Raw genomic sequence first — 144,179 nt, 5'->3', positions numbered from 1 at the left:
GTATTGTCTTTGGCATGTGTTGTCAAAGAGGGAGAATAAAACTGTAATATCTATTCTGAAATTTGGAAGCATTTGTAGAGGGAGAATAAAACTGTCATATCTTTCTGTTATATAATTCCTTCACAGAGGGAGATTACTAAAAGAGGGAGAAGTTTCTATCTAAGAGGGAGAAGTAGTATGTTGACATATTGTGTTGCACTATAAGAGAAAGACTTGTTTTCAAATTTCATTCTGCTATGACATGTTGTGTTGCCATCAATTCCAAAGGGGGAGATTCTTGGATACAATTGGTTAAATTGAGTGTTGTCTTTGATGTTACACAAATGTCATATCAGTCATCAGACAGAGTCTACCAAGCTCAGAAGGTAAGCATAGTAGTTTATAGAGTCTACCGAGCGTTGTTGTATATTACACTGTAAAGATAGCTTCTATCGAGCTAACTTTGTTAACGAAGGAAGTTCAGTACTTACCAAGATCACTCAGTGATTGAAGGAAACTGTGATAGAGTATTTAACAAGCTAGGAAGGTAAGCAAAGAAAATATAGTGTTTATCGAGCTCGGAAGGTAAGCGAAGAAAAGTTAGTGTTTACCAGGCTGGAAAGGTAAACGAAGGATTTAGTATTTACCGAGTCTGGAAGGTAAATGAAGGATTTAGTGTTTACAGAGTCAAGAAGGTAAATGAAGGTTTCAGTGATTACCAAGACAATTTTCACTGAGATCACTCGATCATCTATGGAAACTCAGTACTTACCGAGTTCTCTCAGCGATTGAAGGATTGTCACAGAGTTCTTCTCTACTTTTGAGGCTTTTCCTATTCCTCATATTCTCATGGGGAATAATACTACCCTATCAGTCTATGGGAAAGGTTTAGTTCACATCCAGGATGGTATATTCAATGATGTATTGTATGTTCCATCTTTGTTTGCCAACCTTCTCTCGATTTCTCAGATTACATGTAGTGGATCAGGGAAGACAGTTGAGTTCATTGCTGATTTAGTCTTCATTTAAGTCATGTAAGAGGAATTCTTATTACTACAAGTGTAGTTGTTCCTTCCACTTGTCTCTACAGCTTCTCACACTTTGGTCCACCATCTCCATTGTTGGAGCACACTACTTCTCTTTCGTAGGAGCATCATGTGGTGTAGTTAGGATACTTGAACCTTTGTATTGTTCCTAAGATCCCTATTTTGACTATCACACCACACCTAGTTGAGGACTTTTATCTTCAGTAGGATTCTTCTTCTTCTGCTCTACTTGATACTCTAGCTCCATTCATTGAGCCCCCAAGTGCACCTATTGTGGATTCTACAATGGACATTCATGATAGTATCATCACACCTACCTTGGGGATTCCTTTTCAAGATCCTCATATTTTCTCCTTTGAGGATCAGATAGGCCTTCCAATTTTCCCTCTCATTTAGGGGTTCCCTTGTTTTATTCCATTGTTTACTCCCCATTGGAATTTCATTGGTTTGATTCTTTCTTTGGGGCCTCTATTATTCTGGGGGGGCTTTGGTAGCTTTTCTATCTCTCATGGGTGGGTTGGTTGTACTTATGGTTTTGAGAGAGTCTCTTGAAACATTTTTAGTGGAAGTTGTCCTTGGGGGGTCTTGTTGAGGCCTTCCTTCCTTCCTTCTTTCATTTTTTTAGCATGTTTTTTACCTCTTTTTGGGGGAGGTTTTTCCCCATGAGGTTCTCCCTCTTTCCCTATTTTCAAAGGTTGCATTTCTTTGCATTGTACATGGGTACCTAACATGGCCTTGTTGCTAGGACCCATTTTTCATTTCATCTTAGTTTTTGTGAGCTTAAGGCATTCCCCTAAGTTGCACTTAAGGTGGGGGGGTGGGTGTTAGAGTAAATAGTTAATTATTAATTCTTTATTCTATCTATTTAAGCTTACTTAGGTTAATGCATGTAGTTAATAGTTTTAGTGATGAGTTGTTCACAATACAAGAGTTTGTTCCCTTCTAGCATGTTCCATGAAGTGTGCTTAGTTGTCAACCTTATCTTCTACCACTTTCCAGCTTGTTCTACAAGCTTCCATGAGGCCTTTATATTTGGTGTCTCTCTCCTTTAAAATTCATTCATTCACGTAGCAATTCATTTTCCTATTGTGAAATATTTTCTCTTACATTGTTTGCTTCAAGCTCTTGCTCCTTTAGTTTCTCTTCAGCAAGCTATATGCATGTAGGTGATCTTGGCGAGCTGTGGAGTTGGATTTCATCAACTCCTATAGATATATACCTTCAATTTTGTCAATTAGGTTTTCAATAAATGTATTGTACTCTAGTAGGTGCACACCAATTATCTTAGCCTTTCACACCTCTTTTCAAATACTCAATCACTATCACCTTGCTCGGTTAATATGAATTTTCTTGGCCACTACATCAGCTTGGACTTGTTCTATATTTCAATGCTCACTCAATACATAATGAATTACTCATGCTTGACACTTGATAGTAAGACATATTTCATTGCCCAAAACTTCTCTCAAATTTTTCCTAATGCATCTTAATTCATGCTAATATGGAACTTTAACCATTTACTTGTTACGAATTTATGTATGATATTTCATTAAGTTAATAGTCCCGTACATACCTTCTTTACCTCAACTTTCCATTTCCTAGCATTATTTTGATTATTTTGTGCTGGTTCTTGGGTCCTATAGTTTTTATTAAGATGTGCAACCTTAAGAAAATTGAAACAAACTAGGTTTCCATTCAACCATTTCTTATAGTTACATTTAAAATGTGTCTTTATGCAATTCTCTAGAATGTCCCCATACTCTCTAAATGACAATCATATCATATGTTGTAATCCCCAGTGTAAGAGTTATCTTGCTTAGGTGCATGTGTTTTTTTTTGATATATCTAGTTAGATTTTGCCTTGGATCTTCATTCATGAGCTCTATTTCCATATTTTTGATAGTTATAACAATGTCCTTCAAATCTAGGTATAGTGGGTGAATAACTTTTCTTTGATATGCATTCATGTGCTTGGTGCCCTTGCTTCTTGTAATTAAAAAAATGACCAATAAACTTAGGTTTAGGTTTTTGCATACCATTATTTCTCCTACATATGTTAGCAGTGCGTCCATGTTTTCCACAATGATGACAAGTAGGCTTGCCTTTGGATTTTTCATTTCTTTGCTCTCCATTCTTTGATGACTCTTCTTCCTTAGTAGATAAAGAGTGCTTGTCATGTCCTAGACCAGAAGTATCACTGGATGACCTTGGTGATCTCATTAGTTCTTCAAAGTATCTGATAGCTCCACTTGGTTTGTTCATTCTTTCTATTAGTTATTTCTCATATCTTAACTCATTTTATAGTTGGTCACTTTTTAATCTCATATTTTTGATGTCCATGTCCTTTTTGTTCAACTCTTGATTTGTAATTAATAACTTTTTCATCATGTCCAATTGATGTAGGAGCATCTTTGGTGCAAGGGCAATCTTGCATCACCCAAAAATATTTTATTTTCAGTCTTTTCTATTTTAGTAATGACTAGTAGATAGGGTGGTTACTATTTATGGGAACTTAATATTTTTAGTAAGTTTTTCATACGAGCTTGGAATGTTCTCATTTTCTACAAGAAGGTTCATTTTAGAGTTGTAAGTCTACCATAAAAATCTCATTTCTCAAGAATTAATATCAAAGAAGTTATTATGGATTTTCAGTGGACAAATTTGTAAAAAAATCCTTAGGCTCACTATTCAAGGCCTTACAGTTCCCAAATGAGGTCTGAAAACATGATAGAAGGGTGCTAGCGCAATATTGAGCCTATAGATTAGGAGCTGGTATTTTTAAAAAGTGGTTATAATAGCCAATCAGAGCAATGGTTTGTGAGTTATGGCCTTTAGAAATTGGGCTACAAAAATTTCTAAAATAATTTGTCAAAGATGTATTTGGCAAACTCTATGTGTATTGTTAGGGTCTGTCGGCCCTAGGTATTAAGTTTGAGCATCTAGAACCTTCTCGGGTGGCATAAAGCTGCCTATTTAAGAAAGGCTTGAACATTATCTAGGACAGCTTTGTGTAATAGTTCAAAGCTTATCTTGCAAATTATTGTATTGAAGATGCCCATGTGGATTAGCATATTGTACTTATGAATTCTATAATTCCACATTTGCAGTACAAATAAAAATTCCATATTTTGTTCTCACAATTTGTACTGTTTCTATGTTTCTGAGTTAATGATATTAAGGGGAGCTCCTTGCATCAAGTGGTATAAGAGCTAGAGTTCTTCAGTGTGTGGATAGATTGCCAACTATGATGTAGTATGTACTAGTACCATGATTTGGGTTGAGCATGTAGATAGATCACTAATTGTAAGGTAGTTTGCACTAGAGTTTCAGTGGAAGTGCAAAAATCCCTCCATGAAGAGAGCATGGCAAAAGAGCTGTAGGTGTTACACTTGAGGGTTTCCAAGCCCTCCAAAGACCAATGCAAGCATTGGAAGAACAAATGCATAGAGGAATGAATCTTCCCATAAGAGATGAAAGTGAGGATGAGAATGAAGTAGAAGAAAATGTCAAAGTAGAGGCAGTTCCAAATCTAGAGGAAGAGAGGCTTTTTAAGGCCATCTCCAAGATTGGAAAAAGACCTAAGTTTGAGGTTCTCACATTTTTGGGAAATCTAAACCCAGAGGAGTTGATTGATTAGATAAATGAACTAGAGGAGTATTTGAATATGAAGATATTGATGATCTTGATAGGGTCAAGTTTGTGAAGGAAAAACTAAAGGGACATGCAAAGATTTGGTGGTAGGAGGTTTAGTTGCAGTGAAATAGAAAGGGAAATGACAAAATCACCAGATGGGATTAGATGAAAGATAAAATAAAGTGACAATTCATTCCTATGGATTATGAGTGTGATCTTTTCAAGAAGATGCAAGGGTTGAAGCAAGCAAGAAAATCTATTCAAGAGTATACTAAAGAGTTCTATCAAGTTCTCATTAGAACCAGGCATGTAGAAGTTGATAAGGAGAAAGTTTTCTATTATCTTAATGGGTTAAGGTTCAACATTCAAGATGAGCTAAGTCTGGTCCAAATGAGTAGTATTGAGGAGGCATACCAGTTTTCCCTAAGAGTTGAGGAGAAATTGAACAAAAAGTTTGACAATAAGAACAGTGGAAGAGGTCACGGTGGAAGATCTAGAGGATGATCTTATGGTTGTCATAATGATGATCAAAAGAAAAAAGATGAGGCTAGAAGTAGCAGTTAGATCCAGAGGGGAACCAATTTCAATCATTTCCATGATCAAAATAATAGAGATTAGAGAGGAAGAGGTAGAGGACAAGGATCTGGAAGAGGAGGCTTCTGTGGAAAATGTTTCCACTATGTTGAAGAAGGGCATAGAGAATTTGAATGTATCCAGTGCCAAGGAAGGATAGATCAAAGAATAGAAGGTTAGGTGAGAGTTGCACATGTTGATGAAGATGCCAGATCCTCACATTTTGAAGATGCTGAAAGACGAGAAGTCCTAGTTAACCAAAGAGTCATGTTGAGTGGTGAGAATGAACTTGAGCAAAGAAGGAGGTTGTTTCACACAAGGTGTAGATGTGAAAATAAGTGTTATGATGTGATCATTGATGGTGGAAGTACTAAAAATTTGGTGTCAAAAATGATGGTCACCAAGTTGAAGCTGAAGTTCAAGATTGGAAGCTACTAGGATGAGGTATTATGCAATATCATACCTATGGACATATGTCATATGTTGTTGGGTAGGCCGTGGTAGTTTGACAGGCATGATGTACATGATGGACGAACAAATACCTACACTCTAACTAAGGATGGAGTGTATCATAAGTTGAAGCCTTTGAAGGATAAAGAAGAAAAGGTATATAGTGCTACTAGAATATGTTTTGTTGATGGAAAAGAGCTTCCTAAAGGTATAAAACATGAGCATATGTGATTTGCTATAATTCCTAAAGATAATAAAGACAAAGTAGAGGAGGTACCTGCAAAAGTTGCAAATATGTTGGAAGAGTTTTTTGATATTATATTAGATAATGTACCTAATAGATTACCCCCAATGAGGATGATCAATCACCAGATGGATTTGGTTCTAGGAGCCAATTTTTCAAACAAGGCAGTGTACAGAATGACACTAGCAGAAAGTGAAGATTTGAATAGGCAAGTTCGTGAGTTGCTACAGAATGGGGTTGATTTAAGAGAGTCTGAGTCCATGTGTTGTACCAGCAATATTAGCACCAAAGAAGAATGGAGAATGGAGGATGTGTACTGATTATCGCACTATCAATAAGATCACAGTAAAGTATAGATTTTCATTGCCAAGGATGGATGATATTATGGATTGGTTAAGTGGAGCTAAGTATTTCATAAAGATAGATCTAAAGAGTGGGTACCATTAGATTCATATTGGAGAAGTTGATGAGTGGAAGACTACTTTCAAGATAAGGGAAGGACTATATGAGTGGTTAGTCATGCCTTTTGGGCTAACCAATGCACCAAGTACTTTCATGAGGCTCATGAATGAGGTATTTAAGTAGGGTAATTTTTTCATTGTTTACCTAGATGGTATATTGATCTTTAGTAAGATATTAGAGGAGTGTTTGATTTATATTCACAAGGTGTTTGATAAGTTGAGAGAAGAAAAGTTGTTGATAAACCTGAAGAAGTGCAGTTTTGTAAAGAAAGAGTTGGTGTACCTTGGATTTGTAGTCTCAGGAGAAGGTCTAAAAATGGACCTAGAGAAAGTGAAGGCTATCCTTGAATGCCTACTCCAAGGTGTGCGACAGAGGTAATATATATTTATGGACTAGTTATATTTTATAGAAAGTTCATAAGAAGTTTTAGTAGTATTTTTGGACCCTTGACTAAAACAATGAGAGGGGATAGGAATGAGTTTAAGTGGACTGTAGGAGTAGATAAGATTTTTAATCTGTTGAAATAGAAATTTATTGAGCAACCTATTTTAGTACTTCCTAATTTGAACAAACTATTTCAAGTTGACTGTGATGCTAGTGGTACTATAATAGGAGTTGTGTTGAGCCAGGAAGGTAGACCTATTCCTTATTTTAGTAAGAAGTTAAATGATGCAAACAGAAAATATTTTGTTTATGATCAAGAATTTTATGATATAGTTCAAGCATTGAATAAGTGGAGACACTATCTTCTTCCTAAGAAGTTTTTTTTGTATACTGGTCATAAAGCTTCGCAATATTTGAATAGTCAAGGAAAATTGAACCAAACACATTTAAAGTGGGTTGTATTTTTGTAGAGTTATACATTTGTTTTGAAACAAAGGAGTGGGAAGTCTAACAAAGTTGCAGATGCTCTTAGTAAAAGACAAATTTTGATGATAGAAATGTAGATAGAGGTTGTTGGGTTTAAGGAACTTAGTACATTGAATCCAGATGATCGTAATTTTGGTAAAGCATGGAAGGATTATACAGAAATTGTTACACTCTACAGAAAAAAGTGGTTGGATTTCATCATCTAAGATAATATGTTGTTCAAAGGAAGCCAATTGTGCATTCCAAGAAGTTCAATGAGAGAGAATCTCATCAAGGAGAAGCATACTGGAGGATTGGATGGACATTTTGGCAGAGATAAAACCATAGTTTTGGTCACTAAAAGTTACTACTAGCCACAATTATAGTGAGATGTGATGAAGTTTGTATAGAGTATGTCAGATGGTGAAAGGAGTGAAGCAGAATATAGGGTTGTATCATCCATTGCCTATACTAGAGAAGCCACGGGAGGATATCAACATGGATTTTGTTCTTGGATTACCGAGGACACAATGCGAGCATGATTCTACTTTTGTGGTGGTTGACAGGTTTTTAAAGATGACACATTTATTCCTTTTAAGAAGACTAGTGATGTTGTTCATTTAGCAAAGTTTTTTTCAGAGAAGTGGTGAGATTACATGGTTTGCCGCAGTATAGTTTTAGATCGAGATACCAAATTTGTTGGACATTTCTGGCATACATTATGGAAGAAGTTGAAGATAGATTTGAAGTTCAGTTCATCACATCATCCACAAACTAATGGACAGATAGAAGCTGTGAATCATAGTTTGAGAAATTTTCTGAGATTCTTGGTTGGAGATAAACCAAAAGGATGGGATATGATTTTACCATAGGTGGAATTTGCATATAATAATTCTATCAATAGGGGTACTAGTAAATCACCATTCCAGATTTTATATGGGAGCAGTCTTAGAAATGCTTCAGAATTGAGGTAGTTGGATAAAGGAGAGATAAGTAGTGCTGAAGTAGAAGATTTTTTTGAACATTTGAAGAACATCCATGCGGAGGTGAGGAAGCACATCATAAAGATGAATACATAGTATAAGGCTAAGGTAGATGTGAAAAGAAGATATAAGGAATTTCATATTGGAGATGCAGTCATGGTTCATTTGAGAAAGGAGCATTTTCAAGTGGGTACATATAATAAGTTGAAGTTATAGAAGTTTGGATTGTGCAAGATAGTGAAGACGAATGATTTTGGCAATGCGTATGAAGTGGAGTTTCCTACTAAATTGAGTATTTCACTAGTATTTAATATTTTGGATTTGGTAGAGTATTATGAAGGAGGTAATGTAGATGAAGTTGCAGAAGTGCAGTGGAGCATTCTAGCAGCTAGTTCGATTACAGAGCAGATTAAGGAGATACTAGATAGTCATGTTGGAAAAAGTACTAGAAAAAGAACTTATGAGGAAAATCTGGTCAAATAGAAAGAGAGACCAATTGAGGATTTATCATGGCTAGCAAAGGAGGAGGTTAACTATCTTGGTTTTCCTCTGAACACCTGAGATCTGATGGGGTCACTTATCAATTTACCCCAGGTGTCTGATGTAGGAGCATCCTAGGTGCAAGGGCAATCTTGCATCACCCAAAAATATTTTATTTTCTGTCTTTTCTATTTTAATAAGGACTAGTAGATAGGCTGGTTACTATTTATGAGAATTTACTATTTTTAGTAAGTTTTTCATACGAGCGCAGAATGTTCTTATTTTCTATAGGAAGGTTCATTTTAGAGTTGTAAACCTACCATAAAAATCTCATTCCTCATGCATTGGTATCAGAGAAGTTATTATAGATTTTCAGTGGAAATTTTGTAGAAAAATCTTCAGGCTCACCCTTGGAGGCCTTAGATTGCCTGGATGAGGTTTGTAAACTCAATGAAAGGGTTCTAGTTTGGTTTTGAGCTTGTAGATTAGGAGCTAGCATTTATGAAAAGTGTTTATAATAGCGATTTAGAGCAACGGTTTATGAGTTATGGCCTTGGAAAGTTGGGCTACCAAAATTTCTAAAATAATTTGTCAAAGATTTATTTGGAAAAATCTATGTGTATTGTTGGGGTATGTTAGGCCTACATATTAAGTTTGAGCATCTAGAACCTTCCTAGGCGGCATAAAACTACCTATCTAAGAAAGGCCAAAAGTTTAAACATTGTCTAGGATAGTTCTAGGTGATAGTTTGCAATTTGTCTTGCAAATTATTGTAGTAAAGACACCCATGTGGGTTCACATATTGTACTTATGAATTTTTTAATTCTGCATTTGTAGAATAAGAAGTCTGTCTTTTGTTCTCACAATTTCTATTGTTTCCATGTTTCTGTTATAAGTTTATGGTATTAAGGGGAGCTCCCTGCATCACCAACTAATTGTTTGTGAACCTGTGCATGTCAAATGGTGTTTTTTCAAGTTTGTTAGCCATTTTTCTTTTGTCTTCTTTAGCCATGAATTTGTCTTCTTCTAATTTCTTGTTTTGTTCATTCACTTCACATAATCTTACTAATTGAATTTCTTATTCTCACTTGAGTTGTTTGACTTCTTTGTTCATAATGTTGTTGTTCTCTAGTAGATCTACTATTGATGTGTCATTTTCATCAGTATTCCCACTATTAAGAAATCCTTATGTATAAACTTCCTTTTATAGTGTATCATTTTTTTTGAATGACCATTTCTTTTCTCTTCTTTAAGTATTTCCTTAACTCTTCTTTTACTCTGTCAAGTTGTTGCAATATTACCTGGCTTTCAATCATCTAGTTCTCAATGAGGTTTCCTGTCTTGTATTCCTCCATCTCCAAGATTTGGTCCTCTCAAGTTGTTATAATTTTCACGAGAACTAAGCTCTCATACCAATTGTTGGAAATCTTAATGGGAAACAAGATACTAAGAGTGGGGGAGGGGGTGAATCAAGATATATAATACTTTTCACTGATAAAACAATTCACACCTAATCCATCTCATATCTTTGATTTTATAACATATAAAAATAAACATGTAATGCTGAAATGAAATCTATCTAAGCATGAAAACCATGAAAATCATCAATGCATAAAAGAATAATTTTGGTTATCCAAAAAACACTCCAAATTGAAGGTTAAATTGGGGTGGGGATGAAATTCACAAATCTTCACTATTACAACAAAAAAGTTAAAATTTTAGGGTTATAATTTTGATCATATTAGATAATCTACCATGGGAGGGGTCCTTTTTATTAAAAGGTTTAAGATAGGTAGGTCTTACCCTATTAAAGGATTTTACACTTATAATAAAGTAATGACTCTTTTAAGATATTTGAAATAGGTCTATTAGAAGCACTCTATTCAAGATTTTCCTTGACTCAATGTATTAAAACTGATTTAATACCTAACCCTTTGGTTTTCTCTAAAAGATTATTATAGATCTCCTCTCTTCAAAATATCAATCCAATCTCCTTATCTAATATCTCTATTCTCTCCTTCACTGCTCTGATTGCATTGTCTAAAATCCTTTTAGACTGAGCCTTTCTTTGCTCTATACTTAGCTTGTCCACTCCTTCACTTGGCTTCTATTGACATATAGACTCATTGTTATGATCCTAGGGTAGGAACCCCTTTTAAATAGATAATCCTAGAAATATTTAGATTAGGATCAATGATCCATGTTTCATCCTTTTTTCATTTTCCATTTTGATTTTCTGATTGGTTAATTTGCTTGTTGAGGGATTAATGCCATCTGAAAGAACATGTAATATCTTTCTTAATTATCTTTAAAATATTTAGATGTTGTGTAAAGGTCAGCTAAAATGATTTACATAAGTTTTTTTGCAATTCCAAACTCATATGTCAATACTGGTTTACTCGACACTTGAATGGTCTGATGCTCAGTCATAACTAACGTTCACGTTGTCATTGGGCTTCTACTCACTTAACATATTCTATTCACTTGAAAATAACTATCTTACTACTTGCTTGGTCTCAACTATGTTACTCAACTTATATTCTTGCCCAGTCTCAACTGGGTACTCGGCAACCTTTGACTTGGTTAATATGCATTGACAAATAAACATGTTTGTTGTAGTTTGGCCCTGTCTGGATGGCTCGGTCATGATGATGACCATCCAACGATGCCTTGGAAATGAATAAGTGTTAGAGATAATAAGAAACTTAGGCTTAGATATAAATTATGGTATCCAAAGTGACATAATAGATAATTTCTCGAAGGCCAAACTACCAAAGTTTCTTGATACATTGAGGTTAAAAATAGGTCTTACCTTCCTCTTTCACAAGGGCCTCGCTCTGTCCATGATGCATAGGGAAACCATCAATGGTAACATTCAAGATCTTGTAATCTCTATATAAATTCCTCCTCTCCATTGGAATGTTAGTCATCATAGAGATGAACTCATCATTCATCATGAATTTTTTGCCATCTAGGTTTAGCAAGCCATCACTCCACTTCTTCTAAATCTCAGGGTTTCCACCATGAATCTCACCCTGAAGGTGGTTAGGTTTTATTTTTCAAAAATTTCCCACAGCCTTGAGCATCTATTTCATTTGTCATAGTTTAATGGTTCACACCTTCTCCTCTGGCCTCCCATCTTAGTTCTGTCATTTTTGACTTAATGAGAGATAATCATTGAGGCAAACACAACAAGGGAAAAAGTAGTGGTTCTAAAAAATTCCTAGAAATTAGGTGGCATGATAGGTTCAATAAAACACTTTTCATTCACTTGATCATCCTTACATTCATTTTGAAATCAGTGAAACATCCATTCTAAGTGTTTCCCTCTTTTTTCATAATTGCACCTTCCTTGCCATTGATTAAATTATAATCAATGCATGATGTGACGTTGCTAGGGAGACTTTCATAATCCTTCCAAGTAATAACCCCTTGATACCTAATGACCTCACTAGCTATCATGTCATCCACTCTGTTAGATTTATGATACACATGGGAAATGTAGTGGTTATCCAAGGAATTGAGGATATCCTTGGTTTCCAATATGATTTTTTCAATATTCCATGAGTCTTTAGTAAATAATTTTAGGCAATTAATTATATTCATAGAGTCTACTTCTAACAAAATAGTGGAAATACCTTGTTTTTTAGCCAATTTAGTTATTTGGAGAGTGGTCATTGCCTCAAAAATGTGGTTAGTCTATAATCCTAGGGGTAGAGTCATTACTGCAAGATTGATGAGAAAAGATAAAAATCGATAATACTTTTTTTTGATAATTGAGATTTAAAAATGTTAAGTAATAAATGTTGTTTATTTAAATAATAAAGGTATAATGTGTCAACCACTATTATTTACAAAATTTTCTAAGACATCTAAGTAAAGGAGACTAATCATTTCAAAAGCAAGTGGTAAGATGTTGTCTGGTGGTAAGAAAATGATTAGTATGTCACTTTTAGTTTTTCCCACATCTAATTGGGTCCTCCCGATGACCAGCTTAGGTTTTAAAATTATTCTTAGGTTCACTAGAGGAATGTAGGGTTCCATTATTGTTGTGGCTCATATGTTTGTATTTGATGTGTTGTTGAAGTCTTCAGTGTTAAAACATTTTTATCTTCTTTTGTTAAGTATAAAAAATCTTGAGCATGTTTTGGATACCCTAGATGGGAGGGTTAGAGTTTAGTGTTACCCTTAAAATGTGGTTTATTATTATTATTTTTTAATATTCTTTGTAGAAAGATGTGGAGTAGGATTAGGTGTCCTAGGTGAGTGGATCACCATAGGTGTTAGGAGCTAGAAGTCCTATGCAGTAGAGATCAAAACCCCAAGTAGGTTGGCTCTACATGTGAGATTAATTACAAGTGGAAATATTAATTAAGTGAATGGGTCATAAGGGTTTGGGTTAATATATTAATCAAGATAAGATATTTTTGAGCCACAATTTTCTTGTTAGAGTATTGGGACTATATGTAATCTTGTAGAAGGCATTAGAGTGGTAGGATGTCATTAGTTATGTAGTGTGATCTCAATATTAAAGATAGTGCAATGAAACTCACCTAATAGCATTCTAAGCCCTCTCTTGTTTGGTTGTCTTTGGATTTCTATGTAGATGTTTTACCTTGTGTTTTTAATATTTTCCTAAGGGTAAATCCTAGCCTTAGGACCTATGTGGCTGATGGTCTTATCTCCTAGCTTAGGGGAGTGGACCATTAATGGTTCATGTAGCTAGGTGGTGAATCATTTTGAGGTATTGCTTTTCTTTAAAGCCAATCTTGGATTAGGGTGAGGATCTATTTCTATTATTTCAATTTGATGTAAAAACAATGTAAATTTGAAAGCCAAAAAGGGTTATGTAAATTAGTTTCATGTAATTTTAAATGTTCCAATGAAAAAAATTATTCTTTTATGCTAAAAATATATCTTAATGTAAGAAATATGAAGTTAGGATCACTTCTTATGATTTGGAAAGTTAATCTTTATGAATTCACGTTTCTTTTGATTTGAATTAAGTAAACTCAATATGAAAAATGAAAGACACTTTTACTCAAAGTATAATGAAATGGTTCTCTACACAATTCTTATTTGAAAAAGAAAAACTAGAAGGACAATGCAAATAATTAAGATGATTAAAGTTATATTCATTTTCAATTACTTGAATAGTTCACAAAAATTAAGTAGTTGGATAAATTAATCATGTTGTTGTAGTTTAACTGGAAACTTTAGAGAAGCTATTAGGACTTTTGAAATCAAAGTCATGAAAACTTTGTAAACTAAAAAAAATCCATAGAACTTAGTAATTTTTACTTTTGTCCTTTTGTATTCATTGGAAGGGCATGGCAAAGGGGGAGAAATAACAAACAAGAAAGCTGAATTTTGTGTTTTTGAGATCAATGCCAATGGGGGAGTTTCTTGATCTTTGGCATGTTTATCATTGATCTCAAAAAAATGTCAATAGAACCAATTTTTAATATGGTGTAAATGAGAAATATCAATGTTGATTTGCAATATGGTATGAATGATAAGTGTCAATGTCATAACCAAAAGTTACAAGGATCATCTATTGTCATTTAAGCAACAAGAACTTTTATTGATAAATAAAACATCTATAAACAACAAATAAAGGAGTACGAGTTTCTAACATACATATTCCTATTTACAAAAAAATATTATTTAAACTGTAGATATTGATATATATATGAATGTCAATTCATTCAATATTGATTATTACTCTTTAAATCAAATTTTAGATATTATCTTTTACAATTCCAAATTGAAAAGAAGAATTAAGACTTATGAAATTATATATAGAACATATTTTCCAAGAGAATAAATTTATTACAAAAAAAGTTATGATGCAAGAAACCAATAATTAGGTTGAACATGTTGATCTCAAATTGGTTTTGACAAGTGAGTGTCAACACACTTAAGCCATTTACTCAGTTGATGCTGAACTAGTAATACATGCCAAGCACAACGTGTAAATATTAGATCATGTTGAGTTACAATGAGTGTTGAGTCACTTAGGTGCTAAGTAGATAGACCATGCTAAGTGATTCAAGAGCCGAGTATGTACAGGTTGTGAAAACCAACTTCATAGATTGCTAAGAACACCTGCATGCAAATAACCTCCACTAAAAAGAAACCAGAAAAAGAAAAAGTAGAGCTTGGAAAATATTAATGGTGTGAGAGAGAAATTGTATTCCAAGTTATGAAAAAAAAAAGAACACAAGTTCAACTTTAGAGGTGAACAAAACCCTAAAGGGAAAGAAAACTAGGTTTGTGCATTATAATTAATATAAAATATTAATTATATGCACCTAAGAGTAAGCTTAAGTAGACTAGAGTAAAAGATGACTTAATTAATTAAATAAACATGATTTAATTAATAAGTGTTAATAAATAGTTACTCTAACACCCCCTTTAAGAAAAACTCAAGAGGTAAGATAACCTAGAAAGGTTATGAAAGTAGGAAAAATGGGTCCTAGCAACAAGGCCTAATCAGGTACCCAAAACAAGGAAATCTCTATAAAATTTTCGAAAAGAGATAGAAAAAAAATGAACAAAGGAAGGCCTCAACAAGACCCTACAAGGACAACTTTTGTAACCCCAAGCATAGGCCACAGCTGAAGATAGTGAGGCGAGGCAAATGACTTAATGAAGATGTCGGCAACCTAGGTATCAGTGGAAATATACTCCAAAGAGAGAACATCATCTTGGATCAGCTAATAGATGAAATGCATATGAAGCTCAATGTGTTTAGTGCATTGATGCTCCGCCGAGTTGTAGGAAATGTGAATAGCACTCTGATTATTGCATCATAAAATAGTGTGATGATTAGGAGGAAAACCTAACTTAGTCATCAATTGTTGAAGCCATAAAATCTCCTAACTAGCAAGCACTACTACTCTATACTTAGCCTCTATAGATTAAAATATGTGAGCATGCTACTTCTTGCATGAACATGTGATAGGACTAGAGCCAAGACAAAAATCAAAGCTAGAAGTAGGCTTTCGATCATCTACATCATCCGCCCAATCTGAGTTAGTGTAGCCAAAAATGTGAGGAGTCCCTGATGTGTAATGAATTCCATACATAAGGGTTTTTTAAATATATGTCAAAATATGCTTGGCATCTTGCCAATGACTCTCATGAGCCTCATGTGAAAACTAAGAGACAAGACCAACTACAAAGGAGAGATCAAGGTGAGTGTGAGCCAGGTACAACAAGCTACCAACTAACTTCCCATACAATGTGGGATCCACTAAAGGCAAAGTGCAAGAGGTAGACAAAGTGACACCTGACTAAAAAGGTGTGGGAGGAGGGTTGCAGTCAAACATGTCAAAGAGTCAAAGCATGTCAAGAGCATACTTCTACTGGTAAACAAAGATTCCAATAGAGGACTAAATAATTTGTAGACCAAGATCATTCATCTTGAACTGGTCCATCAATTCTCACTAAACATCCTAAATCATAGAAGATGAGGTACCTATGAGAAGAACGTCATCAAAATATAGCACAAGAATCAAAACTTAGCCTCAATATGTTGGATGTAGATTGTTGGATCAAAATGGCAGTGTGTAAAGCCAATAGAAAGAAGAAAGGAGTCCATCTTCTCATACCAAGCCCAAGTGGCCTATTTGAGACCATACAATGAGCATCAAAGGCCACAAACCAATGAGGAATCATTCAAAAATCCCTAAGTCTGATCTATGTAAATCTCTGCGGTGAGATCACCATGTAAGAATAAACTCTTCACATCCATATGAAAAATGGGCTATCCCTGTGAAGCTACAAGGGATAAGACAAGGTGAATAGAATTCATCTTGGTGACAAGGGAAAATATCTTAGTGTAATCAATAATCTCAACCTATGAAAGACCCTTCACAACAAGACATGCCTTGTGCTTATCAATAGAACCATCCGTAGCAAACCTAGTACGATACAACCATTTTCATTGCACTAACTTTCTTCCCTTAGGAAGAGAGCAAAGATCCCAAGTATGATTCTTCATCAAAGAAAAATATTCCTTCATTACATTTTCCGACTTAGAATTTCCTATTACTGTTACAAATGTGTGAGGAATATCACAAATAGCATGATTGAGAAGACTAGAACCCACAATATAAGATAGGGTGTGATGGGAAGTGGAAGGGTCATCGGCTAGAGATCCTATAGCCTCAACTATAGCTCAAGCCCATTTAGGCATCTGGGGAGGACCCTATGGAAAAGGTAAATGGGGATCAACAATATCATCATCCTCATCATCTATAAAAGAGACTAGAAAGGATGAGGGAGTAGTGGTAAGTGAAGTAGACTCTGGAGATAGGGTATCTACTATAGGAAGGTGCTCATCAAATTGGACATCCTGTCAAAATAGGACTTCTCTAGAATTAGGATCAAATAACTTGTAGGCCTTAATATCCTCATAGTAGCCAAAAAAAATGAGGTGTTAGCTCTTCCACTCCATTTCTCTCCTCTGAACATCAGGTACAAATGCCCATGCTTCACTACCAAAAACTTGGAATGAAGATACATTAGACTTGACATGAGACCAAGCCTCCTCAAGAGTCATATGTAGAACAACCTTGTGAGGCATCCTATTCTAAATATAGTTAGCACAATTGATTACCTTTGCCCAAAAAGATGAATCCATGGACTTGGACCAAATCATACAATTAGCCACCTCCCAATGTGTTTGTTCTTTCTCTGTGCCACACCATACTGCTGAGGGGCGTAGGGCACTAAAAACTAATGTTGAAGACCATGTTCAAAGAAAAAATTCCTAAAAGTTTGGTTCACATAATTCCCCCTATTATCTATGCATATTTGTGGAATAGAAAGACCAGACTACTTTTCTATAAATTTCTTAAAGACTTGAAATGAATCAAAGACATTAGACTTGTACTTCAAAAAGTACACCCATGTATGTCTGGAGAAGTCGTCAATGAAAGTAAGAACATATCTGGCATCAAAAAAAGGAGTGGGAAATGTTATGAGGTCACTATGAATCAACTTCAATGGTGCTAAAGCACGAGTAGCTCATCCATGTGGAAAAGGATCCCTATGTTATTTGCCAAGAGCACAATCCTAACAAACACCATCTATGCAGGAAATTTGAGGAAGCCTAAGAAATAGTGCATATGTGTTCATCTACTAAAGATATTTGTAATTAAAATGGACCAAAAACTCATGCCAAAGTCTACTTACTGAATCTGCATGTGCTACAAGATAGGAATGTGTGTCATTGGAAGATTGAAATCCATAAAATCTATAGAGGTGAGAGGCAAAGTCAACACTCCCAGTAGCCACAATACACTTAGAATCAAGTAAGTCCCAAATAACCACATCATGTGGTGAGAATTCAACTATCTTACCAAATCTAGAGTGGCAAATCTAATAAATAGACAATAGGTTTGTCAAGATGTTAGGGACAAAAAGAACACCCTAAAGAGAACCCCCAGCTAATGCAATAGAACTAGAACCCATGAATGAAAGATGTGATGAGTTTCTAACAAAAATTTGTGAAGTAGCACAAGGAGCAAGTTAGGTGACCAAATGCTAAGTGTTTTTCATATTGTGAGAGGCACCAGAATCAAGAATCTAGGTAGGCCCAGAAGTCATAGCTCATGCAGTAAGAGCATGACCTTTCCCTATAGGAGGGATGAAGACTTAGGAGCTGAAATGTGATGCTCCTACATGGCTTCCTCTAAATCCTCCAAACATTTCCAACACCTAGAAATGGTATCTCTATCCTTTCCACAAAAACTACAAGTCTCAGCTAATTTCTTCTTAGTCTTGGAGGTAGAATTAGTAGACTTCGAAGTAGATTTACCCTTCGAAGGGTTAGGAGGAGGTTTGGAAATAGTTTTTGCTGTATCTTTCTTTAGTTTTGCTTTTTGTTTTGGTTGCCCCTAAGAAGTTTGAGCAACCAATGCTTGGCTGGAAGAGCGAGAGGCATCCACCTATTGGATCTTTTCCTATTCCAGTGTTAACCAATCAAAAAATGTCTCAAAAGAAGGCATTTGATGTCTATTACCCAAGGCATCCATAGTGGAGTAGAAAGTGGAAGAAAGGATCTGATACTATTTTTGCAACTTTGAGAGTATCAAAAAAATACACTCATCATCTATTTTGTTTTTCCCACATCCTTGCAAAACTGTACATAGAGATTTGAATTTCATTAAGAAGTCCTTAATGGTGGGGAAACTAGTAGGTCTCAAAGAAGTCAACTCTACATCAAGTTGTAGTGCCCACAACTTATTCACTATGCCAAAAAAGTTTTGAAACTTGGTCTGACTAGCTTGAGGAGTGGTCAAACCATCCAGGTTAAATAGAAGACTATCAGAGATGTTCAGTGCAATCAATCCCATGACTTCATCCATTTTGTTCCTATGTTGAAGAACATCAAAAGGGTGCTACATGATAGGTCGATTCTCATCCAAACATGACCATAAGCCACATGACATAAGAAGTTGATTCATGTGTGCTTTCCAATTGTGATAGTTGTGTTGCATTAGCTAGGCCACACAGGGGTCCAACATTGAGAGAAGAAGATGGAAGTAGAAAGGTCAACTCTGATGTAAATTATAGAAAAGAAAATGCTCCCCTCCACAATGTATAAATATATCCCTCAAAAACCAAAGCAAAAAAAATTAAGAAAAGAACCTAGAACTTGGATGCAGAGAGGGAGGAGACTAAAGCTTCTACTTCAATGCATAAAAAGGGAGCTCAAATGGGCTCAAAATGAAATGAAACTAGCATCATTGTCTCTCTCTTGGAACCAAATTTCTGATGCTTGTTTCAAATTGAAAAAATACCTCTGTATGCTCAAGTTATGGCCAAAAAATGAACTACTACTCCAAAAACAAGCTCACTAGGAAATTATAGTCATAGGAAAAAAATTGGTAGCTGTACGACTACCAACTGCCTATTGTCAAAAAAAAATTAGCAACCAACAAGGGACATCATTAGGCCAAGAAATGATGTCAATCAACTATGAAATGATGTTAGCAGGGGTGGCCAGGTAGATGACGTACACACACCTTAGAATGACATCAACTGCTAGTTTAGTGACATTAGCTGCCAATTTTGTGATGTCAGCTATAGTGGAACAGTTGGCGATTGAGGGTGGGTGTTGCTTCATGGATGTGGTAGTGGTCAAACTGGGTAGAGGTGGTTGGAGGGTGGTTTGCCAGTAGCGGCAGGGTGCGGGCTGCACCATGGCTACATGGCTAGTGGTGGCTAAGCTCTAGCCGAGCATGGGTGATGCTCTGACAATGGTGGGGTGGTATCGAGGTGGCTGGTGGCCAGTACAGCTTGTACTAGCCATAAATTGAATTTTTCATTTTTTTTAAATTTCCTTTGTCTATACGGCCCTCCAGAGGCCAATTTTTTTTTTAGAAGCTATAGTGGCCAAAAATTGAAAAGTCTAAATGATTGATTACTATACTAGGCCATTTATGTGTGATGGTGGCATCTATTTTTTCCCAAAGTGCCCCTAAAAAATGTGCCTCCTCCTGATTGAAGAAAAAACCTCAAAAAAGTTGGAGTTTCTATCTCTAAACCATGGCTTCAATATCTCCAAACTAGAAAGTAGCAGGGACACTCTCATACCATGTAGAAGTTGTGAAAACTAACTTCATAAATCACCAAGAACAACTACATGCAAATAACCTATACTGAAGAGAAACCAAAAAAGGAAAAAGCAGAGCTTGGAAAATCTCAATAGTGTGAGAGCAAAATTGTATTCCAAGTTATGAAAACAAAAAGAACAAAAGTTCAACCTTAAATGCGAACAAAACCCTAAAGGGAAAGAAAACTAGATTTGCATATTATAATTAATATAAAATATTAATTATATGCACCTAAGAGTAAGCTTAAGTAGACTAGAGTAAAAGATGACTTAATTAGTTAAATCAACATGATTTAACTAATAAACGTAAATAAATAGTTACTCTAACAGAGTAAATAGTGGATGTCAAGTAATGTAGGTGACGAGTCACAGTATATAGAATAATGCATGCTGAGCATTAGAGACTTCATATGCCGAGTGACACAATTTTGACATATTTATTTGTAATGGCACAAAAAATAATGTAAACCATTTTTGAGCTGACTTAAGATTATATTTTGATATTATGGAGATAAGGATGAATCTATATTTAGATTCCCTATGCAATTACATGCAACCAATCAAAAGAAGGGAAGGTTGAAGTGGCAAAATGGATGAATCTCAACCATAGATTCATACCTAAGCCTAAGCCACCTAATTATTCTTAAGGAGAACAAAGCCCTAAACTCTTTATGGGTAAGTAATCAAATTGGAGGAGCTAACAAGATAGTTTGTAGAGCATTTAAGGTTACTTAGATGAAAGAGTGGATTGTAGATTCAGTTTGAGAAGAATAGAGGATAGAGAAAGATACAACATTGAGACATCTAATCATGAAGGATCAATAAGATATTGTGTAGAGGTGATATATTATCAAGAAAGCAAGTGCCAATCACAGGATCTATGCTAAGACATTTTAATAGGTGATTTAAGTTAAATCTCGTAATAGAGTAGTCCTAACAAGCTATATGAAATCATTTAATAGGGTTCTTACTTAGTTGTAAGTTGAAGTCCTCTAACCAAGAACACTTCTAATAGGGTGGTTAAATCCTCTGACAAGTTGAGACCTAATAGTCTTTGTAAGCATTTAACAGGGCATACCTTTCATAGGGTAGATCATGTTTCATGATCAAATCATTATAACCTTCATTAGATACACTTTATTACTGTAGTAGTGAAGATTTATGGGTGTCATCCCCACCCTAGTTTTAACTTGTTACTCAGAGGGTTTCTAGGTAATCATATCTAGTTTTATGTGTGTGAATGTTTACATGGTTATGTGATTTAGATGCATATGTTTTATATGCTATTTCAACTTATTTATGCATGTGATGAATGAGTGGTGAAATTTTATGGGTCCAAGTTTAAACTAATAATTCACCCCCCCAACAACCCCCTGAAGTTTACTATTTCCCCTTGTAATTCCAACAATTGGTATTAGAGCCTTGTTCTCTAAAAGAGAAGCTTTGCAGATTTGAGGAAAGATCTTAAAATGGAAGTCTACAAGTTGGAAAAGACTATTGAAAACTAGGAGATTGAAATACATCTCATACTACACCAACTGAATGAGGCAAGAGAGGAACTAAAGAAATCCTTGAAGAGAAGGAAAGAGATTTCTATTGCGGAGAATGACACACTATACATTGATGCAAATAGATAGACACTACCAAGTTATTTGCAAATGGTGACTCCAATGAATTTGATAGAGTAGTTGTAGATCTAATTGAAAAGAACACAATTCAAGCTGAGGAAATCAAAAATCTCAAGCTAGAGCAAGAATCACAAGCTATACTACTATGAGAGGTGACTAAACAAAAGAAGAAGGCTATGGAAGACAAAACCATGATTGAAGAAAACAAAATAATTTTGGCCAACAGATTGGAAGAGAAGTCAACTGAGTTAACCAAAATTTCCAACATGCAATTGGAGACTCAAAGTCAAATGATGAATGCCAACTATGAACTGAATGTCAAGAGCATCGAGATAATTGCATTGAAGTTGCATAATAAATAATTTTAGAGTGACCTAAAGAGAGAAAAGGATTTTTCTGAAAGTTTAAACAAGCCAAATGAAGCCATCAAATACTTTGAACAATTACTGAGATCCCCTAGTTTCAACAATGATACATCATGACTGGGCTACACAACCACTAAAGAAGGAGAATCATCAAAAGTTTTTGAAGAAAGGAACATCAAAGGTAAGAATTCCAAACCTATTTATCATAAATGTGGTGAGAAAGGACATACTAATAATGTGTACAGGAGAAAGAATAAAAATTAGAATATCAAGCCTAAGAACATGACTCATTATCATAAGTGCAACAAGAAAGGTCATCAGGCACATGAACACAAAACCAAGACCATGCATACACAAAGACTTGAAGGATATTGCTACAACTATTAGAGGTATGAACATAGAGCTTTTGAATACAAATCCAAATCAATGTGGTCATCAAACAAGCCGATAAAGGTAAGAAACAATGGGAACTCTTACAATTGGGATTATAACACAAGATATAGCTATCATTATTGTCAAGAATATGGACATGTTCCTAAGAATTGTATTAGGACACACTTAAGTGGAAATTACAAAATATGGTTGAGTCAAACTTCATGTTTTAGATGTTTGAAGACAAGTCACATCAGTAAATATTGTCTAACTAGGTCAAAAGCACCAAGTTGTGAATTTGATAAAGGTAAAGGGAAAGCAAATGTTGAACATAATAAAGATGAGATGAACAAAACATGGAAAAAGAAAGATATTTGTAGCACATAAAATGGAGAGGGGATCACTTTACCTAATGGGTTAGGTGATCACACCTCATGAAACTAGGAAAACAAGAGGAATGTGGTACTGATATTTATAGGTTAGATCATACCTCAATTCCAAAAGGATATAGTACTAAAAAAACTAAATTAGCATGAATAGAGATGCAAGATGTTGTTAGAAATCCAAGACAAATCTTAAAGTTTGTCATGTTTTTTCTGAGTATGAAACATTTCCTATGTATGCTGAGTGGAATGTTAGTTGATGCCAAGTTGCCAGACTATTTAGTGCATGCTAATCTCGTAGTAGCTGCTGAGTGGTAGAAATATCAATGGATGCCAAGTGAACCCAAAATTGGTTATTGTCATGCTTACAACTGTGTAAGCACTTGGCATTAAATGTAAGGTTTTCAAAGGGTATATGATCAATTTGGGCTCATTTTTCATCATTTTGAAATTGAGAAAGAGAAAGAAGAGCTAGAAGTGACCTAAAAAAATTTACAAGCAATTACAGAAGATTTTTGCTAAGATTCATCATTAGTTCAACATATTTGCAAAGGTATTTATCAGAAGCTGAGCTACACAGTCTCAATTTTCATAAACCCTAGTTTGACAAGATGGCATCTAGTTCAAAAAATGTTGAAGGTAAGGAAGTTTTAAATGTTCAACTAGTCAGTAATGAAGTTAAACAGCCTATTTTTAAAGCCATTCCTGACATCACCTATAAACAAGACCCCTCTAGCACATTGTTAATGATCCCACCAAATGTGATAATGGTGCAATATGTGAGGAAATGATACAATTGCAAGATGGGAAGCATTGGTGACATGGAGATAAAAGAGGTGTATAATAGATTTTGTGAAAATGGTGTCTTGAAAGAGGAATACAAAATTGTTGAGAAAAAGGGTTTGACATGAGCCCTAGATTTTTTGAATGTATTTAAGATTGAGTGGATAAGAATTATGCTAAGCTGAATTCATGATGGTTCCTTATGGTTAGAAGGAGGAACAATCAAGATTACCAGGAGAATTATCCATAGGGTTACTGGCTACCCAACCCTAGATCGGCCAAAGACACTCAGAAGTAATTCAAAGGAATTAATTGAGAACATTGGAGTAGTTTGGAATAAGAGAGGTATGACTATAGATACCATCACTGATCCATTACTAAACTTTTCTGTAAGGGTAATCTCACATAAACTCTATCAATCCAGTAGATTGAATAGTGTACCCTCCATAGCTATGGATGTTAGTTATAAAATTGTCAAGAAAGATCATACATATGATCTAGAAAAACTTCTACTACAACTTATGGAGAACCTTGGAGCTATAAGGAAAACCTTGTATATTCTTTTATGTACTATGTACATTTCCCTATTTTGGTATTGCAGAATGGAAGACAAATAGATAAATTGTAGTGTAGAATAATGAGTATATTGAGAAATTAGGAGAAAACTTTGAAACTATAATGACTAGTTACTTTGAAGATTTTAAGAAGTTAATAAAGTAGAATCAGGATTCTAGTTTCCTTAGTAGAGAAACATTATAATAATGTATTTTTTCTTATTGGTGCTACCTACACATTTTTGCAAGCTGCCACACCAAGGGTAAGATGGTTGAGACCCTTAGGTTATGAGGTAAATGTAGATGAAGCCTCATCAACCATAATAGCCCTACTTGTAGAGGAAATAGATAAGACTGCTAAAGTTTTTGGAAAATATGAGATGGTGAAATTAAAAATTGCCATGGAATTGAAGACTGCCTCCACAATCAAAAAGAAGGAAAAGCTGGTTAAGAAGCTAAAATGAAATTTTGGAGAAGGTGTAGAAGAGGATGAAGAGGAAGAATAGACACAAACTCAAGGGTCTCTAGCTTTTACTCAAGGCATAGGAGAAGATAAAGAAGAAGAGGAGACTATAGGTGCCAAGGGAGAAGAAGTCGAGGAAGCACCTATTACTACTGAGTCAAAGAAAAGGAAGGAAAAGGCATATCTAGGAGCAAAGGAAAAGAAGATTGTCAAACCTAGCCAAGCCAAGCCTACTATACCTTCCACTAGAGCTAGCACACGTGAAACTACCCAAAAGGCCAAAGAAAAGACCAAGCAAACTGAGCAAGGAGGCCAAGAGCAAAAAAGACAAAGAAGGAAGCAAGTGGCATAGCCAAATTCTAATTAAGAGATGACAAAATTAGATGATAATAGTCAATTCAAGGTGGTAAGTCACAATCCTCTATCTGATCTCGAGAACTTATGTGAAAATGTCAAGAGCAATATTGATTTATCTAGTTTTAGACATATTGACTTTGATAAATTGGGAGAAGAAGAGAAAAACCAAGTGGAAGATGCACTGTATGCCATGATGTCAAAATTTAAGAACACTCTACTAGAATTTGCCAACTCAATACCAAAAGGCTTATATGATATTGTTGAGAAAAAATGGCATTATTGTTTGAATTTGGAAAGATAGATCAGGGAAACAAAATTAGCACTAGTAATGCCATAGTTGACAAAGGGACGAATTGCTAAGGCTATCAAGAGATATACAATTAGGTTTACACCTAAATATAGAGCCTTTAGCATTCTCCAAAATAACATTGAGAATGTTGTGAAAAAGTCAACACAAATCAAGAAACTCATTTATGGGTTGACCACTATCAAGCAAGGAGAAGCTGACCCTTTAGAGGATAAAGATGATGAAAAAGATGATGATAAGGATGATGAAAAAGATGATGATATGGAAGATGATGATAAATATAATACAGTTGGGGGAGAGGTAAAAAAACAAAATAATGACATGGCAACAGCTAAGCAACAAAAAGATGAACAAAGTGTGCAGAACACACAAGTGTCAAGTGTCAGTCCTCCCCATGACATAACCAAAACCATTGAAACTATAACTATTAAGGATGTTTGTGATGCATCAGCTCAAAACATCAATCCACTTACTATAGAATATCTAAAGAATATATTAGATTAGTCCACACTTCAAGCCAAATTATTTGGCAATCCAGTTTTGGTTAGTGTAGAAGAATTGCAAAAGGCAGTGATTGAAGTCACAAGAGAGAAGGTGAATCCAAAAGAACCACCTTCAATCATCCCTTTAGTTACCAATGTACAACCTTTAATTCAAACAAAAGTAGACACATCCAACAAGGTTGATACAAGTATTGCAATTGATACAATTAAGAAGGTAGAAGAGGAAGACACTACTACGGGTCAATAGTAGGAAACATGACCAAAAGATTTATTTGTACCTATAGCATAGGAACAAGGTGCTAGCCAAGTCATAGTAATAGACTATGGAAAGCTTGAAGAGAGTGAGAAAACACCAAAGGTGAATGAGCAAGTGGCTATCCAAACACTGGTAGCTTTACCAACATAAGGCACTCCTTCTACTTAAACTCTTCAAAGGCCAAGCAAAGAAGCCATTATATTGCAAATCTTAGTACCAAAGCCTAGCTCGTCAAAGGTAGAAAAGGTAATACAATATGGATAGATAAGCCTTGATGGAGAAATTTTTATTCCAAATTCTTAGAAGTATAAGCCTTATAAAGGAAAAAGCATCAAGAAATACTTAGGAGAGAACACATGCAAAAGCAAGCACTTCAAAATATCAAGGACATCTTTCTAGATGCATTTAGCCTACCAACTCCTGAAGAGACCAAGCCACTTACAGAACAAATGATTGATATAGTGGAAAAGGTCACTAATGAAGACCTTGATAAAAATGCAAACTCTTAGAATGGTCTAAAAAGAAGTTTCAAGGCAAGGTAAATGAGAAAATATCCTGTAAGATAGCACTACAACAAGTTGCATAGGAAACAAAGGTTGAGGATGTGAAGAAGGTACTTGAGAATATATTCTCACTATAAACAAAACTATGCAATCCTACACTCTTCACCCAAGAGACTAGAAGTCACATTCTAAGTCTAGAGAGTAAAATATCTACATTAGGTGTAAGTCTACCATCAAAACCAACTCAAAGTGAGAAGCATTTTAGAACGTTACTTTAGACACAAAGTTAGTTAGCTACCTTAATAGTAGATAAGGCTAATATTAGAGCCAAACTAATAAGTATTCAGGCTACCCTCATGCCACACATGGAGATAATGCATAAGGAGGTAGGCTATTTTGATATTTTACTGAAGAAATACCCCAATCTTTTTACTTTAGATGGTCTAGTGCACCTTGCTGCCAAGCTTGCAATCCAAATTAAATCATTGGATGTTGCATGTGATAACTGGGATGAAGCTTTAAGGATAATAATGGATGTCCATTAAAAATATTTGAATAAACAAACCATAGGTGTATAACCTATTCCACATAAGTGTCAAAAAGGGGGAGATGAAAGAGTATAGGGAGAGATAAAGATAGATAAAGAAAAAGGGGAAGATAGAAAATATAAGGTAGATAAAGAAAATAAGAGATATATGAAAGGGGGAGCATAGTAGCAGAGATATATCATTGGGGTGATATATACATTTTGAACATAACACAACAAACAGATACAGATATCAGCTAAGAGAGAGCATAACAGATGAAAGAATATTAGTAATACAATGTATTGAAGTCAAAGTGTATTAGCAGAGACACATTTACTCAAAGGGAGCATAGATTTTGGATATAGGATAGATCTATTAATTTAGGGGGAGTTATAAAAAATTTAGGTAAACAAGTTAGTGCAAAATTTTGAAATTTTGTGTATATGTCAAGTCATGGATATGCTAAGCTCGAGGGATTAAGGTTGATCATGAATATTCAAGTGTTTTTGACACTCATGTGAAAGGGGTAGATTGTTGATCTTAGATTGGATTTGACAAGTGAATGTCAACACACTTAAGCTATTTACTTAGTTCATGCCAAACTAGTAATACATGCCGACCACAACATGTAAATATTAGACCATGCTGATTTACAATGAGTGCCAAGTAACTCAAGTGCCAAGTAGATAGACCATGCCAAGTGATTTAGGAGATCATTAAATAGTGGATGCCATGTAATGTAGGTGCCAAGTCACAGTATACAGAACAATGCATTTCGAGCATCATGGACTTCATATGTTGAGTGACACAGTTTTGACCCATTTGTTTGTAATGGCACAAACAACTATGTAAACCATTTTTGAGCCAACTTAAGGTTATATTTTGATATTATGGAGATAAGGATGAATTATATTTGTATTCCCTATGCAATTGCATGCAACCAATCAAAAAAAGGGAAGGTTTAAGTAGCAAAATGGATGAATCTCAGCCATAGATTGATACCTAACCCTAAGTCTTCTTAAGGAGGATGAAGCCCTAAACTCTGTATGGGTAAGTGATCGAAATGGAGGAGCAAACAAGATAATTTACAGAAGCATTCAAGGTGACTTAGATGAAAGAGTGAATTGTAGAATTAGTTTGAGAAGAATAGAGGATAGAGAAATATACAACATTGAGACATCTGATCATGAAGGATCAATATGATATTGTGTAGAGGTGATTTGTTATCAGGCAAGCAAGTGCCAGTCGTAGGATCTATGCTGAAACATTTTAATAGGTGATTTTAGTTAAATCTCTTAACAAAGTAGTCCTAAAAAGTTGTATGAAATCCTTTAATAGGGTGCTTACTTAGTTGTAAGTTGAATTCCTCTAACCAAGCACACTTCTATCAGGGTATTGAAATCCTCTTACAAGGTGAGACCTAACAGTCTTTGTAAACCTTTAATAGGGTAGACCTTTCATAGGGTAGATTATGTTTCATGGTTAAATCATTGTAGCCTTCATTGGATGCACTTTATTACTATAGTAGTGAAGATTTGTGGGTGTCATCCCCACCCCAGTTTTACCTTCTCACTCATAGCATTTTTGGGTAATCATACATGGTATTATGTATGTGAATGCTTACATGGTTATGTGATTTAGATGCATATTCTTTACATGTTATTTTAGCTTACTTATGCATGTGATGAATGAATGGTGAAAGTTTTATGGATCCAAGTTTAAACTACTGATTCACCCCCCCCCCCCCCGCTCCCCTCAAAAGTTTACTCTTTCCCCTTGTAATTCCAATGAAACAATAGACTTGAAACTATTTCAATAGCAGAAGTTGATGAGAAAAGTACTATGGATTAAAATAATCGATTATAAGCATGTAATTTTTTTTATTAAATTGAATAATTAATATTTATTCAATAGTTATCAAATCTCTGAATGAAATTGACCAAAAAAATTACCTATATTATTGATGGAGGAAACAAAATCCATCATGTTACTAGAGTACTTAGTGACCACTCCCAATTTATTTGAGGGGATGAGGGGTGTGTTAAAGTTACCCACAATAATTGAAGGAGATTTTTTACAAAATTTAACCATATTTGCAATTTTGCTCCACAAAATACCCCTAGTGGTTTGGGTGTTAGATTCATAACTATTCATCAAGTTCTATTAACAATAATCAATATCAAAGGAAAAAATTAGGTATTTTAGATTATAGTAGACCCTATTACTAGTAATATTTGTAGGGTTCCATGTGGTTACAATACCTCCCAATGCATAAAGAACATCACTAACAAAAACCAAAGATCCTAACCAATTATAATTGGCTATTCCATTGAAGATTTGTTCAACTATCTTTACTTTTTGAAGAAGTAGGATATTGTACCATGTTAAATTGGAAGCACTCCAATTTAATGAAGATTTAGTACCTATTTAATGTGAGATCATAAATCTCCTTCTCTCTTTCATCTCTTCTTCTCTTTTATGTCCTTCCTCCTAGGTGGAATTGGGGTAAAACCTAATAGATCATCTTTAAAGCTTCTATTTTTGTGATGTTAAGATCAAGGTAGGATATATTTAACCTAGGTCCTCCCTTATCTTAATTTAATCCACTTGGAATCTACTCCTCATAATGGAATGATATTTCCTCAGTATTTGGACTTAATTTAATTTAGTGCAAGGAAGTTAAATCCCTAAAGGAGATGTCCCAACCCCTGGTAAATAAACATACAAAAAAAATAAAATTATTCAAGATCTAATACCAATTACAATACTTTATTCATAATATAATTGTTTACATGCAATGTGTCTAGCTATAATGCCTTCTAGGTTGCAACCAAATACATCAATAATTACAATAACAATTCTGCAAGATCCCTCAAGATCCAACCCAAACCCTAGCTACTCTAGATCCACAGTCTAGTAGAAATCTCCAAAGAAGATCCAAACTTTTTCTTGCAAGCCCACCAGGAAATCTCTTTGTTTCCCAAGCCTCGGCTACTATTCCTTCTAAAACTTTACCCAAGATCCAGGTGTAAATTGCCTCACATTCAATATTCTATCCACACACTTAGAAAACTTTGCCCACTCAAATACTCCATCTTCTCCATGTTGGATCCCACACTAAATAATGACTCAATACTCCACAATAACCCCTACTTATAGCCAACTAAGCCACAAGTCATCCTAGCAAGATTACAAATTAAATAAACCCTTACATTAAATATATTTTAAGGCCACAAGTTGGTTTACAAAAAAAATTAAATACATACAACCAAATTAAATACCAAGTTCATCTCACACTAGAAATCAAATATAGACAACTCAGGAAAAGCTAAAAACTGAGACATGACCAAGCATGAGAAAACTATTTTCGAGTATCAATAACTACCAACATTACCAAATGTACAAAATGTGTTCTATACATAAAAGAAGATACATACCAAAATAGATCTGAATTTACACTGAGCACTCTTTGATTTCCTTATTGCTCCTAGATTTTTGATTAATTGTTGTAGTTGCAGCTCGGCAAGATCATATGTATGATGCTTCTTCACAATCGTGCAACCCATATCCACTGCAATGTAGGGTACACCATTCAATCTACTTGATTGATAAAACATATGTTCAATTACCCTCACTGCAAAAACTATCATGGGATTTGTGATTGTGTCTATGGTCATTCCCTCTTGTTCCACACAACCCCTATATTCTCTTCAATAACTTCTTTGGACTCACTTCTCATAGTCTTTGGCCGATCTAGGGTCAGATACCCTATTACCCTATGAATTATCCTCTTTGTGATTTTGATTGGTCCATTATCTAACCACACTAAGCTTTCATGAATGGTGCTCAAAATAATCCCGATCCACTTAGTTTTGAAAATGTTAGGGAAATCTAGGGCAAGAGTTAACCCTTTCTTTCCTATGATCTTGGATTATTCCCTCAACACACCATTTTCACATAATCTTCCATAATGATCTTTGATTTCCATGTCACCAATACTCCCAATCTTACAATTATAACACTTTCTGACATCTTCAATCATTAAAGCTTGCAGTGGTATCATAAATAATGCACCAAAGGGATCTTGTTTGTATGCTATGTCTAGAATAGCCTTGAAAATAGGTGGTCTTATCTCATTACTAACTAACTAAACATTTAAAACCTCTTTTCCCTTTACACCTTTCATTTTGGAAGAACTAGATCCCATTATATAAATCTAGGGTTTACAAAATTTGAAACAACGTAGCTCAACATACGATAAATACCTTGTAAATCTTGATGAAATGATATCGATTAGCTACTCAAATCCCCTACAAATTCTTTGGATGAAATTTCTAGATCACCTTTAGCTCTTCTTTCTCTTTCTAAAATTAGAATGATGTTAAATGAGTAGAAAACAATCAAATAGCCCTTTAAAACAATATAATTAATGCTAAGTGCTTACACAGTACTAAGCTTAGCATCAACTGATTTCTAGCTCACTCAGCATCCACTTGTCTTTTCATTCACTCAACAACCATTATGAGTTTAGAATCAACTAGAAAATTTGTTAGGTTGACATCCACTAGTATTTCACCCAGCAACCATAGGTAATTTTTCATGCTTGGCAATAATATGAAAAATTGACAAAACTTAAAGATTTTTCTTTGATTCCTAATAACACTTGGCATATTTATTCATGCTTATGTAATCTTTTCAAATATAGATCCTTGGAATTGATGTATGATGCATCATTTTAAAATATTAGTCCCATATACCTCTTGATTGCTTAGTTTGATGAGTTGTGATCACCTGATCCATTAGGTTGAGTGATCCCTTCTCCATTTGATGTGTTGTAATATTGCTTTCTCTTCCATTTCTTGTTCATCTCATCTCTAACATTTTCAATATCTACCTTGCCTTTGCCTTTATTGAACTCACAACTTGGTGCATTTTTCCTTCTTGGACAATATCAGCTGATGTAACTAGTCTTCAAATAGCTAAAACATGTAGTTTAACCCAACCACCTTTTGTAGTCACTTCTAAAGTGTGTTATAATACAATTCTCAGGAACATGTCCATATTCTTGATAGTAGTGAAAACTATACCTTGTATTCTAATCCCAATTATAAAAGTTGTCATTGTTATTTACCTTTGTTTTTTTGATGACCACATGGATTCAGATTTGCACTCAAAAGCTCTATGTCCATACTTCTGATAGTTATAACAATATGCTTCAAATCTTTGAGTGTGCATGGTCTTAGTTCTACATTCATGTGCTTGATGACCTTGTTTTTTTGTACTTATGGTAGTGACCCATACTTATCTACTTAACATTCTGATTTACAGTCTTGCTCCTACACATATTAGCAGTATGTCCTTTCCTACCACAATTAAGACAAGTATATTTTGAGTTCTTACCCTTGTTACTTCTTTCTTCATTACTTTTGGATGATCCTCCTTCTTCAGTACTTGTGTATCCTAGTCTAGATGTATCATTGTTAGATATAGGAGATCTCATCAATTGTTCAAAGTATTTGATAGCTTCATTTAGTTTATTGAAATTTTCAACAAATTCCTTTTCCCTTTTTACATCATTTCTCAACTGTTCATTCTGCAACTTTAGTGTTGTTATCTCAATGTCTTTGGCATTCAATTCACGGTTGGCATTCATCATTTGACCCAAAGTTTCTAATTGCATGTTAGCAATCCTCGTTAAGTCTAATGATTTCTATTCTAGTCTATTAGTCAAAACTCTTTTGTCATCTTCAATCATGACTTTGTCTTCCACAACTTTCTTTTTTTGTTCAATCACCTCACATAGTAGTATGGCTTGTGATTCTTGTTCTATCTTAAGATTTCTAATTTCTTCAGCTAGGATTCTATTCTTTTCCATTAGATTTTCAACTATTGCATTAAATTCATTGGAGTTTCCATTTGCAAACACCTTAGTAGTTTTTCTCTATTGGTATTGTGTGTCATTTTCCTCAATATCAATTTTGCTCCTTCTCTTTACATTTATCATTAGATCTTCTCTTGCTTCATTCAACTGATGTAGAATGAGATATATTTCAAACTCCTAGTTCTCAATAATCTTTCTTAACTTATAAACTTTCATTTCCTAGATCTTTCCTCAAAGCTACAAAGCTTCACTTTCAGAGAACTACGCTCTGATACCAATTGTTGGAATTACAATACAAAAGGTAAACTTATATGGGGGGGTGAATCAGTGCTTTAAAATTTGACACATAAAATAGTCACTAGACATTCATCTCACATATTCAATAAGTAAAATAAAATACCATGTAAAGCATATACATCCAAAGCATGTAAACAAGTAATTATTTGCACATTTATTACACTTTATATGATTACTTGAAACCCTCCAATGAGAAGGTAAAATTGGGGTGGGGATGACACCCACAAATCTTCACTACTACAGTAATGAACTATATCTAATGAAGGTTATAATTTTTTACCATGAAACATGATCTACCCTGTGAAAGGTATACCCTATTAAAGGCTTACAAAGAATACTAGGTCTTACCCTGTTAAATGATTTCAACACCCTGTTAGAAGTGTTCCTTGTTAAATGACTTCAACCCATAATTAAGTAAGCACCTTGTTAGAGGATTTCAATACAATCTATTAGGACTATTCTGTTAAGAGATTTAACTAATTCACCTATTGGAATGTTTCAACATTGATCCTACAATTAGAACTTTGTTGCTTGATGTTATATCACCTCTAAATTGATGTGTACTTGATCCTTCTTGATCAGATGTCCCTCTATTATTCACTATTTCCTTCCTCTATTCTCCTTTAATTGATTTTACAATGTAATTCAGATCATAATACCTTGTTCACCATGAATTTCATGGTTTGCACATGAAAAACTCTCCTTGATCATTCATTAATTCCCTTTCATGCTCATAAGAAGTTTAGGGTTTGTCTTCCTTAAGAAGACCTAGGTGACATAGGGTTAGGTATGAATCAATGGTTGTGGTTCACCCATATTGCTGCTTAAACCTTCCCTTTACCTAATTGGTTACATGTAATGCATAGGGATTCCAACTTAAGATTTTTCCTTATCACTAAAATATCATAATTCAATCTTTAAGTCAGCTCAAGAATGGTTTACATAGTAGTTTTTGCCAATAAAAAAAACTATGACAAAAAAATGTTACTCGGCATCTAAAGTCCCTAGTGCTCAGCACATACTAACTTCAATGTTGTCATTTGGCATCTAAATGACGCAGCATGCACTACTTACTCATCTCCTGTATCACTTGGCAAAAATTTCTACTTGGTACTTGAGTGACTTGGCATATGAGTGATTCGGTGGTCACTACTTACTTAGCATGCCCTATCTTGCATGTTGTGCTCAACATATGTTACTTGTTTAGCATGAACTAAGTAAATGACTTAAGTGTATAGACACTCACTAGTCAAAACCATTCTGAGATCAATAGATAGTAATAATGCAAATAGTAGAATATTTAGGAACACTAACCCTGCGTGTAATGAAAGAGGAAGACCACAAAGCCGATCTAATGATGGAGAAAGGTAAGCATGTGTGAGAATGTCAGAATATAGATTGTGGACCACAAAGCTGATCTTCAAATTTGAGTCTTTGTTGACACATCTATTCTTCTATGCAACAAAGCAATTCCCTGGAATGAAAAATTGGGATAGTGATGAATGTACTATGAAGATGGTAATACAATGTTACAAAGAGAGATTGGAAAATGTCAGAGATAATGACATTGATAGAATAATGAAGAAATTTTAGTTCGAGATGAAACAAAAATTTAAAATCTCGCCCTTAATGGTAGAAAAGTACAAAGATGAGATATGCTTCATGGTGGAGACCAATAATACTTTTATGGAAGTAGTAGAACTAAGGGTAAAATTCATTGAACCTATGGGATATGAGATGAGTGAAGAACTCATAGAAGGGTATGCACAGATCATACTACAATTGGAGGACACTAAATGCCCTAGATGTGGTACCTATGAGGAGAAGGTAAGGGAAGTTCATTATGAACTTCACAGTAAGGATATTAATAAGAAAGTGGAGAAGAAGATAGATTCCATCCTCAAGAAGCCAAGAATGACTGAAGAGGAGATTAATAAAATCAAAGGTATTGTGTTGGGAATGAAGACCAGTAGACAGACTAAGGTAATAGAAGCAACACCCATTTCTATTGCAACACCATATGAAGGGGTAATAATTATAAAACCTAGTACATAGACACCTACACCCTATGTAGTAGTTTCACAAGTGCAACAATAAGAGTTCTATGTGATCAACCAAGAAGGTAATCAGAGGATAACATGCCTATTGCATAAGAGGGAATCTGAGAGATTGGTGAAGACAAAGAAAAAACCTACACCATCCTCAAAGAAAGGGTCAAGAAAACCACAAGTGGACCCATGAAAAGGAGAAAGACACTATAAATTAGTGATTATAAGGAATTTAATGATGAAACTAAGGAGAGACCAATGGAACAAGCAACAGAAGAAGGAAGAACTCTAGCAGATAAGAAGGCATGGAAACCAAAGGTAGAAAATTTGAAGATGTAGATTATTAATGATGATAATTTTGTACAATTAAATAAGTATTATAGCTTGTATAATAATAAGGATAGAAGGAAATTAGATAATGCCATATTAAGGAATATGATCTTGAGGAACAAAATATTTGATAATATACAAGGAAAGATTTCTAAAGATCTCTGTAATAGATTACTAAATAGAAAAAGGAGAGTAGCAAAAGAAGAAACCAAGATAAGAGAGAGCATGGTTAACAAATTATGTGAAGTAAATGTTGGCATTCTTTAGAATAACTAGCAGGGGGGTGAATCAGTTATCCAAGGTCCAAATGTATAAATAAAACTTTTCGTAGCTTAGTGAACCCATAAAACATTTATCATCATGCATGCATCTATAAGATTATTCAATCACTTAAAACTTGCAGGTTACTGTCAAATCAGTTTGCAAAAATTTAAACATGAAACATAACAAATTCATTAACACACTTGACATAATGATTTATGTGGAAACCCAATTTGGAAAAAAACCACCAGTAACATGCTAGTCTCTTTCACTTTTCTAAAATGATGCCCTATGAAAGGCCAACCCTGTTAAAGGTTACAATACACAGTGATAAATGTGACCTTGTTAATGGATTTCAATCACCCTATTAGGAGTGAGCCTTGTCAGAGGACTTTAGACCATTCACTTGGAATGTCACCCAATTAAAGGATTTACAAATGACTGTTAGGTCAACCTTAATCCAAAGGATTTACCCTAGACTGATACAATTATTAGAGGGTAATAGTAAGGCTTGATCTGATAACAACTTACAACTCCATTTGTAGATTAAAAATCTCTATTTTAGTCCTCCATTCTACTTGGCTTTAACACATTTCATCTTTGATAGGTTGTTCACCATTCAAGCACGCATACCCTTAAGCCTTCTTGCTTAATATGCCAATGTAGACTCTCAACTAGGTCACTAAATGAAGCAATACCCTTGACTTCTTGTCTTCCTTAGGCTCTTGCACATGATAACCCTTGCTTCTAACTAGCCATCCCTATAAATAGAGAATTAAGATCTTTTGTTGTTCATTCTCCATCATCCAATTTAGAATTAGGATAGATTAGGTAGGATTCATTGAATCTACCCCTCATTCCATATCACTTCTAAAAAATTATCCTTCAATCCTCTTTGAACTCACCTCAAAATAGTTTACCGTGAATTCTATGCCACCAACTCATCAATCTTATCTTCCACCTAGTTCACACAATCCAAGAAAATAAACTTGTCAACTCAAATCCATCAAATTCATGATCTTTCTAATAATGTTGGCACTCAAAATTAACTTGCTTCTAATTCTCAACACATACTGCATTGCTCAGAATGCTTTGTAAAATCACTTAGCATGAACTAAAGTTTACTGGTGCTTGGCATCAACTAAACTTTACCTTGCATCCATTGTTTTGCTCAACATACACTAAAATAGAATTTTACTTGGATCCAACTAATTTTTTGCTCAGCTTGCACTGACTTTTCTTGACACCTACTATCCATTTGGTTAAGCTTGAAAAAGAAAGTTTGTTTAACTTTTTCTTTTGAACTTGCTTAGTGTAACCAATCTTTGCAATGTTAAGTAGATTATCAATGCACTATAATATCACTATCTTAGTTGATTCTTGTACTCTCTTTTTATATCATAACTCAACCTTTCCTCTAGGTGCTATTGTTACATCTTTTGATCAAATCCTTTTCATCAATAAAATAGGTAATAGTGCTTCAATCATATAAGTAGTTGTCTTACTAGAAAAAAGAAGATTTGACATCAATGATAGAGAAATGATTGAAACACACTTATCAGACTTGTATCAATCTATTTTCAACAATCTCCTTCTCAGTAGTAAATAACAAGGAATACCTGGACCCCTACTAAGGAATAAAAGAAGATCTTTTGTTCTTATGGGAGAAAACTATGAGGAAGTGAGGAAAGAAATAGAGGAAGCCACTATGAAACACATGACTTCAGTACCTCAAGTCATGAAGGAGAGTGTGCAACCACAACTAGACAGTCTAGTCTATGTGGAAGCTAGTACTCCCACTAATGGAAAAGAAGATGCTAAAGAGACACAACACACACCATCACATCCTTGCATAGTTATGGGTACTAAGTCCATGAAAGTGGATAGTATGCATATAACAATGGGTGCAAAAGAAAATCCTTTATCAGGCTATGGAACATCAATTCTTGGTAATATTACTACCTATACTAGCTCTGATGAAGAAGAAGAAAGAAAGAAGAATACAGAGAGAAAGAAATTACAAGAACAAGAAAGAAAGAAGATTGCAGAGAAGAAAAGATTGGAAGAAGAATAAGAAATGAACAAATAGGTAAAAGAAGAGAAGAGGAAAGAAGAGGAAAAGATAAAAGAAGAGAAGAGGAAAGAAGAAGAAAAGAGAAAAGATAAAGAAAGTAGAAGAGGAGAAACAAAAGGAAACTGAGAAAGAAATAATAGAAGAGAGGAAGAAGCTCGAGGAAGAGAAGAAGAGTATAGAACTAAAAGTAGTTATACTCATTCCCGCAATAACTCTAGTAGCAACAGCATCAACAATATTATTTGATGATGATGATGATAAAAAAGGACTGATGAGTTCTTCGAGAAAATTGCTCCAAAAGAATAAATTAGTTAAGTCTTTGGAGAAGACATTATCAGAATTCTTGGAGAGAATGTAGAAGATAATTCACTCAACTACCACAAATCTAGATTTGTAGACTAAGACTAAAGAATTGGTGAAGTATTTTGATCAAGAATTCACAACCTTGTCTGAAATTTCTTTAGCACAAGCATAGGTCAAGCATGATGCATCACTATTTGATATAGTATACACAAATGTGAGAAATGACATTAAGTCATTAGATTTATGCATCAGGGGATTGAGAAAGAACATTTATGAAGGTAAGAACTTGTATGAATAGTGTGTACTTTCATATAATTACTGCTGAAAATAATTGATTAATTGTGTATTGTCTTTGATATTACACAAAATGTCATATCATTGCCAATGAGTGTATGTTGAGCTCACATAGGCAATGAAGATAGTTTTCTGTGTCTACCAAGAATTCTAGAGTTCACCAAGTTTAGAAGATAGTGTCTACTAAGTTTACTTGGTCATCAAAGGAAAGTTTGTAAAAGTTGAGTGTTAACTAAGCTCACTCAGTTAATGAAGAAAATGCTGGATGGAACCAATATTAACTTAGCTCACTTGGTTATCAAAGGAACTTTATTAATATGCAGTATTAACCGAGTTCACTCAGTTAACATAGGAAAACCATTTCTAAGTTAGTGTCTACCGAGAAATGTGTCTACCGAGCACAGTCGGCTAATGAAGGATTTTCTTGTTTTGGCATATTGAGTTCAATTGATTTGTTATTGGTTCTATCTGATAGAGAAGATGAATATTAACTATTCTAAGTTATATTCAAGCTAACTTGACAATGTGTAAGATATAAATATAAGGTCCAGATGAGGATTGGAAGTGTGGAACAGAATAGAAGATTTGATGATCCTTAGAGGAACCAAAGATACATTCAATCAGAAATGCTTAAGTATAAAAGTCAGAATAGAGATTTATAATCAACAATTCAGTTGCATCAAAAATTAGGTAATCTCATTGTTATGCTCTAACCATTGTAGCAATGATCTAAATCTCTTAATAGAGTGGATTAACAACTATTTTTAAATCCTCTAATAAGGTGGCATTTCCATATTGAAGTTTATAAAGACCTCTAATAAGGACACTCCTAATTAGGTGATTAAATCCTCTAATAGGGTCACACATAAAAATGTGTTTTGCAACCTTTAACAAGGTTGGCTCCTAACAGGGCTCACTTTAGAAGAGTGAAAATAGTAACTAGTTGTAATTAATGGTTTTCCCCAAATTAGGTTTCCATGATAAATCTTGGTGTCACTTGTGTTCGTCCTATTTATTTTATGTGTATGCAACTAAGTTAAATAATGCTAATCATAGAAACTATCTTAAGATTTGAATGTTTTGAGTTACTGTTGCTATTTTAGTGTTTGTCGAGTCACAACATTTGCTAGTATAAACTGAGTGCATGTGTGTTTGTTGAGTAACAACAAAATACAGTTTAGTCAGAGTTTATATTTTGATTTGTATTGATATGTAAGGAATTTTGGAGTTATTTTAGTGGTAATTGATTCACCCCTCCCCTCTTAGTTACTCCTCTTATATTTCCAACAATTGGTATCAAAGCTTCTTGGTTCTTGTAGAAAAGGTTTCAAGGGCCTAAGCTAAAGATCACAATGTCTTACAAAAGGGAGACCCCAAAGTTGAATAGAGGTAACTTCAAGGTATGGTAGGAACTCATGAGGCTACACTTAGAAAATATTGAGGATTAGAGGCTAAAGTATCTAGACACAAAATACACAACACCTGTTGGAACTATGATTGTGGAAGAAATTGCAGAGAAGAAAATTCATAACATCATGATGATTGATATTGCTTCATCTCTCAATTATTGTAAATTTGATGAGGTCAAAGACTGTGAAACTACTTATGAAATGTGTATCAAGCTAAAAGCCATCTATGGAGGAGATGATAATGTAAGAAGAGCTAAAGCTAAAAGTCTAAGAGGATGATTTGATCATATAAATATGAGAGAAGATGAAAACATTGCCAAATATAGTGAAAGAACCAAAGCCAATGTTTGTGCTATCAAAGCTTTAGGAGGAAAGATTGAAGATAAAACAGTGGTAAGTAAATTTCTCAAAACACTTCTTCCTATATATGCGATTAGAGTATCATCAATTCAAGAAATGAGATGCAATCTAAAGAATGACATAACATTGGATGCAGTAGTTGGAAGATTAATAGCATTTGAGCTAGATAAATATGATAATTATGTTGCTAGTTCTAGAAATCTTGAGTTTGCATTTAAAGCCAAGTTTTCACTCAAGAAGAAAGCCAAAATTTCAAAAGCCAAACAATATAAAAGTGAATAGTAAGATAGTTCTGACAGTGATCTTGAAACTATTGAGGCATTTCTTGCAAGAAGATATCCCAAAGGAAAAGGAAAGTTCAAAGGAAAGATTCCTTTAATCTATTTCTCTTATGAAGAAGTTGAACACATTGTTGCAAGATTTCCAAATAGAGAAGAAAAATATGAAAATAAACACAAGTACAAAGACAAGAAGGATTTCAATAACTACAAAGACTACAAAGAGAAAGATAAGAAATCTTGTTTTATGGCTAAAGATTCAAATAGAAATGAAGATGATGAAATGGTATATATTGTTGTAAAAGATGAATTTGATAATGAAGGAGATAAAATGACACTTATCTCTCGTGTTAGAAAAAATGATACATGGATTTTTGATAGTGGCTACTCACACATATGATTGGTGACAAAAAAAAGTTTGAACATATGTGGCATAGCCTACTGAGTGTGACACAGTTGAATAACATTGGATTCAAGGTAGAATTCATGAATGGGAAGGCCAAACTGGTGGATGATAAAGGAAATATGGTTGGGTTTGGAAAACAAAGAAAAGGTAACCTATTCTACCTAGATCTCAATGAAAGTTCATGTTTTATTGCTCAAGTAGAAGAAAGCTAGCTATGGCACAAAAGATTATGTCATGTGAACTTTGATAATCTAATCAAGATAAGAAAGAAGAAAAGAGTAAGAAGTATTCCTAGCTTGAGGAAACCTGATATGGGCCTATGCAAAAATATCCAAATTGGTAAGATGGGAAAGATAAGTTCCAAAAGAAAGGGCTATCATCCTGAAGAAGTCTTGGAGTTAGTTCATACAGACTTATGTGGACCTATTAGAATTGAGAGTTATAGTGGAATAAATGACTTTATTCTTTTTGTTGATGATTATTCTAGAATGATGACTATAATGTATCTGAAAGAAAAGTTTGAAGCATTTAAGAAATTTAAGTGGTATCTGGAAAGAGTAAAGAAAGAAACTAGAAAGAAGCTAAAGTGTTTGAGATTAGACAAAGGTGGTGAATTCATTTCAAATGAGTTCAATAAATTATATATTGAAAAAGGAATTAAGAGACATGTATCAACCCCTGGTACACCACAACAAAATGGTATAGCTAAAAGAAGGAATAGATCCATCATGGATTGTGCAAGAACTTTAATGATAGAAAAGAGTCTTGCAATCAAATACTGGAAGGAAGCAATCAGTACTGTAGTGCATACCTTAAATAGAGTATAGTTGAAGAAAGACTCATATTAAAATCCTTAGGAACTATGGTATGGCTACAAACCTAATATACCTAAGATACTCTTGTAGAAGTAAAGCATAAAAATGTTTGAATTTGTCAACTCATAAGATCATAGAAAGTGTACATGTGAGAATTGATGAATTTGCAGAAAAGAGTGAAGAAGAAAGCAGCAAAGAACCTAAGGATTATAGAAGGTTTTTCTACTAAACTTGATACATTGCCTAATCAAATTAGAAGTTAGAAAACTTCACCTCCTGAGTCCCAAAAATCTCCAAAAGACACCAAGTTGCAACCAGTGCAACCCGAGTCACAATTATAAGCTACCAAGTTGTTGCCAGAGAAAACTGGGTTTGATGGACCCAACTCATATACAATGAGACCTGAGCTTGATATAGAAGATCATGGCAGGGTTAGTAGAACAAATTCTAAATCCAAAGTACCTATGCTAGAAAAATATATCAAAAGGAACCATGCACTCGATCAAATCATTGGAGACAAGTCGGATGGAACAATGACAAGAAACAAATTAATAAGAACATGTTTTCTTGCTAAATTTGAACCTAGATTAATGAAAGATGCTTTGGATAATGAAAATTGGATTGAAGCTATGAATGAAGAAATAGAAAAAATGGAGAGGAATAAGACTTCAACTCTTGTTCCTAGACCCAAGGATAAAACTGTAATTGGCAAAAAATGGGTTCTTAGAAATAAGTTTAATGAAAATGGAGAAGTTTTCATAAACAAAGCAAGGGTAATTTGCAAAGGTTATTCTGAAGAAGAAGGTATTCACTATGGTGAAACTTTTCCTCATATTTCTAGATTAGAAGGTTTTAGAACCTTACTTGGTTATGCTACACATAAAGGATTTAAAGTATACCAAATTGATGTATAATATGCACTCTTGAATATACTTCTTCAAGAAGAAGTTTACATTAAACAACTTGAAGGTTTTGTGGATCCTAGCAAAATGGATATGATCTTTAAATTACACAAAAAAATTTATGGTCTCAAGAAAAACTCCTAGATCTTGGTATGAATGACTTCATAACTATTTGATAAAGATTAGTTTTCAAAAAACAAATGATAATAGCAGTCTGTACATCAAAGAAGGACCAGACAAGAAAATTGTGTTGGCTAAAATCTTTTTGGATGACATTTTACTTACAAGAAATGATGATCTATGGAAAGCATTTTTAGAAGAGATGAGTAAATAATTTGATATGTCCATGTTTGGAGAGATAAAACTCTTTGTTCGATTGCAGATCTAGTAGAAGAAATATGGTATCTACATTACTCAATCCAAATATATCAAGGAGATACTAAAGAAGTTTTCAATGAAAGATTCAAGACCAGTTGGAACACCTATATCTACTGTACATAATTTTTCCAAAAATGATGATTCTGAAGAGGTAGATCAGACCACATGCAGATCAATGATTAGAAAATTGTAGTATGTAGTGCACACAAGTCCTAATATTGCATTAGTAGTTGGTATGGTGGCAAGATTCTCAACAGATCCTAAAGAAAACCACATGATGGAAATAAAGAGAATCATGAGGTATTTAAAGTGTGCTAAAGACTATGGTACATAAAAGGAGGCAATTTGGATTTGAAAGCATTCATAGATGTTGATTGGGTAGGAAGTGTTGATGATAGAAAGAGCACCAGTGGTGGAGCATTCTTTCTTGGTAAAAGACTAATGTCTTGGACAAGAAAGAAGCAAAATTGTATTTCTTTGTCCACACCAGAGGTTTACTATGTAGCAAAAGCAGTTAATTGTTCCAATGTTGTTTGGTTCAAGCAACTATTGGTAGGTATGAAATTAGAGATCAAGGATCTAGTAGTTATATTTTGTGATAACACAAGTGCAATTAATATATCAAAGAATTCTATGATACATACCAAAACCAAGCACATTTCTATAAAATATCATTTTTTAAGAGAAAATGTACAAGATAAAGAGGTAAGATTGGAATATGTGAATACTAAAGAACAAATTGTAGACATATTCACTAAGCCATTACCTAAGGATTCATTTTTTTATCTAAGAGGTAAGTTAGGGGTCATTCTCCTATTTGAAGCTCACTAAATGAAGTGTAGTGATGCATCAACTAGAGCATGTTGAAGATCAGACAGTTGATGTAGTATTGAAAAGGGCACATTTCATATGAATTAGTACATAAGTTACATAGTTATTATCTGAATATTGTCTTTGGCATAGGATGTCAAAGAGGGAGAAGTTTGTTGTCATATCTCATAGAAATTTTATAAAAAGGGAGAGTATATATTCGAAGAAGTTTTATTTCTTCCAAAGATGTCAAAGAAGGAGAACGTGGTCTGATATCAAAGATGGAAAGTTTTTTATTAGAAGAAGATGTTGAAGGTAGAGTTTTGCATGTAGAGGGAGAAACTAAAGGAAGAGGGAGTTCACACTGATAAAGGTAGTTCTCATGGATGAGATTTAGAATGAAACTAAGGATATGTTCCCTACTTTATTCTTGCTCTAAAATCTCACTATATTATGACATGTTGTGTTTCCATCACTACCAAAGAGGGAGATTTTTGAAAATAATTGATTAATTGTGTATTATCTTTGATGTTACACAAAATTTCATATCATTGCTAGTTAGTGTGCGCCGAGATCACTCAAGCAATGAAGACAATTTCCTATGTCTGCCAAGCATTCCAGAGTTTTCCAAGCTAAGAAGATAGTATCTACCAAGTTCACTTGGTCATCAAAGAAAAGTTTACAAAAGTTAAGTGTTAATCGAGCTCACTTCATTAATGAAGGAAATGTTGGATGGAACCAATGTTAACTGAGCTTACTTGGTTACCAAAGGAAATTTGTGAAGATGCAATGTTAACCAAGTTCACTTGGTTAACATAGGAAAATCATTTCTTAGTTGGTTTCTACCGAGCAAGGTCGACTAACAAAGGATTTTCTTGTTTTGGAATATTGAGTTCAATTGATTTATTCATTAGTTCTAATCCATTGAGGAGATGAATATTAAGTATTCTAAGTTGTATTCAACCTGACTTGACAATGTGTAAGATATAAATCTAAGGTCAAGTTCAGGATTGAAAGTGGAAAACATAATAGAAGGTTAGAAGATTCTTAGAAGAAGTGAATTAGAAGGATACACATTATATCCTTGTTGAGCTACAAAGATACATTCAATCTGGAAGGATCAAGTATACAAGCTAGAATTGAGATCTATAATTAGAAATTTAGTTACAACAAAAATCATGACATCTCATTATTACTCTCTAACCATTGTAACAGTGATCTAAATCTCTTAACAGAGTTGGCTTAATAGTTATTTTTAAATGCTCTAACAAGGTGGCATTTCTAGATTGAAGTGTCTAAAGACCTCTAACAAGGACTACTGCTAACATGGTGATTAAGATCCTCTAATAGGGTCACACCTAACACTTTTTTTTGTAACCTTTAATAGGGTTGGCTCCGAATAGGGCCCACTTTAGAAGAGTGAAAATAGTAACTAGTTGCAATTGGTGGGTTTTCCCATATTGGGTTTCCACATTAAATCTTGGTGTCACTTGTGTTCATGCTATTTCTTTTATGTGTATGCAACTAAGTTAAGTAAGGCTAATCATAGAAACTATCTTAAGATTTTCATTTTATGAGTTAATGATGCTATTTTAGTGTTTGTTTTGTTACAACATTTTCTAGTATAAATCGAGTGCATGCGTGTTCCCGAGTAACAACAAAATACAATTTAGTCAAAGTTTATGTTTTGATTTGTATTGAAATCAAAGAGATCTAAAATTTATTTTAGTGTTAACTAATTCACCCCTCCCCTCTCAGTTACTCCTCTTATATTTCCAATAATGAGAACATCAATCTCCTTCTCTCATTCATCTCTTCTTCCCTTTTCTGTCCTTCCTCCTAGGTGTGATTCGTGTAAAACCTAACAGAGCCTCTTTAAATATCATATTTTTGTGGTGTTAAGATGAAGGTAGGATCTATTTACCCTATTTCCTCCCTTTCCTTTATTTAATCCACCTGGAATCTACTCCTAGCATGAAACTAGGATTTCCTTAAAATCTAGACCTCGTTGATGAACTTAAGACCTATTTTGGAGCCCCAAGACAACCCTAGGGACTTTTGAACATGATCATCAAGGGCTCAGTGCACCCTTGACCAAATAAGGGTATATTTTTTCCCTAACAAGCCAATCAAGGGTATAGTGCATCCTTGATGAAGCCCTATTTTGGCTCCTCTCTTCAAGTTCTATGTTCTAGGATGTTTGGTGTTAGCTTTTAGATCAGTCAACCTATAGGAGTTAGTTAACAATGTCTATAAAAACCCTTTAATTTTCTCCACTTTTCATATCAAAAAATCTCATTCTCAATTTTTGAAGAATTCATAACTTCTGGCTCTCAAGCGATTAAGTTTCAAGCCTTCAAGTATTCAAGCATTCCTCCATTAAAGATCAAGGATTCAAGAATTCAAGCAATTGAAGGAACTTATCTTCAATATTTTTTCAATCCATCTATGATCCTTTGTTGCATCTTCATTTAAGTTTAAATCCTTCAATTATTCAAACATTCCTCCATTAAAGATCAAGAATTCAAGAATTTAAGCAATTGAAGGAGCTTATGTTCAAGATTTTCTTCAATCCATCTAAGATTCGTTGTTGTATCTTCTACATCCTTTCATCTTTATCTTCTTGGTCCAAATCCATTGGTGAAGAACATTGCATTCAATTCAAGAGATCTAAATTTTGTAAGGTGATTTCATACATTTACTTTATATTCTATGTCAATTATTTCAATTCAAGGTTAATTCCTAAACTAGGGTTTCACTAAGAAAAATCCCCCATCAACAACCAAAAATTATTTTTTATTGTAGGTTGTGGATATTGAATTCACAAACATGTTATAGATTGGAGTACCCTTTCCAGTTTTCTTTGAAATTAAAAATTACAATCAACATTTCTCACCATTATTAGGGGTACACTACACCCTTGAAGATTCCATTTCACCCTTGACAATTTACCAAAATATTTTTGGGTTTCATCTGTTACATAGTTCAATCCTGGATTTGACAATCTCTACTCATTTTGATCATTTTGATCAAAAACAACAAGTAGAGACATATTTCAAAGGTATTTTCCTTTTCCTCCATCTTTTCGACATATCTACATATATCTAGTTTCTATTACACACATTTTGATAGTATCCCTCCAAGGTGTGCTTGAACAATTGTTGACTAGGCTATTATAGACCTAGTCTCCTCTAGACCCTAAGCTCTCTTCTAGAGCCTTATAAGTCTTCACAAACCTAGCCTGAGAATTCCTTAACTCAACTCTATGAGTGAGTTCCTTTGTGCTTCACCTTGAGGGATGACTATCATTAGGATGCTTTAAACCTTCACTCTTCCTTAGTTGACTCCAAGGGAAACTACATCAAATGACCTTCACCAATGTTGGAAGGGTTGTATCCATCACTATACCATCCACTTGACTCCCAAATATTCATTTGAATAGGGCATCTAAGGTTTTCCTATCAAGTTTAGGATTTTCTTTGGTTTTGGCCTAATAGGCCTAATTGGTCAATTAGCCATAATTAGTGGATTTTTTCCAATTATTTCTCAAAACCTCCAAATAACCACCACAAAAAACTAGATATTGAGATACCCTTTTTAGAGATCTTGAGTTCTTTGGTGGTCTTAGGTCCCTAAGTTATCTATACAGTGGGTTCCTAAAATGTAGGGCTAATAGAGCGAAAAGGGCTAAAATTGTGTTGATTTCTAATTTCTACTTGGAAATCTAAGTCAATGGATTGGCTAAGTCCCAATCTTGCTCCTAGGTGTTAGTAGGACCTCTAGGCTTCCAAAACCATACTTGGTTCAATGTCCTCACTCTTTCCCTTGCACATACACATTGATTTTACATTGTCACGCACCTAGTCGAGCTTGCTGATCTCGCCTAGGGAATGAGATTAAAAATAGTTAACCTACCTTCAAATGGTCCTCCTTTCACATAGAAAACCTCCAATAACTTCCCTAACATATTCCTTTAATCCATAATGATTTGTGTTGTAGAGAACTATGAGGGAGCCATAAAACCAAAAATTATCAACTTCTACCCCAACAACCTATCTATTTAAAAAACTATTTCTAAGCCTACTCTAATGAACTAAACTCAACTTAGTTACTTTAAAAAAAATTCTTAAAACTTTCTACTCTAGAACTTATCCAACACTGAATCACACAAATCAATCCATAAAAACATGTTTAATCTCAATTCAAGATGATTGTCACTTCAAAGTAGAATTCTTAACTCTATTCCACTACATCACTCTCCACCTCGGGAAATGGGATTCTAGAAGATTAAAAATTCCCTACAATTGATTCTAGGACATTATGTAAACTAACCATAATGATTCCTTGAAGAGAATCCAATCTTGCAATTTTTTGTCATGAAATTTTCAAAAATTGTTAAATATTGTCAAGCAAACTTTGACAACTTTTACATCTTTTTCCTAAATTCATTCTAAAGGTTTTTAATTGATATAAAATGATGTAGAAACATCCTACAAAATAATTTAGGCATATTTCTCCCCTTTCCCAAGCCTTAAAGGCTTTAAGGCCTAATTTTTCCAATTTATGGCCTAATCTAACACTAACAACATTTAAAGCAACAATCAACTAGGTTGAATTATCTAAGTATAATCCACCTAGGAACACACATAAAAAGACCTTATAAGGTCAAAAAAATCACTAACTTGGCTAAGGTCAGTACAAGAAAAAATTGAACAAGTTTGGGGAATAAGCCTAGGTGCTCCTACACCATCCTCCCCAAATGACAAGATTTCAATCCATCCTTGGATTGAGTAAGGTGCAATCTACTCCCAACTTGAATCTAGTCTCCTTGTCCATGCCATTTTCCTAGATTCTCATAGTAAGTTCTCTGCCTAGTATTCTTGTAGGCCTTGGTGTCAAATATCTTCTATACCTTTCTAGGCGGTGTAAGATTTAGATTCAGGTCTACCACCTCCTTTATGAACTTTGTAAGACTCTAATCTAGATTTGGTGTAGTACCCTTGTAAAGGATCAGATTTGCAACATTGAAGATTGGAGACAAACCCATATCTTCAGGGAGCTCAACCTTGTATGCATTGTTTCCATATTTGGCTAGAATGGTACATGGACCTATTCTTCTCATCTACAACTTATGTGGGAATCCCTTCTATAGTATATCCTTATTCAAATGAACCATGACTAAATCTCCTACTTGGAACTGTAAATCTTTCTTCCTTTCATCCACCTTCTACTTGATCTTTCTTATATTCTCTTGGAGAGTTCTTCTCACTATTTCATTCACCTCTTTCATGCAGTGTGCAAAATTATCAACATAACCACTACCCTTGGCTCCATGATTTAGTTCTCTAAGCTCAAATATGCCTCTAAGGTATATACATTCCATAAACTATTTCAAAGGGATTTTTTCTAGTAATCACGTTCATAGTATCATCATAGGCATATTCTTCTTGTCCTAGGAGTTGGTCTCAAGTTTGTCCATACTCCTTTGTAAGACACATCAATAGTTTCCCAAGGCTTCTATTTACCACCTCTATTTTGCCATATTTTTGTGGTGATATGTAGACCCAAAAGATAGATTAGTTCCCAATTTGTGCCATAATGCTTTTTCCAAAAGTGACTCACGAATTTAGTGCCTATGTCTGAGACTATACTCAGAGGTAACCCAAGCATCCTCATTACTTCCTTGAAGAATAAATGTGTTATGTGGAAAGCATCATGAACTATCTTACAAGGAACAAAATGGGCCATTTTGTTGAATCTGTCAATTATGAAATATATACTATCAAATCCTTGCTTTTTTCTTAGCAAACCCACAAAAAAGTCCATGCTCAAACATTCCCATGGTCTACTTGGAATGGGAAGAGGTTAGTAAAGGCCTCCATTGGAAGATGTACCCTTTGCCTTTTGACACACTACACAACTCTCTACATACTTCCTAATGTTCGAATTTATCCTAAGCCAAAAGTAAGACCTCTACACTAATTCTTGGGTCTTACTAACTCCAAACTTCCCTCTAAGTACACCATTGTGCTTCTCTTGAATCATATTTTTCTTAATTGACCCTCTAAGGACTCACAACTAACTTCCTTTAAATAGAAATTCACTTTACAAGCTATAGTCAGAAAACTTGCCATGAAAATTATTATTGTGTTGTTTATACACCTTGTGTATCTCTGCATAGTCTTCATCCTATGTATATAGGTAATTATAACTATCAATACCCATGCTCTATAATTGTACTTCTTGTACTATCAATAGTCTTCTGCTTAAGGAATCTTCTACCTTATTTTAAATTCCCTTCTTATGTTTGATATTGAAAGTGTATACCTACAGATACTCAACCCATTTCATATGTTTATGACTAAGCTTGTCTTGTAAGTTTAAGAAACTTGGTGCCTGATTGTTTGAAAAGACCACAAATTCCTTTAGAAGAAAGTGGTGCCTCCATTTCCTTAGTGTCTGGACTAGAGCATACATCTCTAGGTCATAAGAAGAGTACTTCTTCTTGAAATCACTTAAATTTTCTCTATCAAAAGCCTCTCGTCTTCCCTCTTGGCTTAAAATAGAAGCAATTGCCACATTGTTAGCATCACACTCAAATGTGAATAGCTTTTGAAATCATGGTAAAACCAATATTAGTTGATTGGCAATCTTCTTCTTCAACAACTCAAATCCATTGTTAGCTTGCTCATTCCAAACAAACTTAGTCTTCATTCCTTGTTTTATAGTATCAAGCATAAGAGCACAAATAGCACTAAACTACTTAATGAACTTCCTATAATATTGGGCTAAATCATGCAAGCTTCTTACCTCTATTACAATCCTTGGGGTAGGCTAGTTAAGAATTTCTTCCACTTTTCTTGAATCCATCTTTAGATTTCCTTGGGATAACACAAACCCAAGATATACTAGCTTTCCCTTCATGAACTCAAACTTCTCCAATTTTATCATCAGTTTCTCATCATGTAACTTCTTGAAAATAATCTATAGATGACTAAGATTTTCTTCTTTAGCTTTGTTAAAAATGAGTATATCATCTAGATATACTACCAAAAAAATTCCTATGTAGTATTTTAGGACTTCATATCATAACTCTCATGAATTTATATGGGGCATTGGATTGTCCAAATGGAATTAAGAGCCATTCATACATACCTTATATGGTTTTGAAGGTTGTCTTCCATTCATCTCCCTCATCAATCCTAATTTTGTGGTATCCACTCTTTAGGTAAATCTTATTAAACAATTTGGCTCCTCCTAGATAGTCCATTAGGTCTTCTATCCTAGGGATAGGGAAGCTATACCTAATGGTTATCCTATTTATATCTCTTTTGTTAGTACATAGCCTCCAAGTTTCTCCCTTTTTGGGTGCTAAGATAGTGGGAATATCACAAGGGCTAATGCTTTTCCTAATGAGTCCTTGGCTTAGGATTTTTTGCATTTGTTTGGCAATTTCCTCATTTTGTTCAGGGGTCATCTTATAGACTACCTTGTTAGCAAGGATAGCTCATGGGATAAAATTAATTTGAGGACTAATATCTCTCTTAGGGGGTAGGGTTGATGATTGACCATCAATTACTATGCATCCATGCCTTTGCAACAACTCATGCACTTCCTTGGTAATTCTACCATTTTGTCTGCCTTGTCTACATTTTCTTCTTCTGGTTTTATTACAAGTGAAAATCCTACTCCCTCACCTTTTTCCAAAGTTTCCACAAACTCCTTTCACTAACCATAAGAACATTTGGACTTGATGATTTCATCTCTCCATCCTTTAGCAATGAATGTATCTTGAAAGTCACATTGTCCTTTTTGAAAGAACAAGAATTCTTTACTCCATCATGCATGGCATGCCTATCAAATTGCCATGGTTTTCCAAGTAGTAGGTGACATGCATCCATAAGTAGGACATCACACAATAATTTTTCTTTGTACTTCCCAATGGAAAACTTTGCCCATGCTTGTTCATTTACTAACACATGTTGTCCTTTGTTTAGCCAAGTGACCTTGTATGGGTTACTATAGGGTATCCTTTTCAACTTCAACTTGTTGACTACCTCATTTAACACTATATTTTAAGTATACCCTAAGTATATGATGACTCTACAAACCTTTCCCATCATTTTTTATTTCACTCTGAATAGTGACCTCCTTTGATTAGGTTCCTCTTTCATTGGCTTCATGATTAATGTCTTCCTCATCATCAAGTTCTATCCTTCTTCTGACTCTAGGGGTACCTTAGGATGTTACTTCCACCAATAGCATCTTCCTTAACATAGTTTACCCTCTTATCACCTCCATGTGAAGTATATCCTTTCTCTAGACACATGTATGCAAGGTATCCCATTTGGTAGCAGTGGTAACACTGCATAGTTGCAAAGTAAAAACCTCTACCTTGACCACTATTTCTTCCTCTCCAACTATTGTTAGAGTTCCTTCCTCTATTAGAATTGTCTATGTTTCAACTTCCTTCTTGTTGCTCAGTAAGCTTGGTCTCTCCTTGAGCCTTAGTCTCAAAAATTCTACCACCATATCAAACTCTTTCTCCTCTATTTTCTCTTCATTTGCCTATTCTTCTAGTAGTACTTGAATATTTCTTTTTCCTTAGCTTCTCTTCTACCTTTATTGCTATTTGGTAGCATTTCTAAATTGTGTCAGGAGTCAAGAGACTCATCTCATCTTCTATAATCCACTTGAGACCATTAAGGTACCTTGCTACCTCCACTTTCTCATTTTTTGCAACTCTTGACCTCATACAGAATCTTTGAAACTCCTCAATATAAGATTTCACATCCAAGTCCTTATGTCTAAGACTTTATCTACTTTTATGAAACTAGATTTCATTATCCTCAAGTACATAAGCATCTTTGATCTTTGCAACTATAGCCTTCCATGTGGAAATGGGCTCCTTTATTTCCTTCTCTCTCTCATCTTGGATAAATTTCCACCAAGTGAGTATAGACCCTCTTAATCTAGCCTTAGCAACTTTAACCTTCTAAGCTTTAGTTATTCCATCACATTCAAAGTGATTTTCTAGTCCTTCTATCCAATCTAAAACTACCTTAGGTTCCATCTTATGACTAAAGATTGAAATGCCCTCTAGAGTGTTGCCACTTAAGTGATGCAAGAGCATCCTGGGTTACACTACTATCCTAAATGTTTTCAATTTTTATTTTTATTTTCCAAGTTGCAATGTCTTGCATTGTTGAGCATTTAGTGGATGTCAAGCTTCCTTGTTGATGTTGAGGTCATAGTTGCTACCAAGTGTCTTTGGTTGCTGAGTCATCCTTTGCTTCCAAGTGTTCTTTGGTTTCCAAGTCATCCTTTGGATGCTAAGTTTGTGTGATTTCTAAGTTCATTTGGATGTTGTGTGTCTGTATTTCATGGAGTCTTCATTTTTTGAGTTCTTTGTGTGTAGTTTCCTATTGAGGCAAAAATTTGTATTTAATTTAGTGTTACATATATGTTACGAGTCAACTTGTGGCTTATCCTAGAATTTAATATAAGAGTTTATTTAGTTGTATGTGCAATAGGCTGACTTGTGGCCATGCATGTATTTAAGAGACCTTGGTTGGGGTCTTAGAGTCAAATGCTTAGTGATTGAAGGAAGATGTGAAGTTTAATCATTGAAGATTGTAATTGAATTGATATATAAATGGTTGTAACCGAGAAGGCCTTATAGCTAGGCATGTAATTGATCTTTGAATGAATATATGAATATAATCATTTACTTCCTCTATCTCTCAAGTTGTTTTTATTTTCTATTGGATTCTGCTATGTGACTCTATGCAGGTGGTTTGAATAGTTGGGTGTGCCTTTGGCCCTACTTGTTCTCATCTCTCCCTACATCATTAAGGCCCTCGATGCTTCCAAGAATGGCTCTTATGTGAGTATAGGGTCTAGTTCAGGGACCTCATCCTTAATTTCAACCTCATTATTTTCTTCTTTATTTTATTCTTCAACCTTCTCCTTGATTTCTTCAATCTTCTCATCCACTTACTCCACTTTTTACTCCAATTGAGCTAGCCTAGCTTTGAGAAATCTATTCTCCTCTTCTTGCTCATATCCCTTCTTAGAAATTTTTTCATTTGTAACCATTGTGGACTCACCAACTAATTCTTCTTCTCCTGGAAATATTTACCACAAGCCTAATCCTAACCAGGCTATGATACTAATCTGATAGGATCTCTCCAAGTTGTGCTTGCACAATTGCTCACTAGGCTATTCTAGACCTAGTCTCCTCTAGAAACTAAGCTCACTTCTAGGGCCTTACAAGTCTTGGAAAAACCTTGCCTAAGACTTCCCCAACTCACCTCTACGAGTGAGTTTCTTTGTGCTCCACCTTGATGGATGAGTATCATTAGGGTGCTTTAAACCTTCACTCTTCCTTTGTTGACTCCAAGGGAAACTTCATCAAATGACCTTCACTAGTGTTGTAGTAGGTGTATCCATCAATATACCATCCACTTGACTCCCAAATAACTCCATCAAGGTTTTTCCTATTGAGTTTAGTATTTCCTTTTGTTTTTGGTTAATAGGCCTAATTGATCAATTAGCCCTAGTCAGTGGGTTTTTCCCAATTCTTTCTCAAAACCTCCAAATAACCTTTTTAAAAATTAGATATTCAGATACCCTTTTTGGAGACCTTGAATATTTTGGTGGCCTTCGGTTCCTAATTCACCTATACAGTGGGTTTCTAAAATGTAGGGCTAATAGGGCTAAAAGGGCTAAGATAGTGTTGATTCTTGATTTCTACTTGGAAATCTAACTCAATGGATTGGCCAAGTCCCAATATTACTCCTAGGTGTTTGTAGGACCTCTAGGCTATAAGGATTAAACCATGAATATAAATAACAATTGCATGCAAATATAACCAATAACAAAAAATAATAGATCACACAAAAAGGAACACAAGACACCAAGATTTAACATGGTTCACCCAATCCCTGGGCTACATCCACCGAAAAGCAAGTCCAATATTATTAGGATCTAGTGATTACAACTTGATTACAATATGTAATCCCTTATAGCTCAGTAACACCACAAGAACAAATTTTACAACACCCCAAAGAAAATATGAAGTATGTACAGTACTTCCCTGATCAGTCACCACAAACTAACAATCTCCCACTTGGGGACTGATCAAACTCCACACTAGATAAAAATCTCCCACTTGGAGACTAATCCTATAGCAATACTGCTACCACATGGGGCTCCCACTGGATCAAACCATCCTAGACTCTGCTATTCTTTTATTCATGTTCAGTCTAGAAGGCCAACCAAAGCTGAAGAGGAATTCAACTTCTCCCTTGTCACAACCTTTGCAAACATATATGTTGGATTAACATCTGTATGTATCTTGTCCAACTTTAATTGTCCATCATCCAAAATGGATTGAATGAAATGGTACTAAAACTGAATGTGTTTTGTCTTTGAATGCAAAGCTAAATTCTTTGCAAGATGAATGGCACTCTGACTATTTGTAAACAAATAATTATCCTTCTAAGGGTGTCCAAATTCTTCTAAGAAGTACCAAAGCCATATCATCTCCTTTGATGCCTTTGTATTAGCAACATACTTTTCCTCTGAAGTGGATAAAGCATTAACCTTCTGTAACCTAGAAACCTAGCTCACTGTTGCCCCACCAACAATAAAGACATAACTTGTAGTACTCTACTTGGTATCAATATCCCCTGCCAAATTTGAGTCAACATAGCCCTATTAATAAATAATAGAGCCCTCAAAGTGTAAACACTTATTGGATGTTCCTCTCAAATATCTGAGAATCCATTTGACTACATGCCAATGCTCAATTCTTAGATGACTCATATACCCACTAACGACTCCTATCGCATCTGCAATATCTGGCCTTGTACATACCATAGCATACATTAGACTTCCTATAGCTAAAGCATAGGGTACCTTTGATATCTTATCCCCCTCTTATTGTGTCTTGGGACACATCTCTTTAGTCAACTTCAAATGACCAGGTAAAGGTGTGCTGACAACTTCAACATTCTCCATAGAGAAATGTCGCAACACCTTCTCAACATAATCAGCCTAAGATAGTTTCAACCTATTCTTTCAATCTCTACAAATCTTCATACCAAGGATTTTTGTTTTTGCCCCCAAATCCTTCAAAGCAAATGCATGTGCTAACTGGTGTTTCATCTCCTTAATATGATCCATGTTAGACCCAACTACAAGTATATCATCAACATATAAACATAAAATAATGTAGCTATCATCATCTAACCTCTTAAAATAAACACAATGATCTGAATGAAACCTATTGTATCCATGCTCATGCATAAAACTATCAAATTTTAGATACCATTGCCAAGGTGTTTGCTTTAAGCCATATAAACTTTTCTTCAATTTGCACACTAAGTTCTCCTTACCTTTGACCTCAAATCCCTGTGGTTGAATCATATATATCTCTTTATCCAAATCACCATGAAGGAAGGTAATTTTAACATCAAGCTACTCTAAATGAAAATCTTCAATAGCCACAATACTTTAAAAAGTATGGATAGAAGTCATTTTAACAATAGGAGAAAATATCTCATCAAAATTAATGCCCTTTTTTTGTGCAAATCCTTTTATAACTAACCTAGCTTTAAATCTTTTCTTACCTCCATCCTCTTCTTTTAACCTGTAAACCCACTTATTATGTAAAGCTCTTTTTCTTGTAGATAACTTGCATAAATCCCATGTCTTATTATTTAGCAAAGAGCACATTTCATCTTTCATTGCAGACTCCCATTAAATCTTAGTATCCACCTACATAGCTTCATCATAACATTTTGGTTCACCAGCATTAGTAAGTAAAATAGAATACAAAGAGGGAGAAAATCTTTTTGGAGGTTGAATTGGCCTCGTTTACTATATAACATTCATTGATGTGTGTGGTATTGGTTGTTGCAGTTGTTGCACATCATGAGGAATGGTTGGAACATCATCTTTTGGAGTATCATCCAACACTACATAATCATCTTCTTTCTTCTCATGTTTCTGCACCAGATCTTTGTACAACACTTTATCATTGAATATGACATCCCTGCTTCTTACCATTTTATGATTTTCAAAATCTCAAAGCTTATAACCAAATTCAGTAATGCCATATCCAACAAATACACATTTCTTTGACTTAGCTTCCAACTCAGTTCTATTTTTAGAGTCTATGTGAGTAAATGCTTCACAACCAAAGGTTTTGAGAAAAGAATAACTCACCTTCTTACCAGTCCATGCTTCCTCTAGAATACCACAACCCAAAAAAGTAGAGGGACCTCTATTAATAAAATATACAACAATATTGATAGCCATCACCCACATGTGTAAGGGAAACCCAGCATGCAACCTCATGCTCCTTGCATGCTCCATTATAGTCCTATTCATGCATTCAACCACTCCATTTTCCTATGGAGTCCTTGGAATAGTTTTCTGTCTACAAATTCCATTAGTAGACAAATAATATTCAAATTCATGATTGTAATACTCACCACCATTATTAGATCTGAGAAATTTTAATTTCTTACCAGTCCCATTTTCAACGAAGCATTTCAATTTCTTAAAAGTTTGAAATACATCAGATTTATGTCTAAGGAAATAAATCTAGACTTTTTTAGTTGCATCATAAATAAAGGTAACATAATAATGAGAGCCACCAAGGGAAGATACCTAAGCTGGTCCCCATACATCTGTATGCACAAGCTCTAATTTCTCCTTTTTTATTTTCCTTCCGAATCTTCACAAAACTCACTCTCTTTTGTTTTCCATACACACAACTTTAATAGAAATCCATATTAACACATTTCAGACCTAGTAGAACTTTCTTTGAATGAAGTACTTTCATACCTTTCTTGCTCATATGCCCAAGTCTGTTCAGCTATTTGTTCTCCCTACTCAACTACAACAATTGTTCCTGAACATTCATTTCTCTAAAACAATTAAAGTAGAAGGAACAATATGACTTGTACACAGATATAAGGTACCTACTTTCACACCTTTTGAAACCTTCCAATTTTTATAATTAAAAGTAACTACACAACCCTCATCACCAATTTTCCCTATTATAATTAAATTCCTACTCATCCTTGAAACATATCTTACCTCATGTAGTAGCCAATGATTCTCATTCTGCAACTTAATTTTAACTTTTCCCTTTCCAACAATTTGACAAGGTTCATTATCCCCCAAATAAATAAGCCCAAAATCACCTTGGACATAATCAATGAAATAACCTCTATGAGGTGTAGCATGAAATGAAGCACCAGAATATAAAACCCATGAATCATCAAGACTTTCTAAAGATAGAAACAAAACATCCTCTTTGAATTTTTTACTTAACACATTTGCCTCCTTGTCTCCATCTAGTTTATCTCCTTTATTTTTCTTTCGAGTCTAACAATCTTTCTTTTTGTGCCCCGATTTCCCACAATGGCAGTAGTCATTTGGTCCTCTTGATTGAGAGCTCCTTCCCTTTAACATTCCTCTTGATTTCCCATGATTTCTAGAATTACTTCCTGTCTCAGTCATTCTACCTCTGGTTTGTGCGTTCAAAGCAATTCTTGTAGTAGATCCACCTAAGGTTTTTCTACAAGTTTCCTCACTCAAAATAACATCAATCACATCATCATATTTTAGGGTACTAGATCTAGGAACATTATTAGTCACAACCATTACCAAGCCATTATAACTTCTACGAAAAGAACACAAAATCAAGAGAGCAACTAATTTCTTCATCAAAATTGATAACCAGAAAAGATAACTGACTAGTAATAGTATTAAACTCATTTAAATGATCTACTATAGATCCACCTTCTGCCATTTTCATATTAAATAAATGCTTCATGAGAAATACCTTGTTTGAAGTAGATGGCTTTTCATACAGTTTTGCTAGGGTTTGCATCAACTCTTTTGTCATCTTCACTTTTGTGATATTAAATGCCTCTGATGGTGCCAAGCATAATCGAATACTTCCAAGTGCCTTTATTTCCAAAAAATTCTAGTCATCATTTGACATAGATCCCTAATTCTTGGTTTTGCCTTCCAACAACTTCCATAAATTTTTCTAATAAAGATCGTGTTCCATTTGCATATTTCATAACTAAAAGTTCTACCCATTAAACTTGTCAACCCTTAGCTTACCCTCATCTACAATCGCTCCCACTTGATTGTGAGACTCTCACTTAACTGTGAGACTTTCCTATAGAGGATAACTAAAAAACAACCTCACTTTGATACCACTTGTTAGGATTAAACCATGAACAGAAATAATAATTACATGCAAATATAACCAATAACAGAAAATAATAGATCACCTAGAAAACAACACAAGACACCATGATTAAATGTGATTCAACCAATCCTTAGGCTACGTCCACCAAATAGCAAGTTTGATATTATTATGATCGAGTGATTACAACCATATTACAATCCATAATCCCTTACAGCTCAATACCGCTACAAGAACCAATTTCACAACACTGCAATGAAACAATCCCTAACCTCAAACAATTTATGAAGTATGTATAGTACTTCCCTGATCACTCACCAAAAACTAACATAGGCTTCCACAACCATAATTGTTTTAACACCACCACTCTTTCCCCTTCACATACACATTGATTTTTCACTATCATGCACCTAGTCGAGCTTGTTGATCTCTCCACAAGCATGAGGTTAAAAATAGTTAACATACCTTCTAGAGCTCCTCCTTTCATGCACACAACCTCTAATGGCTTCCCTAATATATTCCTATGATCTGTAATTATTTGTATGGTTGAGAATTACGAGGGATCCATAAAACCAAAAACTGTCAACTTCTACCCCAACAACATTTGTATTTACAAAACAATTTTTAAACCTACTCTAATGAACACAACTTAACTTAGTTACTATACATAAAATGCTTTAAACTATCTACTCTATACAAATATAACACAAAATCACACAAATCAATCCATAAAAACACATTTACTTTCAATGCAAGATGATTGTCACCCCAAAATAGAATTCTCAGCTCTATTGCACTTCCAAACTTCCACTACATCACACTCTACCTTAGGAAATAGGATCTTAGAAGATTAAATATGTTCTACCCTTGATTTTAGGACATTATGAAAACTATCCATAATGATACGTCGAAGTGAATCCAATCGTACAATTTGTTGTAATGCAATTTCTAAAATTTACAAAATATTATCAAGCAACATTGCAACAACTTTTACATCTTTTTCCTAAATTCATTCTGAGGGTCTCTAAGCAACCTAAAATGATGTAGAAATATCATAGGAACTAATTTAGGCACATTTCTACCCTTTTCCTAGCCTTAAAGGCTTTAAGACTTACTTTTCCTACTTTATGCCTAATCTAGGACTAACAACATTTAAAGCAACAATCAACTAGGTTGGATTGATCTTAGTCTAATCCACCTAGGAACACACAAGAAAGACCTTCTAAGGTCAAAAAAATCACTGACTTGGATAAGGCCAACACAAGCCAAAATTGAACAAGTTTGAGGAACAAGCCTAGGTGCTTATGCACCACACACACACCAAGGATTTTTAAGGAATTGGATATCCTTTCTTTGTTATTCCTAGATCTGGTTTGCTTTAGTGCTCCTTGATCATTTAGTTAGCAATAATCTCCCTAGACCTAGTTCTCTAGATTTGAGATTGAAAGGATTATTTTTCTTATCTTCTTTGCTTCTATATCATATACTTGCATATGTGAGTAGTTTATGCGATGAACTTTAGTTTTGTATCCTTGATTCAAATTTCTTACCCTACATATATCAATTTTATTTTCTTAGATACACCATCTCAAATCAAATTTTTTGAGATCTATTAAGGTCTCTCATATTCCTTGAGAAAATTCTCTTTTATTTTCTTTGTTATTAGCCTCAAGTGTTACCATTGGGCCACTAATGAGTCCTCTTGTAATTTCTTTTTGTCTTGAAAAATATAATAGGGAAATATCTTTCCTCATTTACAAAATTTTTATCTTCTTTCATGTTACTTGTATTTCATCTCTTACTTACAACTCCTTTATCTTGATCATTCATGGATGAAAAACACCCCATAGATTCTTGATACAGATATCTTCTCTTTGAGTCACTTAGACTCCTCCACTAGACCTTTCCTCTAGGTCTTCTATGGTTCTCTCTTCAACCCTTACTCCTTGGAGAACTCTCACAACCTTCTCCACCTTCGAAGACATCTCTACCGATAGGAAGCTTCACCAAACTCTAAAAACTCACAAGGGTAAGTTATCACTCTCACTATGACCATTGTCAACTTCTAGATGGACAGATAGGGCCCCTAAACTAACTTGATAAATCATTTTTTATATTAAAAAGCACATTCATGCACTACTCTACTTATCAATTTTGGGGAATCCCTAATTTTAAGGGCTATTAGCCTTTTAGGACTAATTAGGCCTCCAAACTTGATACTTTGACAATAACTAAAAAATCTTGGAAATGTTCCCTAAAACCATTATATGATCCTGATACCATTTTGGAAGAGCTTAAGGATTTTTAGGGTTTGGGGTCTCTAGCCTATGCGTACACCTCCTTTTGAAAATTAAGCCTATATTTAAGGGCTTTGAACCAGTTTTACATTTCTTGGATCAAGTGGGCTCAAATGGATTGACATACTTCTATCATGGTTTCCAAAGCTTTCCATGACTTCAAACAATACATAGGTGATCACTGATCACCACTTCCAATCCAACCATGCAATCTTTCATGAATAGTTATTGTGCTTGTTCCTAGTCGGGTGCTTACTAACTCTCCTAGGCAAAGAAATGAATATAGAAAACTATATTATTTTAATGGAAAAAAAGGTATGGTACACTGTACATTGAATTAATTCAAGAAAAAGGCATGTTTATTCAATAAACCCTAGCTCTAGTAGTGAACATGCCAATGGATTTGGAATGTTAAGGTACTAGTAAGAGAAACTATTCACAAGGTCCTACCAAAACACACAAAGCTAGAAATAAAATAAAACTAATTATACATAACAAGAAAATATCAATTCCAATTAAAAATTAGGTAGTTTCTTAGGTTGCAAGCTAGACTGTGATAAAATTGTAATGTAAATGTTGTTTTCTTAGTATTAAGATTTAAGAAAAAATTCTTCTAACCCATACATCAAGCCTTACATAGCATTATATAGCTCCATATTCCATGTTCCAACTATTGGAACTGAGCCATAACCACCTTTAACAATTTTCAAAAACTTGCTCAAATGTTGTCATGACACCATTGCAAAATTGCAATGTTGTTAATGACAACTTTACAACTTTTGAGCGTTTTGACTCCTATCAAACTATCATCACTTCAGATTGATGCAAAATTCCTTTCTTGGATACATGAAGCAAATGTACACCCTTTCTAACTAATTACACACTTTATAGGGTCATTTAGCATAGTAGATGCTAATTGGCCAAACTTGGCACTTTCTTGTCAACTTGACAATTTTTTGACATGTATTGGAAACTTTTTGCCCAAACGCCCCACCAAAAATCACATACCTATCTAACTACACTCCTTGACCCTCCTTGGATTCCTTATTTCAAACTTGACCTTGGCTAGGGTCTATAGAAGCCAAAATGCATTAGGGTTTTAGCACAAACCCTAGGTGCTCATACAACAGTTCTCTAGGTGGTAATTGAGCATCATTTTCCTTTTTCTCTAACAAATCCACACCCTATTGAGTATCCTCAATCAAATCCTTACTTTTTTATTGGCTAACCCTTGGTTTCTTATCTCCATCCCCAAAGTGTGGACCCTAGTTCCCTTGTTAAGTCACGATGTTGTTGAGTAGGCCAATCCCACTTGTGAAGGTTTTGCATGTATGATTTTTGTGTCCTCCTAGTTTAAGTGTGTGTGTTAGTAATATGATAGGAAGGTGTCTCCTCCACTATTGGTCTTTAGGATTTTTTTCTTTCCTTGCAAGACTAGTTTTTCCATGAGTATGGACTTGGTTTCCATCGAAGTATTAACCATCACAATAATTGAACCCAAAGTTTTCATCACACGCAATGTGGGCTTAAGGATTAAATTTATCTAAAGGTGTTCTACACTTCAAGAAAACATGTTGCAGTATAACACTCTTTTTATAGTACCATTGATATCAACCTTAACACAAAGAGAGAAACAAATAACTTGTAGGTCATGGTCCTTGAGATAACATCCATAGCCATGTATTGTCTAAAGGTGTTACCAATCCATTTAATGATTTTCTCCCACAACTCCAAAGGTGAAATTGACAAATGAACCCACATAGGTGTTGTTCTATATTTTTTTTGGTAAATAGATTTGTCAATGTGAAATTATTTCTTCAACTGACCTTGTTCTCCTTGTGAATAATGAAAAATATACAAACTATTGGATAGACCACAATTGATTACTATCAAATTGAAATCTTCCTCTGTGTTTGAGAGGGGAATCTCCCTTGTATGATGGGTGTGTTTGTGATTTTTCTATAATTTTCACCTAAATGTACAAAAGGAGAGAAAACAAAATTTAAAGAAGGTGTGGATATAAACCTCAATAGTGAACATACGACTATTGATTGAGATCACAAAAGTAAACAATTTACAAGGGGTTTTGAGATTGTAGATGTAATCATGGTCAAATAAATATAACAAATCCCAACATACAAAATGATAAGCTACATCAGTACATCCAAATCAAGATACCATGAAATGAATGCTCACTTCACACCAAATCAAATTATCCATATGAATGCATTAAAGAATCACTAGTTTAACATATGATATACGCCTGATTATAATTCAGAAAAATAACTTGAACATATGAACAAATGCATTCTTTATTATATTTTGAGAATATTCAAACTCAAATAAATTTACGCATAATATGAAGCTAAGATTTATTTTAAAATTTTCTAGAGTTTCCCCTTTGCCAAAAGTTCTCCCCCCTTTTACATTACAAGATGCCTTGTATTTATAGGCCTTATAAAATAAGTGCCTCAATTTATAGGTTAATAACTAACTTATTTTTATGAGTTTTGAAGAAGTTAATGTAGCTCAATAATTTGCATGAAAATGGTCAACTTTTTACATTTAACCAAAAATGACTTAAATCATTATTTATAAAAGTGAGAAAATATAACCTATCATATTATAGAGAGGGCAAGATATTGATAAATAGTCAGAATAACAATGTGTCATCTCATAAAAATGAACAACTTGTTATTCACCTAAATTAATTCTAATTGCATTAAATGAAAAACTCTTCCATCTAATTGGAACTATGTCTTCATATATGAAAAATAAGAAACATCATCAATAATAACACTTGTATTGTGTTTCTTGTTACACTTGACTATTTTTCTAGATTTTTTTCCTATTCAAGACATCTTTGATAATACTTAGAAAATGTTGAATTAAATCTCCCTCTATGTGATTCATTCACTCCTATGTTAAAGAGAATTAGTTTTAGGCCAACAAACTTGATTTATGAGTGTAAGAAATTGCCTAAGGCAAAGAATAAAAATGCCAAGATCTAGAAGCTCAATTGATAGCACAAGATGATATGTAGATGATGAGATACAATACATGTAGATGTGCCTGAATATACAAGCAATGCAAGATAACTAAGAGTCATGCAAGTGATAAGCATAACAACTATGAACATGTCCACTAAAGGTTGTTTATTCTCCATTACGAATGAAAGTATGTTCAATAATGAGAGGATAAGAAAAAAAATGTGTATCACACAAAGAGAGGTGTGAGACAACATGTTCTCAAATAAAGTGTGAACTCTTGTGTGTCTACATGAAAACTAATATGATCCTAAGTAAACTTAAGTAAAGTGTAATTAGTAATATTTGATTACACCAACAATGAGACATTGAAAGAATAAGAGTGTTTTCTCTTCATAGTTAGAACACTAAATATTTTTGTAATATCTATATTAACTGTGATATCCTCAATACCAAATGTGTTGCAATGCCTCAATGTCTATCATATGTATTGACACTTTCACCGTGGATTGTATTTTTCCACCTAAATGTAATACTAACATGAGAAAACTTTTCTCTATCACAACAACTTGAATCCATATTGTCAACTGGATACTCTATGACAACCAATATCATTGATCTTATTTACTAACTTTGTTCCATTCTATTGATTATCGAGAATGACACCAATTTAAGGCCTATTTGGCTCATATTTTTATATATTATAATGGTTAAGAATTGAGAAAGTTATGAGTTTTTGATGAGCTTATTTAGACTACTTATATTTATATATGTGTGCACTTTGACATTTCTAAGATTGGATGAATGTGCTATATATTATATGGTTACATAGAATAAAATTGTGTATCTTTCTATCTTCCATTGATTGGGTAGTTCTTCCTAGAGCCATGTGGTAAGAGAAAAGATAATATCAAAAAAATTATTATGTATTTTATCTTGGATATGTATTGTGATTTTTGCATGTGCATGCTAATCTTTTGCAAGAAAATGGAGAGTCAGCAATGGAAGAAGAAGTCAACATCAGAAGACAAAGTGTTGATAAGGAAATGGTTGACTATTTTGAGTTTATAATGATCCCGTGGCCTTTTAGTTATCATAAATTTTTATGGGTTGAGACAAAGCAATTGTCAATCATTATGGAGTGGATCTAGAAGCCGTAAATTCATGTGTATTCCTGTATTAAATGATGTTATGTGTCTTCAATCTTGTCATATCCTTGATGTTGGAGGATCCTAGATTTTAGGATTTCTATTGTATGGAAATGTTATAAATAAGATAGAGTTTAGATTCTTGATTTTTTATCCATGGAAAACTCTTTTGTAATCTAGTAGTAGTGATGAATACAATTATGTTGCTGCAATATGTACTTATGAGTTTCTCATGAATGAAATGATATTTATAGTTCTTAATCTCTAAGTTGTTTTTTATTCATTCTTCCATGGGGGGCCACAAAGGAGGTGAACTTAGTTCATATCTAGGTAGGAATCAGTCCTTTTTTTTCATAGAATAAAAGCATTTTAGAACTTTGTTTCTCCTACAACCATATGGCAACAAAACTATTGGTTGTTTCCTACAACATAAGTAAATAGTTTCGTTTCATGCTTGTAGCCTTATTTCTAAGTACTAGGTTAGATTGTTATTCCATTCCCTAGCTTATTATTTCTTTCAACATTTCTGTTGCAAGGTTACAATGACTTATTAAATGAATTAGAGCATATACTTTGTAGGTATTATTTCAAGTTTACGTCCCTAGTTGATAATTTAATAAGTTTAGTGTGTTATTTTAGTATATTACTTGGCATCGATAAGATGCAAAGTCATTGTAAGAAGGATGGCCAATCCTTAGATATAGATTCATTATACTGACCAACCACTCTTTACATAAATATTATGCATATGTGGAAATAGTCCGAGTCTAAAAATGCAAAGAAGTTGAATGATGGAATTGATTGCATATGGTTGTCATGATCATGAAAGTAGACTATCAATCTCTCTCAAGTAAAACCCCCACTGTTATAATGTGTTTTCTAAAACTATCTTCATGCTAGGCTCAAAAAAAATTTCCAATACACTAAGGTGGTGAGGTAAATATATAGATGAATTTATATTAGAGTGCTTGAGGTGAGACATCTTCACATTCTCTTTCTTGCATTGATCCAATAGTGTGTGTGAAAAATAACTATTGCAATCACTTATTATTAATCTCCCATCTTAAAAGATTATTTAACTATTGAAAACTAATTCACAACCAAATATTAAATAACAACACAATTGCAACTTCACAAATATTCTACGAAAAGAAATTTGAACATGATGATGCAATATTTTAGGACAAAATTGTCCCTGGAAAGACCCCTAAGGGAAAACCAATTCTTTAGATGGAAAATATATTAATCTTCAACAATATAAGAGTTACAAAAGAATTTATTTCCTCTCACTAGCAGAACTTTGACAAACACCCAATATCTCTCATTGATATCCCCCACTACTATCCCAATGCTAACATTGCACCCTTGCTATTGAAAACTACAATTAGAACAATTATTGTTTTGTCATTGATGCCAAATCTACTAATGAGACATGCTACTATCTGATATAAATCTCATATCTATTTTGATTGATGAAGAGGATTTTGAAAATTACTCATAATAATAGCACCTAGAGGAAAGATTGAGTAATGAAAAGGAACCTACAATGGACATTTGATTAGTTAGACTTTGATAAGACAAAGTGATTGTTTATAGCATATTGATGTTTAAGTCTTTATAGTACAAGTCAAGATATATCACTTCTGTAAAACTTGACTAAGAAATAGAGTAAAAGACTAAGGAATGTCAAGTGATGCTAGCATCAACTGAGGCTCAGCACAAGCTGAGAAAAATTAGTGTTGACTGAGCATCAATGTCAACTAAGTGATAATAATGATGCCGAGCTCTACAACCAAGAAATTAAGTGATGAACAAGTGACAAAACTTAGTTATGGATGAGTGATAATATTTTGAATGTGTTTGAGGAATCATGATTTCCAACTGACTTGGTAGATTTCTTGGGATATGGAAATCATGTTGAAGATAATATTGATGAGTTGGATCATTTAATTCAAGGAGAGAATTAGGTATAATATCTAATGAAATAATTTGAAGAAAAGTTTCTAGAAAAGAATAATATGGACAAATGCAATGAACTAGATCATAAACCCTAAGATCTATGGTGATCATGAAAAATGGAAAATGTAGAATTACTTATTTAAGGAGGCATAGAGTCAATGAGAAAGCGTGTGTGAGAGAAAACCAAGAGAAAATAAGTGCTTGTGAAAATGTTACTGAAATTGATAAGTAACACTGAGAAAAAGGCTTAAGTTTGTTGGAAGGATAAGATTGACTACTTGAAGGGTTTCCAAGTGAGTTAAGAGACATAGTTGACAAGCGAGACTTACTAATGAATCAACACATGAGCCGAATAGTAATATGAACCTACAAAAGTGTGTTGTAAATCATATAGATCAAAACCCTACTATTTTAGTTCTAATCATTGTAAAAAAATTGTATTGAAATCCTTTTAATCAAAGGTTAACCTAATAGTCATTGATGGACTTAATAGTCTATGTAAATCCTTTAGCAAGGTGACATTCTAAATGTAATGATCAAACTCCTCTGACAAGGCTACTCCTAATAGGGTGATGAAATCATCTAAGTGGGTCATATTTAACAGTGTGTATTGTAACCTTTAACATGGTTGGCTCCTAAGAGAGCTCACTTTGAAAGACTGAAAAAAGTGGTGACATGTTGTTGGTGGTTTTTCCCAATTTGGGTTTCCACGTAAAATCCTAGTGTCAAACTTATGTTGAATGTTTTATGATGTTTTGTATTTACGTGTTTTACATTCAAAAAAGTGTGTTATGATATAATAGTGAACTACAAGTAATTTTGTTTATTAGTATTCAGTAGAGTCTGAGCTATAGTAGGATAAGAAGAACAATGAATGTTCAATGATCTGATTATTGAAATGTTCCTTAGGGACCTTGAGTAATCGATTCACTCGTCCCCCTCCCCCCAATTATTCTAAACATTCTAACACTTACTCCCACTTCAAGATTATTCACTTTCATTGTGAATATATTTTCTATCACTGCAAATGATTTCACAATACTTGATCTACTACGTGATCTATGAACACTGCAAATACATTTTCTATTACTACAAATGTGTCTTTAAAAACTTGATCTCTGAACTTGATGATTACACATGCCCTCTAGCCCCCCTTTTATACTACTCTCATTGAAAAGAAAACAACAACTGAGATTGATTGAGATAAAATAAATCTTAACAAACATAATTAAATTGGTTGTAAACATTTAATAATTAAATAATTATTTAATTAACCAAGGTTCTTGGTAGAATAAATAATTATTTAATTAGGACTGGACAAATTTCTTTCTACAAAAATTAACATTCCTTATTAGTGAGGAAGTTTTTCTACATGACACCTAACTTATCCCTGAAGAAGATGAATTTAGCCTTCCCCAATGCCTTAGTCAAAATGTCTATTGCCTACTCATCTATAGGTATGTACTATAGCTAATCAAAACCTCTATGTACATAATCTCTAATGAAGTGATATCTTATGCCTATATGTTTATACCTATCATGAAACACTAGATTCTCAAACAACTTGATGCAACTCTAATTGTCACATTGTATCACAGTAGTTTCAACTCTCTAACCAAACAAGGCTACTAGAAACTTCTAAAGCCATATAGCTTTACATGTCACCATGCTAGCTGCAATGTCTTCTAATTCTTCTAAACTAATAGCCATAGACTTTTGCTTCCTATTGAACCAAGAAATAATTCCTGATCCCAAACTGAAACAACACCCTAAAGTGCTCCTTTTGTTTGTCTTATTTCCTGCCCAATTTGTGCCAGTATAGCCCATCAACCTGATACCTTCACTTCAAACATAGTTGATCCCATACTTAAAAATGTACCATGAAAGTAATGCAACACATGCTTAGAAAATGTCCAATGCACTCTCTTTAGTTCAACCATGAACTAACTAAGAGAGTTCACTGCAAAAGCTATATTTGTTGGTCTAGGAACTACCTCGCACACATCATTTTGTAGTATTGAGGGATGTTTCTCAACCATAGAATCTCTCCATACCTAATGTTTTGCAGCCTCTTGAAAGGTTGAAGGTCCATTTTCTATCCACTAACTAATGCCACATAGTCATTTAACTTCGTTGGTTGTCTCTATTAGAGTGGGGTTTCTATTGCAACAAAAGATTGATCTATCAATGCTTGATACAGCCAATCAACTTATAGTACACATGAGGCAATTATGCCCTTGTCAAAAATCCCAAGAGGAGCATTGAAAAAATTTATAAAAATCTATATTGCTTAGTACTCTTCTAAGGAGATCCCATAAACTACTAAGTATCCCTTTGTATCTCTTGAACCTTATAGTTCCTACTGCCAACTATAGAGGATGAAATATCAACCTTGAATTCTTCTAGATGCATTTATTGTTGCACATGTTGCTCCATACTCTATGAATATTCACCACCTGAGTCTATGATAGTACTAGTAACCATACTTGAGCTTTGTTGCCCTTGATTAGGTCTTGGAGATTTCGTTGGTTGGTCACTCTAATCATCTTTTGGCAAATCTCTTGACCTTATAAATGCCTTTTCCTCCATGAAATTAACATGACATCTGACTATAATTATTTTGGTCCTTGGAATAAAAATTATATATGACTTTGAGGTTTCACTGTACCCAACAAAGTACCCCCTCTCTATACTGCGATCTAACTTGGTACATATATCACCTACAATATGACAATATGCCAAACTCCCAAATATTTTGAAGTGACCAACATCTGGTTTCTTTCGTGTGAAAGCTTCCTCTGGTGTCATCTTTCCTACCACCTTGTATGGAACCTTGTTCTAAATATAAACTGATGTACTACATGCCTTTGCCCAATAAGTAACAAGGAATTTTATGGTCATGTAGCATAGCTCTTGTTTCCTCTGATATAGAATGGTTTTTCCTCTCAGCAACTCCATTTTTTTGTGAATTGCAAGGAACAATCCACTCTCTCTTGATTCCTTCCATGGTACAGAACTCCTGGAAGACATTTCCTTTGTACTCACTACCATTGTCTAACCAAAGAACCTTTATCTTCCTTCCTGTCACATTCTCCACAAGAGCCTTGAAATCTTGAAATTGACTAAAAACCTCATCCTTGGTCTTCAAGAAGTATATTCAGGTCTTCCTAGAGAAATCATCAATAAAAGTAACATAGTACTCATATCCTCTAAGAGACTTTGTCAACATATTTCCACATACATCTGAATGTATTAGATCAAGAACACCCTCAAATCTAGCATCACTCCTTGGAAAAGATGCTTTCACAAAATTCTCCAACACACATCCATTTCATACATCATCATGCTTTGTGATCACCTCTAGAATACCTATAACTATCTCACGAAGAAATTTATTTACTACATGATGAATATGGCCAATCCTCCTATGCCATAACTTTCCTAGATCTCTAAGATTATTGTTGCTTTTGAGTACCTTAGGAATATCAAACTAAAACCTATAAAGGTGACCACTCCTGACTCAAATATCTATGGGTGATTTCCAATCCTTATGCTTAATCAACACATGAGTCCCTCTAAAGAGTAAGTTATACCCTTATCCTAAAGAAAAAATATAGAAATTAGATTCATACCTAAGCCTATCACATGCAACACATCATGAAGTTGAATTATGTTTCCATTCTCCCTCTAAAACTAAATAGTCCCTTTCCCAACTAGGTTGAGTTTGGACAAGTTTCCCATAGAAATTTGGATATTGGTGTTCTTCTCCTTATAACTGAAGAAGTACTCTCTAACTCCTATCATGCGAAATGATGCCCCATTATGTATATAACAAATATACTGTGAGGTTGAGCTAACCATACAAGATATGAGTGCAAATTCATCTTCCATTCTATTGGAGAGTTCTTCTACACTTGTTGAAGTTGCTACCATCTTCTTTTGCCTTCTTCCTTTCTAGGCAATCACTGACATAGTGGCCATACTCATGAAAACCAAAGTGCTTGACTTTAGAAAGTCCTTCTTCTTCTTCTCAATTTGTGAATTCGATCCTATGCTAGACCCCTTCTTTTCCTTCCCTTTTCTCACTAGAGAAATGTTTTTCTTTCCACCTCACTTTTCTAACTCTTGTTGACCTCATTGACAAGACATATTCTGTATTGTCCACCCATAGTTCACTTTTCCATTATATTTACAAAACTATGTTTATGCATATTTCATGCATGTGTTAGTTTCAAGGGTATTGGATTTATAATTATGAAAATATTTCATGACTTGGATTAGATGTATTATATCAATAAATAATTACTTAGTTGACTATATTTCATGTGTTATTTAATGATCATGGTTATGAGTGTGTTAATGATGTTTTAATGATTCGTAGTTAATAAATGAGATTTCTTTCATAACGATGTGAGCTGATGTCGTTAATGATGACTATTTCATAGTCATAATAATGCATTGTTATACTTGAGCATTTGATGTTTGACTTGCGATTATTATGATACTTACCACATACTTGCATGGGTATGGTACACGTGTTTATTTTATCTTTCTATCTAACGTGTTTGATGTGGTCAAGGGAGGGAGTTGTAGTCACCTGCTAGTCAGGATCTACACGATGTACCACTCCCTGCCATTGCTTGTTTAGTTTAGATATATTTATATACATGTACATGCTCATCTTTTATGCAGAATATAGGTACCAAGCATCAACTTCCTTGAATTGCTAGGATGAGCGTGCCCTATCATAATAGCTCAATGGTAAGAATGGAGAGATAATGTTCAGGTCCAATCCCAGCCATAGCCTAAATACTTATCTTGCAAGGAAGACTCATAACTGACTTTCCACCTTTTTTAAAACTCGTGAGTTTATCTTTGTTTTTGTTGTTTTATTTTGAGCTTTGATTTGTTTTGGTAATGTTGCTTTTATGTGGATTTCACTATGTGATTTATTTGGTAAATGATTTAATTATAATATTTCAGTTAATCATATAATATTGAGAATTATTAAACATTACTTGATTAAAAAAAAAATATTAAAGCATGAGAATATTTAATTAATTTTAAAAACTAATTAAATATGTGCTTAAATTTAAAAGTCTTAATTTAGAAGTCTAAATTTAAATAATTGGTTAAACAGAAATTAGAATATGATAATATTTAATTAATTATAAATTTAATTAAATATGTACTTCAGTTTAAAAGATTTAATTTAAGAAGTTAGACAAAAAGAGAATTAAAATATTAAAATATTACAGATTTAGTATTGTTTTATTATAATTACTTATTTAATAATAATTAAATTAAAGTTGCATTTAAACAATGAACTTTGATTAATATTATTAATTTAAATAATAAACTATGCTTTAATTAGTGCTTGCATTAATTAATAAACTAGAGAAAAATAAAATATAAAAGAATGAAATTTAAAGATAAAGTTATAGTTCTAATTGTGGTGTAGTTATATTTATTTAATTGAATGATAATTATTTAGTAGTTTTATTTTAATAATAAATTCTAAGTAATGTTATTAATTAAATTAATGAATATATTATTAAAAACATATCAAAAATTAATTAAAGAGAGAAAGCTAATTAATTGAATAAAGATGTTTTAATTAAATATCTAAAATGTTGTGCATGAAAAGGTAAAAGATAACAATTAATAAAAATTGATCAGTGAGTTCCCTCTTGTAATTGCACAATCAAAGCCCCAATTTAGGGGAGAAATCTTTATTAGAGATCTAGAGCTCATTTTGCAATTACACAGGTTTTGGAAGCAAAATTCAAAATGGGATCAAAAGAATTGTTGAAAGTTTCAGAGGGTTTGGATTTGAATGTATTCACAGATTGTCTCAGATTTTAGTTGTGGTTTTGAGGTAGGGTTTGAAAACCCACTGTAGAATTTCATTGAAAGACTTGTCTACTTCGTGTCTTCTTGGGTGTTTGCATATTGCTTATTAATTTACTGTATTGATTGTTGAATAAAGAATTATGTTGTAGATTTTGGAAAAAGGAAAACTTATTAATCAAGAAAACTTGACTGAGGAAAATTATAGAAAAAACTGTAGAAAATTATTGTGACTCTATTCTTATAAATCCTTTTCTAATATAACAAAAAATTTGATTATTGGAAATTGGAAGAAAACAGTAAATTGAACAGTTAGGGTTTCAACTTTAAATAGGTCATTAGAAATATATGATTATCATGAATTTTCTAAATATAGATGAATATTCTTCTTATATCTAAAATAATTTAATTGCAATATTTATTTGGAAAGTAAAAGATTAATTGAGAGGAAAACATGTTGTAACTAAATGTATACATGCATGTGAAAACAAATATGTTAAAAATAGAAAAACTAAGTATAGTATGATTGCATGATTTGAGAGATCAAAGACATGTGAAAATACTAATTGCAAGTGTAATTTTATTTTATATAATTTAATTTTCAGATTTATTTATTTATTTAAATAATAATAATAATAATAATAATTTATTAATTTCTAAAATTAAATAAACATTATCCATTTAATTATAATGTGAATGTTAGTATTAGTGATTATTTAAGTCTAATTAAACTCTTAGTTAAATATAAATAATTTTATATTTATTAATGCAAAAGGGAGATTAATAAATAAATATTTAGAATTTTATTATATTTTAAGAGAAGTTGTGGTAGAGTTCACTTTGTAATCATCTGGTTTAATAACTATTTGACTTTGAGAGAAATTATAAATAATTCAATTAAATTTATAATTTTATCTCTAGTTGCATTATGAATTAAAGGAAAAGTAAATATTAATATTGGACTTAAATAAAAGTCAAATTAATATTTTAGAAATGAAATTGATATTAGTATTTAATCTAATAATATACATTTATGTTATTAATTAAATTATTTGTGATTTAAAATTATCTATTTAAATTAATAACATGATAATATTGCATGATATTTTATATGCACAGAAAGATTGGATATTTAAATACTTATTGTTTTAAATAAGTTTATTAGCATAAAATTTTATATTAACATGTATATTTTTACTTTATTTCTAAACACATCCTTATGACCCAAACTAAATAAGAGAAATTGGTGGAATTAAATCATGTGGTTGAAGACTAAATGTTTTATACTATTCTATTTATAGTCTTGTAATGTTTATTTTCTTGATAATTTTTCTTTGTGAGTTGTTTAGTTGGCCAAGTTAGGATGTGGACCAGAAGTTGTCTTTGTGGATGTGGACCAGAAGTTGTCTTTGTGATTTCTTTTATGACGTATATTTATTCTGAATACTATAATGAGATTGTGTAATTTTAAATCTAAAAGAGCATTTATGAGTTTTTTCTATGTGGTGCATTTATGTCTACTTGGGTTGGGAGAACCAACTTATTTTCAGGTTGCCTGTTAAGGAATTGGGTTTGATCTTTATGGATGTTATAGTATGGGACACAACTGTGTTTTATGTACTTAGGAGAGGTTGTCTAGGTACATGTCTTTGGGAGTGGCTTGTACTAGGGGTTCGGGACCCAAAGCAGTTAGTGCCAAGGTAACTTATTGTAAGTTAATTAATAAGTGATAATTTAGTACTTAATATTTTGGAGAAACACTCTAAAAAGATAAGTTAGATATATTTGCCCCATCCATGCCTTGAGTGCTTGTATAGACTAAAGATGGTAATGTGATGATAGTTTGACTGGTTTGCCTCATCTTCTTGAGAGGGTTCTCTGGTTCCGCATGTGTCACATTGAGGGTCTAGGGTTCAAAGTAACCAATCTAGAGTAACTCAATGCTTGAGGGTCTGGGGTCTATTGAGAGACCAGTCTAGGGTAACTCAAGTAGTTTGACCATGTGATGACACTCCCTAGAATGTAGCCTAAGTCTCCTTTGTAGATTTTATTTGTACCTCTAGTGGTGTAGTTATTGTTGGATGCATTTAATGTGGTTATTTACTTTCATTGATGGTGATTGGTGGTTTATGGATATTGTACTTTTGTTATGTGGTCCTTGACTTGAGGTGGATATATTTCATTGATTTTATCTTATGATTTTGGTGATTTTATATATTCTTGGTATATGAATGATGTTTGTTATGTGATGTTGGTATTGTATTGAGTGTTCTTTGTTTTGGAGTATCTTATCTACCTTTGATGTAGTTTTGGCTTTTAGGATTCCTATCCTAGGAATGCTTTATGTTTGGTTAGCAGTTTGTGGATCGTTCATTATCTTCCCTGCAGGGTGGGAGTGGAAGCCTAACTAGGTTACCACGTGGTCACGAGGTAGTGTCTTCTTACCATTTGGGTCCCCCTCACATTTCAAGTTGTTGGATGTTTGGTGATGCAATTGCACCTTTATCATTCTTTTTTCTTATCTAAAGAGACTTCTTTTCAATTGATGTATATATGTTATCATGTATTATAATGTATTGTATCCATTCTCACATACCCTGTGACATGTGCAATGAAAGTCATTTATTGGATGTACTTTTATTGTATTAGTTATGAATTTTCTTATGCGATTATGTATCTGATATTTCTTTATGATCATGAGACATTGTACTTGAAACTTAAAATAATTAATTTAAACTTCTTAAATGTGACTCAATGTAAAGAAACCCTTGAGGAATTGAAACTGTATCTATAATTGCTTATGTGTATTTGATGTGTATATTCATATTGCTTCTGCATCAATGTTATCTTGATGTTGTCAAACTTTTTTTTAAAAAATAGTTCATTAAACATTGTAACATAATAGGTTTATTTCTCTTGGATTCCTGAGTGGAGTATTACATAGTCTAAAATCCTCCTGAGTGAAATCAGTCCATAGTCAGTCCCAACTTGATAAGGTGTCTCATCCACTGAAAACTTGAGCAAAGACACTCCACTGCTTAGTAAACCCATTTTGGGTTATTCTCACTAGCTCGTCATCACTAGGGCTCACTAGTAAATTTAGCCCTAAATTTAGACAAGAAAAGGTCAAAATTGTGACCAGAGTTGGTCAAATAGACGACTAAACCTATTGTCAATCTTTTTAGTTAGTTTTTCATCATAGTATTTATGCGTCAAAATTTTGACTCAAAAAAGGTCAACTTACTGATGTGAGTTTCGTCGATTTCCTTAGTCTAGCCTGAACTCTTATTTCCCTATTTGCGTCCATCGCTGGTCAAAAGTTTGACATACACCCCTTGACTTTTTCAACAATAAGGCCAAATGTTTGACGGCAAAAAAGACCAACCATCATCAAAATTACAACCAATATCCCTTTCAAATGTTGTCAAAATTGCAACCAAAACCCCTTAATTTTCTACGGTGGTACCATACATGTGATGGAAAAGGGAAGACATGTTGGTCAAAATTGAGACCAGCACTTGGTAGAAATTTAGACAAGTTGTGCCAATTATTGGAAAAGATTTTCTCTCATAAGAGCCTTCTAAACTACACAGAATTGGATTCTAAAGCATAATTGCTCGGTGTGAGACTCAGGGTATCATGCACATTTCTACCTCCACACCATTGTTTCATTCATATCACATGATTTATTTCATACAAAACAATGGGAAGGAGGAAGAAATGTGCATGATATCCTAAGTCTCTAGTGAGCAATTATGCTTTAGAATCAAATTTTGTGTAGCTTAAAAGGCTCCTATGAGAGCAAAGCCTTTGCAATAATATGTACAGCCCATCTAAATTTTGGTTCTTGAGACACCATTTCTTGTGAAGATTGTAGGGAAAAATAAAATTAGGAAAGAATTATTTATCAAGAATGAAAGCCAATAACACTAACTAATCTCTATTTTTCAAATAGATAAACGTGACAAAAAAACTTACAGTCCCAATAACATCATCATAAGAGTGCATATATAACTATAACCCCTTATTTGGCTGCTTGTTGATCAATTCCTTGGCAAGAGCTTCCAGGAAATAATATTAAAATGCAATCAATCACTGAGCCTATTTCTAGCAATTGAATTGTACTATAAAAACAAAAATTGCCTTAAAATTGACACCTCACTAGTTGTAGTTCATTTGCATCCATAATGGCTTCACAAAATTTGAAAGCTTACCATTTGTCAAGAACACAAAAGGCACTCGTAGTTCAGCTGCATCAATAAAAGTAAAGTTATTTGAATGTTCAAAAAAAGTGAAACTTCCATTTAATAGCTAGAAAAGCCATAATTCCTCAATATACATCATCTTTGATGGAATGTTCATAAGTGAATGATTTTCTCTAAAAGCTCAAACTTATGCACAAAGAAGCACCATACTCTTGAAGATATATATACAGGTTACAAGACTTATATATCGAAAGGAGCATGGTGAGGGCAAGAGACTATCATCAATATCAATTATCGAGTTACAGATAAGTGATAAACATAAAAAGGTAGTACAAGACACGATTTTCCATGTTCTAATATGATGAACTACCTTGGAGTTGGTTCTAAACCTTGATTGCTTAATGTTGGATTTGATCCAATGGTACCATTATCTGGAGGAGGTCCCACACCCCACTTTCTTGCTAATTCTAAAGGCTCAATGACATAAACTCCTCCATCAATCATTCCAAGAGTGAACTGATTTGAGTCAGATGGATGTGATGCAATTACTAGAGGATAGACACTACATGAATAATCAAAGGATACATTTTGAGTTAAATCATAAAATACGAGAAGGTTGTCGCATGAATATACCGCACTTGAAATCAGAGCAGATAGAGAATCATGAGGTGTCCACTATAGTACAAAAAAATGTGATATTAGTTTACACTCATATAGAGAAGGTAACTTATATCATTATCACTTACTAAATTTGAATTCTAAATTGCTGACAAAGACTTACATAATAGAAACAGTCAAACTTAGAAGCATTATAAATAGCAAGCTAGCTCTCGTGAACAACCAACAAGTGAACTTGATCATTATGGAACTGTACTCTTGTATCCCCAATCAGTGGTGATGATCTTCCTATCTGCACTTGTAAAAATTTTGACTTTCACTTCTCCCATCTATCAATTTTCCAAAAACAGAGCTGCTAGAACATTGGCCAAACATTTAGTAATTTGAATCTATAAACATGTGAATATACAAAATGAGATGGCAATGGATATACAAAATGAACACAAACCTGGGCATTGGCCCTATAAGATACCAATACATTCAAAGTGTGTGAAAATGCCAAGCTTGTAATTTTCTTTTGGTGGCCTTTAAGCTTCATTTTTACCTAGTTAGTTTAAACAATTTTTGAAAAGACACAAGTTAGAATGTCATCATACTGAACAATATCATCATATTGAATGATCCCAAATACTCTTCCTATAAAATAAACACCAAAACAAAATGAATAGAATGAGGACAATTCACTTTGACCATGTATAATATTTTTGCATCGACTTTGCAATTCATATTTTAGAATCTATAATCTAGACAGTGAATTAGTGAAAAAGAGAACTGCCATGATGTATCATTTAGTATAGTGAGCTTGAAAAGAAAAGAAAATTCATGCTAGATCATAAATATAGTTTTAGAGATACCTGTAATCAAGTCTACAAGCTTTCCAATTTAAGATACAAATTAAGACTTTTTCATATGAGTGTGGCCAGGTTTATAATGGATCAGACAAGATAATGAGCTAGAAAAGAGAAAAGTTATGATGATAGATAAAGCTATGATTTCTAATTCTAACTTTACAAAAATACACAATCAACTCAAAAAATGAAAATTCAGAGTGAATAAAGATTCTGTTTATAAGTAGTTTACTTAGTGTACACTATTTTTCTTAGAATTTAATGAATTTCAAAGATTTTGATATGACTTCATAAATCTCTTTTGCATCAATATTTATGAGTTATTAACAAGACATTATGGCAATGGTGCATACTCCATTATCTATCATGATCAACATAGGAAGTTAGAGAACATGAAAGTTGTGATGGTAGATCATAGAACATGATCTAAAATGTTGATAGGAAAAAATGATAAAAATAATTGAATCTGAAAACAAATCAAGCAATCTTACTTTCTTGGTCTATAATAAAGATTTTAAAAGATTTCAAACACCCATCAATATAATGAATTAAAATAATAATAATCCTAACGATGGACTGTAAGAACATGGATCATACTCTATAATTCATTATTGAAACAATGATCTAGAAAAGACAAGGTGATAATGGATCATAGAAAATGTTGACACCTATAAAATATATGCAAACAATTTCAAGAGCATTCAAATTTGAAATAAATTTGGCAATCATACTCTATAGATCTACATTAAAGACCTTAAATATTTGAATTATTATCTATATTGAAGATACTGAGCTAGATAAGAAAAGTTTGATACATAGATCACAAAATTTTGACAGCATACTATGTGATGCATCAAAATAATAAATCACAAAGGAAGAAAGCTATACTAATAGATTGTAAGAATGAAATCTAGAAACCTCCCAAAAAGAAATCAATAATGTACAACTTCATTCATCCAAAATTTGAATCAAATCACTATTCTACAGAGGTGCAAATTGACTGGTTGTGAAAGAGAGAAACTATTCTACTAGCTTTACCAAACTAGTTTTTTCAACTTATTTTCAAGTTCTTCCAAAAAACTCTCCAAAGACATTAGGGTTTTAGATACCCTTTAAAAATTTATACAACATATATCAAATTTAACAATATTTATTTTGAACCAATACCTCAGACCTAACCTTGCTACCCCTTTCAAGAGTTCCAATTAGGCTATTTTTACAAAGAAAGTGTCCCTTCATCTTGCAACCAAGTTCTTAAATTTTGCACAATGTCTCAATTTATTGCCAAACCACATATTCTTGCACTGGTTTACTTAGCCATACTCATTTTATGCATTAACTCCCAAACCCTCACTATTAAGCCTCAAACTAGGGCATCATCAAACTAAGCCTCCACTTACCTTCAAACCCACCTAAAGGACCCCTCACCATGTCCTTAACATAAAAAAAAATCTATCATAAAACAATACCTCTATGTGGACAACTTGACCAATCTAATAGTTTCTCACACATTCCATTTACCTTTCTTGAATATTTTCTCTTCTCCCTTGGTGATCATCACTCAACCCCCATTCATTTTGCACCATGTGAGTATGGCTATATTACATTGATTGTAGGCCTATTTTGTAATGGATAGTGGTGACATATAGTGGGATGACCATTATTCCATTCAAGACATAAAAATGAGGTTGACCTTCCTATTGTTCCTTAAATCAATCAACACATTACATTGAAAAGGATTGAAAATAAACTTAAATCAATGCAAAGGTATGTAATAACATTGTTTAATTGAAAACAATAGAATCCTTAATAATTTGGAAATAGTTAAACAATACACCATGAATAATTAGTAAAAACATTCATTTTATTCAAAATTGGGATATAATTTGTTAAGGGAAATCTTGAAGTCATTAAATGGTTGCTTCCTCCCAATCCTCTACTATTCATTTTCTATAGGTTATGAGACCTTTTAGAGTTTGGAAAATTGACTATAACTACCCATCACATTAGCAAATGATTAAAACTTCAATTAGGCCAACTAGACATTGATATTCAAATTCAAACTTGACAATTTCTCTCCAAACACAGACTTAATTTAATGACTTCCAAAGCAACAAAAAGCCTTGTTATTTACCAATTTGACTAAAGGCACCCTATCAAAGACTCATAGACCCAAACAAACACATATTTTTATCATTTGGTCAAAATTGACCATTATTACATATCTTAGGACATTAGGTCCTCTAACTCAATTATAAAACTAATTACATCTTTAGGCCATTTAAGGCCTATTTACATCATGTTAGGTCCCTTGGACCTTGGAACACACATTCCTTGCCATTTCTCCTTCTTAGGTCTCTAAGGACCATTAGGTTCTTCTATACCATCCAAGAATATGGCTTGTCCTATGACTTCTATTGCTAATGACGATTTAAGCAAGTGTGACAAAACTAATCAACCTATTAACTAATAAAATCACAATCTTTGTTGTAAGCACCCATAACAATGACCTTTCATCTAAAACTAACAAGCATGTTACTAGCAACCAATGATAGAAATACACTTATTCCACGTTACAGACTAATAAGGAAATCATGCTTGATTTTTTGGCATCTTGGAATCCTATAATAGAAAACATAATCATTTCTTTAATCAAAGTGACCTAAGGTTTGTTGAGAAAAATGTGTCTTAACCTTGCAACTTTTCTAGATAATTCTAAAAATGTATTGTCATATATTGGTCACTAATTGAGATTTAAGGGTAGCTCTTTGAAGAACTATAAAAAAATGGTGATTTATTGCATAGAATCCTAGGTTAAAGTTGGTAATAGCATCTATGGAATTCTGATGTATTTTAGCTACCAAGAATAGCTCACACTTAGAAGCCATAGCCAGGTTATGAAAAATACTACATGATAGAAACATTCCCTATCCCTAGCATCTCTATGCTCAAAAGATGAAGCCCAAAACACCACTAAAATAGACAAGGTACCTAAGTGCCATATTGAATCATTCACATTATTAGTTTGGCTTTAACATTCCATGGTCAATGTTGAATCCATTGTTCCTTTTATGAGATGAAGTACCCATCAAAATCTTTCTAACTCTGAAATTTATAAATACTGAAAAACATAGTTAACATGTGTATATCCATATCTTCTCATGAAAGAAGGCACGATGAATGAAATGACCTGGTTTTCTTTGAAACAATCTTGGCTGGTTTTTTGTACAAACTTATAGATTGCATTGTTTAATACGGTTTAGAGCCATTCTCTAAATGACTATCTTCAATATAATTTTGAAAAAGTATATTTTTAGCTAACAAAAGAAAAAAAGTATTCCAAGGCACTATTGAGATCTCTCCTTCTGCAGTGAGGGGTCTGTAACAACTTGTGGTCTAAAGTATGGCTTAAGGTAATTTTTGAGTAGCTCTACATACATTTCATAACAGGTTGTCATTCAAAATCCCCATTTATCCTTCACTTGTCTACAGAGGTTAAGATCCATGTCCAAAATAAGAAATCCATCTTCATAGCGGGAATTACATGGAGTACAGGAAGCATCTGGTGTTGAAAACACATCTAACATTTCTCCATTCAAGCACTCTTACAACTAATGAGAGATAGTATCAAAATAGGAAAAGTTGAGCGAATTATTTCATTGATCTAACCTGTTGGACTCCAAGACAAGAGAGAATTAAAAGTAACTATAACAAGCCAACCACCAAACCAAGCAACAAAAGACACCAAGCTGCTAGCATTGCCCTTCATATTTATAGGAAATATCTACATCAAACCAAACGCATATAAATCTATAGATTATGAAATTCATATAAATTGATTATCAATATAAATAAACCCTTGATTATTGATATAATTGCTTTTAATATTTGGAAGGTTGGGTTCAGTTTTGACTAATGTGACCTAAAGACCAAAGTTTAGTTACCAAAATTTCATTGTAGAATTGTCTTTTCAGTCTATATTAGTGGTGTAAAACTTCTGGAGAACACTTGCAAGCTCCAAAACTAATTGGTTTACTAAATTGCTTTATCTATTTCATAGTTAAGGATTTTTTTTAAATTAATGTGGCCTAGGGATTAAGTTATAACACATGTTTCAATGCTCAACTATTGATAGAGAGATTCTATAGTGGCAGGGTACATGTATCTGTAGCCAGGGGAAAGCATTCCTAATGATCCAAGGATTACACTAGGGTGTTGAGAACAATTGAAGTGGGATATAAACATTAAATGCCTTAGACATTAAAGAGTTTGAATGAAAGAATGATTTAGAAGAAAAGCTCTCTAGATATTTTCAAGGTGGGTGAGGATGAGGGTGTACAGAGGAACTAATCCGTAAGACATTGGGTCTTCTCATTAAAGAAAAGTCTCTTTATAATTATCATGAGGTCCATTCTTCTCAAGAATAATGTCTAGCCTCTGGTAATCAAAAGAGTTGGGTACTAAAATCATAAGAAATGATAAGGTAGGAAGTTTTGATTCATTAGTTTTTACTGATAGATTGACTTCATCTCTCAATTTTCTTCTTAACCTAGTCAATTCACTTTTCCAATAAGAACTAACCTCAAACATTATAACCCATGGAATTCTGCCAACCCCTAATGAAAATATTGCAATATAGGCCTATACAACATAAATACAAGAAGATGTTAGAAGAAATAATTTTTATTAGAAATGGATACTAAATTATTGAGATCTGAATAAAATATTGCCTGGTTAATGATGTAATACTCGCCAATAGACCAATCAGAACTAGCCTACTTCCAATCAATTGTAAAATAGATTATGTAGAGTGTTACAGTAGAACAAGGTAGACCAAAATAATTCAAAATAAACATCATAATTTTGATGTTCTATCTAATTGTCATTTTCTATAATTTATGTACTTGGTAACTATGTTGAAAAATCGGCTACCAACTTGTGGACAAAAGTAACATTAGAACTCAATTATCAAATAGAAAATATGTGCTTGTCAACAATAGTTCCATTTTTAAACACATTGACACAAAAATGGCATTCCCTTTATAGTCTTAGATGATTTAACAAGAGAAATGGCTACTTTCTTTTGCATTAGCATTAGGTAAATGAAATTAAATCCCATTAAATTGAGTTAGTGGACATAAAGTGATATAATGACAAGAAAGTGTAATTACCAATATGTAGAATGACAATCCAACAATAAGGCAACTGATACTCATTCCTGCTGCAGCAATCTGAAGAAAGTTTTCTTTGTTATTGTTCAAATTAATACACAGCAAATGTCCTTATAATAGTCTATATTTAGGACCTAACTCATACCATTAGAAGTGGTCTCCTACCATATTTGTCCATCAACAATGCACTTACTATTGTCTTTGGCACCTACTAAGCACCACTTTCAAATTAATAAGTAATACAAACATGTTTGATCATTGAGAGGAACTAAATAAGATATTCTTATCTAGAATTGACCATTTTTGGCACCTAAACTATAGCAATTGCAACTGATGTTGTCTGACCTAAAGAATAGCCTACAACGAAGTCCAAATTAATTATATTACATTAAAGTCCAAAAGTCTTTTGACCTCTTATGAATTCCTTCTACCTATAGTTTCGACTTGATATTAATTTTTATGATCTTGTGGTTTCTTTATTGTACGGGTTTGAACCCTATCCCACTTTATCTAATTAGAACAATTATATTACATCTAAAATAGAAAAGAACACATTTATATCAAAAGAAATGAAAGAGTAACATCTAATATCCTAATGTAGCTTCTCACTGGTAGCCTCAAAGATTGCATTGGCGTAAAATATAACAGCATTGATTCCACCAATTTGTTGGCATAGCGTTAGGCCAACACCAACCTGATACAGAAAATACAATTGTTAAGTTGTAAAGGATGATTGGATAAATAATTAAGATTCAACAAACAAAATTTCAACAAATACAATACATATTATGAAGTTGTAAATGATGAATGGATTATTGGAAGGAACTGTGGATGAGTAGATAAATTATGGAGAACCAACAAATTGTTGAGTATATTACTTACAATGACAGTAGGAGCATAGTTTCTATGAAACAAATCAAGTATTTTGGTCTTAGGCAGATTTTCCAACTCCTCTATATATTCCTATATAATATATTCAATAGATTGATAACCTAATATCAGCAAAAATCAAGTATTTTTTTTAACATCTTCATTGGAACTAATTAGCTCCAAAGTTTTACTCAAATTTCAGCTTAAATTGAAATTGGAAGCTGACCTAGTTGATACTGGTGAATGAAAAATGTATATATTTCTAGAATAGACAAAGATACGCGCCAGGATTTTAGTTGCTTCATATGACACATCACATTGGCTTCCCCTAAGAGCTTGTAATGCTTCTTTAAAATATTTATCACAACCAGCCTTTTCCTGGAATGCATTGACAACAAATGTATTAGAAAGAGCACCACATTTTGAACATGTAGGGTTTTTTTAATTAGATATTGTACAGTTCTTAGATGGTCATTTTAAAAGATCTCACATTAATATGAAAATTAAGCGTGGAAAAATAAGATAATTTTGACTATTTAATACTTTTAGTTTAGAAAACAAGTCATAAATTATGTTCTTATAGTAAAAGAATAGTTTGACTTAAGAAAAAAACTACACAATATTAAAACATGACATTGTGCTTTAAAAACTAAAAAGGTACTTGTAACAAAGAATGTAATTTGGACTTGCTAATTGGTTGTCACGATTAACTATAAGCTTTAAAGTTTGAGCTTCACTTGGTTTCAAGAATAGTTTAATATTCTCTACTAAACAAGGTCAACCATGTGAAGGTGGAAGCTCTCCCCCCCCCCCCCCCCCCCCCCCCCCCTCGCTAACATCACTCTAAATTCCCCATTAACATTTAATAACATTCATTCATTCATCCATTTTTTAAATATAACATCCAATCATTATAATCACATGATAACATTCATTAACACATAAAATTCATTAATACACAACATTCATGAATAATTCATTAACACCCAACATTTATGAATAAGTCATTAACACATAAAATTCATTAACACACAACAATCATTTCTTTTTGGCTTTCTTGTTGTTTTTCTTTTTCATGAAATTTATAAGAGGAATATCAATGTCCTCATCATCCCCCTCCTCTAATGGTTCTAATGCACATCTCCTCCTCATCCATTCAGGAACATCATGAGGCCTCTACACCAAAGGGGGGTTCACTGCAATAACAAGTAGTTCATGAGCTAAATCCACACCATTTTATATTAGTGAATTACGAGTTTTTATTTAAGTAAAAGAACTATAAGTCAACAAATTAATTTAAAAGAACAAAACATAGATTTTCTTTACCTGAATGTGCAACATGAGCTACCTACTGATCAGTCTAAACATCCTCTGGCACTCGTTCAGCACGACATGATTCTATATCCTCTAAAATATACACAAAATGGTTACACCAAGTTCAATTAAAGATGTTAAATTGTATTAATAATTACATAATTAGTTTTAAATAGAAAATGAGCACCTCCATGGATAGTACAAGGCACATCAGGGGCTTCATGATGTGGTGTATGATCTTTGTCACGATTCACAAGTTGCATTGCAATGTCATGCACATTATTATCAAATAGATTGTTGCTCAAGTATTTAATTTATAATATATTTTTTGGCATATTTACCTATGTACATGATGTAGGAGACTGTTCAGTTGGGGCAATGGAAGCTTGCCATAGGAATTCAACCACTACTGCATAGCCTTGCTTGAAGGCAATTCTTTTGTGTTCTTCTGTGGCCTCCAGATTAAAATCAACACCCTGCATTTTTTTATTAATTAACAAAATTATTTGTGTTTTATAAATACCTTTTCTCTGCAATTCATTTGCTGCTACTTACAACTCATGCTTTGATTTTAGAATATCCCCCAAAGCCAAGTTTGTGCTGCTCAACCTTTTCTAGCCTGGCCTTTGTTTCCTTTGATGTGTCCTGCAACCTATGAAAAGTTTGAAATATTTTAGATTATATAGATATAAAGATCAGTACTAATTAGTGCATTATTACATTAATGTACTAGTAGTTAATACTATTGCATACCTTCTCGCACTTCTTGGTGTAGTTTCTCTTCAATCATCTACCCCTTTCTCCTTTGCATCCAAAATGAACTCATTCCATTCCCTCACTTTAATAAAGGGAGGACGCTCGTACTTTAGGTTTAGGACAAGACTCTTTCTATATGAGTCCCTCACAACCTTAAGATGTTTGCAAGCTTTTTGTAACATTTTCTTATGATCAAAAATATTATTACCAAACTCATGTTCTAAATCTTTGATGAGCTGATCTTTTAATTTTTTATCTTAAAAGTTCCACCTTTTAAGAAAAAACACAAAATTGTTAGATATAGCTAGTAAAAGAAAAGACCCGAATAAAAGGGAAAATGTTGCACCAATTAATGATATGAAAAAAAATTAGTGGGATAAAATTAGTTCACTTATGATGTTCCACCTTGTACGTATGGTGGGCTCGAATATTTGCAATGTGAGGTCATAAAGCTTCCTATAAAATTTATCATTTCTTATATAATCAATCCAAAGCTTCTTATGAATAGGTAAATGCATATTACAATATAAAAAATAATTATTTAAAGTACTTGGAATCTTAGGACATTTTAAAGGCATCGATTCATCATTTTCAATCAACAATGACATCTGCATAGCTCTTATGCTAGAAACACAAGTAGCTCTAGGAAATGATGGTGAATTATCACCAATACTTGCACTATGATCTGTATCAGGCATAACAAACAGTGCATCTCCTACCACAAAAAAAAATCCACTATGTGATGCACCCAATATAAAAGTACAAATTATCAACTCATAATTAACACAAAACCAAATATAGAAAAACAAGGATTTACCAACTGGACATCCCCTTGTGGCCAACATTACAATTGGCAATCTTGTATGGATGTTCATCGACCTCCGAGGAGTCTCCCGCACTTGATGACCTGAACAATACATTGTTAGCAAAGACATTCTGAAATAATAAAAGTAAGAGTTAACTTAAGAAGTTTTTGAATGTTTGAAATAAAAAATTCCTTGTAACTTGTCAACTAAAAGATTATTTTACCAATGGCAGTTGGAGCTCTGCTACTACCGGCCTCACCGTGTTGTTCTTGACCAAGTTCCGGATCAGTTGCCAAAAAATCCTGTAACAAGAACATATTTTACATATTTTACTTCACAACATAAAATATTATAAAATATAAATCTTTATTTTACTTGTGTTATAACTAAAGATTCATTATTGCTTACTTCATAATGATGAGCTTGTGCTCTCAAATTAGATAGCCTCTTCATCATCTCCTCGGATGGAATATTTGCTTCATCCAAAGTTCTCATTATTTCTAAATTTATTTTTTAAATTTTTTTCTTCAACACTATTGTTACATTGGGAGTTTCTACAATATCATCATCAAAAGGGGTAGCTAGTGGCTTTGTACTTACTACAAGTGCTTTTCCCTTATCCTAAACATCAGATTGTGAGAGGAATATCAGTAAAACTATCATAAAAAGTAAAAAATTGTAAATAAAATAATGTAATAATATAAAATTTTCAACTATCTAATTTGTAAAATTTCAATAAGGTTCACCCTTGTTGAATAATGGGTGGGAGCAGCATCCTCGTGGCCTCTATCATCTATCAGATCCATATTGTCTTGCCACAAAGATTAAACATAAAAACTTCAGCTAACTCAAAGCAATAGACAGCAAAAAAAAACTTATTAACAAAATGGTATATAGTATTTACAACCCTCATGATAGTAACTTTGTTTGTATGTATGCAATTTAAATGGTAATCTATTAGCAGTTCTTCCCCTACACTTATTGATTTTACTGCACAAACAAAAACTTCATTCCCCTCACGTGCCTCAAATATGCAATTGGGTTGCTTACTAGTTGAGGAAGGTCGCGTACTATTTATAAAACTTGCAATATTACCTATTTCTTTTGGTCTCCCATCAATGTACATAGCAAATCTTTTACTTTGATCATTTTCTTTCTATTGTATATAATTAGTTGATAGTGCATACCTACGCATACTTTTTTTATATCGAACAATTTGCATCCAATCACTATAATTGTAACATGGACCAACATACTTGAAAAATTCAACAATTTTTTTGTAACATACCTTTATCCCATCCATGGAAAATAGGCCCAAACCATGTAATGAGGATGGAGCAATGTGATACATCCTCTCATTAACACAAAAATTTGTGTTAATTGGAGGTAGCTCATTGGGTACCCATTCTTTCTCAATGTGTGTGTACCAAAAGGGCACCTTGATGTCGCCTTTGGTCTCATCATCATAAGAACATGACCCCCCATTAGCAAGGAAAAATTACATGCGTTTATCAATTTTTTTCCTAATCTTTTGACCTCTAGTTGATCTCCTTATTTTAGTCGTACTACATGTAGAGCTTTCATCTACCATTTCCTCATTTCCCTCATTCGATGTAGATAGATCTGACAAGTATGTATTTGGTGGCACCTATAATCCATCAAATGGAAATTTGATAATATTTAAATTATATATATAGAATAATCATCATGACTCATGCGTGCAATTCTTCCTTGTCTATATGTAAGGGATATAAAATGTAGTAAGTTAAAAGTGATTATACAATTATATTTCTATAAGGACCTTCTTTGTCTATATATACATTATATGATTATATAATATGTCTATTTATAACATACATGGTCAATGATAAACAAGAAGAATATAAGAAAATTATGTCTATTAATTGACTTATACCTGCTAATCCATGTCACTGTGCATGATCCAGGCCAAAGGTGTCGAATTTCCAACATATGTTAATCATTTATCTTAAGTTAGCTAAAAATTACATGATATGTGTATGCTACAAATAACTTAGAAGACAACATGAACAATATGCAACATTGTAAACATGAACAAATTTACCTTATATATGGAATGCAAGATCGTCAATAGAAGGGGTGACGATGTCTATAGTCAATTGATTGTTTGCAAAAAGGGTGATAATCAGACACAATATAAACAATGGTAATTATAAATAACATATTTTGTAATCATTAGAATTGAACACAATAAATATGTAATCATATTTCTTGCATATGTTAATCATTTATCTTAAGTTAGCTAAAAATTACATGATATGTGTATGCTAAAAATAACTTAGAAGACAACATGAACAATATGCAACATCATAAACATGAACAAATTTACCTTATATATGGAATGCAAGATCATCAACAGAAGGGGTGACGATGTCTGTAGTCAATTGATTGTTTGCAAAAAGGGCGATAATCAGACACAATATAAACAATGGTAATTATAAATAGCATATGTTGTAATCATTCGAATTGAACACAATAAATATGTAATTATATTTCCTACATATGTTGATTATTTATCTTAAGTTAGCTAAAAATTACATGCTACGCATATGCTACAAATAACTTAGAAGACAACATGAACAATATGCAACATTGTAAACCTGAACAAATTTATCTTATACATGGAATGCAAGATCGTCAACACAAGGGGTGACGATGTCTATAGTCAATTGACTGTTTGAAAAAAGGGTGATAATCAAACACAATATAAACAATGGTAATTATAAATAACATATGTTGTAATCATTAGAATTGAACACAATAAATATGTAATCATATTTCCTGCATATGTTAATCATTTATCTTAATTTAGCTAAAAATTACATGATACATGTATGCTACAAATAACTTAGAAGACAAAATGAACAAATTTACCTTATATATGGAATGCAAGATTGTCAACAGAAGGGGTGACAATGTCTGTAGTCATTAATTATCTTCTTCATCATCATCCTCATCATCATCATCATCACCATCATCATTTCCATCATCACCATCATCATTGCCATCATCATCGCCATCATCACCATCATCATCACCATCATCACCATCACCATCATCATCATCATCACCATCATCATCATCATCATCACCATCATCGTCATCACCATCATCTTGATCTTCATCATCTTCAATATCTTCTTCTTCCATAACATTATACTTTATTGGCCTTCCTCTTGGATCATGTCTAACAACAAATGACCAACCGTGTTTATGTGGAACCTCTAAGTAAAAAACTTGCTCACATTGGTTTGGAAGAACATAGGGCTCATCTCCAACTGGCTCAAATGACCTTGTATTAATCATTTTAAATCAATTATCATGTTGAATAACTATTCTATCTAGATAATTTTGATTTAGTCGTAACCTGTACCATTTGATGACGAATAGAACTACTTTGAAGGAGTTAAAGTTGCACTCAATTATATCATCCAAGAGGTCATAGTATTGATTTTGATATTGTTGAGGATGTATGTCATTTCTAGATGATATATTGGTGACCTAAAAAATTGTAGTTATCCTAGAATTGCATGTTTTCTTTGTGTCATCCAACTTTTTTATGTGAAATTTGTGGCCAAGATAGTACATAGCTTTGTGGTGCTTGACCTACAATTTTTGAAGTGTGTGTAAATTATTTGCATCGTGAGTTGATACGAAACATATGTCGAGTTATGATCATTAATAAATTTCTACATACCTCTCCACCTCTTAAACCCTTTACTAGATCAACTACCATCGGTGTAACATTGGAATATCCATCACGATGAGCTTCTGTAACCAATGAAGCAACACCTTCCCATATTAATGAGCAACCATTTTGTTGACATTGTTCAATCCATACCATCATCCAATCAAGATTGTTCGCAATATACAAATGTATTGCATCCCACTCTCGACCAGCTGTATTAAAAAAAATACACCGATTATAAATAACTTATATTCAAGATTTATAAGAATTAATTAACTACAATAACATCTTAGATTTACCTCTCACTTTCCTCGATCTACCTTTGCCCATCAAGTACTCCCCTTCAAATTTGTTAATTGAGTTGGGATCCCAAATGCGATCTACATGGATCTTTGCTGCAGACTTAGGAAGATATTCACTAATGTACACCATGGTCTGGTATACCATATATCACTTCACCATAGAACTCTCAGGATGTGCTCTCTATCGAACCAAGCCTTTCAAAAAATTTAAGTACCTCTCAACCATCCACATTAACTTGGTTGGAACAAGTCCACACAATTCAATCTCCTCAACTTGATGTATGAGGTAGTGTTCTTATGCATTGAAAAAACTTGGAGGTAGACACTTTTGCATTTCACACATAAGAAGAGGAATTTTTCTTTTCCAATATTTTATATCTTCTTTATTGATTTCTTTAGATGAATACCACCTCATGTATTTTCCAAGATCATAAATATAACCTGTTTGACACTGTTGGCAAAGTGGTGTGGGTGAGATAGAGGTAGAACATACTGCAATATTTGTAAAATGATCTTGTCAATATTTTATAAAAGAATGAAATTAAAACTACATACAATATACAAATATATAGTGAATACAAAATAACATGAATTACCTTAATAAATGTATGCCAATCATGTGTTTTCAACCTTGGCCCAAATTCACTTTTCTTTGATATGAGATTGTTTATGTTCGCAACAAATCTTGTGGGAAATCGTTTTTTTTTTATGACTTGTTTTATAGCATTGCTCTACTGCTCTGACAATAACCAACTAAGGGCACTTGTATCAATCTAGTCTCCATTGTTATTTGATCGAATGCCATTTTTAATTGCATGGTTGGATTCTTCAATGTTGCTATAAGTTTTGACAATTTGGTCTTTGTCATGCCTTCCATCCAAGATTTTCCATAATGTCTCTATTACATTCTTTCCAATATGCATAGGATCAAACAAATGCACAATTGGGAGTTGCTCGTAGTATGAAAACCTAGTAAATTGGGTAGGATAAATTTTTAGTCCTTTAGGAAGTTGGTCATTGATGCCTTGATGACCTTCACAAGCATCAATTACATCATCAGTAAACAAAAGACAATATTGAAATATAAATTTATAAAAAAAAACCATCAAATGGAATGACATTACCTCAACAATTTATTTTATTGTATGCCAACTTCCATAGGCGAGGTTTCATTCTCTGAGGCTTTGACGTAGTCTCTTCTTTCCCATTGAAAAGATCTTTTTCAATAATTCGATACTTATGATTTCTATGCAGAAAGTGTCTATTCTCATCAAACACCTTCTTTCTTAAACTTTTTGAATGATGAGATTTCGTCTTTGGACCACAAACTGGACTTGTAAATTTTCCCTTCGTTTGAAGACTTACAAGATCGTGTATAATTGGATTAAATGTGTTAACTTTGTGTCATCATTATAAAATACCAAAAAAGAGGTGTTAAGATGAGAACATACCACAAAAATGTGTTATCCTACGGGCATCATATATTGTCCATACAAGCATTGCATGAAATTGAAAGTATCTTTGTCCTATTGGTCTACAGATGTCATACATAGTAACACCATTCTATAACACCATCAACTCATCGATAAGGGTTTCAATATATACATTGATGTCTTTAACTTGGTACTTACCTAGTTGAATGAGCAAAAATATTACATAATTATTATGACCATTTTGATGGATTAGTAATAATAAATTAATTTAAATGACCATTAAATAAAAAAATACCTGGAACAATTAGTGTCAACATTATGTGCTCTCTCTTTATGGAAAACCAAGGAGGTATGTTATTGTTGATAACAAAAATAGGCCACACCCAGTAAGTAGATCTCATCTCTCCAAAAGGATTGACACCATCTGTTGCCAATGAAAGCTTGAGATTACAAGGTTCTTCTTTAAAGTGTGGTCATTTTTCCTCTATTTCCTTAAATTTCAAACCATCTGTAGGCATTCACATAATTTCATCTTGACTTCTATTGTGTGCATGTTAATCCATAAATTGTGCCAAGCTATTACACCTGAATAATCGTTGCAGACATGGAATAATGGGAATATGTCGAAGAACCTTGCAAGGCACCTTTTTTTTGTTAATCGATTTGATTGATATCTACTAGTATGACAAATAAGGCATTGTGTTGCAAATTCATGCTATTTATGATATATAATATGGTCATTCGGACATGCATGTATTGTTTGATACTCCATTCCAATATCTTTCATGATGGCAGATAATTCTTGATACGAGTGAGGTAGAATGTTTGATGGTGGTAACAACCTCTCACCTATCAACCTACAACCAAAAAAACAATTTGTTAATTTCAAGAATATTAATTGCTACACGAACCCAATGTTAATTGTAAGGGAACTATGAGTAAAATAATAAAAGAAGATGACATACCTTAACATATGTGTCATTGCTACGTTGGATAAACCATTCATAACCTTCAAGTTCACCAACAATAGTACAATGGAAAGAAGAGTTGTTTTGAAGCCTTCATATAGGGACTCGTGTGCCTTCTCAAGTATAGGTACATCAAGCTTTGCGTCAACATCATCATCATCATCATCATCTTGATCATCATGATCATCTTGATCATCATGATCTTCATCATTGTGGTCTTCTTCCATGGTATCATTACCTTCTAATTCAATATTCACACCTCCATGTTCCCTCATTTGGAAATCCACACTCTCTGAGTTGTCATGGTCCATAACATGAAACTCAAGGACATTGACCTATATGAAAATGATGACCTTATATTAGCCATGACCATGGTGTCATCATCAAATCATGTCTTATGTAATTTATAAATTATTAAAATACATACCAATTGACGATATTTGTTTTCCCCTTCAATCTGACCATGTTGCCTACAATGAGCTATTTTGATTAGATATCTTCAAGTCTTTAAGCCCTTACAATTTTTGCAAGGACAATAACATTTTCCATCACCTTTCCTTTTTAAGTTAAACCACATTCTAGCAATTGTCTCCCTATTTTTTTGTGCGTTGATATTGTCAGACATGGTCTTTCTTGAATGCAATGACTCATTGGTGGAAGAAGGATAATTTGTTTGCAACCTACAAATGGAGTAGTAAATGGAAGACACATATCGAAATGAATACTAAAGTGAGACAGATAGAAAGAGGTATAGATAGAGAGATAGATTGATAAAGAGATAAAGAAATATAAAAAATGAAAAGAAACAAATACTTAGTTGACCTTCCTTAACTCTACCTCTACATATTGCACTTGCTACATACAAGAACTTCTTGAAAAAATGGGCAGCAGCAGCCAAGAAGGGAATAGGAGAGTCCATTTGGCTCAAGAGGAGGATGCACAAAGTGACCAAGGGGCAAGAGGAAATGTTGATCCAGAGAGAGGAGAGTCTCTAATGTTCAATAGAACCTTGCTAAAGACTATCACAGAGCAAGAACCTCCCCAAAGAAAGACATTATTCAAAACTCTCTGCAAGGTAAGAGGTAAGGTCTGCAAAGTTATTGTAGATTCTGGTTCAACTGATAATATAGCCTTAGCAGAAATGGTAGATAAGCTTGGATTGAATAAGTTTCCTCATCCTAACCCTTATAAGGTTTCATGGCTAAATAAGGAGTAGTGGGTCATAATAAATGAACAATTTCATGTTTAATTTCAAATAGGGGAGTACAAAGACAAGATTGTCTATGATGTTGTAGAAATGGATGCTTGTCACCTATTGTTAGGTAGGCCTTGGAAATTTGATGTCAATTCTAAGCATGATGGAAGGAGAAATGTTTACATCATCTCCAAAAATGGGAAGGAATACACCATGAGACCACTGCCAAAAGATAGGAAGGAGATCCAACATGCATCTAGTGTGATGATGGTTGGAGACAAGGAGTTTTTGAAGACCCTCAAGGTGAAAAACACCCCTTTCTTTGCCATAGTAGTAAAGCCAAATCTTGGAGAAAAAGGAAAGGAGTTAGGTCTGTGAACCAAGTAGGAGTTAGGACATGCTGGAGTGGGGTCAGCCCATGATATTTTGGAATCTTCAAGAACCTGGTAAAGGGTATCTAGAAAGGTGAAAATAAACAAGTATTTTTACAGCTACAAAGGAGGAATCGAGAGCATCATAAATAATGAAGAAGAAACTTAAATCCATATGGCTTCACCTCTATTTACAATTTGACCTTTCTACATATGAAATATGACAATATACAAAATTTCTAGTCACATTTTCACTTAAAAAAGAACACCAAATATACCTCTGGTACAATATCTTTTTCAGATTCTTCACTATCAGATTTTTCAGAACTACAAGCTCCCGTGCAGAAAAAAGATGAGATGTACTAAGTAATTTTTGATGGGCAATATTTAAACAAATCAACTATAAAAAAAACAATTTATGAAATTCAATTGCTTTATTATGTACTGAAGACTTGTCTTAACCATGGAGTACCTCATCAAAAGACTCGTCCTCACTTGATTCTTCTTTACCATTTTTTAAAGTTGCAACTGACCCATTCTTCACTACAACTGAGTTATTCTTTCCCAAAGCACCTAGTTTTTTATGTGTTTCCTGTAATGCACTTTGAATAATATTAAACACAATTTTCTTATCTCTCTTTCAAAAAGTACAAAAAAAAATTTATAAAATGAAAATGTCACAATAGTATAACAATATTTAAAGATAAAAAACAAATATCTATTAATGTTATGCTATAAGAGTACAATGAATGCCTTCATCATTTAGAGAGCACCAATTTTTTTGTTTTATTTTCAATTTGAAATAAGGCATTTCAATTAACCATTTTTTCAGTATTGAACATCAAAATTCCATAAGCTTGTGATTCCACTAAAACATGATTATGTTCTACAGATAATTATCTACAACAAAATAACTAACCTCCACAGAAGAAGAATCCTCATGCTAGAATCTTTTGTTGGTAGCTTCTTTGCGATGGCAAGACTTTTTCTTACAGGATGCTTCACCTTTATCTATAGAGTATTAACACAAAAATGAGTACCATAAAGTCAAAACATATGTTATATTATCAATATGATCCCAAAAAGCAACAAAATAACTGGCATTCTTCAGATCTAGTATTTTTTTCAACATAAATGTTCTAGTTCACTCATTTAAAATCTCAGTAGGAGAGGTCTCAAAATAGTTAGATATGTTATTGAAACCAAACTTGACCCTTTAGGAGTGATCATGACTTTCCAAGTCATCAAAGTGAAAAAATTACAAAAATTATCAATGACAACTTTGATAGCAATATTAGAAAGTCACCAAGAAATGGTTGGGGATCGATGAAGAAAGTTGGTACTTGGAAAATAGAGTTATATAAGCTCATTTGAAATCATTTTGAGGGGTTGGAGTTCCCAGTGTATGAAATATTGACTAATAAAGAAAACTGTTTGATGAATCATTCCAAGTAATTTCTTAGTGCATTAATTAAGTTCCCATTTGATGTTTTGGTAGTTGTAAATAAACTTTTTCTTCTTGGATAGTTCACTAGCCTAGGTTGAGTAGTTGGTGCAGGAGCACCACACACAACCAAGCCAATGGTGCAGCTTATGAAGACCACAAAGATAGCTAGAGAAAATTAGGGAATTAATTGGCAAGTTATAAGAATTAGACTAATATGATGATTCAAATATTTGTAATGTCCTTAATAGGACTAAATGAAATTCTAATGGATTCTCATTGTCCAAGCACAAATAACATTGGAGTGTTTAGAGTCTAGGAATGTTAGTGATCATAAAAGATCAAATTTTGGTTAATGATCTTTTTGTTTAAGGGATTCCATAAAATATATGTCGATATTAGTTTGAGTTTTTTCTATTTTAAAACCAAACCATTCAACTAAACGATGATAGTTGTATTGGTTTTGAGTTAGTTTTAGGTATTTCTATATTTTTGTTCTGAGTCTCTGTTATAAGAGAGACAATCAGGTGTATGGACAAAGGAAAAATACAACAATAAGAAAACTCTATTCTTTGCAATTGATTTCCATTACTTAGGATCTCTAATCGATTGGTTTGTATTTGAAAGACTTTGACAAGGCTTGTTGTCATACCAATCTTGACTTAAAATAGTTACTTTTGATTTCAATTTGTTGTTGCAATAACAACTTAGGTAGAATGAGAATCATCCCATGAACATAGAGGCCTAACCTTCATGGGATGAAATTGTTAACATGTATTATAAATCATTAACAATGCATATGTAGTTTTGTGGGGTGCAGAAGTGATCACAGGTTGAAGATATATTGGAATTGAAAGCCGTATATAGCAGGGAATATTATGCCTAAATGTGGAGTGAATCCTATGTTGGAAAAACATATAAACATATACAGTAGGGAATATTTTGTTGCTTTATGTGAACTCTACTTTGTAGATTCTCAAATATGATAATAAAAGCATTCAAATTCGATATGTGCTTCAATCTTTTAGTGAAGCTTTCAATACTTACCTCATAGCTACTAGAGGCTTTGGAGGTCTTTGAGCTCCCATTTCTATCTTTTGCTATTTTAAACCTTACAAAGATAGTGCAAATATATACACTTCAGAGAAGTTGATGGAGGTCATATAAATTATCAAATTCCTATTAAAATGGAGTTCCATTTATTATGATATAAGGTAGTTGATTTCATGTGAAAAATGCATCTATGATGACAATAAAATACTTAAGAAGAATTCATTACAAGCATTAATATAAGAAAGACAATAAACTTATAAAGTATAAATCTCATATCAACTACAAATTGTACTTACTAAATAGTGCAGAGAAAATTCTTCTATAAATTGGGCAGAGCAAGCTTTTGAATAAATTATACTTTGAAACAAGAAATCACCATTTGGCCTACAATATACACCAAGCAACATGCACTCCTTGAATTTAACACAGAGTTGAGTAGAGGAGAAGCACTACAAAGGAAAAAAATAATTTCATATTAATTGCATGATACTTACTACCTAGCACAAAGGAAGCTCTTCTGGAAAAGTTCCACAAACCTCAATTAAAACTTTGTGAATGGCCCATTTCCTACTGCATAGACTCCTTCAAGCTAAAAGGTAATAAGCCAAGTTGATTTGATAAAATGCACCATCGATTATGTACAAATAAATACAAGACTGAGATTTAATATAGAATATATACAAAAGCCAATATAACTCCTATTAATTTAATAAATATACTTACCCATTAGTGATCTACTTGTAAAGGAAAATTCCATATAAATCTCGGATCAACCTTCTTTGCAGGGCATTCATCAAGTTTTATGCCAGTACATTACTATGCACCAATTTGTCAACTAGTTTCTCCTCTCTCGAATTCTTCATGTAATTGCACAAGGATCCATAGTTCATGCATGTTTTACCATATCTATGCAAATATCCCTGATAGAATTGAGATCTTCTCTATGGAGACTGAAACACTCAATACAAGCTTAGGGGAGAGTAAGAGAATCCCCAATGAGGCATTTAGCTATGGGATTAAAATCTGAGGACCTAGTTTTATAGGTTAAGCAATTGTTGGAATATATTATGTAATGGGGTTGGGGAAGGGGCCTATTTTATTCACCTCACAACCTGGTAAACTTGTTGGAATAAAACTTCTTACTACTTGGTGGACTACACTATTTCTCCACCCACACAAGTTAATTTATATTGGGGCAAACACCATTGAGGTAGTCATTGAAGAAATCAATGAGCTACTCTCCTTTTCTAAGGAACATATTTATAGAGACCTTTTACTACATTGGGATAAAGAAAGTTTTTGTTGATGGGGTTCTTCTTCCCATTCATCCCAAGCTTTGGAGTATTGATGTTCAGGGAAATAGGACAACTACCATTGATTTTGGCACCACCTTGACCTATATTGTAGAGCCTACATACTAGATAATCCTTGCAATATTCAGAATGACTATTGTATCTGAGAATAAGACTTGTACAGAGCTAATTTGATCTATGATTCAATGTCTTAGGTCTTGCCAAACTCTAATTACCAAATCTTACACTTACTTTCAAGGGTGGCACAATATTTAATTCTCCTCCTTTCAACTATTTCATCAATGTTGTTAATGACAAGTGCCTGACATTTGTTTTCTCTATTCTTGGTAAGATTGTGTAGCAGAAATTTTTTATCATGTATGATAGGGAATTTTCTAGACTTCATTTTGCTCATATTTATTGTCCCAACTCTTAGGATGTACATTTTTCTTGAGATTATTATCATTTGAAGTGCTATCATTATAGATAAAAATTCATTTTCCTTTGATTTTGACTATGCTCCTTAATGTACATTTGCTAGCCATAGCATTTGTCAGACAAGAAGCTTGTCTGTTACACTTTATTTTCTAAGTGATTATATCTATATGTCAAGTTTAATGAAAAAGAAAACTAAGAATAATTTGGAGCATTGGAAAGAAAACCTTCACAGTGACTCAAGGACAATGACAAAGTGCATCACAAGGTTCTTAAAAATAAGAGGACAAGTTTCAGAAGGCATTGTTTTCTTTTGCTTCAACGAGAAATAGCCCCACATACACATTTTCTCAACTTAATTTTACCAATTCCAACAAAAGAATTATATATTACCTCTATTCAAATTCCAAAGGACCAATAAATTTTGACATATTTCTTAGTTGAACGTTACAAACTCTTTCTTTATTCCAAGGATGAAACTAGATAAAGATTTCTTTTATCCTTCTTAGTTTATTAATAGAAGCAAACATGTTATTATTTGTTATCAAAAAATTATATTAATATGAATGATAGAAACAATCATGTCTACAATGATCAAGAAGGGAAATCATTAGCAAACTAGTCAAAATGCAATAATAACATTAAAAAAAATTAGGGATGTAGAGAACAACAAACTTCAGCAGTTTTAATATTACTAACAATGTCAGTAATGAGAGGGATATTTATTGAAGATGTAGAGGCTTCCTTACGGCAATCAGTTGAACATATCAAAACATCGAGAATGACACTAGAAGACATCACCATTTGAATTATTATATTAGACAAGAGATTACCCTAAAGTAAGTGCTTTGATCAAACCAAAACTATAGAAATCATTACACATTTCTAAAGGAATATTAGGAATGGTAATTATTGTTATGTCATCATGAGTGATAAGGAAGGGATCAGTTCCTTAATTTACATAGTAATGTTTGAGACAGCCAAATAAAGTCCTTTCTTATAATCTAATTTATATATATTTGATTGTCCCACATCTTAGGATGTGCATTTTTCTTGAGATTATTTTCATTTGAAGTGCTATCATTATAGATAAAATTTCATTTTCCTTTGATTTTGACTATGCTCCTTAATGTACATTTGCTAGCCATAGCATCTGTCAGACAAGAAGCTTGTGTGTTACACTTTATTTTCTAAGTGATTATATCTATATGCCAAGTTTAATGAAAAAGAAAACTAAGAATAATTTGGAGTATTGGAAAGAAAACCTTCACAGTGACTCAAGGACGATAATAAAGTGCAGCACAAGGTTCTTAAAAATAAGAGGACAAGTTTCAAAAGGCATTGTTTTCTTTTGCTTCAACGAAAAATAGCCCCACATACACATTTTCTCAACTTAATTTTACCAATCCCAAAAAAAGAATTATATATTACCTCTATTCAAATTTCAAAGGACCAATAAATTTCAACATATTTCTTAGTTGAACGTTACAAACTCTTTCTTTATTCCAAGGTTGAAACTAGATAAAGATTTCTTTTATCCTTCTTAGTTTATTAATAGAAGCAAACATGTTATTATTTGTTATCAAAAAATTATATTAATATGAATGATAGAAAAAATCATGTCTACAATGATCAAGAAGGGAAATCATTAGCAAACTAGTCAAAATGCAATAATAACCATAAAAAAATTTAGGGATGTAGAGAACAACAAACTTCAGCAGTTTTAATATTACTAACAACATCAGTAATGGGAGGGATATTTATTTAAGATGTAACTTATTTATACAATTAATTCAAAACTTTCATCAGAAAAATTTCATATTGCACAAGATATTAATCAATATAGTAAGCATTGACATCTAGAGAAAGACATGAATCAGACAATTGTATAAAGAGCAACAACTGGTATATTCCAAAAGTTGCTACCACTTACTTGTAAAGTATACATTATGAGATTTGATATCACATCTGGAAGGGTATAATCGAATATTATTTTTTCTTATTTATCCATACTTGGATCGTGCAAAGTGAGTAGAGGCTTCATTAAGGCAATCAGTTGAACATATCAAAACATCGAGAATGACACTAGAAGACATCACCATTTGAATTATTATATCAGAGAAGAGATTACCCTAAAGAAAGTGCTTTGATCAAACCAAAACTGTAGAAATCATTACACATTTCTAAAGGAATATTAGGAATGGTAATTATTGTTATGTCATCATGAGTGATAAGGAAGGGATCAGTTGCTTAATTTACATAGTAATGTCTAAGACAGCCAAATAAAGTCCTTTCCTTATAATCTAATTTATATATATATTATTGTCCCACATCTTAGGATGTACATTTTTCTTGAGATTATTATCATTTGAAGTGCTATCATTATAGATAAAAATTCATTTTCCTTTGATTTTGACTATGCTCCTTAATGTACATTTGCTAGCCATAGTATCTGTCAGACAAGAAGCTTGTGTGTTACACTTTATTTTCTAAGTGATTATATCTATATGCCAAGTTTAATGAAAAAGAAAACTAAGAATAATTTGGAGTATTGGAAAGAAAACCTTCATAGTGACTCAAGGACAATGACAAAGTGCAACACAAGGTTCTTAAAAATAAGAGGACAAGTTTCAGAAGGCATTGTTTTCTTTTGCTTTGACAAAAAATAGCCCCACATACACATTTTCTCAACTTAATTTTACCAATTCCAACAAAAGAATTATATATTACCTCTATTCAAATTTCAAAGGACCAATAAATTTCAACATATTTCTTAGTTGAATGTTACAAACTCTTTCTTTATTGCAAGTTTGAAACTAGATAAAGATTTCTTTTATCCTTCTTAGTTTATTAATAGAAGCAAACATGTTATTATTTGTTATCAAAAAATAATATTCATATGAATGATAGAAACAATCATGTCTACAATGATCAAGAAGGGAAATCATTAGCAAACTAGTCAAAATGCAATAATAACCATAAAAAAATTTAGGGATGCAGAGAACAACAAACTTATGCAGTTTTAATATTACAAACAACATCAGTAATGGGAGGGATATTTATTGAAGATACAACTTATTTATACAATTAATTCAAAACTTTCATCAGAAAAAATTCATATTGCACAAGATATTAATCAATATAGTAAGCATTGACATCTAGAGAAAGATGTGAATCAGAAAATTGTATAAAGAGCAACAACTGGTATATTCCAGAAGTTGCTACCACACTTGTAAAGGATACATTATGAGATTTGATCTCACATCTGGAAGGGTATAATTGAATATTATTTTTTCTTCTTTATCCATACTTGGATCGCACAAAGTGAGTAGAGGCTTCCTTAAGGCAATCACTTGAACATATTAGAACATCAAGAATGACACTAGAAGACATCACCATTTGAATTATTATATCAGACAAGAGATTACCCTAAAGTAAGTGCTTTGATCAAACAAAAACTGTAGAAATCATTACACATTTCTAAAGGAATATTAGGAATGGTAATTATTGTTATGTCATCATGAGTGATAAGGAAGGGATCAGTTGCTTAATTTACATAGTAATGTCTAAGACAGCCAAATAAAGTCCTTTCCTTATAATATAATTTATATATATTTGACTGTCCCACATCTTAGGATGTACATTTTTCTTGAGATTATTGTCATTTGAAGTGCTACCATTATAGATAAAAATTCGTTTTCCTTTGATTTTGACTATGCTCCTTAATGTACATTTGCTAGCCATAGCATCTATGATAGAAGAAGCTTGTGTGTTACACTTTATTTTCTAAGTGATTATATCTATATGCCAAGTTTAATGAAAAAGAAAACTAAGAATAATTTGGAGTATTGGAAAGAAAACCTTCATAGTGACTCAAGGACAATGACAAAGTGCAACACAAGGTTCTTAAAAATAAGAGGACAAGTTTCAGAAGGCATTGTTTTCTTTTGCTTCAACAAAAAATAGCCCCACATACACATTTTCTCAACTTAATTTTACCAATTCCAACAAAAGAATTATATATTACCTCTATTCAAATTTCAAAGGACCAATAAATTTCAACATATTTCTTAGTTGAATGTTACAAACTCTTTCTTTATTCCAAGTTTGAAACTAGATAAAGATTTCTTTTATCCTTCTTAGTTTATTAATAGAAGCAAACATGTTATTATTTTTTATCAAAAAATTATATTCATATGAATGATAGAAACAATCATGTCTACAATGATCAAGAAGGGAAATCATTAGCAAACTAGTCAAAATGCAATAATAACCATAAAAAAATTTAGGGATGCAGAGAACAACAAACTTATGCAGTTTTAATATTACTAACAACATTAGTAATGGGAGGGATATTTATTGAAGATACAAATTATTTATACAATTAATTCAAAACTTTCATCAAAAAAATTTCATATTGCACAAGATATTAATCAATATAGTAAGCATTGACATCTAGAGAAAGACGTGAATCAAACAATTGTATAAAGAGAAACAACTGGTATATTCCAAAAGTTGCTACCACTTACTTGTAAAGAATACATTATGAGATTTGATCTCACATGTGGAAGGGTATAATCAAATATTATTTTTTCTTATTTATCCATACTTGGATCGCGCAAAGTGAGTAGAGCCTTCCTTAAGGCAATTAGTTGAACATATTAAAACATCGAGAATGACACTAGAAGACATCACCATTTGAATTATTATATCAGACAAGAGATTATCGTAAAGTAAGTGCTTTGATCAAACCAAAACTGTAGAAATCATTACGCATTTCTAAAGGAATATTAGTAATGGTAATTATTGTTATGTCATCATGAGTGATAAGGAAGGGATCAATTGCTTAATTTACATAGTAATGTCTAAGACAGCCAAATAAAGTCCTTTCCTTATAATGTAATTTATATATATTTGATTGTCCCACATCTTGGGATGTACATTTTTCTTGGGATTATTGTCATTTGAAGTGCTATCATTATAGATAAAAATTCATTTTCCTTTGATTTTGACTATGCTCCTTAATGTACATTTGCTAGCCATAGCATTTGTCAGACAAGAAGCTTGTGTGTTACACTTTATTTTCTAAGTGATTATATCTATATGCCAATTTAATGAAAAAGAAAACTAAGAATAATTTGGAGTATTGGAAAGAAAACCTTCACAGTGACTCAAGGACAATGACAAAGTGCAGCACAAGGTTCTTAAAAATAAGAGGACAAGTTTCAGAAGGCATTGTTTTCTTTTACTTCAATGAAAAATAGCCCCACATACACATTTTCTCAACTTAATTTTACCAATTCCAACAAAAGAATTATATATTACCTCTATTCAAATTTCAAAGGACCAATAAATTTCAACATATTTCTTAGTTGAACGTTACAAACTCTTTCTTTATTCCAAGGCTGAAACTAGATAAAGATTTCTTTTATCCTTCTTAGTTTATTAATAGAAGCAAACATGTTATTATTTTTTATCAAACAATTAAATTAATATGAATGATAGAAACAATCATGTCTACAATGATCAAGAAGGGAAATCATTAGCAAACTAGTCAAAATGCAATAATAACCATAAAAAATTTAGGGATGCAGAGAACAACAAACTTCAACAGTTTTAATATTACTAACAACATCAGTAATGGGAGAGATATTTATTGAAGATACAACTTATTTATACAACTAATTCAAAACTTTCATCAGAAAAATTTCATATTGCATAAGATATTAATCAATATAGTAAGCATTGACATATAGAGAAAGACGTGAATCAAACAATTGTATAAAGAGCAACAATTGGTATATTCCAAAAGTTAAAACATTGAGAATGACACTAGAAGACATCACCATTTGAATTAGTATATCAGACAAGAGATTACCCTAAAGTAAGTGCTTTGATCAAACTGAAACTGTAGAAATCATTACACATTTCTAAGGGACTATTAGGAATGGTAATTATTGTAATGTCATCATGAGTGATAAGGAAGGGATCAGTTGCTTAATTTACATAGTAATGTCTGAGACAGCCAAATAAAGTCATTTCCTTATAATCTTTTATATATATATATATATATATATATATATATATATATATATATATATATATATATATATATCAATGTGATATCCTCAACATTAACATTCTAAATTATTATTTATATAAAACTGCAAAAAATCAAACCATCAACTATGCAGTACCCAGATGTACCTAAAATTGGCACAGAGAAAATAAAATACTTGGATAAAGTATTGTTTCCATTCATATATCAACCCAAAACGAAACATTCAGAGACATCTCTTTACAGTCTCCATGTGAAAATGATAACATAACTCATTATTATTAAGTTTAACTAATTTCCTATTCGATTTAGAGGGGATTGTTGCTAAATGAAGGGGAGAGGATCAATTCATTAGGTGATTGTTGTATGATATATATGTGTAGCAATCATGTTTCCCTATGATGTGTTATGGTAATCATGAACTATTGTCAGTTCACTATTGACATTAGGAGAGAAAATCAGTTCACTATTGACATTAGGAGAAAAAATTGTGAAATTATAGTGTCCTAAGACAATTCCTCTGTCAGGTTTAATGCTAGATCAGAGGCATGACAATAACCTTCATAACAATAAGGTATATTACTTAGACTCCCAAATGCACAACTTGAACCACATAGCAGAACTCATAATGTATACTTCAAACAAAATATCAGAACCAGCCCATCATCCAAACTAACTAAAGAGAGCAAAAAATGAAAGGAAAGTCTTTTTAGCTGACAAAAGATTGTTCAGCCACTATGATGGTCCTACATCATTAAGTCACGAGTGAGCTTTATGAAGCCACTATAGAACCTTAACCACATCCTAAAATTGCAAGTAAAATTGGGAATTGAATCTAAATATACAAGTCACAAGGACGTCTTGCATATTGATGTTGATGTTGATTGACATGGATGAAGCTCTTTAGGAGCAGACGCTTGTGAGATACAATGCTTGCTTCTAGATTATTGAGCCAAGGAGCAAGTTCACAAGCCTATGAAAGGAATTGAAGCTAGTTTGAGCGTATTCAGTCTGATAAGGGACTACGGTTGTCTAGAAGATTGAGAAATCTTGTTTATGATTCCACTAATTTGAAGTGTATGAACAAACTGACAAAAGATTCATCAATATCTTCTTCACAACTCGAAACCATTTTAGAAGACAAAGTAGCTATGAATATTCTAGAATATATTTGAGATTAATACAACAACAAACCTTGTGATGATGATATTGGGCCAAGGCCAAATGCCACCAAGTACTCTCAATATTTTAAAATATGATATGAAAAGCGAAAGGTACTCCATATAAAAAGTGAAAGGTACTCCATAAGAAGTTTAAGAAGGATTTAATGAAATAGATTTTGGACACCCACTTTTTGAAAATAAGACATGTTAAAATTGGTATTGAGCATACTTCTAATGGTCTAATTTTGATCACTTTCTGATGGCTTCTCTGTTTGGGCATCTTGTATATTTGTAGCAACTATATTCTGATATTCATCTAGTTTTTCATTCTTGTACACTTCTTTTTTGAAATGAGAAAATTCCTTTCATAGAAAGTGGAAAGGACAATATGTGTAAGCAATTGTGGTCGATTCCATGGAGAGATCGTCAAGGGCTTTCTAAATTAGTAACATACTCCTCCCCCTCTTCTTAAAGAAAATGAGATTGAAAATAGATTTATATTATTGCTCCAGTAGGTTATAGTTGATTAAGTCCACTACGTAGATGCCAAGGGTTTGAAATGTTGGCATTCATGTTAATTTAGAGTTTTAAAACTTTTATTGGTGCATAAGAGTTAAGACATGAATGTTGGACTAGATTTGGACAAAAAACTCTTGGCACAACAAATTGAAATGAAGGACACCAATCCCAAATTTATATTAAGGGTGAAGGAAATGAATTTGAGAAAGTTAATGCACCAGCATTCGATACTGTATAAAGAATCATCCACAAATGGGAGGGTTTCCCTAAGTTATAAGGTAACCATCTTGCAATCAAATGCAAAGGAAGTAAGAAGTGTTTACCCTGAAGGAAGCAATGGTGTCACAAAGGAAATCTCTAGTGCAACTTGTGCGAGTAGCTGTAACCAATGATCAATCTTATGGAAACATTGTTTCACGGCTCCATATGACCAAATTAAAGAAAAATGTGGCAAAATTCACAAATCTTAAGATAAAAAAGATCAAGACTCAAGCCACTATCTATCTGAGTCACGTAGAATCATCAGTCATCCTAGCCTCCATATTTGTTTCAAAATACTCACCAAAATGCAGAGACAAATTCTTAAATAAAGGGCTAATACACCATAAAATCCCTTATCATGGATGTCACTCTCAGTTTATGTCTCAACTTACAAACCCTCCTATTTAGGCCCTTATAACTAGGGCTTCCTCAAACTACACCTTCCCCTAATCAATCCCCAATCAATGATTGTTTAAAGAAGAAGGTATCAACTCACCTATTCACCTATTCACCGATTGAAATGTGAAGCTAGGTAAGTTTGTGTATGCTTGAATGATGGTCGGCAATTCCAGTTTAGGGTTGCAGTAGATGGGTTTCCAAATGCTCCAATGAAATGCTCCAAGGATGAAGAATGCTAGAAATCCTCAATTATCCGTGGAATTATGCTCAACTAGTATGGCGCTCAAGTGAAGTGAAATGCCCAGCTGACTTGCTACTCAAGTGAAATGCTCCAATGAAATGTCACTTTTTTTTTTTGGTCTTTATGTTGTCGTGTTGGTTGCAATTGAGACCAACACAAAATAGAAAGAATTGGTCACAATTGTGACCAACACGAGCATGTCTTTTAAAAAAAAGAAAAGTTTCCTTTATAATGATGACCAACCAAGCCATTTAAATTTGTTGGTCAAAATTTTAGGTCAAATTTAGGGGTAAATGTACTAGTGGCTATCTCCAACAATTTTTAAATCATCCTTGACAAGTCTAAGCCTAGTGAGGTAACTTGTGACATCTTCTCCCTAGTTCATCAGGGAATTCTTCAACTTCTCTTTAATAATCATCTTTTTGTTGGTGGTAGCATTCTAGTACATATTCAAAATGGCATCCCACATCTTCTTCATTATATCTAGCTTCAAGATATGTGGAACAATATGTTCCTTGACACCATCAAGGATTATCATCCTCACCTTGGCATCGTCCTTCTTGTATGTTGCAAGTTATGTCACATTTTTAGGTACAACTACAACACTAGTAACATAATCCTTAATACCATTCTCTTCCAACAATAAAGAAAATCTGGCCTTCTAGACACCAAAACTCGAGGCACCATCCAACCTGTCCTAATCTCTCAAACTAGTTGAAGCCATCTCAAGGGATTAAAGAAATAATAAATCTAAAGAGATCAAACTAGCTTTTAATAAACCCTTAATTTCTTTCATACAACACAACTTCTTTACCCTCAACACTGCTCTGATACCATGTGAAAAATAGCTATTGCAATCACTAATTATTAATCTCCTATCTTGAAAGATTATTTAACTATTGAAAACTAATTCATAGCCAAATATTGAATAACAACACAATTGCAACTTCACAAATATTCTATGGAAAGACATTTGAACACAATGACACAATATTTTTAGACAAAATTATCTCTAGAAAAAACCCTAAGGGAAAACTAGTTCTTCAAATGGAAAATATATTAACTTTCAACAATATAAGAGTTACAAAAGAATTCCTTACCCCTCACTAGTAGAACTCTGACTAAATCCCAATATCCCCTGCTAATATTGCCCACTACTATCCCAATGCTAACACTATACCCTTGCTCCCACTGCAAGATTATTCCCTTTCACTGTGAATACATTTGCTATCACTGCAAATGATTTCACAAAACTTGATTAGCTACTTGATCTGCTAACACTACAAATCAATTTTCTATTACTAGAAATGTGTCTTCAAGACTCAATCTCTGAACTTGACGATTGCAAATGCCCCCTAGCCCCACTTTTATACTACTCTCTTTGAAAAGAAAACAACAACCAACATTGGCTAAGATAAAATAAAACTTAACAACCATAATTAAATTCATTGTAAGAATTTAATAATTATTTAATTATTTAATTAATCAAGGTTCTCAGTAAAATAAATAGTTATTTAATTAGGGTTGGACAACTTTCTTGCTACAAAAATTAACATTGTGAATGACATGTTGGGAGCACAAAAATCCCTGTAATGGGATCTCCATTTCAGGTATAACATGCAATCGTACTAGTCCATAAGATTGCATTTTTCTTAGGCAAATTGTTGAACGCTTGCACTGCATTCTCTATATTTAATAGGAAAGTGTTTCTAGCCATCATATCCTTGCACTCATGTTCTTATGCGTCTTTAAAGTCCTGTAATTATTACCCGTTGTAGACACAAAACTATCTATATCAGTTTGAATTGTTTTTTTGAGCTTTGATCTTATCATTTTTATGCCACAAGTGTGTAATTGGGAGAAAAATGTCTCTATGTTGTTTTGATAAACAATTCACGCATGTGGTTTGTACTGCCACATGCATTTGAGTTGTCTTTTGTTAAGTGCACATGCTATCTATGTTAGAGCACTGTGGATTGTATAGGGAGACCATTGTCAAACTATTTGTTGGTCTCACTAGTACATACCTCTATTATGGTATTCTCATATGCCATTTCACAAGGCATTTTAGCATGTCATCATCTCATGACCAAGATTTCCAACAGTTCATTTTTTGCCTCCATTAAAATAAGGGAATATTTGTATACTTATGCATCCACATAACTAACTTTTATTTGAGTTTATTAACCTCCTTCTTCCCCCCTTGAAAAATGAGGTTAAGATTTGGGTTGCAAATACATTTTTGAGTTTTCTTGCTTAACTTCCTTCTTTTTAGGAGGTTAATATTTTGCCCAAAAATATATTTTTGAGATTTCCCACCTAACTTTTTTATAAGAGGTTAAGAATTGAAATAGAATTGCATGTTTTGGGCATGCTTCTTAACCTCTATGTATTTAAAGGTTAATGTTTTGATTGACAAAATCTATTTTTGAAGTTTTCTTTCACCTACCACAACTTTTAACTCAGCCATCAAATTTCAAAAATTCAAAATGTTGGATGGAGTTGGAGACGAGGTGAAAATATTAGAATCATAAAATCTTTTAAAATACCATAAATTTTAGACTCTTTTAAAGCTTGAAGTTGGGACTCTTTCAAACTTGTTTTGACTCACAAAGTTGTATTTTTTGGCAATGAGAGCTTAGGAACATGTATACTCACACAAAACAAAATGGAATTCATGAAAAACTTCATTTGGCATTATGAAAATTTGAAAATTTTGGTGGGCACAAGAACTGGGGCAACCATTTTAAATCTACCTCTAGGTCAATCTTCCAAAGTAAAGTTAGTGTGCTTCCTATAAGTCCATGATCCAATGAAAATACTTTAGATCATCCTTTGAACTGAACTAGGATAAGAAGAGAGCACCAAACATTGCATTTGTGAGCTTGTGTTTCCTTTAGTCTTCTATCTTGAGGTCATCTCTTGTCGTATGCTCTTTCTTATGTTGTAACTCATGTATATAACTTATAAAATTAGATATTACTGATAATATCAAGATTGTAGGAGGTTTTGACCTTGTAGTGATACAGTGGTATTTTATAGAGACATATATGACTTGAAATTTTGACTTTAAATAAAAATTATACCATCAATATTCTATTTACAAAAAATTATAGACAAAGATCAAACCATACCATTCTCAAAGTCTCTTTTATTATATTTCTATTTAAACAAATAAACGCATTTAAAATGTTATCTTTGACATTTCTACATTTGAAAATAATTATGCTAATTGTGCAAAACTTAAAAAGTGCCTAATCCCGGGAAAATTATTATAAGGTGGTTTATGTTCAAGATATGTTAAAAATATTACGTAACATCATTTTTTCAAAGTTTACAGGTCAATCTTGCTAGGTTCTTGCGGCTTATTTCTTAGCCGGAGGTTATTTGTTGTTGGGGTTAATAGGATATGTTGATATATCTTGGGATGAAGAAATCCATATGGCCTATTAGCTCAGTTGGTTAGAGCGTCGTGCTAATAACGCGAAGGTCGCAGGTTCGAGACCTGCATAGGCCATTTTGATTTTCCTCCACCTGCAGAAGGCATATTTGGAAGTATCAGAGTGCAATGAAAGATCAACCAGTAGGAAACCGAGGTTACTTCTTCTGCACTGGATGATTCAAATGTGTATTTGAAGGAGTCTCTTTTGTGTCAAAGTCGGGAAAATTTGGTGAGCTTTCTGTCAATGGGTTGCAGGTTTCTAAGAGTATGGAGACGTTTAACACTTTTAGCTTAGACTCCTAAGCCTTAGAAATAATGAGTGCAGTTCTCTCATTCGAACTTTCTGTCAATGGATTGCAGGTTTCTATGCTTGTACATGCTGTGACTTGACATTGTTGGCTTTGAAGTTCAATGCAAAAAATGAAATGGTAAGAATCGAAACTCTCAAATTGATTTCTCAGATGTCAACTCTGTTACGTACCAACATGGGACTCAATTTCCTCAACTTTTAACCAAGAGAAACAAAAGATGAACACTTATTTGAGTCTTTTGGCCTTCAATTAGGAGCTTATGAGTTGTTCTTTTCCACACATTTCCTAGCTTTATCCTTTGAATTGATTGTGATACTCTTCTTACTTTAAGAGGTCTTGGAATTCTGTCAAACACCATGTGCACTCTTCAATGGAGGCTGGATGGGAATCAGCATTCTTTTTCTTTTTTGCATTGAATTGTTGCTACACTACAATTCTTCTTAAGCATTGCATAACATACACAAATTCAAAGCCATGCCAACATAGTACACACAGCTTTTGGGCAGGCTGGAAGAATATTTGTATCCTAATAATTTTTTTCATATTAGGAACTTATTATTTTATTGAAGAGTTTTCTGATATTAGAAGGGGATAATTTGGCCTTTCTTATATATTAAAAAGAAAATTAAGTTTAAAAAAAAAAGTCAATTTCAACTATTTAACATTTTAGTTTAGGAATCAAACCTTAATGAATAATGTTTAAACTATTCAAAAAAAATTGACCCAAACTTTTTCTCACAATAGTTAGGACTGTAGCTGAAAAAAGCTTAAATACACCAGTCATTTGTTCTCCTTGCAGCTCTGGTTTTTTTTAGCTTCAATTTAGTTAGGCAATCTGAGTCTGCTATCATATATCTCAACAGATGGTGTTGTTGCATACGTTGAACTATTCTAATAGTAAAATGCTTCACTTTTGTTTTGCAACTTTTGCTCTCTCATCCTGATGATGATTTGAGAGTGTGATTCTAATGATGATGAAAAATTCAACACAACCTAATCCAAAAACCTTACGAAAATATTCTAATTATAACTTGGTTGACATGTTTGTGCATTATTTGCTTCTACATAATTAATGCAACTAATAGCTAGCTTGTCTTTTGAAAAACCCTACTACACATTTTCATAAAGAAAAGAGAGGTCCACCTTTGTACTGTGACCAGCAGTGAAGTATTCAGAAGCGTGCCAACAGAGATTAACAACCAAAGAGATGGGGAGGACTTTATATTTTATGTGTTTGTCAAAAGCATGAAGGGCTCATTATTCATAAACAAAGTGCAACTAGCAAAGATATGGATATGAAAGACAACTACTATGTATATAAGCCCATGAGTATGCTGCTGAATTCCTTGATGCATACACAAAAACTTTAAGGTGAATTGACTGCAAATCTAGTACATTTGCACTTTTCAAACTTTATTCCACTTGCATGATTGAATGTCATCAAAGATTTAAAACTACATATATTCTCAGCCTGACAACCATCATCATGCCATGCCTACACTTTTCAGACTTTATTCCACTTGAGAGATATGTGAGAGAGTCGATGATGTAAAATTGGAGGTTGGAAGAGAGTGAATATGAGTGAAGTTTGAAAAATGTTAAAAAGATATATTGTTGATTTTGAAGTGTAGTAGCAAGTCTTTGTTTATGTTGAATGATAAATTAGATACTAAAGAATGATGAATATCACAATTTTAAAATTGTTTAATGTCAACGGGCCCTTGGTCTACTGGTGAACTTAAATGGCTCACAAAAAGCTTGAGGCTGGGATCGTGCCCCTGTGTGGACGACCTCCATCAAAAAATTGTTTAATCAAACCATTATATTTTTATATTTCTATTCTCTTTCAGTGAATATCATGAGTGTCCGTTTATTTTATTTACTTATAATAAATACTACTGGAACATGAACTAAAACAATTTGAGACCATTGAAATTGTTACTGCAAATACAGTAACTGGCTTCATGTGCCCGTCTAGCTCAGTTGGTAGAGCGCAAGGCTCTTAACCTTGTGATCGTGGGTTCGAGCCCCACGGTGGGCGTATCCTCCTCCATTGAGGCTTTTCCATGAAATTTTAGCCGTTTTTGTAAAGCCCCATATTCACAACTGTTGTATTTAGCCATCAGCCTGTTGATTGCTCTTTAATTGTACTAAACAATATTGATATTTAAATTACAACAAATATACAAAAGATGATCAATATATGAAAAAAAAACATATATAATTATTTGCCGTATGCGTTCCTTTTTCCATGCCATCACCAATGCCATTCAGATCATAAAAATCAGTCAAGTACTCGGTGTATAAATGCAACCACACAAGTCATTAAATATTTCATTCATTCAGCCCAACCAATTCATATCACATTGAAAGCTCTTCAATAGAGAAGATATTTCTTTAAAATCAGAGCTACAAATGTCAAATATGCTTTGTAAAAAAATGTCCTAGGAAAGAGAAAGATCTTTACGTTTACAAATATCTGAGTGACCGACTAAAAGTATTAAATGAAGCCTTACTGTAGGCCATGTCCAGGGGACTTGCCTTTCTTTTCACATGGCACAAGCCCAACGGTATTTACTCACAGATTGTGGATCATACGCTACTAAGACTTGATGAAAAAAGTATTCCCTTGTAACTAACTGCCATCTTAAATGCCTTTAAGGTATACCTACTTTTTCTTAATTGACCAAATTGAAATTACATTAAAATTTGTAGTTTAGAACTAAAATTAGTGCAATCAATAAATATGCATCACGAAGTTGTCTAAAATGGTGCTTGTGATTATAGAGCAAAACTTTTATAAAATTGGATCTTGAACAAAATGGACAATAGATGAGTTATAACTAAAGAGCTCAACGGTGGAGGAAATGGCTCTCTTATTGCTATGAATTCTTATAATCATTTCTAGAGATTATCCTATATGATTTTTCTAAAGATTATGCTTGGGCAATACATTTGGATTTTTAATGTCTTACCTATAAACATTGCAAGTAGTCTTGAGCTCTTATTTATGATCCTTAACCAACAAACAAAATCAATCTGTGAATTGAGAAAAAGCAGGGGATGGTATTAATGAATCGATCTCCTTGCATATGCCCTAATACCTAAACAGTCAGGTAGGAGTCCTAAGGGTATCATTGGCCCTCACATGCCTCACCCACTTTTATAGTAGGGGCTATGTCATAAATGAGACTAGTGTTGCATGCAACATTTGATGCCCTTTGAACATGTGGCCTAAGGGATTCAGAAAAGTATCCAAGTCTTTGGATGAGGGGGATGGGATGATGTAGAGGGGGGAGCTAGTCACTGAGATTGATGTCTGTGAAGATAGCTCGGGGGTCACATTGTGAGGTTTCTATGCAACTTACACATGAAACTTCATATATATTCATATTGTTATTCACATATATGATACAACAATACTACCAATACAAATACACTAAGCAGTGGCATATGGCATTTATCCTAGCAAAGGACTTACCAGTGTTGTCGGTCAACATGTACAACTAAAACCCTTACTCATGTCTATGAGTTGTCTAAAAAAAAATGAAATGAATTTAAATGTGCAGCTAAAACCCGTACTTCCGCCTACGATCTTTATCTCGTGTTCATCAAATTTTGAAAAACCCTTCCTCCCACTGATACATGATCTACCTAAAACAAATTTGAACTGAAAGTTACTTTTCTTTTTTTGTTTATATCCTGAGTTCATCAAAATTTTGACTCTAAAATTAAGTTACGTCAAAAATTTCGGCCTTTTTAGGCCATAAACCAAAAACAAAAAAAATTGAAATTTTCAAGCCGAAATGACCTTTGGTTGAAATTGAAGGTCCAAAAGTGACCTCAAATGTAGTAGTGACATGATTAAATAAATATTAAGACATTGACAATACATATTTGACCTCTTATCAGCTATAAAGAATGTGATGTACAATCTTCCAATCCATTAATTAAGCAATCAACTTCACTTTTGATTTTTCTAGTTGAACATATAGTTTTAGCCAAAACTTATCATTGAAAGTTTATAATTCTATTTGAAGTTGGATCAAGACTTTTAAGGACAAATCAAGGAGCAATTGCAAGTAAACCTTATTTTAAAGAAAGAAGATATGATGACAATCATAATTAATCTTTGAAGAATTTCCATTAGATTGGGGTACATTATTAGAAACACAATTCCAATAACACTAGAAGCTACACAAAAATTAGTTTAATTTAATTGGTGTTCTATGTATACTATTAAAAAATTAAAAGAAATATATGAACTATTTTTAATGCTATTATAGGCACAACACAAATATTAAATGTATTTCCAATATTTCCAATAACATTCAATACTAGTACATTTATGTCCAACATAAAGAGTGAAAAGAATAAAATATGTGGCAAAACTAGATATAATATTCGATCGAGTCCGCATATAACACCTCAAATCTACTTACCAATCATAATGAAGATAAACATTTTTTAAAATTTAAAAACTTCAATAACATACATGTAACTTTGAAATAATAAAATAAACTTGAAAATAAAAATAAAACTTACTTGCAATTGGTTCAAATGATGGGTTTTAATCACTTGTTAACTAATAGAATCCAAAATTCATTATATAGGTGAAAGGTGGTACATATCCAACACAACAATCCATCAAATAATTATAAACAAATGAATAATGCAAATACATTGTGTATCAAACTTCTTTTTTTCATCAACTCACAATACACATGCTAGTCATCCATAGTTTAGACAAACTTAGAATTTATTATTTATTATCAAAATTAATATTGATGTCTAATTAGGTAATGAGGAGTGAAATGTGATGGTTGTATTGATCATTTTTTAAAATATATATGATACTTCAATTTGATATTTATGATATTTCATATATGTATGTATATATATATATAAGAGGCAAATGTCCATTTTATTAATTTCAAAATATTTACAAAACCCCATTCAAGTGTAGGCACCAGAGGAAAAAGAATGGAGTTACGAAAACCCTGAGCCCAAAACCAAAGTCATGTATGTTGGGTGATGCGACGCGCTCCCCTGCCCACAGGCGGTTAATTATGTGGTGTTCCATGTTCACTATGAGTCATGGCTTTTGGTGCAACAGCAAATGGGCCCTACAATTGGTATCAGAGCCTGGTTTTGGCCTAGTCATGGGTTCAAATCTCCCCGGTGCCTTCCCGACCCGCGTAAGCACCTGGTATGCGCGTCGAGGGGGAGATTGTTGGGTGATGCGACGCGCTCCCCAGCCCACAGGTGGTTAATTATGTGGTGTTCCATGTTCACTAAGAGTCATGGCTTTTGGTGCAACGGAAAATAGGCCCTACAATGTATACGTTATATTATTTATATTAATTTACAATTCTTTTTAAATAAAACATATGAATTGAGATTCAATATATTAACAATTTCTTATAATATTTGCTTAACTAGAGATTAAGCTTTTCAATTACCATATGTTAAGATGCACCTATATATAAAAATATCAAACATATAAAACATATTCAATAATTGTTTAGTTTAAATTTAAAAAATAAACAATTACTATATGAAGGCACAATTAAGTTATAAATAGCGACCTTACATTTATATATAAATTATAGTTTAAAAAATAGAATGATAATTTATTATTCTTTTTAAATTGAAAATTAGAATTTTAATATAAAAGTTTCATCTAAAATATAATATTATTACAAACTAAATTCAATTTTTACAATCTTTGCCTCCCTTTGAGTGAGATCTAAGAATCATATTGAAGGATTCCAACTTCACATTCATTTTCTTCTTGCCCTTCACAACATGTCAACCCTCCAACAAATAAGCTGCCTCATTTTGCCAATTTGTTGAAAAAGCCATTGATTCTTAGATTTGATCATTTTTGCTTCCCATTTCTTGTTGGGATTGACACTCAACTTCTACTTGATCTTCCTCCTTTTCCCTATTTCCCATTCGATTTTTTTTCTCCATTCCCGCCATAGTAACAACCCCATTAGTTAGCATAACTTCTCTCTCGCAATCAAAAATCTCCACACTAGTAGCATACTTCAAGGGTTGTTCCATCACCTCCTTCAAGGACTCCTTCCTTCGATCCTCTAAGACAACTTGAGCAAAACCATTTTGTTTGCTCTATCTTTTTCTCTATGGTATAGTGTTGAGTCAAAGTATCCTTCCACCATGAGGTTGACCTATGTAATTTTCCTTTGTCACATAATTTAGCAACCATATGTCTAGTCCTAAAATAAATCCTACATCCAAAAGGTATCCCTTCATAATCTAGAGGTTGAACCTAGCTATCCTTTGAGGTGTTGATCATGATTTCAGTAGGTAACCCTTTAGCAATGCTCATTTCCACCAAAAATTAAGCATAAATGGAGTGGAGCAGATATGAAGATCCTTCATCCACCATAAGAAAATTACCCAAAGCATCTCCAACAACTTCAAAACAAGAGTCAAAACAAAGATGCAAAGGCAAGTTCTAAGGATGTCTTATCTATAATGAAATTTTGTTAGAAACTTCATTATTTGGATTGAAATCTGAATGTCAAGGCGTTAACATTAGAGAAAAATTATATTCCCAATACCATTGATGATCACACAAGATAATGTTCTTGTCTTGCACAATTTCAAAGGTCCAACAATGAAGAAGCCCTTCGCAACATGATATATCTGTACACAACCATATAGAATCGGTTCCCAATATTCTAAAATTCACTTGTGAAGCTCAACTAAGTTGGGCTAAAATCCCCTGAAACTACCAATTAAGTGAAGTTCTGAGAAGACAACCATATTATTAACCGTTGAGCAACCATGGCCATGAATAAAGTCAAGGTACTCTTCCATTCATAGCATGGGCTGAAATCCTAGCCCCAACCCCAATCAAATTCAAAAACTTCTAAGTATCATTCAACTCACTTATTAATTAAATTATATTAATTATTATCATTACAACTAACTCAATTTGTTCTCTTATAATTATTAATTTTTTTGTTTAATAAAATCATACACTACTCTACCTAACTAAATATTATACCTTATTACAATATTTATTTATATGATGTAAAATAATTATAAAAAGTTATATCATAAATAAAAATGAGCCTCAAATTCGTGACTACATAAGTTCTACATTATCCTCATTATTTCACACTCTTCTTAAATATCATCCAATTTAACTATCAAAAGTCGATAGCATTTTACACCTCGTCCATATAAAAACCATAGATATTTTCAAATTTGTATCGACCAAAATTGATATTTGAGTGTTTATATGATGTAAAATAATTATAAAAAGTTATATCATAAATAAAAATGAGCCTCAAATTCGTGACTACATAAGTTCTACATTATCCTCATTATTTCACACTCTTCTTAAATATCATCATATTTAACTATCAAAAGTCAATAGCATTTTACACCTCGTCCATATAAAAACCATAGATATTTTCAAATTTGTATCGACCAAAACTGATATTTGAGTGTTTATATGATGTAAAATAATTATAAAAAGTTATATCATAAATAAAAATGAGCCTCAAATTCGTGACTACATAAGTTCTACATTATCCTCATTATTTCACACTCTTCTTAAATATCATCCAATTTAACTGTCAAAAGTCAATAGCATTTTACACCTCGTCCATATAAAAATCATAGATATTTTCAAATTTGTATCGACCAAAATTGATATTTGAGTGTTTATATGATGTAAAATAATTATAAAAAGTTATATCATAAATAAAAATGAACCTCAAATTCGTGACTACATAAGTTCTACATTATCCTCATTATTTCACACTCTTCTTAAATATCATCATATTTAACTATCAAAAGTCAATAGCATTTTACACCTCGTCCATATAAAAACCATAGATATTTTCAAATTTGTATCGACCAAAATTGATATTTGAGTGTTAAACAAATACGTCCCAAAATGATAATAATCATATAAAGAGAATGTCTAAATATGATCCAATAATAACCCCTTCTGTGTTGCAGGCACATTTTCCACCCACGACACAAAGCTAAACGAATAAATGATGGATTTATACCACCTAAAGCCTTACATTATTGTAGATAGCAATCATTTTCTTGAGGCGATCTAGTTTAACAGTTCAAAACAGCCATCAAATTTTCCACCAAACAATTCATACATTTCATGCGGTGTGATTGACAGATAAAATATCTGGTAGAAAATCTTCTTTCCTTTTCTTTATGCGGTGCAATTAAGGCTAACAGATCTTTTTATAAAGAAATAACTTCAAACTGCGTTCAGTTTGTTCTTTAATTCAGCTTTACACAACCAGAAGCAACACACCAAATAAGCAAGCAATTCATCTGCATCAAAATCTGCCCAAAACTTTAATGCACTACTATAATGGTAGTCAAATTCAAACTAAATTGGAGGTCCAAAAAATAATTCATAAGTAGATTATAAATAAACGTATAATACATATTATTTTATGAAAAATGTGATTAGTTATGGGTTATTGGTAGCTTGATAAGCTTGAGAAGAATATTACGAAGATTAATATTGCTCACCTTCTCATCAACGTCATTGTATTACATGAGATGTTTATTCTCAAGCTTCTTCTCCAATCATAAAAGGGTTTATGGGAAATTTAATTACTAGTATGTTGTAGAAGAGTTGTTTCTTCGTGACCTATGGGAGCAACTTTTGGATGGTCTATTGTGGAGTTTCTAATTTATTTGATTCTAACAAGTCTCCTTAGATGATCTAATACAATTTCACTAGCTCATATTAATGAAGAAGAAAAAGACCATGAGGGTTAAGAATCTTTCGCATGCTAGGGGACCAAAACTCTCCCCATCGCCCCTCTCTAAAATGATGTTAATATCTATGTTGTATGTTCAAAACATTGGCCTTAAGTTAGAATTGTCATTTCATCACCGAATTGATTCTTGTGAACAAGTGTAGCATTATTTCTTATAATCTATAATTTACTTGAAAAAACATAAAAACATATTTTGTAATAGTAAATCATTTGTAACACTACTTTCATATATATGGATATGACTTGTGTCAATAGTAGTTGTGGCAAATGTTCATGTTCACTAATATGATCCAAAGATTGTGCTTTCTTTGATTAAGTAAAAACAGGTTTTGAAAGGATCTGAAACCTTGTACAAAGGGACAAGAAAGATATAACAACGAGGATCTTAAAACAATTGTGGAATACCGCCCGACAAACTAGAGGGACACACCAAAGTTTCCGACAAAAGGGAAAACATCCCAAGAAGCCACAAACCATCAAGATTTACATTTTGGTCTAGTCTTTTGAGAATGTAAAGACATATCAAATGAAGGTTTGGAGGATTTTTTTTTTTTTCCTTTAATTGGTGTCCAACCATCCTTCACCTTTCTAGTAGCCTTCTGCCAATTCCCACTAGCCCCCAAAACCCCCGCAGCAAGAGAAGCACCAACAACAGTGTTCTAGATAGAGTCAGCAGCAGAATAAGGGAGAACAACAACATTCTAAATCAAATTGTCAAAGGGACAACAATCAAATCATCAGAATCAGCAGCAACATTCTGAGTCGAAACCATGCTGGGGACATCATTCGAATCATCAGAGACAACAACATAATCCTCAACCAAAAAAAGAAGAGCTATCCAACCCATCCACATCTGTGGATACTTTCTAAATTGTATAGTGATCATCTAAAACCCCCAACCACCAAGAAGGTGATTTCTTTGATCTAACCTTGTCAGAGGCGTATCCCACAATGACATGGCTGATCTTATGATATTTTTTGCATCTAAAGGAATACCCTCATAATCAAGAAGCTAAATCCAAGAACCATTTGGAGAAGCTAACTTAATCTCAAATTTTGTGCCTGTTACTATAGACCAACCATACCATATTGAATTTGAAAACCTTCATATCTGATAATTATATGAGGATTATAAAAAAAAAAATCTATTTAAATGCAAAGACAACTTTTATTGATATAAAACTATTAAAACAACAATGCATAAAACCCTGCTCAATATCATCTAGACTTTAGAATTCTACTCACATTTTTATGAATACATTATATCATTCCTTATAGAATAGACTCATCCATCTCTAAGCACCTAAGGAGTGTTCCACCTAGACCCTTCCTATAAAAGTCACCATAGACAAGGGTATAATGAGAAGCATTGCAAATGAGTTGGCATTTTTCATTGCAAGTAAGGTTATTGGGGATAATTTGGTCATGGAGATAGGAGTAAATGGTAGCATAGCGAGAAGAGTCATGACCAATGACACTACAAATGAGTCAATTGTTAGGGGCATCATAGGTGGGATAATGTAAGGAGAATCATAGGTGGGATAAATGTATCTCTTCTACCAGAAATTCAAACTAGGATTCATATTCTTGCTACTATGACTATAAGAATTTGGCTTAGGCTAGAATTCACCCAAGACCAAGGAACTCAAACACAAGCACAACTGTAAACCAAAGAGAGAGTATGATGATATATTCATTCAATATACCATATGCCACATCAAGAGTACACTAGGAGTGCCTGTATATAAACGCCTCTGGAGAGCTTCTAACATACACAGAACTCATCATCATGATAAGTCATACAACCAGGCACATGTCCACCAAATATGGGTTATCCTCCATTAAGCACGAAATTAAGTGTGATGATGTGAGGATAAGCCTACAATGGTGTAGTATGTAAATCAATGGTGTAGACAACATGTGCTAAATTAGGAGTGCAAATAACTATGTTGTTAACATGAGAACTTAGTGAATGATGCAAACTCTAGTGTTGTAGACACCATGTGCATAATTAGAGTTGTGTACTTTTGTGAGAGTACACAAACTCCTAAGTGTCTCACCTAAATAAATAATAAAATAATGCATTAACCTAAGTAAACTTAAGTAAGTGTAAATAGTAAATACTTATTTACACCAACACCCCTCCTTAAGTGCAACTTAAGGAAATGCCCTTAAGCTTATGAAAGCTAGGATGAAGTGCATGATGGGTCCCAGCTACTAGGCCATGTTAGGTACCCATGTGCATAATGATATGCAATCTCTCATAAAGTGGAGAAAGAGGGAAAACCCTCCCCCAAAAAGAGAGATGAAATGATGATGGAGTAATCAAGACCTCCTCATTATGACATACATCCAGTATATACATAGGAGAATGATAAGAAGAGGAAGAGAGACAGGATAGGCTCCCCCACCAACCCCCCCCCCCCCCCCCCCCTCCCACAAAGAAGAATGCCTATCAGTGACTGCTCCAACGAAGAAGCTGGTCCGCTCCCTTTAGGAAGAAACAATTCCAAAGGTACAAATGAGACACTTTCGTTATGCATGGAAAGAATCTCATAGGTAAATGATGTCTCTGAAACCTTCTCAACTGGCTAAAAAACCCATCTCAAAGAACTATCTCTCTCTGCAACTGATGAAGAACTCTTCTACAATTGTTGATCATAAGTATCCACAATTACTTTAACCTATGAGGATCGATTGTGTAGAGAATGAACAAGAGGATTGGATGGCGCCCTTGTGAAAACTGAAGAAGGTGTTGCTACATCAAAAAGAAGAGGCAGATCATCAGTACTGTCCCCCAAATCTATCATTGAAGTTGGACGTAGAAGATTGGATGTACCCTACTATACTAGACCTATCACTGTGGCGATGTATGCATGTGGACTGAACTGATGTAATGACCTATCATTGCAATTATCGATAGAACCCCACGCGTCTGAATTTGTTGAAGCACTATTGCTGGTGTCACTATGAGTTTCCACATGATATGATGTGCGGAGAGGATTAGAAGACAAGTTGGGTGAACTTTCCTCAAAGTGTACATCCTTCTCCACAAAAATTTGATGTGTCTTAGGAGCCATGAGTTTATATGCCTTCACACCGTCTTCATAACCAATGAAAGTACAAGGCCGAGGTGACTATGCCTTGCAACCCCTGGAAGGTGTCTTTGCCCGTGCAGGACAATCGAAGACTTTGAAGTGTGTCACAATAGGTTTTCTACCACACCGTGCCTCAAAAGGAGTCTTTCCATCTAAGGCTAGATGAGGAGATCCATTAAGAATGTAAGTGGCACTAGTGATTGCTTCAACTTCTAATAATGGATCTAGAGACTTGGCTTGTATCATGCAACTTGCCATAGACTTAACAGTTTGGATCCTCAAAGCTACAACATCTGTCTTATGAAGACTGAATGTTGGTGGAGTCTGAAGATCAATGCTCTCAAATTTGCAAAAGTTTGTAAGTCTTATGTTCACATACATGCTTTCATTGCCCACTCTTAGAAATTTGATGGCTTTTCTTGATTTCTATCCAACATGAGTCTTGAAGTCTAGAAACTTGTCCAACACTTCATTCTTACTATGATGAAAGTAGACCCAAGTGTATCTTGAAAAGAAATCAACAAAGGTACGTATGTAGCGAGCCTGGTTGATTGCAAAAGGACCTGCTAATACCATGTGAACCATCTATAAAACACCTGGTGCTCTTGAAGACTTCCCTCTTTATAACTTTCCCTTTGGATGCATATACACTGAATTTTTCGAACATTCACCATGGGAAAAATTGATTTGGGGTAGACCTTTGATCATTCTATTTGTGCAAATTTGCTGAAGATCGTGGAAGTCAAGATGACCAAACTGCTGATGTCATAATTGCATTGTTGAATTTTATTGAGCTAACAAGGCCTTTGAAGGAGACTTGAGCACAAAATGGGAGAAAGAGTAGAACCTTTTGTTATGATTCACTTTCCCCACTACAACCAATCAGTTGTCTTTAAGATTGTGCACCTTTACTGAGTTTGGAAGGAACTCAACTCTATGTCCATCTCCAAGGTGAGTGATTTGGTAGATTGAGAGGAGATTTGAACTTAGGTTTAGAACATAGAGAACATCTTGAAACCAAGGACTTTTTAGTGGCAATTAGTTGCCAATTGGCAAATATGTCCTTATCGAGCTATAGAAATTGGCAAAAAAAACACCGTATACTAGTTGACCAGTTCGCCCAGATTTTATAAAATACTCATATAGTGGTTGAAATGTTTGCCACTATTATTACGTAATTTCAGTTTGGTAGTCGAGTTCTTCGCCCATATTTCTCTTTAATGTTTACTCTTATTCGCTATGGAATTAATTGAGTTTCTATTTTGATGATCATCATTCGCCAAATTCCCATTCTCCTATGTGAAATTTTTATTTGTCCTAGGACCCAATTCGCCATGCATCACACACAATGGGGTCCCAAATTCCCGCCCTATTCGCCCACTCGATTACTTGAAATTATGCAGGCTTCACCAAATATTAGTTCTTATCATATGTAACAGTCGGCCCATTCGCCAAAATGAAAACGATTTATTTGTAGTTGTCTATTTAAGATATATGAGTTTCATTATTGAAACATGCCGAAAAAAGGAGCCTTCTTCATAGTATTGCGATCAGTAGAGAACCGGAACAACTACGACTATGAGTCCATTGTATTTTATTGTAGCCTTAATTTGATGGAGATGTCAGAGTCAAATTTAAATAGGAAGAGGAGTAGGACTAATGAAGTTGGAGATGTCCAAGAGAGGCCAATGAAATGCAGAAATATATCTTCATACTTTGGCGGGGGTAGATGCAATAGTGTTGGTCAAAGTAAGGAAGGTACATCATCAGAGGAGCCTGTACAATCTCAACCTACATAGGAGTCCATTCAACAAATTGGGGAGCCTAATAAATCTGGTGACGGAGTTGCAGAACCTGATATCTCTAATGAAGATGACCTTGAAGAAGAATATCTAGTAAATAACCAGTACCAAGATGAATCAATCAACTTCGGTGATGATGATGGTGCAATTAACAGTAACACTAAAGGGAGAGGAAAATCGAAAGAAAAAATTGATCGTCACTGGGAGATGGCCAAGAGATTTAAAATTTGATTGGGCAGAAAAGTATCCATTCATTGAGCTTGTGGACAATCCAATTATAGGTGAGCCATTAGTAGAATGCAGATGTGCAATTTGTAGTTGGAAGTACAAAAAGGAAAAGCGGTTGCAGCTTAAACTAGACACCATAGAGAAATAGGTTGGTAAGATTTATGAAACCTCAACTGTAGATGGTAAGGAAATAAAAGTGGTAAGATATAAAACAAAGGAGCAATGTCAACATAAAAGTAATTCTGAAGAATATTATATGTTTCAAAAATTTCAGACAAAGCCTGGTGAAGTTCAAGGTTCTATTAATGCTATTTTTGCAAAATCAATTGAAGTAGAAGAATGTGGAAAAGTTGTTCAATTAAATAATGTTTTCTATATTTTGAGTAGAGGGCATCCAATGACTGACTATCCAAAAATGAATGATTTTTTATGCTTTCTGAAAGTTCCTAACTATCCTTTCGGTCATTGGTCGATAAATAGTGGATGGGAATGGGCAAGTTGTATTGCGTAGGTTGAAATAGAGGATGTACAAAGAAAAATAAAATAGTCAACCTTTATTGCATTGTCCTTAGATGAAGTTTTTGGAAATATTCAAGATATGATAGGTTACTAAGAGGGGAGGGGTGAATCAATAACATCAAAACATTAAACAATTCAACACTTTAACCATTCATCATTCATTTATCTAATCTACTGCATATATGAGAAATCAAACATCCATAACACATGTACACAGTGATTTGGTGACCCAGAAACCTTCCAAATAGAAAGTAAAACTAAGGTGGGGATGTTACCCACAAAACTTCGTTACTACAGTATGAAGTTGGCCTATTAAGGCTTACATTGACCACTTCTGGTGATCTACCCTATTAGGAGCACAAAGGATTGCTAGGTCCACCTTGTTAGAGGATTTACAAACATACACTTAAGTATGTACTCTGTTAGGAGATTTATACAAAGACTGTTAAGTCTACCCTATTAAAGGATTTATAAAATTGATTCACCTGTTAGGATGAAATAGTAGATCTACTTACAAACTTGATTTGCTGATTAGATCCTTGAAGTATATATCACCTCTTGTGACTGATAAATCTTTATTGCCCCTTGTTGAACTTGCTGCTTACTCCTCTCTTTTGCTAATTTGCAATTACATTTCTCAAATATTACATGTCTCTCTTGATACTCTGGTCCATACTCATACATACTCTCATTAAAAATGATATAATACATTACATATATACCATTCCAATAATTAAAATTGCAAGGTCGACTAAAACACAAGTGAATAAAATATTACTGAGTTGGCCAAACAGTAAATAAATTAGTTTCACTGAATTGACTCAGTGACCTTCTGATACTCAGCGTCTACTGCATTACTAGACATTGTCATGCACTCGGTAGAAGTGAAGGCTGGGTCCATACTAACCACCTAACGTAGCTCTAAACTCGGTAACCATTGGAGACTCGATGGATATAGTATCACTCGATAAAAATTGAATCCTTCATTTACCTTGCTTTTACTTGGTAAACATTATACTTTCATTACTCGATAAACACTGTGCTTCCATCATTCGATAGACACTGTGCTTTCATCACTCGGTAGGCACCATACTTCCATCACTCGGTAGGCACTATGCTTTCATCACTCGGTAAATACTTCACTTCCATCACTCAGTAGGCACTATGCTTCCATGACTCGATAGGCACTATGCTTCCAACACTCGGTAAATATTGTGAAGCTAGGTGAACACTGTAAACTTGGAAGACACTATTGGGTTGCACATTCACTCGATAGTTATACTCAGCTTGGTTAACACTAGAATGCTTGGTGTGAACTTCTTAAGTGATGAATGTACAAGGTAACCACTAAATGCTCGTTATACATTGTAGATTGAGTGATGAGCTCGGTAGTTATACTAATACAGATAAGTGTTGTCACTAATGGCAATAATAACTTAATGCCAACAATCTCCCCCTTTGGCATTAGTGACAAAAACACTTATAAGCCAAAACATATGTACACAGTCTGACTGAATGAATTTAGGTTTTTCAAAATTGATCTTTGTAGAACTATTGTATATACAAATATACTTATGTACACATGCAAACTTTATTGTGTGCTAACTCCCCCTTTCACTTATAGTGATGACTTTCCTCTAAATTTCTCCCCCTTTTTGCCAATAATGCCAAAGGACTGAATATATACAATTTATATGGCTACACCAAAATGAGATAGAAATTCTTGATGTACCTTAAGAATGGTTGCAAAAGTACTATCCCAAGTCTGCTACAAAATTTGATAGGTGGAGAGGGCAATTTGAACTTCTGTTGATAATTGGATCAAGTGATTAGTCACTGAGAAGTTATGATCTTGGACCAATGTTTTGCAATGTACAAGATGTTTTTGCATTGTGTCCATGATAGGAAGGATCATATTCTAGATGTCTATGAGTGTAGACTGGATCCTTGCTTCCTCTCTCAATAATTTTGCCTGTACATTTGCCAAATACCTGATCTTAGTGTGATGGGAGGTTGTGGAGGAGTCCATCTTTAGCTTGGAGGCACTTGATTGCATATCAATGTCAATCTTATTTAACTTATCCTTTATTTTTTTGGTGAAGCCAGAAACATCACAAAGTTTAGCAAAAGGTGATGTTGCATTATTAAAATAATTTTCAAAATTTCCCAAAAATGTTGACAATTCAACTTGCTTTATTAGTATCTTTTGAGCAATTTTCTCTAACACCTTATTATCAAATTTCTTTTTAGCCTTCTCAATAATTTTTTCTTGTCTAGAAGAATCCTCATTGAATTTCTATACAACCTCTTCTAACTAAATCAAAATATGTTGAGTAGAATCTACTTCAACACCTATAGCATCTGTAATTATATTCTTGGCATTCTCAATTATTCTCTATTCCTTATCCCTTTCTGACCTTAACTGCTTCTGCATAGCTTTCATCTCTATTAGTTGACTAGCAAACCTCATCTCTTCAATGGTAGCATTTTCATAGTCAATCTTTGGAATTACTATCTCTGTGTCTAAGTCAATATCTTCTAGAATTTCCTTTCCAGAGATCAGAAGTCTTAATGGATGCTTTTGTTTAACTTCTGTGATAATTGGTTTGACCTTAGGAATAGACACAATAGTGGAGATGGAAGGGCTAGTAGTAAAAACTGGGATATGACTTGAGGATTGAATTCCAATAGAAGTATTAACCAGATCAAAAACTAGAATACTTCCCAAAAATGATGATACACTCGGTATAGCAATATCTAAACTAATTGGATTTAAAGTAGATGCAGATAATGCTAACAAAATTGTAGAACTTGTTGGAACTGATGAAAAAAAATTGTGGAACTTATTGGTGCACTTATTGCTGATGAAGGAGTTAAGGAGGCTGGCTCAGAAGCTGAAGAAGTGACAAACAACTCGACAGATGAAGTGCTTGGCACCTCTGTTTCAGATACCTCAAGCTGGGAGGTAGCTGGTGAAGATTGATTAATTGATGTGGCAATAGTGCTCACAATCTCACTTGCAAAAGCTATCTCCATAGTGGATGTAATAGTTTTCGATGGAGAGTGAGGAAGGAATGCAATCACTTCTGCTGCTATTTTAACTAGATCTTCTTCTTCCTCCTTGTCTTCTTCCTCTTTCTCTTCCATAAGTGCATGCAGCTCTTCTGGAGTAATTGTGATGGATGGAGTGCTATCAAAATCGTCATCGTCACTACTATCATCATCATTGATCTCAACTGGATCTTCACTGGGCTTTTGCAGATGATAGATGTTCTTCCACATGTTTGTTGCATCATTTACAACATGCTCAACGTCTTTAATTAAGATCAAACATGTGTGAAATCTTATCATCATTTTACCTTCATAATTTTTCATTGCTACCTTTATTTCTGCTCCAGTGAGACTCAATACAAGATGCTTCAAAGATTGCTCATATATGTTTTTAACCGTTTGGGTGGCTGACTCCCATCTCAATTGTAATCTCTCCAACAATTCTTTGGAGATTTGAGAGGCAAGCTGATTTGGGAAGTATTTCCATTTACCTATCTTATTGAGTACCAGTTCCTCAATCTGCATTTTCTCAGCATCAGTTCTTGTTTCAAATTTCAATGCTTTGAAATTTGTGATGCCAGCTCCTTCTTCCAATTGTTTAAGCCTTTCCTCAAATGTGGGTGGAGACCTGACCAGTATAGGTTCCTTCTTGCCTTTTCTAGTTCTTCTGGAGAATATTGTAGTGGACTTTTTCTTAGGTTTGGTAATAGTTACCTTACCTTTCTTCTTTGGCTATTCCTCTTCAGATTCATGTTCTTGTTTTTCTTCTTCTCCTTCTTCTTCTTCATCATCTTCTTCATCCTCACCTTTTCCCTCGGTAAGAATAGAGGACCAATAGCAGTTTTTAATTTTTCTATCTTCCTCTTGCCTTTGCTTATGGCCTGGGCTAGCTTGATTTCAAGCTCAATTCTGGCCTTTGCCTCATCATATGTTTCGAAGATTGCTTGCCTTGGGTCTACTGGCTCATTGACCAGTGCTTCAATGATATCCCTGGCCTCATCAATTTTTCCCTCATAAGGAAGAGGTTTTACCCATGCAACTTGGGGTTTGACAGCCTGGATATATACCTTATCATAGTCAACCATAAAACATACATCATCTCTGTAGTCTTCAACTAGTTTTGGTGGAATCCAGAACCTGTTATTCATTCTCTCCTTGAAATCTTCAAAATAATTGTCCATAATGCTATCAAAATTTTCACACATTTCTACTACAAACTCATTAATCTGATAAAGAATGGGAATGTCTTTTTTCCACACAACTGTTCCTTTTGATGGAAACAATTTTTGAACATCGAAAAATAAACAGATTAATAGAGAGCTGAATTTACAAGGATTATTCTTTGAGGTCCTTATGTTATCCATATTTTTATTCAATTGTCTCAACAATAATTCTGACATATCAAATTCAAGGTTTTTCTTTACAATTTTGAAAGCCAAATCCACAACTTCACAAAGTACACTGTTCAGTCGACTAGAGCTATAGATCTTGTGGGCAATGACATGAATGCCAAATCTTAGTTCGACATCTGATACAGTGGTGACCTTTAAACCTCTACCATTCCACTCGGCTAGCGTTTGCTTCTGTAACTCCTCCTGACCTAGGGTTTTGGTAGTTTTTGCTTTGCTGAGCATAGAGAGACCCGTGATTTTGTGAATCATCTTCTTTGTAATCAACATTGGTTGTTCTAACCACAGTTGCTCATTGTGCACCCGACTCAAAATACACCTAATCCATTTGGTTTAGAAGCTTCTAGGCATATGCAAGATATGAGTCAAGCCTTTGGTTTCAAGATGCTTGAATTTGAGTTTCAGAGATCCATCTATACTCATTTCTCCTAGGGCATTGTCCATCTCTGGGTTTCCAATTTCTTGAACAAAACATTTGAAATGAGTACGAATATCATTGATAAGAAGTACCTTAGGTGGAATTTGCGATTGAGCTCCATTTGGGTCAAGTGATTCTGCAACGGCTGGAACAATTTTGAAGTTGGGTGCTTTCCATTCTATGCCCTTTACCAGCATTTCTGAACCTCTTTTTTCCTTGGTGCCACTGCTACTCTTGGATGCCATTACTACTTGGTAAGTGTAAGAAAATTTTGAATAGCTTTTTCACTTTAAAAATCACTTGAAATCGCTTGGAGTTTTCTTGAAATCGCATGAAATTTCTTGGCTCTATAATTGTGGTGAAGAATAAAATTGAATTCTATCATTTTGATGAAAATTTTGCCATAAATGCTTGGTACAAAGATAGCTGAGATGGCATAGTGTTTGACAGGTTGTCATATACTTGCTCGGTAGAAGCTTGCAACTCGATGATTCAATAAAACTTTTGGTTGCTCCCAACCTAGCTCGATAAGGTCTATAACTAAATTTCCTCAGTAGATGCAACTCAGCAAAAGATATGCTTCTTTTGATTCTTTGTGTATCTAAAATATTGATTTGATCACTTTACTTTCTTGCATATGGAACTGCTCTGGATATAACTTGATGATACAGTTCCAGATCCTTTATGAATCTAATTGGAAATGATGGAGTCACCCACTTCTTGAGTGACATTGTCATCACTTGAACTATCTTGCTCGGTAGATTTTGGAATCAACTATTGCCTCATTTTCTTCTGAATGTTTTCAGCTTTAGCTTTATTTTCATCTTCAACTCTTCCTATATTCATGTACTTTTTAGCTATATGACTGAGTTCAGTGCATGTATAACATCTTACTGTTGTGTCTCTTTTCGTCAAGTGATACCTTGAGCAGTCTTTGCCAATGTGTCCATATTCTCCACAATAATGACATCTGCACCAAGTATTGTAATCCCATCCAAAGCTTTCTTTGACAAGTTGTTCAGCTAGGTTGAATGATTTGGATCTACATTGGAATGCCTTGTGAGCATGCTTCTTGCACTTGTTACAATTGCCTTCAAATTTTGGTTTCTCCTTGCATTCATGAGCTTTATGACCATGCTGACTACAATTGTAGCATTTACCATTGAATTTACCTTTTCCATTGCTCCAACTTTTGTATGATTGGTGACCTAGCTTACCACAGTGATTGCAAGTAGGTTTTTGATTCCTTTAGGCACCTTGTTTGGAGGTTTCACCTTCTTCCTTGTAACCAAGTCCAGCTTTGCCTTTTTGTCTATGAAGATTTTGCTCGCTTTGCTGTTTTAATTGAGTCATGTCTACTTGAGATTTCATCATTCTCTCATTGATTTGCTTTTCAGTGATCAAGTCATTTTCCAAACTTTCATTGATTTGTCTTTCAGATCTCAAGTCACTTTTTAAGCTTTCATTGATTTGTCTTTCAGTGATCAGATCATTCCCCAGGCTTTCATTTTGAAATCTCAAATTTATAATTTCTTCATTTGCATTAGATAGTTGATTTACAAGATCTTCATGCTAAAGGGATTGACTATTTCTTACCTCTAAGTCTTCATTTCCCTTGTCTCTCTGTTCCAAAACTTCACATAGCCTGATTGATTGAATTTCTTGTTCTCTTTTGAGCTTTCGTACTTCTTCCTGCAGGTAACCATTCTTTGCTAGGAGTTCCTTGATAGCCTCATTAGCTTCATCTGAACTGCTTGATGGTAAAAGGTATTCAATCTTTTCTTCAACATACTGATGATCATTCATTTGTCTTGCAAGTTCCTTTCTTCTCTTCAAGGATTGAGAAAGATGCTCCTTAGCTTCTTTGAGTTGAGCCATAGCCATTTCTAGAACTATCTTTTCATTTTCAATAGCTTTGTCAAGTCTGAATATCTCCATTGTCCTTGATCTTTGCTCAAGCTATCAAGCTTTGTCTTGAGAACCAAAATGCTCTGATATCAATAGTTAGAAATATTCAAGATATGATAGGTTACTGAGAGGGGAGGGGTGAATCAGTAACATCAAAACTTTAAACAATTCAGCACTTTAACCATTCATCATTCATTTATCTACTCTACTACATATATGAGAAATCAAACATCCATAACACATGTACACAGTGATTTGGTGACCCATAAACCTTCCAAATAGAAAGTAAAACCGAGGTGGGGATGATACCCACAAAACTTCGTTACTACAATATGAAGTTGGCCTGTTAAGGCTCACATTGACCACTTCTGGTGATATGCCCTGTTAGGAGCACAAAAGACTGCTAGGTCCACCTTATTAGAGGATTTACAAACATACACTTAAGTATGCACTCTGTTAGGAGATTTATACAAAGATTGTTAAGTCTACCCTGTTAAAGAATTTATAAAATTGATTCACCTGTTAAGATGAAACAATAGATCTACTTACAAACTTGATTTTCTGATTAGATCCTTGAAGTATATATCACCTCTTGTGACTGATAAATTTTTACTGCTCCTTGTTGACCTTGCTGCTTACTCTGTCCTTCTTCTAATTCTCAATTACATTTCTCAAACATTACATGTCTCTCTTGATACTCTGATCCATACTCATACATACTCTCATTGAAAATGATATCATACATTACATATATACCATTCCAATAATTACAATTGCAAGGTCGACTAAAACACAAGTGAACAAAATATTACTGAGTCGGCCACACAGTAAATAACTCGAGTTCACTGAACTGACTTTGTCACCTTCTAATACTCAACATCCACTACATTACTCGGCATCGTCATGCACTTGGTAGAAGTGAAGGCTTGATCCATACTAATCACCTAACGTATCTCTGAACTCGGTAACCATTGGAGACTCGATGGATATAGTATCACTCGGTAAAAATTGAATCCTTCATTTACCTTGCTTTTACTCAGTAAACATTATACTTTCATCACTCGGTAGACACTGTACTTCCATCACTCGGTAGACACTGTACTTCCATCACTCGGTAGGCACTATGCTTCCATCACTCGGTAAATACTGCGCTTCCATCACTCGATAGGCACTGTGCTTCCATCACTCGGTAGGCACTGTGCTTCCAACACTCGATAAGTACTACGAAGCTAGGTGAACACTATAGACTTGGTAGACACTGTTGGGTTGCACATTCACTCAATAGCTATACTCAGCTTGGTTAACACTAGAATGCTTGGTGTGAACTACTTAAGTGATGAATGGACCAAGGTAACCATTGAATGCTTGTTATACATTGTAGACTAAGTGATGAGCTCAGTAGCTATACTGATACAGATAAGTGTTGTCACTAATGGCAATAATAACTTAATGCCAATAGAAGTTACAACAATAGATAATATGTTGTGGGGATGCATGCATGTTTATACTGTATAGAATAATGTCCGCCAACCACATCTACTATCTTTTGCTAAATTGAGAGACAATGCGACAACAGAAACTTTATTTCAGTTAGTAAAGAGAAATTTAATTGAATATGGAGCTATGGATGAATTGATGATAGTGAAGAAGTTGGTCTATGTTGGAGCGGATGGAGCTTCAGTAATGCAAGGTCAAAGGAATGGTCTTTGCACAAAGATGCAAGCTTCTTGTTCACCATATGTTGTTGCCATTCATTGTATGGACCATAGGATGAATCTTGCTTTTAGAGTTGTGAAGAAGTTTCCTTCAGGAAACAAGGTTGAAGATTTATTAAGAGAGTCCCAAGCATTTTAGGAAATTTCAGCACTTTTCTGATGGAATTACTGATGGAAACAAGCTTCTAAAAGGTGTTGATACTAGATGGATCTCTTTGGATGGACCAACGCATCAAGTATTTTTCGAATATCAATCTTTGATTGGACTGATGTACGAAAATTGGTACAATGCAAAAAATTAGAGATGTGGTGACCTGCTTCGGAGGTTAAGCTATATAGAGACACATTTCACTTTGGCATCTCTTCTTCCCATGCTAGAAGAAATGAGGTTAATTATGAAAAAAGCCTAGCAAAGAGCCATGTATATTGTAGAATATGCTCAGTTGCATAAAATGTCATGTCGAGCCCTCGATAGTCTCTATCGTACTGACCTAAATATATTTGATGATAGATTTAATCACTAGCAAAAACTAATAGATTTGGATGATCCTGATAATTATTTAAAGATCATTGAAAATGGAGATTTATGTGTTTTTGTAAGGGGATTTTAGATACCAATGTACTATAGTGCCCCAAAGAAGCGAGCTACAAGAGTTACAAGGGAAGAGTTTACCAAGATCATCGAGTCTATAGCGTCTACTGCAAGGGACATAGCCTATAGAGTTTCCTCTAAAATAATATCATGATTCCCATATGATCAACTACTTGAGGCCATGGCAATTGTGTTTCCTCAATATTGATCCTTCAACAATAAGGAAGATTATCATAGAAGGCTGTTGATTTTGATAAAGGAATTTTGCAAATCTATAGAATTCAATGGAGTGACTATCAATAGAATATTAGATGAGGGTCTTCTTAGACAACAATCAAGCACCTATTAGCAGAAGTCTTTATGTGCCCCAAAAAGTTTTTTTTTATTTGCTTTACTATATTATTTACATGGTCATTCAAGCCATTTTCATATTTTTTAATAGTATCATTTGCCTTTTTTAGGTCTTCTTTCATTTCTGAGTACTAGTGTTCACTATGTTTTTTTATTTGCTCTGCTTTATTTTCCCAACCTTTTGCTTTCTCTTCCCACTCTTTTGTTTTTACCCTCTCATTTTCCAATTCTTTATTTAACTTATTGTTTACATTTGCAGCATTCTCCAAGTTTCTTTATAAATTTTTTGAAGAGTCTTTTTCATCCTGAAATTTTTTTTCCATTTTTGCCAAATTTTCCCTCAGAGTTTTCAGTTCTGCGTCCATTTTTTCTTGTTGTTCAATTGCTTCTTTAGAGCTAGAGGATGAATTTTTTATCCTTTTCTCTAATTCTTTGAACCTATTTACTGTTGCTTTCTCACTTGCCTTTACATTTTTCCAAGTCTACCTTTAACTTATCTATTGTGCCCTGAAGCTTTCCTTTCTCTCTCTCCAACTTCATCACTGAACTATAGACCACTTGGTTGGTCATTTTGGACACATTTATCTTGTTCACATTTTTTATTTTGGATAAATCCATTTGGAGGGTGCTAACTTGAAATTCAGATGGATCTAACTGACTCTTTGGTGGATTTTTATCTCTAGCTGGGGGCATAACAACCATGAATCCCATCATATCTTTATCTTGGTCATATGTGGGAAATAACCTATTGGTTGCAGGTTCTGCATCACGAGTTGTAGAAATTGCTTCCATATTCATTGTCTTACTATTTTGTCTATTCTTGTTTTTTGATTTTTCATAGTTAGTTACAAATTGATTGTAATGAAAATCAAGATTTTGTGAGACAATTGAATGTTTGAATGGTGAAATAGCAGTAGCACTTGCTCTGATGTACGAGCTTCCACCAATACCATGAGGATAACCAATACCTAGACCCATTAGTGGGGTTTGTGGATTGTTCTGAGGGTTTTTTCCTAAATGATGGCCAATTGTTGGACTCATAGTCACCATTGGCATTGTTGTACTAGTAGTACTACTAATACTTGTCATAACCTTCTACTTCTTTACACTTTCTTGATCTCTGGGACCAAATTTTTTTGCATCTATATACAATGTCCTTTTTGGACCACTAGTTGTAGTTGTACCCATGATATCTACAGCTGTGGGAGTGACAGTTGATTCAGATTGAATCTGAGTGCTTGGAAGTGGAACTGTAAATGAAGCAGGAACAAATTTAATTAACTGAGATGAATCCAATGTGGATGGAATTGACTAAGTTGATGATTGATCTCCATGCCCAAGGCCTGGTTTTTTACCATGTTTTGGTGCTACAGTTGGTGGTTGAGGTGGTAACCAAACCCTTCTCCATTGGGACCCAAACCACCAGAACCTTGGTAGCCCATTTTTTCTACAATTTCTGCCCCTTTGCTATATAGAAGTTTGGTGGATGCATCAACTCCTCTTTGAATTTGTGTACTGGATGAGGGATTCAAAGAATCCTAGTCATCATAATCATCGTTAGTATCACTGTGATGTGCTTAAGGTGGATGCTCCTTATTCCATAATTCATCAAACATTGTATCCTCTTCAACCTGATCACGATTTGCAGAGGTCTTTGGCTCACTGAGATTCTTACTCATTTCCCAAAATTGAGAAATTTTGCTTCGACTCCATCCAGCATCTATACATTCATTCATTAGCTCTTTTGGAATAGGTTTTGTAGATGGTTTATCAGCTTTCTTGTAGAAATTGGATGATATCATGTCCGACACTTTTCCTTTCTATTTGTGCAATGCCATTATTTGTGATGACAATTCCTATATTGACATATTATTTTCAGCAGCATATTTCTTCATCTTTTTTATGAACTCCTCCTAGGAGTTCATGTTTTTAAATTTTTCAATCAAAGGCATACTTTCATGTTGATATTTTCTTGCAGAAATCCCAATGCCCTTAAGCCTTGCTCCAATTATGTTCAGTGGATCATACTGCCAGTGACTATCAACATCAAATCAAAAAATTGAAAAAAAGGCTTCTGCCACTTTGAATTCTCTTCTCTCAAATGCGAACCCTCCAAAAGAGAATGGCGAGGAGGGAAATATCATTTTCTTTTGCTAACCATGAAAGAGTACATCTGTGCTCTCCATTTGTTATACATATTCCAATGCAAATACCATCTCTATTACATGTATTGGAAGTTTATAGGGTTTTACCCATGAACCGTAAAACCTTAACATAGTGTACTCTTCCATTAAGTACCAGTTAGCCAATTGTAGTTCACTTCCAAGTTGAATGAAATTTCTACAAGTAACAGGCAATCTAGGCATTGGAGTGCCTATAATTTTATGGTACATTGGTGCCAAAAAGAAGTCTACAAAATTGTTGTAGTTCCTTCTGTTATCAATCATCCTTATCTGAGGTGTCCACTCATATATTGGATTTTGGCCTTGAGTCTGACTGCAAAGCTTGTTTGCCTCAAATAATGCACGATGCTTTTCTAGGAGAAGATAGCACAAGTAGGTTGTGAATCTAAATGTCTTCTCTGAACCTTTTTGAATCATTAGTAATTGATCTTGCATGAAATGAACAATGTGCTCAATAAAATGATATCTTACTGGTTCTTTTTTAAAATGAATATGATAAAGCATTTCAAGAATGTTGGCATCCACTTGTTTGTTACTATCCAATCCCAAACAAAATGCTAGCAAGGAAATACTGTCCTGTGCCCATGGCACAAAAAAATCAAAATCATAAGGAGGCATGTGATTTGGACTCAGCCTACAACCACTTGTTATTCCTCTGATATAAGCATCTCTATATTTTGCATCTAATTTTTCATAATCATCTGCCAGCTTTCCCAGGTCAATATGTATGTTTGACTATTGTTGTTGAAACCCTAGGTTCAACAGACTAGCAAATTCACTCTCAGTTATGGACAAAATTTCCTCCTGAGTAATTTTATTCACAATTTCTTTTCTATTTTCATCATAATGTTCAACGTAGAGCATAACAATTTCTGGGCAAGGGAATACTTGAGGTAACGCCATGTGTGCCGACCCAACTACCCACGGTGCAATTTTATTTGTAGTTGCATTTACACTAGGGTTAAATGAACAAAATTTTGAAGCCTTATTTGGATCATTCCACTTGTTTTCAAGTGCAAATATTATCTCCATTATACCCTTATTTCCATGAATAACAAGATCATGTATATCATGGAATAAATCACTGAAATCTGGTGTTTTAAGCATATTGTAAAATTTTGTTATTTTGCCCATGTTATTCTTGGTATTTGTTTTGCCCATCATGGTAAATATTTAAACATAACTACAAGCCTACAAGGGTGATTCAAAATTAAAACCTTACAGACTAAATTTTTTTATATAATATAAATAGTAAATTTGTAAATCAAGAGGCTTGAAAAATTTAAAACGCAGGACATAAATTTTCTGTATTTTAGTAGTTACACTTACCCGTTCATGTTCACATTTCCCTTAGTTTACATTTTTGTAGAGAGCTGAGAGACTGTAGTTTGTTGCTTTCCTCAGACGACGATCCACAACCTACAAATTAAGAATCCGTAACTTTGTTGCGCTATAACTTTGTACATTGTAACCCCTTTCTAATTTCTAAATCTACAGACAATGTATAACTGCAAAATTAAAGAAACTTAACATGCCAAAATTGTACAATCTGTACTCTATAGTCTATCGTCGTCACACTTGTCACACAATACACTTTCAGTTTAAATGTGAGTGGAATCATGGACCACTAGTTACTAAACATGTGTTAAGTGTTAACTAACCCGTCATAATGTATTAATGTCATTTATAACGTCACTGTTAACTGCAAGTGGAATGTGATTATGTCAATGTGTTAACTGAACAGTGACATGTGTTATTATTCTGGGACGTGTTTGAAATGATAGGGTTTCTTTTTCCTTTCAACCCAAAACTCAACTTTAGTCATTGATCTATAAACATCCAATGACACCGGTGAATGGTGTGGTGGTCCCGTGGGTCATGGGTCCCACTCCCATTAACTAAGCTAGTCAATATCAGGATGACACATCACGAGTCAGACGTGTCAATGCCACGTCATCACCAAATTGAAACGACATTGTTATTTGTTGGTCGACTGAGGAGTTTAGTGACACGTGTCATGATTCTGGGACGCGTTTGAAATGACAGGGTTTCTTTTTCCTTTCAACCTGAAACTCAACTTCGGTTGTTGATCTATAAACATCCAATGATAATGGTGATTCGTGAATGGTGTGGTGGCCCCGTGAGACTACCGAGTTGCATAATTGCATATACAGAGTAATTTAAGATAATATTACTAGTTAATTTTAACTAAATATTTGGGAAAACAACTAGCTAGTACAATCAAAACTAATATTAATAAATTTTTAAGACATTATCTATACATTAATATTTTGAATTAATATTAATATTATTAATCATATCAAGATTTAATATATAAGTGCTAATCATATAATTAACATGGGTCAATGAGTCTGCCTCAAAACCTCAAATCAAAATTACAATTTAATATATTTGTTAATTTATATAAATTAAATTAAATTTTCTATATAGCTAAAATTAAATATATTTCATAAGACACAGATACATATATATCTAAAATTTGTATTAAAATATTAATATTATATATTCACAAATTATATCTCTAACTAATATTATTTATCTTTAGTTATAATATTTCTACTTTCTTTTCACATTAGGCAAGGACTCGTGCTCCAACAGAGCTCTTGTAGATGTTATTATTATTATTTTTTGGCAAAACTTTATTTAAAATCAAAAGAAGTGGAAAATGGATCTTTTGGGCAAGCAACAAAATACATAAAATAATAAATTTTTACCTAACAATTGTAATGAAGGCAGAAATGTAATTATTTACATAATTAATCTTGGTAGTTTAACTTTACTATTTGGACATTAGTTATTAGTCCTTGTTGTAGGAACTATAGGCAATGAACTTTTTCAACCAGTGTTTGAAATAAACAACTTTAACCAATCAAGTTTCACATAATTTTTTAATAATAAGTAATAACATATTTTGCTATTAGGTAAAGTTTGAGGCAAGAACTACATTGCTCTACAACCTTGTTTCTAGGGGAAATGTATTTGTGATTATCATTATAAATAATATTGTATATTCACATAGGCTTTTATAAAAAATTCAATTGAAAATTCAAAAATGCAGAATATTGCAATGTTGCATAAGTAAGCATAAGAAGTTAAAACAATGAAATACAATTTTATATGGAACTGAAATTTCAAAAATTTCATTGATATTTCTTGAAATTTACAAATTTCCAAAATCAGGGGAAAACCCTAAACTCTAGTACTATTGTACTATTCATCGTAGAAACCACCAGAATCAACCATAGTTGCAAATTCTTGTAGCTAGTGGTTGTCATCTTCCACTTCATCCAGGAAAAACCATTTTCGAAGAAAATTCAACCCAATTCTTGCCCATTTCCTATGGTGCTTCAACTGCTCAATAGTCAAGCCCAGTAAAAATGGTTGCAGGACCACATTCTGGCTAGGTTCCAAAAGCTTGTGGACTTCACCCGCCCAAGGGATCCCCACTCCTAAAACTGCATGAGCAACAATTTCAATGTCATCGCCCAAATATACTACTTTAAAAATCTTCCTTAGGAGTAGCACAATTTCGGCCCTTCCTTCTTCGAGGTCAAGCAGGGAGGCTAGAAATTGTGACATAATGTCACTGTTGAAAAAAAAAATTTGGACTGTGGCCAACATGGTAGCTGACAAATTATGGCCAACATATGGCCAACATGTTGTAACTCTAAAATGAATAAAATCCTTGTATAAAAAGGTTTAGGGTTAGGTATTTTCAATATATTATGTTGTGATGCGAAATTGGTTCTTGTGGCAGTATTGAGTTGTAAGGGGTTACGGATTGTAATCAAGTTGTAATCACTGGATTGTAATAAGATCAGACTTCCTGTTTGGTGGACGTAGCCCAGGGATTGGGTGAACCACGTTAAATCTTGGTGTCTTGGTTCATTTCTATGTGTTCTATTATTTTCTGTTATTGATTATATTTGCATGTAGTTTTTTAAAAATTTATGTTTGTGGTTTATCCTAACAGACACAATACCGATTCTCATTCTCCAAAAACTCATGCCCCATAACCGTTTTGATAGTAGCAATAACAAACTTCACACCAGAGCATGGAACAACCTCATTGCAAATTGACAAGAGGTTTTCCTTAGGAACGCAACCTAGAAAGGCCTCCTGCTCCTCTTCCAAAGTGCATCTCAGGTAAATAGGGTTGTCCGTCTTTACTGTAAAGTTCAAACTCTAAGTCCTAATAGACTAACACCAACCAAACTAGACCTATCGACTACCAAAAATGAGATGAGCAATGATGAAAGAAGTAGCTCAATAGCCTATAAATAAGCTTGGTGGGCAGGGTGCCAGGGATTATTTATTTTTTTCCTAAATAAGCTTAGCCGTTGCGAAATATTTCTTAAATATTTGTCCATCTGACTACCAATTCAATTACATTAAATTAGCAAATATTCTCAAATCTTGAACATAATTGCAAGTACATGCCGAAAAGGCCAATTGTAATTAAACACTAACACCGTCCATTGCCCTATAATGTGTGTGAATTCGCTTAATTGATGGAAAAGGCCAATTGTAATTAAAACTAATAGTACTACTGCTAGCGGATTGTGGCATGTCTTGTAATGCATGCGAAGCCGCTTAGCCGATGGAAAAGGCCAATTGTAAATTGTAATTAACAGTGACAAGACATCAATATACTAACTCCTGCAACTTAAGTGATACATGCTGGATAGAAACATGTCACCATTCCAAACACTTGAACAAGATCAAGGCTTCATTCCAGATGTTTGGTCCTGAAATAAACCTTCAACTGTTGATATATTATCATCGGACGGTAGTTTGAATCACGTAGTTAATATTCTATATGTAATTAATGTTTATCATTTAAAAAACCTGAGCTTTATTCATTTTAAATTTTAAATTTTTTTTTATAATCTACATGTAATTAATGTTTATCATTTCAATCATTCGAACTTTGTTCATTGTGTATTGGCAATAATAATAAGATATCTTTCAGTTTATTATATATAGTTATAGATAAACTAAACTGCAATGGTATTGGTAATTGTCGATAAACAACTATTAGAAATCGGCTGTACAATTTGGGAAGTGGTGTGTGGTTAGTGGTAGCGTACTAGTGAGAGAATGTCTCTATCACTGACATGACATTTGATTCTTTTCGGGTACATTGTACTCCACAGACAACTTACCTTGATACGTGTCAACATTTCGGTGACTACCTCGACAATTCTTCTTCGTTCAAGAAATGTTG

General features: G+C 33.5%; 2 non-coding genes and 1 pseudogene across 2 annotated transcripts; all 3 read left to right on the top strand.

The window, feature by feature from the left end:
• The first annotated feature begins 42,735 nt into the window (after positions 1-42,735).
• Positions 42,736-100,463, top strand: LOC149544784 (aspartyl protease family protein 2-like; annotated as a pseudogene).
• Positions 100,464-112,546: 12,083 nt separating this feature from the next.
• TRNAI-AAU (transfer RNA isoleucine (anticodon AAU)) lies at positions 112,547-112,620 on the top strand. The gene has a single exon. It is a non-coding gene; the product is annotated as a tRNA-Ile (tRNA).
• A 2,204-nt stretch (positions 112,621-114,824) lies between these two features.
• On the top strand, positions 114,825-114,897 carry TRNAK-CUU (transfer RNA lysine (anticodon CUU)). Its single transcript has one exon. It is a non-coding gene; the product is annotated as a tRNA-Lys (tRNA).
• Positions 114,898-144,179: the final 29,282 nt, after the last annotated feature.

This window comes from Cupressus sempervirens, chromosome 8 (genome assembly GCF_028749045.1).
Source record: "Cupressus sempervirens isolate cs-2001-9-10 chromosome 8, ASM2874904v1, whole genome shotgun sequence".
In the NCBI taxonomy this organism is placed as follows: Eukaryota; Viridiplantae; Streptophyta; class Pinopsida; order Cupressales; family Cupressaceae; genus Cupressus; species Cupressus sempervirens.
Note: the sequence above shows the minus strand (reverse complement) of the source record. Positions and strands in the feature narration are given on the sequence as shown.